The sequence below is a fragment of the Ziziphus jujuba genome, chromosome 12 (genome assembly GCF_031755915.1).
Source record: "Ziziphus jujuba cultivar Dongzao chromosome 12, ASM3175591v1".
NCBI lineage: Eukaryota > Viridiplantae > Streptophyta > Magnoliopsida > Rosales > Rhamnaceae > Ziziphus > Ziziphus jujuba.
Window position 1 is genome coordinate 22464905 of NC_083390.1, and position 137179 is coordinate 22602083.

At 32.2% G+C, this 137179-nt stretch overlaps 22 protein-coding genes and 1 long non-coding RNA gene across 38 annotated transcripts; 15 read left to right on the top strand and 8 right to left on the bottom strand.

Moving 5' to 3' along the window:
- The first annotated feature begins 13871 nt into the window (after positions 1 to 13871).
- Positions 13872 to 14782, top strand: LOC107429425 (uncharacterized). Its single transcript, XM_016040105.4, has one exon. The coding sequence runs from the start codon at positions 14004 to 14006 to the stop codon at positions 14580 to 14582; it is 579 nt and encodes a 192-aa protein (XP_015895591.1). The 5' UTR covers positions 13872 to 14003; the 3' UTR covers positions 14583 to 14782.
- A 3077-nt stretch (positions 14783 to 17859) lies between these two features.
- On the top strand, positions 17860 to 23652 carry LOC107429420 (ubiquitin receptor RAD23c). Of its 2 annotated transcripts, XM_025078580.3 has the most exons (13): positions 17860 to 18108; positions 19240 to 19401; positions 19970 to 20020; positions 20674 to 20735; positions 20840 to 20986; positions 21173 to 21350; positions 21517 to 21666; positions 21746 to 21814; positions 21896 to 21943; positions 22021 to 22130; positions 22236 to 22314; positions 23243 to 23376; positions 23511 to 23652. In XM_025078580.3, the coding sequence occupies exons 1-12, from the start codon at positions 18043 to 18045 to the stop codon at positions 23357 to 23359; spliced, it is 1239 nt and encodes a 412-aa protein (XP_024934348.2). In that variant the 5' UTR covers positions 17860 to 18042; the 3' UTR covers positions 23360 to 23376; positions 23511 to 23652. The 2 variants fall into 2 exon arrangements, with proteins under 2 accessions (XP_024934348.2, XP_048318650.1); XM_048462693.2 differs by having other exon boundaries at positions 23243 to 23652.
- An 8089-nt stretch (positions 23653 to 31741) lies between these two features.
- On the top strand, positions 31742 to 35329 carry LOC107429423 (protein NRT1/ PTR FAMILY 3.1). Its single transcript, XM_016040103.4, has 4 exons — positions 31742 to 31909; positions 32043 to 32260; positions 32597 to 33156; positions 34220 to 35329. Exons 1-4 carry the CDS (start codon positions 31831 to 31833, stop codon positions 35103 to 35105), a joined length of 1743 nt encoding a protein of 580 aa, XP_015895589.2. The 5' UTR covers positions 31742 to 31830; the 3' UTR covers positions 35106 to 35329.
- Positions 35330 to 36291: 962 nt separating this feature from the next.
- Positions 36292 to 39100, top strand: LOC107429428 (ACD11 homolog protein). Its single transcript, XM_016040107.4, has 4 exons — positions 36292 to 36836; positions 37617 to 37789; positions 38239 to 38384; positions 38607 to 39100. The coding sequence occupies exons 1-4, from the start codon at positions 36579 to 36581 to the stop codon at positions 38711 to 38713; spliced, it is 684 nt and encodes a 227-aa protein (XP_015895593.2). The 5' UTR covers positions 36292 to 36578; the 3' UTR covers positions 38714 to 39100.
- Positions 39101 to 39402: 302 nt separating this feature from the next.
- Positions 39403 to 42855, bottom strand: LOC107429424 (dihydrolipoyllysine-residue acetyltransferase component 4 of pyruvate dehydrogenase complex, chloroplastic). The gene is made up of 6 exons (XM_016040104.4): positions 41709 to 42855; positions 41404 to 41595; positions 41157 to 41244; positions 40974 to 41044; positions 40785 to 40868; positions 39403 to 39919 (listed from the first exon to the last, which is right to left on the bottom strand). Exons 1-6 carry the CDS (start codon positions 42609 to 42611, stop codon positions 39815 to 39817), a joined length of 1443 nt encoding a protein of 480 aa, XP_015895590.3. The 5' UTR covers positions 42612 to 42855; the 3' UTR covers positions 39403 to 39814.
- Positions 42856 to 54735: 11880 nt separating this feature from the next.
- Positions 54736 to 59829, top strand: LOC107429436 (uncharacterized). Of its 2 annotated transcripts, XM_016040120.4 has the most exons (7): positions 55217 to 55357; positions 56775 to 56841; positions 57068 to 57153; positions 57268 to 57390; positions 57549 to 58349; positions 58442 to 58658; positions 58772 to 59829. In XM_016040120.4, the coding sequence occupies exons 2-7, from the start codon at positions 56823 to 56825 to the stop codon at positions 59326 to 59328; spliced, it is 1803 nt and encodes a 600-aa protein (XP_015895606.3). In that variant the 5' UTR covers positions 55217 to 55357; positions 56775 to 56822; the 3' UTR covers positions 59329 to 59829. The 2 variants fall into 2 exon arrangements, with proteins under 2 accessions (XP_048318270.2, XP_015895606.3); XM_048462313.2 differs by lacking the exon at positions 56775 to 56841 and having other exon boundaries at positions 54736 to 55357.
- Positions 59497 to 61367, bottom strand: LOC132800208 (uncharacterized). Its single transcript, XR_009635082.1, has 2 exons — positions 61263 to 61367; positions 59497 to 61210 (listed from the first exon to the last, which is right to left on the bottom strand). It is a non-coding gene; the product is annotated as an uncharacterized LOC132800208 (long non-coding RNA).
- On the top strand, positions 59970 to 63276 carry LOC107429430 (uncharacterized). 5 transcript variants are annotated; one of them, XM_060813325.1, is made up of 4 exons: positions 59970 to 61203; positions 61337 to 61469; positions 61569 to 61650; positions 62960 to 63276. In XM_060813325.1, the coding sequence occupies exons 2-4, from the start codon at positions 61350 to 61352 to the stop codon at positions 63118 to 63120; spliced, it is 363 nt and encodes a 120-aa protein (XP_060669308.1). In that variant the 5' UTR covers positions 59970 to 61203; positions 61337 to 61349; the 3' UTR covers positions 63121 to 63276. The 5 variants fall into 5 exon arrangements, with proteins under 5 accessions (XP_060669308.1, XP_060669307.1, XP_060669309.1 ...); XM_060813324.1 differs by having other exon boundaries at positions 59970 to 61199; XM_060813326.1 differs by having other exon boundaries at positions 59970 to 61199; positions 61348 to 61469.
- Positions 63277 to 63556: 280 nt separating this feature from the next.
- On the top strand, positions 63557 to 64378 carry LOC107429432 (heavy metal-associated isoprenylated plant protein 26). The gene is made up of 3 exons (XM_016040114.4): positions 63557 to 63696; positions 63831 to 63912; positions 64049 to 64378. The coding sequence occupies exons 1-3, from the start codon at positions 63685 to 63687 to the stop codon at positions 64228 to 64230; spliced, it is 276 nt and encodes a 91-aa protein (XP_015895600.2). The 5' UTR covers positions 63557 to 63684; the 3' UTR covers positions 64231 to 64378.
- A 641-nt stretch (positions 64379 to 65019) lies between these two features.
- Positions 65020 to 74586, top strand: LOC107429435 (uncharacterized). Of its 3 annotated transcripts, XR_001582435.4 has the most exons (16): positions 65020 to 65577; positions 66130 to 67343; positions 67437 to 67624; positions 68090 to 68289; positions 68449 to 68517; positions 68972 to 69044; positions 69168 to 69324; positions 69472 to 69763; positions 69841 to 69955; positions 70098 to 70261; positions 70440 to 70514; positions 70612 to 71024; positions 71476 to 71541; positions 72026 to 72077; positions 72184 to 72212; positions 72447 to 74586. XR_001582435.4 is itself a non-coding variant. In XM_016040117.4 (12 exons), exons 1-12 carry the CDS (start codon positions 65200 to 65202, stop codon positions 70798 to 70800), a joined length of 3114 nt encoding a protein of 1037 aa, XP_015895603.3. In that variant the 5' UTR covers positions 65020 to 65199; the 3' UTR covers positions 70801 to 71175. The 3 variants fall into 3 exon arrangements, 1 of the variants encoding a protein (XP_015895603.3); XR_001582434.4 differs by having other exon boundaries at positions 72184 to 74586; XM_016040117.4 differs by lacking the exons at positions 71476 to 71541; positions 72026 to 72077; positions 72184 to 72212; positions 72447 to 74586 and having other exon boundaries at positions 70612 to 71175.
- A 4874-nt stretch (positions 74587 to 79460) lies between these two features.
- On the top strand, positions 79461 to 82073 carry LOC107429426 (uncharacterized). The gene is made up of 5 exons (XM_016040106.4): positions 79461 to 79952; positions 80064 to 80167; positions 80283 to 80454; positions 80896 to 81003; positions 81117 to 82073. Exons 1-5 carry the CDS (start codon positions 79767 to 79769, stop codon positions 81804 to 81806), a joined length of 1260 nt encoding a protein of 419 aa, XP_015895592.3. The 5' UTR covers positions 79461 to 79766; the 3' UTR covers positions 81807 to 82073.
- Positions 82074 to 82312: 239 nt separating this feature from the next.
- Positions 82313 to 86880, bottom strand: LOC107429418 (homologous-pairing protein 2 homolog). The gene is made up of 8 exons (XM_048462779.2): positions 86761 to 86880; positions 85740 to 85974; positions 84215 to 85400; positions 84009 to 84034; positions 83245 to 83512; positions 83072 to 83142; positions 82785 to 82973; positions 82313 to 82700 (listed from the first exon to the last, which is right to left on the bottom strand). Exons 3-8 carry the CDS (start codon positions 84240 to 84242, stop codon positions 82602 to 82604), a joined length of 681 nt encoding a protein of 226 aa, XP_048318736.1. The 5' UTR covers positions 84243 to 85400; positions 85740 to 85974; positions 86761 to 86880; the 3' UTR covers positions 82313 to 82601.
- Positions 85302 to 86788, bottom strand: LOC107429434 (homologous-pairing protein 2 homolog). The gene is made up of 5 exons (XM_060813181.1): positions 86761 to 86788; positions 86542 to 86567; positions 85740 to 85974; positions 85572 to 85642; positions 85302 to 85418 (listed from the first exon to the last, which is right to left on the bottom strand). Exons 1-5 carry the CDS (start codon positions 86786 to 86788, stop codon positions 85302 to 85304), a joined length of 477 nt encoding a protein of 158 aa, XP_060669164.1.
- Positions 86881 to 87007: 127 nt separating the features above from the next.
- On the top strand, positions 87008 to 89173 carry LOC107429431 (uncharacterized). 2 transcript variants are annotated; one of them, XM_016040112.4, is made up of 5 exons: positions 87008 to 87428; positions 87684 to 87777; positions 88280 to 88317; positions 88417 to 88552; positions 88695 to 89173. In XM_016040112.4, the coding sequence occupies exons 1-5, from the start codon at positions 87063 to 87065 to the stop codon at positions 89108 to 89110; spliced, it is 1050 nt and encodes a 349-aa protein (XP_015895598.3). In that variant the 5' UTR covers positions 87008 to 87062; the 3' UTR covers positions 89111 to 89173. The 2 variants fall into 2 exon arrangements, with proteins under 2 accessions (XP_015895598.3, XP_015895599.3); XM_016040113.4 differs by having other exon boundaries at positions 87180 to 87342.
- Positions 89174 to 91132: 1959 nt separating this feature from the next.
- LOC107429503 (aluminum-activated malate transporter 9) lies at positions 91133 to 94935 on the top strand. The gene is made up of 8 exons (XM_025078031.3): positions 91133 to 91502; positions 91741 to 92149; positions 92325 to 92465; positions 92580 to 92849; positions 92988 to 93124; positions 93232 to 93378; positions 93605 to 94242; positions 94477 to 94935. Exons 2-8 carry the CDS (start codon positions 91804 to 91806, stop codon positions 94505 to 94507), a joined length of 1710 nt encoding a protein of 569 aa, XP_024933799.3. The 5' UTR covers positions 91133 to 91502; positions 91741 to 91803; the 3' UTR covers positions 94508 to 94935.
- Positions 94936 to 99345: 4410 nt separating this feature from the next.
- Positions 99346 to 102727, top strand: LOC107429490 (aluminum-activated malate transporter 4). The gene is made up of 7 exons (XM_016040183.4): positions 99346 to 99557; positions 99683 to 100072; positions 100258 to 100395; positions 100545 to 100808; positions 100914 to 101050; positions 101158 to 101304; positions 101667 to 102727. The coding sequence occupies exons 1-7, from the start codon at positions 99536 to 99538 to the stop codon at positions 102354 to 102356; spliced, it is 1788 nt and encodes a 595-aa protein (XP_015895669.3). The 5' UTR covers positions 99346 to 99535; the 3' UTR covers positions 102357 to 102727.
- Positions 102728 to 103773: 1046 nt separating this feature from the next.
- LOC107429518 (serine/threonine-protein phosphatase 2A 65 kDa regulatory subunit A beta isoform) lies at positions 103774 to 111160 on the top strand. 2 transcript variants are annotated; one of them, XM_016040220.4, is made up of 13 exons: positions 103774 to 103960; positions 104905 to 105314; positions 105895 to 106141; positions 106248 to 106360; positions 107902 to 107981; positions 108175 to 108316; positions 108430 to 108510; positions 108725 to 108829; positions 109037 to 109219; positions 109488 to 109580; positions 110210 to 110349; positions 110434 to 110500; positions 110677 to 111160. In XM_016040220.4, exons 2-13 carry the CDS (start codon positions 104922 to 104924, stop codon positions 110797 to 110799), a joined length of 1767 nt encoding a protein of 588 aa, XP_015895706.3. In that variant the 5' UTR covers positions 103774 to 103960; positions 104905 to 104921; the 3' UTR covers positions 110800 to 111160. The 2 variants fall into 2 exon arrangements, with proteins under 2 accessions (XP_015895706.3, XP_015895707.3); XM_016040221.4 differs by lacking the exon at positions 103774 to 103960 and adding an exon at positions 103996 to 104117.
- A 3724-nt stretch (positions 111161 to 114884) lies between these two features.
- Positions 114885 to 116695, bottom strand: LOC107429493 (probable carboxylesterase 6). Its single transcript, XM_016040187.4, has one exon. It carries the CDS (start codon positions 116614 to 116616, stop codon positions 115507 to 115509), a length of 1110 nt encoding a protein of 369 aa, XP_015895673.2. The 5' UTR covers positions 116617 to 116695; the 3' UTR covers positions 114885 to 115506.
- Positions 116696 to 118308: 1613 nt separating this feature from the next.
- Positions 118309 to 120861, bottom strand: LOC107429499 (uncharacterized). 2 transcript variants are annotated; one of them, XM_048463297.2, is made up of 5 exons: positions 120589 to 120861; positions 120386 to 120487; positions 118980 to 119050; positions 118813 to 118893; positions 118309 to 118736 (listed from the first exon to the last, which is right to left on the bottom strand). In XM_048463297.2, exons 1-5 carry the CDS (start codon positions 120653 to 120655, stop codon positions 118434 to 118436), a joined length of 624 nt encoding a protein of 207 aa, XP_048319254.1. In that variant the 5' UTR covers positions 120656 to 120861; the 3' UTR covers positions 118309 to 118433. The 2 variants fall into 2 exon arrangements, with proteins under 2 accessions (XP_048319254.1, XP_015895681.2); XM_016040195.4 differs by having other exon boundaries at positions 118813 to 118875; positions 120589 to 120848.
- A 2758-nt stretch (positions 120862 to 123619) lies between these two features.
- Positions 123620 to 125664, bottom strand: LOC107429477 (protein PLANT CADMIUM RESISTANCE 11). The gene is made up of 4 exons (XM_016040169.4): positions 125384 to 125664; positions 124577 to 124648; positions 124238 to 124450; positions 123620 to 123878 (listed from the first exon to the last, which is right to left on the bottom strand). Exons 1-4 carry the CDS (start codon positions 125607 to 125609, stop codon positions 123802 to 123804), a joined length of 588 nt encoding a protein of 195 aa, XP_015895655.2. The 5' UTR covers positions 125610 to 125664; the 3' UTR covers positions 123620 to 123801.
- Positions 125665 to 126530: 866 nt separating this feature from the next.
- LOC107429512 (protein PLANT CADMIUM RESISTANCE 12) lies at positions 126531 to 128071 on the top strand. Its single transcript, XM_016040213.4, has 4 exons — positions 126531 to 126798; positions 126923 to 126991; positions 127112 to 127315; positions 127717 to 128071. The coding sequence occupies exons 1-4, from the start codon at positions 126699 to 126701 to the stop codon at positions 127791 to 127793; spliced, it is 450 nt and encodes a 149-aa protein (XP_015895699.3). The 5' UTR covers positions 126531 to 126698; the 3' UTR covers positions 127794 to 128071.
- Positions 128072 to 129217: 1146 nt separating this feature from the next.
- Positions 129218 to 130233, top strand: LOC107429511 (uncharacterized). The gene is made up of 2 exons (XM_016040212.4): positions 129218 to 129662; positions 129782 to 130233. The coding sequence occupies exons 1-2, from the start codon at positions 129233 to 129235 to the stop codon at positions 129835 to 129837; spliced, it is 486 nt and encodes a 161-aa protein (XP_015895698.2). The 5' UTR covers positions 129218 to 129232; the 3' UTR covers positions 129838 to 130233.
- A 1616-nt stretch (positions 130234 to 131849) lies between these two features.
- Positions 131850 to 136336, bottom strand: LOC107429500 (transcription factor TGA2.3). Of its 5 annotated transcripts, none has more exons than XM_060813239.1 (11): positions 136322 to 136336; positions 135023 to 135126; positions 134867 to 134946; positions 134537 to 134755; positions 134017 to 134094; positions 133869 to 133931; positions 133444 to 133521; positions 133299 to 133353; positions 132882 to 133153; positions 132533 to 132778; positions 131850 to 132425 (listed from the first exon to the last, which is right to left on the bottom strand). In XM_060813239.1, exons 4-11 carry the CDS (start codon positions 134678 to 134680, stop codon positions 132279 to 132281), a joined length of 1083 nt encoding a protein of 360 aa, XP_060669222.1. In that variant the 5' UTR covers positions 134681 to 134755; positions 134867 to 134946; positions 135023 to 135126; positions 136322 to 136336; the 3' UTR covers positions 131850 to 132278. The 5 variants fall into 5 exon arrangements, with proteins under 5 accessions (XP_060669222.1, XP_015895682.2, XP_015895683.2 ...); XM_016040196.4 differs by lacking the exon at positions 136322 to 136336 and adding an exon at positions 135395 to 136284; XM_016040197.4 differs by lacking the exon at positions 136322 to 136336 and adding an exon at positions 135395 to 136282 and having other exon boundaries at positions 133869 to 133928.
- Between the last annotated feature and the right edge of the window lie 843 nt (positions 136337 to 137179).

The following is a 137179-nucleotide window of genomic DNA, read 5'->3' on the forward strand; positions in this document are numbered from 1 at the left end:
CTCTCATATTACAACTGTATCCAAAAAGTTTTACTTGGAAATATCTTTTTTTTTCCCATTAAATTATAAGTTGTTGTGCTGATAATAAAGTCAGCTAAGTTATTTATTAAATATATATATATATTTATATATATCTGTTATTATTTAATTAGTTTATATTTAATTATATTTATTTTTTCAAGCATTGACTTATCTATATTTAGGGGATGTATTCAATTTAGAATTTGATAAATTTAAAATGAGTTATAAACTTTAAAAAATTTGATGGATTGTTATGAAATTTTACAGACTTCATAACGATTTTATAAAAATCCAACGAAATATTTGAGTTTATGGCTGTATTTCATATTGACAAATTTTTTCACAATTTCACTGTTAAAATCTTTTCAAATCCATTAAAATCCATCATTTTTTAAAGTATTTTAAAATCAATCACTTTTTGAATAACATCAGATTTTAAAAAAATTTTATAAAATCTTAATTGAATACATCTGGATTTTAATGGACTTTTATCCATCAAAATTTAAATTGAATATCATTAGACTTGTAATGACTCTTTTAAAATCTAAATCGAATGTCTCTAAACTTTAAAAGGCTTTTAAAATCCTTTAAATTCTAAATTGAATACACCCCTTTTAAATTATATTAATATATTAATTAATCAAATAATGAAATACGTATACTTAACAGATAACTTGATAGATTAAATTATATTTATAGTTTAATTTTAAATTTATAATTATTTAATATGTTTGTAAATTAATAGTAAAAATTAATCATGTTATCAAATGCAATCTTAATAAATATAAAGAAAAAAGAAAAACTGTATTGACCAAAAGAAATGAAAAAAAAAAAAAAAGCTGGTGGAAAATTGGAGAAAACTTCACAAAAGGGACAAAAGAGGAAAAAAGGAAAAAAAAAAATATATATATATATAGATCTAAATTAGGCAGCCGTGCACCATTTTCCTGAAGTGAGGTAAGTGAAAACATACGCAAGCCAAATTCCAAAAACCGTGTGGAATCACCCACTAAACGTTATGGAATAGGTTGTGATTCAAGTCATGAGATTTTACCTCCCACTTGGTACCTTGGCATTTTCCAAAAAGCAACTTATCAAATACAATTACTTTTCCTTTTGGCCCCAAGTCAAAATCCAAAAGCAACTTAATTTGATGCCCTTGAGTACATCCCAATTTATGTATCTCCAATTCTAAACACTATTTCATGAACAAGGAATCTCCGACCTCTTTTTTTTTTTTTTTTTTTTTTTTTTTTTTTTTTTTCAAACAAGAAAAGAAATAATTTCTAATTTTATCAAATAAGATATGCTACGTGAAAAAAGCTAAAGATTACACTTTTCTTATAGATTTTTAAATTTAAATTTGAATAACAATTGTTGATGCATTCCAACGATGCACATGCTCCTTATGTATGCATTCTAAATTTTAATAAATCAAAAATAAAATCAGACAAGAAACTGAGTCTATGTATGGATATAAGTATATCAATTGGTTTCATAAAAAGCTAGTTCAAACAAATTTTTTTTTTTTTTTTACTGCATTTAAATATCATGGATTCAAGAGTCAAGACCAGATGAAGATTTTCTATTGGCAATGATCAAGATTTCACTGGAATATGATGGGGGAAAATAAAATAAAATAAAATCTAAGGGGAACCAAACATGTGTAGCCATGGACCTGTAAAATCATCGCAGAGCATGTACTTTTAATTCGTGCACCTTATACCCTCCCCTATATGTATGCATTTCATGTCCAAATATTGAATGAGATTCATCAACCACCCAATTTGCTTTTTCTCGCAAGCTATGGACTATATAAAGTTATCTATATTTAATTAGAAATCAAATTCCAAGTGTATAGTTTCCATAATTTCATAGTTGGTTGCATGTTGGATTTTCCTTTTTAGACCATTATTCTATTAAGACCAAATAAATATGAACCAAAAGTAGGAACCAAAATGCTAGCTAAATACTCCCATAAATGGAGGAATAAAACAAAAGGACATGGCCTTGATAATACTTGTTTGTATTTAGACCATTGGAGTTCTGGACTTTTTCAATGAAGATTCTCTTCGGTTTGTGGTAAATCTTTTTCAAAACTAATTTTTCAAAAATCAATTTCCCTTCTAAAAATATAAAAAATAATTAGGATATATGATGGTAAGAGATAATAGCATATGAAATCATGCTTTGTTTGTGGCGGATTTGCTTAATGAAGACATAGTTTCAAATTATTAGTGTTTGATTCTTTATATCATACCATATAAATTCAATATCCTAATGATTATTTATAAAATTATATGATATTAAAATAATGTTTATAGATTTTATTTAATATTTTATTGAATAGTTGATTATGAATAGTTTGTGCCATCACATCACCTTTATAACACACACACATATATATATATATATAAGTCAGTTTATTGGCAAAATCATTAATATTTTTTTAACAATAATTTTGAGATTAAATCTCTAACTTTCAATATTAAAGGCAAAAAACAAAAAAAAAACGCCCATTAAAAAAGCTGGAGAAACTTAACATAAAATTAATGATACATATAAAAGGTACGGCTTTTGATGATAGAAATAATTTGGATATTTTCTTTAAAAAAAAAAAAGTTGTAATATGGATGTGTAGTTGGTAAAAAAAATCGTAGCGACAAAAGGGGTTTGAAGTAATAGTAGAGCTAATTTTGTTTGCTTAGTGTGTCAGACGACCTAACAAAGACAAGAAGGTGTGGCATGTGATTGGGCATGCCGGCATGGTGGATGATCATGATATGTTTATATTTAAAGGAGCTAAGTATTTTATCCTAATTTCTTTTCTGGCCAGTCGGTAATGTCTCTGTCTCTCTTATTGTTTTGGTTTGGCTATCTGCTTTTTTATTTTATTTTTTAAGTTTCACATGTATGTTTCTTTTCCCTTTTTGATATTGACATCTACCAAGTTTTACACGTTTCTATAAATATATAAAATACCAAATCCATATATTCCGCAGAGGGCTTGTTATTTTGTTTTATTTCTTAAAAAAAAAAAAATTCGAATACAAAATTTAATTTGGATGAGCTAATACCCAATCTTATAATTATATATTGCTTATAAATTGTGTTATTGACACCAATTTCAATAAAGTAATATTATATATTTATTTGTCATTATTGTTATTGATTGGTAATAACTTTTTGGTTTTTATAACTTGTACCTTAAAATATATAAGTGGGTGGGGTGAAAAAAACTTTTAGTCGAGTTACACAATTTAACAATTTCTTCCATTTCCCTAATGCCTTTCTTAACTCGACAACTAGTTTGTTAAACAAGAATAACTTAATTGGTAAATTACTTACCAAGTAGGAGAAAATTATTATAAACAAAATAAATAAATAAAAACTCAATAGTTAGTGTCAATGGCTAGTAGTTGTTTTTTATTTTATAAATTTTCCCGTAAAAATTTAAAACTATTGTATACTTTATACTTATAACTAACTGGATTTAGATATTCATGCATTACCATCTAATTATCAAGGATTACATATAATAGGATTAAAATGGGAAAAAACTTAGAAAAGGTTGTCATTTATTATACGGTATTAGAGTACATTATTCAAGCCATTTAATAAACAAATTGATGTCAAGTGAGATTAATTCAATTTATAACTTGATATGTCTTTTACATCAGCATCTATTAAATGGTGGATTTGAGAAATACCCACTTCCCTTTATATTGGGAATTCATAATGATAATAATATATATATATTAATTTATCAAACGTTTAAAAACTTATATGATTATTAAAGTAATGTAAAAAACTGTACATTCAAAAGTGTATAATTAATTAGTCTATTGAAGCTTTATTGTTTAAGCATTAATAATTTCTTATCATTTAATTTTTCTTTGAGTCATTATAATTACATCTTAACCTGATCACTACTTATGTCCGAATATCTTATCATCAAAACGTCCAAACAATAAAAAATAAAATAAAGAAAAAAATCACATCCCCTATGGTCTAGTCGTCACACACTAATCCTGATTCCTGGATAGCCAAGGTTTCCACAAATATATCCAAACCCAATAATTTAGAAATTGACCCTTTCAGGGTCAAGAAATCAAATATTCAATTCGAAATAAGGGTGCGAGAAAAGTAGTTGTACCAGAAGGTTTTGCTTGGTGATTAAAACAAGCAAGTTACTTAATTAGCCAGCTAGGGATTAGCCATCGTACTTAGAGAGAGACTATGAATATTAGTATATACCATCAAGGAAAATGTGTATTTTTATATTATATTGTAGATTTTTTAAAAAGATAAGAATTTGGACCAATGAATAAATAGAAAGAAAGAAAAAAATAAAATAAAATATGATAGACTCGAATACCTTTAAAGGGATTTTCTGGAGGATTATGACCCACCACAACATTTTGTTACTTGGATGGGACAACAGTGTTTCCAATTTTCCGATGGAGTTGCTGTTTCCTTGAAAGCCAAGTGAACCATGCAGAAAATGTGAAGATATGGATCCAGAAAGTCTTCCAGTTTGGAAATGTCAATGTCTCGTGTAGAAAAAGAATTTGCCTTTTTGAAATTTTAAAAAAATAAAAAAGAAAAGAGAAAAATCAAGAAAGTGTGTCTCCCTAAACAAAGGATTTGGAATAGATGAAAACCCATTGGGAATAACTTCATCCATTGGTTATTGATTTCTCTTCCCATCGCGAGTTTAACGTGGTTCTTTTATTTGGTTTTGCATTTGTTCATTTGGGAAAGTCCATTTGGAATAATCACTGATAATATCATATTTTGAACTCAAGATCTGGTAGTAAATCTCATTCTTTCTTGTTTTTCTCAATTTAAAAAAAAAAATATATATATATATATAACTAGTTTGTATTTTTTATAGATAAATTTTAGTGTTATTCAATGCAGTTGTTTCTAAAATATATAAACTTTTTACAGAACAACAAATTTTGATAAAAAATTAAATTTGAATCCCTCTATCTCTATTTCAGAGTATATAGATATATTTACATATAAGTTTTAGAAAAATAACAAAATTATTTTTCTAATGTACCTATCCAAACAAATCCATCAAATTAAGAATGTATATTTAATTTAGAGTTTAATGGATTTAAATGAGTTATAAATTTTACAGAATTTAATAGATTGTTATGAAATTCCACAAATTCTATAGAGAATTTATAAGAATTCAACAAAATTTTTGAGATTAAAGTTGAATTTCATATTGATAATTTTATTTTTAAAATTCTTTCAAATACATTAGAATCCATCATTTTTTAAAATTAATAACTTTGTGAATACCTCTGAATTTTAAAAAATTTCTATAAAATTTTAATTAAATATATCTGAATTTTAATGAACATTTATGAAATCTATTAAAATCATAATTAAATATCATTGAACTTATATAAACTTTTTTAAAATCTAAATCGAATACTTTTAAATTTTTAAACAATTTTGAAATTTTTCAAATTTTAAATTGAATACACTCTTAAAAATTAAAACATAAAACAAAATATTATTAAACAAAGAAAAGATGCTTGACTTTAAAATGTAGTGGAGGACGTTTAAATTATCCTAGTACCAATTCCAAATCTTAAAAAAATAAAAAAAAACAAAGATAAGTATTTGGGAAAGTATTACAATTTTAGATTTGGTTCAATAATAAGTTCATATTTTATTTTTTATTGTTTAAATTGTGTATATTTTATTTATTCCAATAATTTGTCACGGTTGATTAAAAATAATTAGATATTATTATTAATTATAAATGTAAGAAGAAAAATAAAATAAAATACAATTTAAAATTAATTTATAGTGTTTTTTTTTCTTCCTCAATGTTTACAGTTAATTGATATATCTAACAAACTCTAACTGCCATCAATTAAAATTAATAAATTTTTAAAATAAACAAATTTACACAATTAAAAAAATAATAAATAATAAATTTGTTATCAAATAGGGCGTTAGTTTTTTCTTTTATTGTTTTCATGTTCTTGTGATATATATATTTCATTTTGTAATCATAATTAATTTCTTATACAAATATTTTAATTTATGTGATCCTCATTTAAAATTTACCATAATTTTGAGTCTCGAAGTATCGTCTACCCATTTACTGGTCAGTGAATATAAACCAAGAACGAAAGCTTTATACATAAATATGTGATACAATGAAAAATAATTTAAATATATGGATGCAAATAATACTTCTAGAAAGTAGTCATTTTTTTTTTTTTGTCCTATTATTACATCTAATTTATCATCAATTTCAAATTCAAATTTTTCCTTATGTCCTGTCTCATTTATAACAAGAATTGTTGGTAATATATCTAGGAAACAAGGTAATCAGGTTGATAATGTGAATTTTTTGTTTTTGAAGGGAAACTTAACTTATCATAAGTTTAATTAATAACATTCCTGATGGAACCATGTGGCACAAATATGTCATACTTATCAATAAACTTTTAGGTTGCAACTTAAATAAAATTTGATTATATGATTTGATAGAATAACATTTTCATCATCTACATCAAATTGAAACTTTAAATTAAGTTAAATCAAGAAAAAAAATGTTACTCATTAATTGAAAATTATAAATAATACCTATATAATTAATTTTACCCTTGATCATAATTATTTTTTGAAAAAATATGAATAAATTTTCAATAACTCATAAGTACAAACTCCTAAATCCTAATTCTTATTTTCGTATTTGATCAAAGTTCGACGCGAAAATCTTTCATTTCCAACTTATATATATATAAGAAAAAAAAATTACAAACTCCCTAACATAAGAAATTTTCATATGTAAATATATAAGTATATCAAATTACAATTAAATAGCTTTTCATAAAAATAATAAAAAAATTGTTACGAACTGTTGACATGAATTGGCAAAACTTTATAATCGAACAGGTAAACCACATACATCGATCAAACCCTTTGTTTTTTTATTTATTTATTTTTATTTTTTTATTTGGTCAATATTTTCAGACATATTTTAGATTAAAAGAAGTTTTATCTCGTACGAGTCCTGCATTAGAAAATACTTTTATTTTTTAATTAAATATAGCAATAAAAATACAGAACACCATAGATAAGAGTCAAAGCAGGCAAAGCGGACCAAACATACAAAAACCAGTCCAATCCTTTAATGAGTCAGCAGAGAATCTGAATATTCCAAACCTCCATTGTGAGGCAAGATTCTAGATTTGCCGTCTTACCTATTTTTCTAATTTTCTCCATTTTCAACTTTTTATTCTTTTTTTTATTATTGTTTTGGTTGAAATTCCATTTTTGTATAATTATTAGGTGCTTTGCCCTTGCCGACATATTTGTGGACAACATACAGTGCTTTTTGTATGATTCTCAACCATTTTGCTTTATTAAATTTGATTACTCTGTTTTTTTTTTTTTAAGTTTTTCCCTTCTTATATGTATGACAGATAGCAGAATCAGCCTCTCTCCCCCTCACAGAAAGGAAGAGTCGCAGGCCATCCATTGATGATAAGAGCCGTAACGCCACCTCATCAACTAGTCCTTGAAGTAAAATAAAAGAAACTGATTTGAGGGTGCGTACAAAAAATTATTATTATTATTTTTTTTTTTGATAAATGCGTACAAAAAATATATTTATTTTTTTGATAAATGCGTACAAAAAATAATTTTTGCAAGAGGACAGCAGATTATCGTATAGAATAATTGCTAGACTTCGTATTATGCAAAAGAACAGTGGAATTTACCCACAAGTTAAAATCATAAAACTTTACCAAAAAGTTAAAAGCATAAAATTTGAGATTGATTGAATAATCCGATGAGGATGGTGGAAAAGACAATTTTCATAAATAGGAAAAATATCCACTTCAGACAATAACCATTAATCATAATTAATTAACTTTTAAGATTACATTAACAGTATATTATCTATAATTTATAAAAATTTTATTTATTTACATTTTACTTTTGGGGGATGAGGAATCAAATTCCGGATTATAATAGGATGGAATAGTGCCTTGTTATTCCTATTATTAGAGCATTCAAATGGATTTTTAAATTAAAGAGCATGTTACACAGAGAAAGAGAAACTTAATTAAAAAAATAAATAAAATAAAAAACTTTTGATCTCCATATTATTCTTTTTATTTTTATTTTTTTATTAAATATTCATTACTCTATTTATTTTCCGTCCTTTTTAACGTAACGCCCTCTTAATTATTAACAAGCAAAATAATGTTCATAGAGAGAAGCAATAAAAATTAATTACTTAAATATGACAGCGGTTTGAAACTTTTTTAATATTAAATCAAATTAATATAATATTCAATATATCAAGTGAATTGGGATATCTATATTTTAAAAGCCAAATTTACCTTTTATTTTAACAAGTCAAAATGAATAATGAGTTAGTGCATGTTTTTAAATAAGCTATTTAAATTTAAAATGTACGAGAAGATAAAGAGTCTTTTAGGCGGCTGTTTGTTTATTTAAAAAAAAAAAAAAAAAAAGATGATGGATTTTGTTGCTAGTCCATCTAAGAGGACAATAAAAACTTTATACTTCGAAAAACATTTTCCATCATAAATAACGATCATGCAAGGAACTTTACAGTAGATTTGGCAATTTAAAATCAATATATTATATCTTTCACACCCATATTTTTTAAGTTATTAGTTCAAGTCATTTTATTTAATTTAAAATATTATTATAATCCTAACAAAAAAAAGTGGGTGTCATATATTATGGGATGGTAAACTACTTCTAATCACATAAATATAATTTCTTTCAATTTGGACCTTTAAAATGTTCACTATGTTTCAAATACATGACCGTTTCATACTCCTTTATATATCAAATTTTAAGTTTGAGTAATCCAAATGATTAAAAAATATAAATATATATAACTGTTTATAAAGGTTTTGGTAAATTTGCATAGGCATGCACTAGGGGCAACTGCATAATTGTGAATTTATTAATTTATTTTATGTGATAGAACCTCAATTGTAATTTATAATAAAACTAATAAATATCCAAAACCAAATTAAATAAATACTATATCACATGTCTAAAATTGTCGGAGGCTTAATCTCAGTCACGTCTCTATAAAACTGTCATAATTACTTTTTTATAAGAAAAACTTTTAATGTTTATACACATTCAAAGTTACACCGTACAGGAAGATACGCGTCATTTTTATTTTTCTCTTGGGTGGCGGTTGCTGTTTATAAAAATTTTAAATGCGACTAATCTAACGGTACGCGAAATAAATAAAACTAGATATAAAAAAATACTTTTTCAATCTAATATTCAAATTTTTTTTTATATATATTTATATAAAATAAAGTCATCTGAATCTTTGATTGAAAACGGGTTCGTCACGCATGAAGAGACATGAGCGTTGTTACATTCACCCAATAAATTCTTACCCAGAAAAACATCCACCCAATAAATAATTAAATAATATTTTATATTAAAAAAGGAAAAAAAATCTGACAATTGGAAAACAAAAAATGAATAAGGAAAGCAAGAGACAAATGAAAAGAGCATTTGTTGCTGACAAATTCAGTGAGGGCCTGCTTCTGGCCATTGGCAAAGCCAACGCCGTGCTCTGACACCCTAAAGCAGCCACCAACTCCAAGCCCTGCTGTTTCCCCTTCATACCATCTTTGCCTCTTTTTTATTTTTTTATTTTTCTTTATTCATACTTTTCTCTCTTTCTTTCTTTTCTTTTTTTTAATTTATTATTAGAAAAATTTTATGATTTGATTTAGTTGACAGGAAAATATATGATAATTTGAAAAGTAAAATATCAACGAGAGAAAGTCATAGGCGTTATCGTAGAGATAAATGACTGAGGGAGTAATCCATCTAAGATTCTTTACAATAATGTCTTTAAGTATTAAAATACTTATTAAATAATATATGCATTAAAATATTATTTATTAATATATTAAAAATAATTTTTAAAAAATGAATAAGTATGTTAAAATAATAATTATTTGAAACATGAAAGGATGTTTTATTTAAATCAAACTAAAAAAAAAAAAGAACATGAAATTAACCCATTAATAAAATTATAAAAAAAATATAAAAGATCGATTAATCAGATATTATACATACTTTTTATAAGATTAATCTTTATCTTTATTAACTAAAAAAAATAAAATGTTAAAAGATGACCATATTCAACAATGCAAAGATGGTGAAAGTAGAAAAGGAGCGAGGCATAGTTTTCAATCCTGGTATCAGCGATTGGCTCAACGTCAACCGTACAATCAGTTTATTTTTTGGATTTTTAAAAGGATGGGTAAATTCGAGGAACGTTCCCCGTTTAAAGCTGCTGACGAGGAGAACAACCTCTTCTGATTAGTCCCTCTCTCTCTCTCTCTCTCTCTCTCTCTTTCTCTGTGAATACGATCCACACCCACCGAACGCCTCGTGAAGAGTGAAAACCACGACATAAATAACGTACCCAAAATCATGTGATTTTGCTTCGCTTTAATATACATCCCACCTCCACCACCACTCCTCCACGTGGGCCCACCATTTTTTGGCTCCCAAACCGAAATCAATCTAATCTTTCTAGATCCACCCCCAACCCATTACTATTATTATTTAAAAAGAAATATAATAATAAAATATATATATAAAAATAAAAAAGGAAATATCCATCCAGACTCCAGGTATGGAAATTTCGCTCGAATAGAATATATATTATTAATAATCAAAGATGCCACGTGGAAACGTGGATGGAAGGGCAGGTTGACAAATACTGCGGCTTTATCAGCTGACACGACAACTCAGCGTGAAACAGCCGGCTGAGGCTTACGTTTGGAAAAACATGTTAATTGCAATGCAATAATTCAGCATGTCGGATTGGATGTGGTCGCCGCTTCTGGAAATAACCCAAAATCGATTGACCGGCTCGCCGATTGGAGCCGGCTTGGATTATCGGCTAGAGGTCTGTACTGGAGGTCTAGGCGTGGACCGAGGCGTAAATGAAATAAAAATAAATAGAAAGGAAATTGGTGGGAAGAGATCCGAGGGAAGAGGAATTGATTTATTGATTGGTGATGATGTTTTTGGGGATTTGGAGGACTAGTGGGAAAGCGTACGACGGATGGGTTACGGATCAGGTTGTCGACCACTGGGAGGTGTGGCATGTTGGTGTGGGGGCCCATCGGGTGGATATTATTTTAATTATTTTTTATGATTGCCGTATGAAAAACCATTTGGTTGGTTGAAAATTATAAGATTTTATTTATTTATTTTTAATATAATGGGGCTAGTTGGCTGGGGCTCGTGTAATTGAAATGATATGAAAACTCACGTGCAAAGCATGTGGAAGTGGTCACTTTTTTATGTTTTTAACATTTTTCTATGTGGAAATGGAACTTCTTTTTACACTTGGGGGACGGAAGGGGAGATTTCTGTCTGGACGATTGTGGGAAAAAGAGAGGATTTGCGAGATCTTTTGGCGTTTTTAGTGTCTTGTACGGATGCGTTTTAAAATGGCAAAAAATAATTTTTTTTTTTTTTAAGAAAAGTTGTGTGCTTTTTTAGTATTAAAAATTTTAAAAGAATTAAGGGGTCCTTGTTATAGGGGTGTTGCAAGTTGTTAAGTCATTTATCTTTTTCATTACAACACTGCAAATTGCCACTTTAAATAAATAAAGAAAGAAAAATTGTAATCACCGCGCTTTTGTGTGAATAATATATATCCGACTTATTAGATTTTTGCGTGAATGAAACAAAAATTTTATAACTTTCTTCTTTTTGCTTTCACATTTGCTGATTAATTTGGTAGATTATACAGTGCGCATCTCTTTTTTTTTTTTTTTTGGTGAATCATAGTGCGTATCTGATGTGGTTGTAGATAGTAAACTTTAGGAGCTTTAAGTACAATTTGCACCGCATTGGTTTGATTTTTAAGTATATATATGTATATAAGGTATATGAATACACCATTCAAAAGAGTAAAAAGTGCTTATGAGTCTATTCATATTGTTTTTTTTTTTTTGCTTGAAAGTCTATTCATATTGTTTAAACTAATAGCATTGTGTACAAAGCATTGCTATTTTCATTAATATTAATCATCATTAATAGGATTCTAATATTAATTCTAACTAGTAATTTGATGCATTTAAATTAGATTTCACTTTAAAAAAAAAAAGAATCTTTAACATAAACTTATTAGTAGTATCACTGAAGGTATTAATCCCACTCGTAAGGCAAATAGTATTTTTTAAAAATTAATGGTGATGATTTATTTTAGTGGAAAAATGTTGGTTGGAAATAAAATTTTTCGATTTATACCAACCTTAAATAAGTTAAGCTTGTTGCAGAATTAAATCCCTTAATAAATCTCATCAAAAGATGAGCTGTATTTTAATTAAATATTATTGCTTAATCCTACTTTTTGCTGCATAAACAATATTTCCATATATAATTTGAATTATTGGAGTAGATTATGTGATGGGTTTTGTAAGTACTCAGTAATAGTTGTTAATATGTCAAAAGCTTCTTTCTATAGATGATAATATTGATGTTAATAAACCAGCTAGATACCAGCAAAGCAAAATTACCATTCACCACTAAAGATGTGATAACCTCTCTGGCAATTCATAGCCGTTAAATGGTGAACAAATGAAAACAATCCAATATTAGAAAAACGACAATTATACATAATATCCAATGTACGTTTCAGTTACTCAATTATTGTTGACCAAACAATTAATTTTTTTTTTCCCTCTCCTTTCTGGGGGGTCAACTACTTAATTTGTTGCTTTTGCCAACAACATTTTGGGTGTAAAATTTCCTTACCATTATTCTTTAAAAAAAGAAAAAAGAAAAGAAAAAGATCATGGAGTTTTACTTTCCTTCTTTATCAATTTAACTATATTTGAATATTGCAAATATTAGTTTAAACGTTTAAATCATCTAATATACTCTAATACAACACAGATACATACTTAACTATATTACATAATAACTGAATACTTAAACTTATATAACAAAAAAAATAAAAATTATTGTTCTTAAAAATTTATCCACCACTTAGTCACTTAAATAAAGACCCGATTAAAATGATTTAAAGAATGTTTATATTTTTGGTATGAAATAAAGATATATATATTTTTTGTACGAGACCAGTTATGTGAATATAATGTGCAGTGACCACTGGCCATCATCATCATCATTGCCATCTAACCCAATAACCATTCAAAGCAATGGGTAATCAATTACCTACCAATTCATATGAGGAAAAGTCCACCTCACCCCTCCTTCCAATCTAACCCCTAAATATGCAAAAATACCTTCTTTAATCTCAAACCTTGAATCAAATCGACCCAATCAACTTTACCAAAACACCCTTGACCCACGCACAATATTCATTTTCTCACCAAACAAATCGCACCCAGTCTGGTCACTCACAAAATAGAACACATCCACGCCCTATGTTTTTCCTCAGCCGAGCCAAGCCAAATGGATGAAGCCAAGAAAAGAAAAAAAGAAAAAAAGAAAAAGGAAAGCAGGCAAAGGCCGTGATTGACTAGGCCGATAGTGGGTCCCACGACTGACCGGACTTGAAAGACGGAATTCAAACAGATTTGATAAATAAATAAAAAAGGAAAAGAAAATTATTAGCAACGGAAAGCAGACACGAAAATTTAAGTAAGAAAACAAGGGGGGAAAAAAAAAAAAAAAAAAGGGCAAGGCGTCCGTGATGGGCTAAGAATTCGACCCCACGCGCCTGGCGTCACCATCAATCCCCACACATTCTCTCTTTATCTCTCTTCTTTCTCTCTCTAGATTGTCCCCCTATATAAGTCTCATCGTTTTGCTTTCCCCACATCATCCACTGCCCTCGCATTTATTCCCTTCTATTACACCGTTTCGAAACATATTTGGATTTTCTTGATATCTTCTCTCTCTCTCTCTCTCTCTCTCTCTCTCTTCTGGATTTTATGGAGAATCAGTTTGTAAAGAAGCGGGTCCGAGATGCCTCGGAGGACTCGGAGCATGACTCGCCCGAGGTTAAAAGACTTAGAGATGACCTCCTCGGCTTTCTTGATGACTCCGATGCTGATCAAACGACTCAGGACCTCGACTCGGTCATGAAAAGCTTGGAGGAAGAGATATCCGCCACGACTTCTTGTTCGGCTTCTCCGGCATCGGCTCCGGTTCCAGTTGTGGATCTGACGTCGGATACCGGTGAGTCTCAGCCGGAACTTGGGTATCTTCTGGAAGCTTCAGATGATGAACTCGGTTTGCCGCCTTCCATTAACTCGAGCGACGAGGAATGTAAAAAGGATGAGACTGAGTTGGTAGGGGTTTCGACTGACTCGTCGGTAATCGGCGAGTTGTGGGGTTTTGATGATCATATTCCGAGTTATGACTCGTTTGGGTTAGGAGTCGGAGATAACTATAACAGCAATAATGATTACGTGGCTTTTGATGGTCTATTCGGGTACTCCGATGTGTATTTTGATTCGTCCGATTTCGCCGAGATTTCGTGGCGGTCTGAAACTCTTCCGGCGCTGTAGCAGCGCGGGAAAAGGAAAAAAAAAAAAGGAACGAACTGATTTTTGATCGGAGGAAATTATTATACGACGCCGATTTGTAAATCCATTTGTTATTTTATTTTTATTTTTATTTTTTGGTTTTTATTAAAGAAATCAGGAAAGGAAGAAAATATATGTAGGAATTAGACTGATATGAAAGATGCGTTTAACTCGTGAGAAAATTGGTTCGCTTTTTTATTATCAAAGGAGATGAGCAAGTAAAAAATTATATAAAAAATCCTTGAAATGAGTCCACCTTGAGTTGTCAAAGAAATTTTCACTGCTCGCTGAAATAAATAAAAAAATATGTATATGAATATATACATATATATATATATATATATATATTATAAACTGTCATTCTTGTGTATTGTTAAAATTAATGTACTTAATATAGATAATATTTATTGAAAGTGACTTTTTGAATGAAAAATGTTTAAAATGAATATCATCAAAGAGATGTGTAAGTTTAATAAAAAGTTAATTTTTTTAAAATAAAAATTCATCAAATATGAAATTAATAGTCAAAAATAGTTTTTTCTACATTATCATCCAAAAATTGTAGAGTTAACTGTGCCTATATGCCGTCGTCGATTATTTATTTTTGCCATCTTAGATTTAACTAATATCACTTTTTATATCTATAAAGATTAATCTAAAGTCACCGACCTCATTGGTTTTTTTTTTTTTTTTTTTTTTTTTTTTAAAAGCACCGACCTCATTACTCAAAAATCCCATATGATATTTACAAACCGGTTTCCATTTTTATGAATTTTGCTGTTTGTTTGTTGATGGCGTTTAGCTTACACCCGGATCCTTTTGTTTTTATTATCCTACTGATGGAACAGGAACAAACTAAACCGAGTAACCTCTTTCTTTGAGCATTTTTAATAACTTTGGTAGATTATTTTTGTCACATCTAAAAAATATGCTGATATCTAAAAAACAAATATTCAATAGATCTGTTTAAGATTGTCGTGGAAAAGAAAAAAAAAAAATGATCAGATGAATCTGTTTATAGCCCATGTAATAAGAAAAAAATAAGTAGTGTTAGGTGATTATATATTTTTTAAGAATTTATTAAATATTTTTACAATTTTTTTTAAAATATACCTTTTTTTTTTAAAGTTAATTCTTTAATATATATATTTAATTATTTAATAGTCATGTATAAATTTTATGTACATTTTTATTAAAAAATAATTTTAAAATTAAATACATATATTTATGCCATATAGATTTAATTAATATCAATTTTTATGCTATATTGCATTTGTCATTGAATTCAATATAAGGTGAAAATTAAATATATATATTTATAAGATTTTGTCACAACAGTGCACATTTGTATGTGCTTAAAATATTATATGCGTAAAAATATATATATATATATATATATTTGAAAAATAAAAATATGCTTGTAAATAATTTTTTTTTACCATATGATGGTAAATAATTAAACGTACACGCTACAGGGCACGACAAACATTTACTCTACCATTATTCTATATATATTAATAATTAAGTTTAGTAACCTAGGAGTCTACTCTGGCATCCTTAACGATCCTGCTGCCGCAGCCGGAAAAAGTAATAAAAGAAATATAAGATTTAAAAGGAAAAGGAAAAAAGGAAATGAGAGTGCATTAACCTTTTTTATTTTTCCAAAAAGGGCCTTCTATTGTTCAAGCGGTAATAAGGTCTATTTTTCCGCGGGCCTTGCCAATTACTATTGGGCCAATACCGGCCCTTCATTAATTTCCCCCAGTGGCATAATTTTGGACCCCCACCATTAGTTTCTTTCATCTTTTGCTTAACCTCGTTATATTTTGCTTGTAAACCATTTCATTTTTTATTTATTTATTTTTTGCTGTAAGTTTGCAAACCATTTGTTGCACTGTTTCGTCTTGATAATGTATAATCAGATTGCTCATGGCCCTACATTAAATGTTTAAACTTTTCACTACACCCCCCTATTTTTAGTTTTCTCTATTATAGTATATATTAAAAGCAATATTTAAAATATCTAAATGTGAAATCTAAACTAAACAAGTATGAGGCATGTGTATCTACGTCATTCCCTTGATTTTTTATTTCTTATTTTTGAAAGAAAGCAGTCTACATTAAGAAAACGAAGTAAAAAAAAAAAAAAAAAAAATCACTTGAAATAAGACAAAATGGCACTTCCTCCATCCAAGACTCGAACTTTTTAAAGAAGTTGCATACATGGCTAGATTATGAGCCACTTTATTTGTGTTTCTTTGTGAGAAAACACATGTAAATTGACCATGACTTGCTAAACTATTCTTAATAACTTCTGCTAGGAAACATTCTTGTCCTAAAGTCTTCCCATGAAGCTTTCAAGCTTATTTTCTTCTTTCTATGTTTTCACGGCACATATGCAAAGTATTTAACTTTAAACAGGTTGATAAAAATGTTTGAAATTATTGTCGTATGTTTAATTGCTAGACATATCAAAAATTGCTTTTCTTTGCATATATGCATCTATATTTCGTAACCATGTATAAGATAACCAATTTTGCATACAATAAGCCGCTACGGAACCTAAAGTTACAGTTAGATTTTAGTGCCTCATGACACTTAAAGGTCACACTAATCTTAGTGTATAACATGCAGAATATAATCCAATTGGTGTTTCCATAAAAGATAGAAAATAAAAATAAATTTTTTTTACGTTTCTTTATCAATTTTGATTATTAAATAAAACTCATCTATTTATTTTTTACTTTTTAGATATGAGAATTGGAATGTAAATCATCATCCCAAAAAAACAGCTGGTGCTGTTAAGAAGCGATAAATAAAGCATAAATATTCATTGTATATATTTATATCCACAAAAATAATAGGATAAATTACAGAAAATTGTTATTCAGTTTTTAATTAATGTAATTAAACTTTATTATTATTATTATTTTTTCATGGGGTCCACATGGACTGTGTAACGCAATCAATCAAGTGGCGATAAAAAGTCCTATCTGGTGTGGCAATCCACATCCACGTCAGAAGCAAAAATCTAGGTTCCCCCTACTAACCAATATTTTTCATCTAATCCCACACGCGCTCCGAAACCTTAATTTACACAGAGCCCAAGTCCACCGACCACGTCAAACAAAAACGCTCTTCTAAAAAAGCGTTTCGGAAACCTTCCTTACGAGAGCGTGATATTCGGCACCTCCAGTTTCTAGTATATAAAGTAGAAAATTTGTGCCTTTTTTATTTTTTATTTTTTATTTTTATTTATTTATTTTTCAATAATCTTTTTTCTGACAGAGGAGCTTACTTGCTGGTTCGGTTTCTCTTTGCCTCTTTGGGTTGTAAATTTCTAGGGTATATACATACCTTGCGGATCGGGTGTGGCAAAGTACCCACAACCACACCACAATTCGAAGTCTGTTTCGGACGGCCATCGGGGTAGTTGAAGAATATGAAGATTTTTGTAAAGACTCTCAAGGGTACTCATTTCGAAATCCAAGTGAAGCCTGATGACACGGTTCGTCGCTCATTTTCCTTTTTTTTTTTTTTTATTGTTTTCCTTTTTTGAAATTTATTATTTTTTTTATTATTATTTTTTGTATGTACTTTTATATGTTCTGGTGCTTTTAATTATTGATATATGTTTTGGTTCACTTGAATTCATTTGGTGTTTGGGGTCAAGATCGGAAATGTGGAAATTTTTCTAGGATTTTACATTCTGGTATTGTTTTTGTTTCAGAATATTTGGTGATAATCAGGGTTTAAATTGTCAATCTGTCATAGTTTTGTATGTTTTTGGTTCTGCTTATACTATTTGGATTTTTTAGGATTTTTTTTTGGGTAAAGCGTGCGAGTGGTTTAGTAAGTTGTATTGGATTGAAGTGTTTGAAATTAAGCTGTTATTTTGTCTTATCTAATTCAAGTTTGCTTGGTTTCTTTGTTTTTAGTAATTTGATAGATTTTTAGAGTTGTGAAATGGAATGTAAGTGTTGTGTGTTTGTTAAGTGTTTGCCAACTCCAATGTGGTATTTTGTTTAATGTGGACATTGCCACATTCTACTTGACCTTTTATTGCAATTTTATCTTTTAGGGAGTTGACTTTATTGCTTTGCTTAACAGAGGAAGAAAGATACGGGCATCCACAAGTTCCCCCTAACATGTTTTTGAACTATGTGTTTTTGCCGCTATAATATTGTCTGCGTCTCGGTGTTTCATAACCATTTCAATTTGAGTTCGTATACCACATGGACTGTCAGGGGTGCAGATTGTCTTGATGGAGTTATAGATGAAAATCAAGAATCTTCATATGTTCAATCAATACTCCTTTAGAATTTATATGCTTGCTTTAGTCTTTCATGTTGTTCCACATCTTAAATGCTCCTTTCAACAATTATTAGAGGAAGTGGTTCTCTACCTGACCTGGTATAACATTTTATTGAAAGGCAGTTTAAAATTTACTCTCTCTCTGTTGATGTTAGGTTTTTCCTAATTTAACGAATAATATTGTCTCCTGGCATCATCTAACACATTACTATTCCCTTCTAACCTACACATGGCATTGTTTTTTGCCGTCCAGCTTCTTCTTCAATTTGGTTTTGTTGCATTCTGCTTTGTTACATCCTTTAAAACTAACATCTAAACTTAGCAGGTTGCTGATGTGAAGAAAAATATAGAAACAACTCAAGGTTCAGACTTATATCCTGCATCTCAGCAGATGCTTATCCACCAAGGGAAAGTCCTTAAGGATGGAACAACATTGGATGAGAACAAAGTTGCAGAAAATAGCTTTGTTGTGATAATGTTGACCAAGGTATTTTCTTCTTTTTTTATTTTTATTTTTGTTTCTAAAAAATAATTCTTCAATACTTTACGAAGCTATTTCATGTCATAAGAAATTCATTTGAAACATATTATTTGGATTTGACCATATGGAGCCTTACACGGATGGTATGGAATCTCAACTTTAAATAGAGGAAACAATTAATAGTACAATGGCCCAAAAATGAATTGTGGAGTTCAATTTAACTGAGGTTTGTATTTCAGTAGATTATAATATGCTTACTTATCCTCGTTATTCTTAAAGAGTTAAAGGCCATTGACCCATAAAAGAAACAACTATTTTCGGTCATGGGATACTTTTTCTTTCGAAGATCAATGCTGATAGTTGATATTTTCCCCCATTGTATTAAATTTTCTAATTATGCTATCTGGTAAAATTGCCGAGGTCTTCTCAAAGGGGGTCTAAATTTCCTTTCCCTACCCTTCCTAATTAAGCTGAAATAATGTACTTATGTTTTTGGTTATTTTATTTTTCTGTTTTTGTTACAAGGATGCTTGATTATTGTACTTCTACTAATTGTTTGATTTATGCATTATAGAGTAAAAGCTCGGCTGGTGAGGGTTCAACTACATCAAGTACACCAGCTAAGGTAGGAAAGAAAATTGGTTCATTATTTATTTATGGTCATCGTTTTCAAGGTCATAACTATTTTATTGGGTTTCTCAGTTTTCTTTTAGTATATTTATTAGTTTTGTGTTGTATTTAGGTTATTATGTGGTTTTGTTTATTTGTGATGTTGAAATGTAAATTAAGTGTTTGCTCCCTGTCTCTTGTTATACAAACTTGTTTATATATCATTTATTGTGTTCTTCATATATATTTTGTCTATATGTTTGTATTATTTCTGTTTCTGTTTCTGTTAGTTGCTTGTAGGATTTAACCCTGATGATTAAATGGTGTAGGTGTGGGCTTATAAGAAGGAAAAATCGTGTAACTTTTGTCAAGATACGAATCTTACAAATTGAACTTATGTTCAGTCAGTGATGTTTGTGAAGTTTGAGATAGTGTGGAAACTGTAATTGCTATCTCTTTGTATTGGTTTGTGGGTGCAGTAGTTTAGTTTATTAGGTTAATGGCTCTTGTTCCGGTTGCTTAAAACAATTAATTTTAAAATGCTGCAACTAAAACTTTTTCTGGTTTGTGATACTTGTTGATTCTTTATTTGTTACCTGTCCCATGTCTGGATGAATAGTTGTGCTTTCAATTCTTCCTTTGGTTGTTGAAAGTGTATTTTTAGCACAGATTCCACAACCAAATGCTCCTTCTCCTGCTCCGTCGAGAACTCCTGTAGCAACTGCGGCACCGTGAGTCATATTTCTCATTCCATTTTCTGTGCTTCACTTGCACAAGAATTTGCGATTTATAATTATGCAATGAGCTCCATTTTGAACTTGCCTTGATTTTTCAGCCCTGCTCCTGCTCCTGCTCCTGCTCCTGCTCCTGCTCTTGCACCTGCTCCTGCTCCTGCTCCTGCACCTGCTCCTGCTCTTGCACCTGCTCCTGCTCTTGCACCTGCTCCTGCTGCTCCTGATACTACTGCCTCAGTTAGTGTAGCGTGAGTGTGTCTTTTGCTTTCTGTTATTGCTAGCACTTGTCACCAAATGCTTTCACGATTTCACCTACTTACTAACTCTTTCTGTTTATAGAACTGTAATATTTTCTTTCCTCTCCTCCTTTCCTTTCATATTTGGCATGAAACATTGTTTTTCATCTAAAGGAGCCAATATATTTGTTGAAGCAGCTCAGATTCTGATACCTATGGTCAAGCAGCATCTAATCTTCTTGCTGGAAACAACTTAGAGGGAGCAATTCAGCAAATCCTGGATATTGGTGGAGGAACTTGGGATAGGGACACCGTTGTTCGAGCTCTTCGTGCTGCTTTCAACAATCCAGAGAGAGCTATTGAATATCTATATTCTGTAAGTGAAGACATGTAGAATGACTAATTTAGAAGATCCTTTGAATAAAAAGATGAGATGTAGTGGTTGCCCTATTACCTAATCCTCTTTGTTCAATATTACTCAGATAATACCGCTTTTTCAACTTTATGTTTGTTGGTGATAAATGAATAGTTTTAAAACCCAGGGTATTCCTGAACAAGCTGAAGTTCCACCTGTGGCCCGGGTCCCTACAAGTGCACAGGCAGCCCTTCCAGTTCAACCTCCGCAGTCAGCACAACCAACAGCTGTTCCATCAAGTGGTCCTAATGCCAATCCTTTAGATCTCTTTCCCCAGGTAGTTACTCGTTAGTATTTAGTCTGCTGATCACTATCTTTGAGATTGTTTCGGTTGTGTAATAACTGTTTTGAAGCAGGGACTTCCCAACATGGGCGCAGGTGCTGCTGGTGCAGGTACCCTTGATTTCCTTCGCAACAGTCAACAGGTACTTTCTCAGTCTCTGTCTGTTTGTCTGTCTCACATAAATGCTGGTTAACTAATTCTACTTTGCTTTATTTTATCTCAGTTCCAAGCATTGCGAGCTATGGTACAAGCTAATCCACAAATATTGCAGGTTCCTTTTCTCTTCTTACCTGAATATGTTTTCTTTCCTTTTTCCGAATGCTCCTATTGATTCTCATTCTGTTACAGCCAATGCTTCAAGAGCTAGGGAAACAAAATCCTAACCTTATGAGGCTAATTCAAGACCATCAGGCTGACTTCCTTCGCCTGATCAATGAACCTGTGGAAGGTGGAGAGGGGTGAGAATTATTCTTTGTTATGTTTACTTATTAAGGTTCTTGAACACTTATGAATGTTTGTGGTGCTCACTACTCACTAGTCATTTGCGAACAAAATTTCTTTAGGAATGTGCTTGGTCAGATGGCTGCAGCAATGCCACAGGCAGTAACTGTCACCCCTGAGGAGCGTGAAGCTATTGAGCGTGTGAGTACTTTTCTTTGTATAAATGTGATTGATGAATTTTTACTATGTCAGTAAAACCCCATTTGGATTTCACTTTTGTCCTTCAAATATGCATCTCATTTCAATAGCTTGCAAGTGTTTCAGCTTTATTTTATATCTATAAAAATTACCACTGGATCGGTTTGTTGTTGAATGAAAAACAGCATGCACAAATCCAGTAAGTCATTAAGATACTGATGCAGTTGTTCCACATTTCATATTGCATCAAGACTTGTTAGTGACATTTCATCTGAAGACCCTATCTGCTCGCTTGAGAGGATCAAGTGCCTTAAGTGTATATCATATCTTATTAATTCCCGTAGCATTGTATAAAATGTAGGTATAATGATGCCTCGTTTTCAGATTAAGGGGTTCCCCCTTGTCCCCTCCATAGTTTCTCTTAAAAGGAAATATGGAAATCTTTTACAAAACTTACTTATTTGTATCAATTCCATTAGATCTCGGGTGTCTACATCATGTGATTGATTGAATGATATGCTTAACCACCTGATTCAATTGCTGAGGTATGGCACTCATACTTTGGGTGTTTGCATTGCATATATTGGATGGAAGTCCTTGCCAATGCTCATGAAACTGGCAATGATATTCTAATTGAGCATAATACTACTGTTTAATAGGAACATGCAAAATTTAGCCTCTATAGCAGGAGTTTGTTTTAACCTAGGGCATCTAGTTGTTAGGTGTATCCTATGTATTATCAGTGTCGGCAGGGTCCCATCACATATACTCGGTTTTCTAGTGTACCTGGATCTCTGTGTTTCTGGTCACTTAAAGCTAACTCAAATTTTCTCTCATTCAGGATGTTGAGCGTTGATGGTTATTTAAGTCAAGTAGAAATTTCTAATGAAACTTTGTATTGACTTATTCATTTTTCTTTTTGTCTATCAAGCTTGAAGCAATGGGATTTGATCGAGCAATTGTTTTGGAGGTGTATTTTGCCTGCAACAAGAATGAGGAACTGGCTGCCAACTACCTTTTAGATCACATGCATGAGTTTGAGGACTGATCCAAGGAAAAGAAATGGTTCATTCTCTCTTTCCTCTCCTCCCTTTGAAGAAAAAGTTCGACAGTAATTTATTCTTATTTTTGTCTTTTTTCCTTCCCTTCGTTCTTACAACTTTTTAATGTGCATCTTTCTTCCTCCTTAACCTTGTTAGTTTGAAGTCCTACTGTTGTGGAGCGTCTGGAGTGTCAAGATGTGTCTTTTCTCTACCGCCTCTGGTTTTCTTTTAGTTTGTTCTGTTAGGATTCTTTCAAATATTGATAATATATATATATATATATAGTCATATTTATTCATTCCGTGGTGTATATTTTGTAACTTTGGTAAGTTCAGCTGTTTGAATTTGCATTTTTGATATCTACCAGTCAAATCGTTTTGGGTCTTGGATTGAATGTTTCCGGGAAACATTTGACGATGTTTTTATTTTATTTCCATTTTGAGTGGATATCAAGTAATACAATTAGGGGTGGGCATAGATTGGATTGGTTCGGTTTTTGATCGAAATAAAATCCAATACATACATATTGATTTTTTTAATATGCTATCCAAACCAAACCAAACCATTTATGATCGATTTGGTTTGAATTTGTTGATCGGTTATAAACTTACTAATTTATAAATATATAATATAAATAAAAATTTTTTAAATATAAAATATAAATAATAAATTATAAGTATCCAAATATAAAATACAATTAGAATAATATAATATAGTCTATAATGAAAAATAAAAAAAAATATAGTAAATGATATACATTATGCATTTATTAAGTAGTAAACATTAATATCATCATTTTACTCTACAAAATCAATTTAAAATTGTTAGAATAAATAATATAAAATAATATATTTATCAAAATTCATTTATTCAAGAATCGATTTAGGATTTGGAGATGAAAAAAAAAATATATATTAAAAATTAATTTATAAAAATAATAAAAATTAAAATTTATATATAAAAATAAAAAAATAAAAAAATATATAATTTTTTAATTTTATAATATATTATTTGGATTTGATTGGATTATATTTTCAATTTATAATCAATCTAATCCATATAATTTATAATATTTTGAATCCAATCCAATATAATTCATGTAAAAATCAAATCCAAACCATTAAAAATGAATTGGATTGAACGGGTTAGATTGGATTTTACTCACCTTTAAATACAATGATTTAGGCCATGGCATTTTAGTTAACCCCATATTTGTGATTCTGCCAATTAACACCCTAATGTGGTAAAAATGGTTAATTTTTGCAAATAGTTGGTGACAAATTAATTTGCCAAATCAAGGTATATAAATTAGAAAAATACTATGATATTAGTATATATTTGAATGTATCAAGGTTTCTTATTTTATTCATTTAGTTCCAATCAAATTCATGAAAATAATATGCCGAAGTATACTGGCGGTAAATGTAGTTGCCAAGTATTGATGTTTCAATTGGACTATATGTTAAAAAAAAATACAGCTCACGCTAACTAATATAAAACGAATATAAAGCTAACGAATAATTATATATGTGCAATTGCCATATTATTTCGTACCCTGAATCGTTGATCACTTCCAAGTTGATGAACAATTTGCATACGAACTATAATATCGTTAAAAAAAATAATTAATATAAAACACAAACCTGTATCTCGAGCGGACCTAACAAGAGTACATGGATGAAAATGTCGCCGATAATATAATAATAATAATAATACAAATTTAACAGAAAATAAAAAAAAGTAGAAAAACCTTGTGTATCTTAGAAATAAATACTAATATTCTTTCAAAATTGAATAGTTCGTATAATAAAGAATTTCTTACTTTAAGATAATGAATATTATTTAGAATTTCCAAGTAGCTAATTGACTTTAAACAATAATATTATTTTTATTAATGTATTATTTATGTTTTTTTACAATTTTAAATTTTTTTATATGCAAAATTATATGTTTTTCATATAAAATATGTAATTTTCATAATTTAATCAACATTTTTATCCATATTTCGATAAAATTATGCTATTTCCGTAGTGGTCACCGATATCATCGTTACTGAACCAGACCACGTAGATCTGCTGTATAAAACCAAAACAAACAACAACAAAAAGTTAAATTGGCAGGAGAAGATGGCGTTTTTCATTTATAGACGAAAGCTATGATGGAAAGCGTGTAAAAGTTTGACTGGGATCAAATCTTTGGGCGCGTGCAAATATAGTCACCAAATTTGTCAGTAAGAAAAAAAAACCGATTGCAAAGAGATGAACTGTACCAAAAGTAATGGTAGGCATTAAGGGATAGTTCTCAATTTTTCATGAATGATTATAATGGGTCATCATTATATATAGTTTGTTTGAATGCGCTCAAATCTGGTCCAGTCCTTAATGCTTCCTTTCATTTCGTACTTCAATTCCAAAACTTTAAATTCTATCCAGAAAATGCATGTGCTCTCTTCCATGTCTTTTTATATGATTTGTCTCCCTCAAATCTGTTCTAGAAAACACTCATATTGCTTTTAATTTTGTCTCCACCAAAGGAGTTTGGCTTATCTAGTTAAGGTCTGTTTGGATGCCATGAAATTTAAATCACTAAAACATGAGCCAAATTCATGAATTTTCAAGATTTAGACCGGTTAACTACTTTTATTTATTATTATTTATTATTTCTTTTCATCCTGCTAGAATTCAAAATAGCATTCTTCATTGGGATTTCCACTCTTTCTCCGCCAAAATACTTCGAAGGGCATTCTAAATTTAGTAATACTTTTGAGCTTAAAGTTCTGGCTTTATTACTTCTCGTTACTAAATGAAAATATATTATATATAAGTGACTATTTTCTATACTAGTCACAAAATCAAAAGCAAATTCTTGCAAGTGAAGCTGTTTAAGCTGTGTGTACTTTTTGAGAGTCGATTCCATTAATTGTTAAGATTCAGTAATTAAGCATCTAAAATTCTTTTCAATGTGATTTATTAGTGGTTTTGTATTAATTGTTTGATTCAACTACAATAAATGCTGTTGTTTACCATAGTTAACATCAGCACTCCCTACTTAATTACTATTTTTTTCCTCAAAAAAATTAATTTTTAATAATTAATTAATTAATTAATTTGAATTGTGATATACAAGGAAGAAAACAATTGATTGAATATTTTAAACCGTGGCCTCTCCTGCAATACCAAACTTCAAGGAATACCGATAGAAAGTTGTTAAAGTGATCGAGGATGTTTAATTTAAGATTAAATCTTCATAATTATAGTTGGAAAGTGACGTTAAGTTATTAATAATGGTTGCCAGAAAAAGTATACCGGAGCAAAATATAACTGGTTAATTTCGAGTTTCTTTAAGAAAATTGGTTCTAATATATATCACATATAATATTAAGATATTTTTTTCATGAGACCAGCCAGAGAATCGACATTGACCTTTCAGGTAACATTTTTTAAAGCTGTACGCATAATGATAAAAAAAAATAAAAATAAAAACACAATATATATTTATATAAATATATGCTTCATAGGCAATGTCATTTTGGAAGGAGGATGTGCCCAAAAAAATTCATAAAACGTGCTAGGATGTGAAAAAAATTAAAATAAAATAAAAAAAGCCAAAAACACAATTGACTAAATAAACATTGAAAATAAATGGATTAATTAATTACATAAAATAGCCCTGCAATTCCATAAATAATTGTGCCTCTTTTCATATAAGTTGACAATGAACATATGCATTGAAGGCGAAAGAAAGCTCCTCAACGTCTCCAATACCCTGAAACTTCGACATCACAAAACGTCCCCGTTTGGAAAAGCTTTCAATCTATCACTTAAGTTAGGTAGGCAATATTAATTGTTCTCTTTTGCATAAAAATGCCTCAAACAAAACAGAAACTCCCACTTGAAGGGAAAGCAAATTAAAACTGTTATAATGTTATATATATATAGATAGATATATAAATAGAAATTACCATGCCTGCTAAAAAGCACACAAAAACGCACTTGCCGACCAATATTTGTAAATATATTAGCGGGTCAAAAAGTTCAGACACCCTTTTTGGTTCCAAAACCTGTAAGTTGATCCCAATAAACACCTAAACAATCACAGAACGAACAAGCAAATTGATAAAAGCTTTGGGTTTTGTCTTGCTCACATGCAAAGGACCACATGGTCCACATTTGGCGACCCCCTTCCTGGGCCAACCGACGCACTTGAGCTTTAGCGTCACAATCAGCCCTCTAGGTGACTACATGTGTCTAAATCACCTTGACCTGATTGGAATCATGGAAAACTTTGAATTATATTGTGGGGTGCTTGGTTTGATTTTCGTTGCCATTTACTGGTCATGACCGAAAGCGGCTGGTCCAAGAAAGAGATATCATATCTCTCGGAAGGTTAATAAGCACAATTTTAATTGGTTAGGAATCTAATTTCCAATTTATATTAACATTTATTAACATAAGAATTATTAAGAATTATTAAGATTCTTATTTATCCAACTACAATTTTAATTTTAAATTACTAATTGAATTGATATGACCCTTCAATATTTGATATATTAATATATTTTTATTTTATATAATTTTTTTTGGTATTGTAAGATAAGTTTTCCAAAAGAGTTTAATTATAAGATAATTCTCAACAAAAGAACTTTTACATGTATACCATTTGAAAGTTTTTTACCCTCACATTGTTTTCGTCATGCCAACCAAGTTCTCAAAAGCGAAACCAAGCATATGGGTTTTGTTTCTTTGCAGTTATGGAAGAGTGGTTGATGAAAAGGGACAATCGCCTTTAGAAAGAAGGAATCAAATCTAATTGGTTTAATTTTGGAAAACTAAAATGCATCTATCTTGATAGCTTCAATAATTAATTATATATATGTTGCACAAAGAAGCTATATATCGCAAAACAATAATATTTTAGATTCGACCAATTATGCTTTGAATCGACAGGTGCTCCTTTGATATGGTTTTGATTTGTTATTGTACCATCTAGAAGAACTAATGCTTTTAAGTTTCTGTGAATATATCAAAGGAATTTGTACAAGTATCTATACAGATATTGCGTGCACATTGTGGTCCAAGACTCCAACTTATATAGTCAGAACAACAATTATACAATCAAGAAATATGGTCCCATGTAATGCCAAGTGTTAAGCAATTAATATAAATAGTACATACACAATTGACTAGTTTTCTTTTAGGAAAACATATAAATAAAAATAAATAAACAAAAATGACCTGGTTCTATCAATGCGTAATTATTGATTAACATATAATTCGTTTTCATATTTAAAAGATAAGTATGGAGGAACTTAGTTTCAATTGTTATTCTAAACCAGAAAAGAAGAACCAGTGGTACTCCATGTGCAAAGACAATTCAGTTTATTAAATGACTGGAACATGAAAGTGGAGGATTTTCATATGCAGTTCATGAAAGAGACAGAATTTATAGTGACATAGATATATACATAATCAGTATATATATATATATATATATATATTTGTATATTACCATGACCAATAATAGTTACGAATAAAACTACCATTGTAAAACAATCTTTTAAATTGATAATATTAGAGCCATCCTTTTTATCAAATTTTAGATTCTCAATTACTTTGCAATATTATATATGAAAAAAATTGATTTGTCATTGAAAATAAATGGATTTACTTTTCGCCTATCACCAGCAAGTGGGATGAAATAAAATAATATAAAATATTAACATTAAATCGAAATCCAAATTTTGCTAAGTAAATTTAGTTACTAGTCATTACTTATACCTAGTTGCTAAAATAATATCTATGTTGCATATTTCTAGCGAGGAGTGTTTCTTGTCCATGTGCCATAAACAGCTTGTTCCAAACAAATGATTGGTAGATCAATCAATTTAAGCAAAAAATAAATAATAAAAATTCTCATTTAATATCCTTTATTGAAAATAAAATCATCAGTAACAAAAATTGAACTTCGCATTTAATTTATTTGATTGAAAATAAAATAATGAGTAACAAAAATTGAATTATAGTTACAGAATATGATTGGTTTTTTTTTTTTTTTTTTTTTTGGTCTTTTACTTTTTTCTTATCTGCTAAAGAAAGTGGCCGAGCTAATTAGGTATATTCAACGCTTTTCTTTGTATGTCTAGCTCCATTCCACCCAATGTACCAACTTGAGATAAAATAATTAATTTATGATAATGAGATGCAGATGCTGAGATTTGAATTCTGTTAATTAAACATCCTAAATTCCTAAAGAACCACCGTTATTCCAAAAAAGCTTAAACTTTTAGATATTGCATCAAATATATTTTTAAAATATATATAGTTATTATAAGCTAATTATATATGTGAAGAACCAAATATATATATATATATATATATAAAGTCGTCACTGAGACTCCACAAGTCATTCTGCAAAACAGAATCAGTCTTTGCCAAGAACCGAAGTCCAATATTGCAATTTTATTAAGGTAAATTTCAAGCGGTTCATTTACCAAAAGAGAAGAAAAGTTTTAACTAAATAAAGCATGTTTTAATTTTTAATTTTATTTTTAAATATGATATTGACTTCATTTTATTGCAATTATTTTTTTATTTTATTTTTATTGAACGGAAAGCCAAAAAAGTTATTAGTTAATGGATTATTCTTTTTTAATTAAATGAAAAGACGAAAGTATTATGTTGTCTTTAGTTATACATCTTTTAACCTCATCTCTATTTAAGTATTTATAAAAAAAATAAAAAAATAAATAAAAAATTTAAAAAAACCTTCATTTCTAAATAAAAGCAATTAAAGAACCGTCATCAATTATATATTCATTAGATTTCTAACATAACATTAATTGGTTGTTAAAAATAACATAAGACAAGAAGAGTTAGAAGGAAAAAATCATAATTAAGAAGCTCAAAAGATGCATAGCATTATACCGATTTGTTACGAAAGAGCCTTTTCTTACCGTTATAGTTATTATATATAACCATGCCTGTATAAATTTTTTCTTTATTATTTTTATCATATAATTTCTAATAGACAGGTCATATAAAAAAAATAATAATTTCTAATACATATATTTATATATATATGCTTCCTAGTGTGGGTTACAATCGGTCTGTATTATCAAATTTATATATTTTGTATGATCTAATAATTATAAATGATTATTATTATTTTTTTATAAAATGAGTGATTTTTTCAACCATAATATTTTTGTATGTATATATATTGATTTTTTTTTTTTTAAATAATAGCGCGCAAAGAATCTGTGTCTGGCCGATCTTTCAATTTTCAATCCACATTTGTTGACTTAATTCGGAATTTATTCCTTGAATTTTTTTATTTTTAATTAATCTGTCTTATTATTATTATTATAATTATTTTTATATACAAAGAAATAGTTATTTTCTCCAAATAACTGTGTATTCTCATGATACAATAAAAACTTCTAATAAGTCCATTTCCATTATATTTGATGATATAATTAGTAATTATTATATTATTGTATTACACTTAATGTTATAGGACAATAAGGAAGACCAGAGAAAATTTTAAAATAATAATAATAATAAACAATAAACACAAGTGGCATGTTGGAATCTCTACTTAAATCTCATTTTTGTTGTAAAATGTTCTTTCGCGAAGGTATAATTTACCCAACAATGACCAATATATTTATATATATTGAAAAGTAACCTTCTAAAAAAATTTAAAAACAAGTGGCTTGTTGGAATCTCTACCTAAATCTCATATTTTTTGCAAAATGTTCTTTCACGAAGGTATAATTTACCCAACAATGACCAATATATTTATATATATTGAAAAGTAACCTTCTAAAAAAATTTAAAAACAAGTGGCTTAATATTTTTTTAAAAAAAGAATAATAAATAATGAATACTTTTATTCACGGGAAGACATATATCGTGAACATGCATGTACATATTTCTTTTACGCAAAAGATGACGCAATTTTAAATTGTCATACTATAATTTAGTTTTCAGTCTTACCTATATAGATAGTTATGTAGAAATGTCCATAGCAATCAATTATATTTATTAGCAATATATATACAACAACAATACAAGTCGAAGAAATTGCGAAAGTAACAAAAACCTTTGCTGTCCAATTTTGTAATCTATCTTTCTGTATTCACTGCTCAAAATGTTCAATAATTTATAAAATTAAAGAAAAAACAAAAATATTTGTAATTGTAATTTAAAAAAGATTTATCCACCCACTATAATATTATGTGGGCAAAGATTTTCTGCCACACATCTATCCTACCGAACAAACCCCTACCCTATAGTGTATTACTGGACAGGTTGCATCCTCTAATTTGCTGTGTGATCTGTGAAAACCCTTCCTTTATTGAAGTACTAGTGCCTATAAATAATGGACCTTGGCGGGTCATTTTAAGCGGTACTGGGATAGATAGCAAATACTGAAAAAAAAAACCCACCCAAGAAAAATAAAATAAAAAAAAGATATGGAGAAGAAAGATGAGAAAGGAGGAAACCATGTTAGAAGGAAAAAGGGCGGGTTGGTCACAATGCCTTTCATTTTTGGTAAGCTTAAGTATGAGTTTAATCTTCTTTGTTTCTGATTTTTCTTGGAAAGTTTTTGCACTATTAATGGTGTGGTTTTTGGTCTTATCATTTACTTATTTATTTATTTTTTTGGTTTGCTTTTATGGTGTAGCAAATGAGGTTTGTGAGAAGTTGGCTGTGGTGGGATTCAATGCTAATATGCTTAGCTACTTAACAACTCAGCTTCATATGCCTCTTACAAAAGCTGCTAACACTCTTACCAACTTTGGTGGCACCGGAAGCCTCACTCCCTTGCTTGGTGCTTTCCTCGCCGACGCATTCGCCGGCCGGTTTTTGACTATCACCGTCGCTTCCATTATTTACCAAATAGTAAATTAATCTCTCATTCTCTCTACTCCTATCTATGAAAGAAACAAAGATAACATAAAAGATGGCAAAAGTAGGACGAAAAAGAAAATTTTCTTTATATATATTGTTGCTTGTTATATAATAGAAAGAAAAAAAGGCGACATATATGAATAATTTTTTTTTTTTTTTTTTTAGAAAATTGTTAAATTAGATCGTTTTAGCTTTTAATAATCGAAAGAAAATTATAAGTTTGAAATTTTGACTGTGCGTATAGATTCACATTAAGAGAAAGTATTTAAATAGATATTTGGTTAATTTTCTTACATATGCAAATTCTTTATATGTTAATCTGATCAGGGAATGGTTAGCTTAACACTATCAGCAATACTTCCAAGTCTAAGACCACCCCCATGTAAAGCAGACCAAGTGTGCCAAGAAGCAAGCTCAGGACAAGAGGCAATTCTCTATGCATCTCTACTATTAGGAGCCATCGGATCGGGTGGGATCCGACCGTGCGTGGTAGCTTTCGGGGCGGATCAGTTCGACGAGTCGGATCCGAACCAGACCACGAAGACATGGAACTACTTCAATTGGTACTATTTTGTGATGGGGGTATCTATGCTAGTGGCTGTGACAGTTCTTGTTTATATACAAGACAACATTGGATGGGGTTGGGGTCTTGGAATCCCAGCCATGGCTATGTTCCTTTCAATCATTGCTTTCATATTCGGGTACCCGCTTTACCGGAATCTTGACCCGGTTGGGAGTCCGTTTACCCGGTTGGTTCAAGTATGCGTTGCCGCCTACAAGAAGAGAAAGCTGAACATGGTTTCGGATCCTTCTTTGCTGTACCAGAATGATGAGCTTGATGATCCCATCTCGTTGGGTGGGAAGCTTTTGCATACAAAGCATATCAAGTAACTCTCTCTCTCTCTCTCTCTCTCTCTCTCTCTCTCTCTCATGTCATTTGGACACTGTAGATGATGCATGGAAGCCGCAAAAAAAAAAAATTATAATTTTTGTTTGTATGCATGACTTGGCCAACACCATTTCACACTTTTTTTTTTCTTTTTTTTTTTTTTTTTTTTTTCCCAAAGAGAAACTGGTTAGTGGGTTATGGGTAAAAAACTTTATTATTATTATTATCATACAAAATTTAGCACAAAAATGTTAGCTAGGAAGAATACCCCAATAATAAGCTCTTAGTATGAATCTAGCCGAAGCACAATAGGGTCATCTGCACCTCCTCAACTTGCTAATATACCTACCAGGTTTTTCTATTTCACACAATCATCGTAGCACACAGATAGACATCACCGATTGTGATTGTCTAGTATTGTTGTCCTTTTGGGTAAAGGTTGGGGCGCGTGGTTGTCAATAATTGGAAGGATGCTTCAGAAGATGGGCAAATCGATTGTCCACGTTGATAATATGAAATCCGTACTTCGATATCAGGTCCAACCCACCACAGTCACATACTTAGATTTTTTTATTTTTTTATATTTTTCTTTTCAATCAGAGTCACATACAGCTTTCTTTGTTTCCATAGCAATTTGCCTTTTACGAAACCAACAAAACAATTCAGGTCCTGTTCTTTTATCTCCACCTCCCTAAGTTCACTGACCCAACCACGAGGAACACCGAACAGCATTCTCATTACCTCTTCCATGTTTAAATAAAATAAAAAATTAAAAAAAATTCATGGACCATTATTTTAGTAATCGGACATATTTTTAGTTGCACAAAAATAAATAAATATATAAAATAAGAATTCCTTTTTTTTTTTTTTTTTTTTTTGCTTGCATTGTTTTGTTCTATTAAGCACGTACACATGCCATTTTTTATGTAAAATGACCAATTGTTATTTAAAAAAAAAAAAAAGGAAAAAAAAGAAAATTCAAATATGCAGTTATGATTTGTTCCATTATATACTAATATATATGTACTCATTGTACACATTGGTCATGGAAAACAATGCAGATTTCTTGATAAGGCAGCGATTGTGAGTGAAGAAGACGACACGAAATCACCAAATCTATGGAGGCTCAACACCGTCCATCGAGTTGAAGAACTCAAATCAGTGATCAGGATGGGTCCCATATGGGCATCAGGAATACTCCTCATCACAGCCTATGCTCAACAAAGCACATTTTCACTCCAACAGGCCAAAACAATGGACAGGCACTTAACAAACACCTTTCAAATCCCAGCAGGCTCAATGACTGTCTTCACCTACATATCAATGCTCTCCACAATCGCCATCTACGACCGAATCTTCATCCCCATGGCTCGAAAACTCACCGGCATCGACCGGGGTATCACATTTCTTCACCGGATGGGAATCGGGTTTGTCATCTCCATTTTTGCCACACTGGTTGCCGGTTTTGTTGAAATAAAGCGGAAACACGCGGCTTCAGCACATGGTCTTACTGATCACCCTGGTTCAATTATCCCCATTTCGGTGTTTTGGCTTTTTCCTCAGTATAGCCTACATGGAATAGCTGAGGCATTTATGTCAATCGGTCACCTTGAGTTTTTATACGACCAAGCACCTGAAAGCATGCGGAGCTCAGCCAGTGCATTGTTTTGGCTTTCAATTTCTGCTGGGAATTATATAAGCACGCTCTTGGTTACGCTTGTGCATAAGTTTAGTGCCGGGCCTGGTGGATCAAATTGGCTTCCCAATAAGAATTTGAACAAGGGAAAGTTGGAGTACTTCTATTGGTTGCTCACTTTGGTTCAAGTTCTTAATTTGGTTTACTACATTTGTTGTGCAAGAATGTATACTTTTAAGCCAATTCAGGTCCAAAAGAAAGTGGATTCTAAGGGTGGAGAAGATGGGTTGGAGCTTGGGAATAGGGTTTAGAAATTTGGTTTTTAATTAGTTGTATTTTTGTATTGTCACTCTTGGTTAAAGAATTAAACGAGGACAATATATTTGTAGTTAAATTACATTTTTATTAAAAATGTAGTGTAGAGTAAGGGAGATGATTAAGGGATATTACTATAGTATATCATGCAATGTATATGTAAACTATCTCTGGTGAATGGCTGAAATAAATGAAAGATGGATTTTGTTTCTCTGAAAAATGAAGTTTTTTTTTTTTTTTTTTTTCAAAAGTTAATGATTATTATGATGATTAATTCTGGGAAATACTTTTCTGGTCGAGCATGCTGCATAAAATTCAAAAAAGTTAAAAATTTCATATAGGGGTGAAAATTTGATCTGTAAAGCGTGCTATATGACAAATTAATGAGACTAAATGGTCAGAAAAGTTAATGAAAAAGTCAAAGCAAGCAACTAAAACTATCAAACAAAACTTTGTTAATCATTAATATGCGATTCCCAATATCAATAACCAAAATTTATAATTCCAAATATGGCTTGCGCCATTTTCCATGACATTATTGTGGCAAAGGTATCTTGTCATTAAGGATAATGATTAAGAATTAGTATAACCTTTGTTCAACGAATCTAGTTCAAATTTATTACCAAGAAAAGGAATTATCTAGTTGAAATTAAAAATAGCTAAATCATAAAATGTTTTCTAAGACATTTATTCTAATTCAAATCCTCCATTCCATTTGAACACGTGTACAAATACATATTTAGGAAGTGTATATAATATAACTCAACAACAAACTCAGCATTTCCTTCGCACAATCTTATCTGAAATCCTCTAAACTCTCTCTCTCTCTCTCTCTCTCTCTCTCTCTCTCTCTCCCCCCTTCATTTTCTATTAGTAAATATGTTACCCCGTTTTGTACGTAATTTCTAGCTTTAACGTCCATTAGAAAAAGAAACTTCCAAAAATGGTAACACGTCACCGGTCCAAAAGGGCTTATTTGGGCCTGGCCCAAAAAGCCCAACAAAAATACCGGCCCAAAAAGCCCAACCAGAATGCCAAATAATAATATAATAACAATGGAAAGTGGTGGCGCGAAACTAGTCAAAGAAGTTTTACTTTTCTTTAACGTTTCTAATTCTGTGTTTCCCACAATTTTGGTTCCATAGGTCGGCCGCATCCGTAGGCTAAGTTTCAAAGCTCGTAACCTTACGTTAATTGTGGGGTTTACCATATTTTCTTTGTTTTTTGTTTGTTGTCAAAGACAAAGTGAGAAAGGTATTAATAAAGAGATTGCGTATTCAATTGGACCCTTTACTGGTCTTCCATATTTCTAAACTGTGAAATTTCCCCAAAAAAAAAATTTCCTTTTGGGAAAGAAATATTCTCCCTATCCATGTTGGTATTCTCAACGAGAATCGAAGCTTGAGTCGCAGAGATTCTCAGTTGTTTGAGAAGAGAGGCATTAAATCTTTTTGGCAAAAATTGCATATATGGTTGTATGTGCGGAAAATAACACAGCCATGGAAGGTGGTGTGGCAGAGAGTTTCAAAGACTCGGCTTCCACGCCTCTGTCCTCCATAGCCGAAGCCTTTGAGGAGCTTTCTAGGTTCCTCAACAACTGGAAGGTTGATGGCTCCAATGAAGATATGCCTCTCGGTAAGTTCTGTGAAGCTTGCTCTCGCATTTCCATCCTCTTCAGTTGCCTTGGTATCGCTTTCAAATTCGCTGAGTTGGAGTACGTTTCCAAGGTTCTGTTTTCTTCTTTGTCGTCCATTTTTTCTTTTTTTAATTTGTCTTTATTTTTCGATTTTAATTTTTTCCTTGTGTTATTATAATGCAATTTTTAAATGTGGGTTTTGGTTTAAATATTGAAATTGCTTCCAGATTAATGTATAATCCATATTCATTAACGGTGGCAAAGAAACAGGAGTGTTAGTTGTAGAATGTGGGATATTTAAAATTTTCAAGCTAAATTATAATTCTTGAATACATGTTATGAGAAGGAGAAGTTGAATCCTCTTTCAATATCTTCATTGCTAAGTATCTTCGTTACCATGCTGCGTTGACTTGAAATCAAATAAAAGCTTTTGAATAATTTCTCCATTTTGAATGAGGTAGTTAGGAATTTAACATGCTATCTTTCTTCGTCTAAGTGTTCGATTAAATCTTTTCAGTGGCCAAATTTGAAGATAATTTGTATTAAAAGTTAATTTATCTAAGATTGGCAAATTTTTAAAGGCAGTAAAGGTTGGTCTTTATTATATTTTCAATCAAGTCCCTCCAATTTTTTCATGCTACACTACAGAGACTCGATGGTTTTAAGGCTAATATATTGCAATGCTCAAGGTAATTTTTCTGAAGTGATTTGCAGTGCGGGGGTCCTCCGGTCCATATGATCATTTTTCATCAAGCTTGCTATCTCTTGCTTATGTCGAATGAAATCTGATTTGCAAACCCTTACATGGTTTGCTGTTTGGAGTCAAATTAGCCTTCCTAATTGTGTAATATTGGCCATTGATTTCTTTCAGGTAAATGATCTTATGGAAGCATCAAAGACATACAACACCCTAAAAAACGTAATTGATTATGATGCAGCAAATGACACTGTAAAAACTCCAGGAAGCCACTCACGTAACTTGCGACGAGTTAGGCAGGGTCTTGACCTCATCAGAGCTTTGTTTGAACAATTCTTGTCGGCTAAGTATGCTTCCCTTCTATAATTGCATTCGAATTTCATTATCTTCTTTTCCCGTGAAAACTATGCATGAATTGTAGTTTTTTAAAAATTTTGATTAGATTTAGCAGATCAACTACATCATTCAGTATAGAATGACTTATGGAAAAAGGAAGCCGTTATAGTGGCTATACAATAATATGCATGCTTTATTCACTACTATTTTCTTTCTGAATGTGCTTTTCTACAGCTTATAGGAATGGTAGTTCCTTAACATGGTTATATATTTGGAGGAATTGTTTCTGTTTCTCCAATTCTTGACATTCACTAACTCTCAGATGCACTTCTCTGGGATATCTTGATGTATGTGAAAAAATAGGAGCAAGATATTGTCGTTGCCATTATCATTTTGTTAATACGAACTTGGTTTCTGTTTGAAGACAATGACGTGTTTTAATTCACTTGTTAAAATGTAGTGATTACTCTTTAAGGGATGCAGCTTCAGCAGCTTATCATCAAGTTTGTGCACCATACCACACATGGACAGTGAGGACAGCAGTTGCTGCTGGAATGTATACTCTTCCAACAAAGGACCAACTCTTGCTGAGGCTCAGGGAAAGCAGTAAGTTCGTATTATCATTCCTTACTAAGGATTGAGTTTTAACCTTTGATTCAAGTATTGGGTTTCAAAATCTAGTTTGTGAACTGGGTATATAGACTTTTTTACCCTTCAATGGTTTAGTTATTTTATCATCTGAAGTTTTTTACCATTTCATTCAGCTTCCTCATGAGAAAATGTTGGCAAATCTCAACTTGTTCTATATGAATTTAAACTTGTTTGCAGATCAGTCAGCTGAGAAGAAAATGAAAAGGTACATCGAAGCCTCCCATACAGTAATTGAATACATCGATGAGCTTTACCTTTCTAGGAATATCCGTTTGGACTGGTGACTTGCACCTGTTAAGGTGGATGTCAGAAGGTTTTGTAAAGCGATTTCTGCACATTAGAGGGAGAAAAAAAAAAAAGTCCTCCATTCTACAGATGGTTATGAAAAAAAAATCACTTTCTTTTACAGAAGCTAGTTATTAGCTTTGCGCTGGCTGTTGCATGTTTTTTGTTTTCAATTCAATATTTACTTTGAAGGAAGAAAAAAAAAAGGGAAAATAGGTCTGTACATAAGTTATCATGGCCCTAGAGAAAAGAAAAATATATTTACAGAATGCTTCTATTTTGATCTGTTTTGAAATTGTACTATGATGATTCTTACACAAAGCATTCTATTTTTGGAAGCAGTCTAAGATTACGTAATTATAATTTCATTCATTGTTTTTCTTTTTCTTTCTTTTTTTTAAGACAGTTCTCATCTTTGATTTCTTTTTTTAATTTTTAGAAGTTACAAGTTTATTACTTTATCAACTGGTTTCTAAGAATAGGCATGGTTACAATCTAAAAACTTTCCCTTTTGAGAATGGCAAATACGAGGCTATGAATTCAGGATTTTGCCCTAACGGCTGTCAAATCTGTGATACAAAATTTGTGAATATCACGGGCTATCGGTTCCTTTCTATTTTTAGTACCAAAACTTGTTCTCTTTCATTGATGGTCCCGACCTCAAATTGAATAACAGAAAAAGCTCACATCAATAAACAGATTCGTGACAAATGTCATTAACTGCCAGCATAAAATCTATGAAAATTGTACATAATTGGATAATATACCAAAAAAGCTGCGACAATAAAATTATAAAATGAAACTACGACACTGACTTGGAATTTTTCAGTTCCTACAAAAACAATTCTGACCGACTTCTATATAAAAATTTGAATGGTTGTTATTTCCCTCTTTCAAAATCTGCTCAATAGTATCTGGCAAAGCACCTAAATTTCTTAAAAAGCTTAAAACAGAATGGAGTACAACATAGGTATAAATTGGCTAAAAACCAAAGCAAAACCAGGTTCCTAGTTGGGGTGCAGAGACATTTCGTTCTCAAATCATGGAAACTAGAGGCTTAGAGTCAAAAGGTGTGTATCTTTGAAAACCTGAAACATCATCTACAATGTGAGGCTTTCAGGGTTCTCAACGATCTTTGCAAATGTCTGGAGGAAGGCAGCCAAGTCAGCACCATATATAATCCGGTGATCAGCTGTCACATTCACCTGCAGAAAGATTCACATGCCAAAGCTTTAACTTATCTTCTTCCAGCTGATAACATTGTAACATTCAGAATGAGTAACAATTCACCGAGGGCAGTGGGGCTTAGTTTATAACATCCAATCAGTCTCCGAATATTGGAGCCAATGGACAAAAACCTATGTTTAACAAATAAGCCAGGATCGCTTCCTTCCCCTCCTATCAAATAGACATGCACATGAATGTGATCTACATACATGGTTTCACTTCCCCCTTTCATATTCCCTCTCATAGATATGATTGACAAAGCTTGGAAAGAAAAGATGTAAAAAACATTGGCAAACCAATACATGATAGCTACTTTCTTAATGTAGTCTCAGATTCCTAGTTATACAAAGTTAAACCATGCAGCCAATGCTTTTGAGTTCCAAGCAACTTATGAATCTAGACTTTTATCCAATTTTGCCACCCATTAGAAGATTGCTACAACAATAATCTATATTCAATTACTCATGCTGTACCATATAAACCAATACATTATCAATAGTATGGCACAAAATTTATTCATGCTGATGAAAAGTATAAAATGACAGCTCCTTATGTGTTATATCAAATAGTTTGAAACAGCAAAACATTTTCAAGAGAATGACGTATTCTTTCACCTTTGAAAAATAACCAACCATTAAAATCATCGTATCTAACTTTTATTACTGATATTAAAATGAGCAAAAAATTAGCACTTAAATTTAATTTTGTAAGTTGATGAAAGAGAATGATTCCAACAACCGCCTTTGAGATCTGACATAGATAAATGCATAGGTTTTCAACTTGGCAAAGTTTCATGAGAGCATAACTTAAAACATTACAAAGAAACAAAATTATCATACTCACCAACATTTTACTTTTTACACTGAAGAATCCATCTGCATCAGCTATGACAGTTGGCTTTGACGCTCCAACAGCCATGATAGCCCCCTAAACATCATTCCACAAACTTTCAGCAAATAATGACTATTTTCCACGAGGATCAGACAGAAGAGTCAAATCAAATCAAGAAAGACATAAAACTCAATTACGCACCTGGCCTGGTGGGAGAATAGCATCAAACCTGTCCACACCAAACATGCCCAAATTGGACAATGTGAAAGTTCCTGCAGTCAAGACGGTAGAATTCAGCACTACTGCTTACAGAAACGAAAAAAATACTGTAAAGAGCAAAAAGGCAAGAAAAAAATTGTCAAAAGAATTTTTAATCATTAACACCTGAATTGTACTCATGAGGCTGAAGTTGCTTGGAACGGGCTTTCTCCACTAGCTCTTTCCATTTTTGGGAAAACAGATATAAATCCAACTGTGTCATCAAATACAGCCCACTTAGTAATACTTAATACATAGCTCCTAAAGCGCAATTAACCAACTACAGAAAGCCAACCATCATGATCAAAGAAGGATACAAAACTCAAAGAAGGATACAAAACAAACTTAAATTACACAATAATGTATCGCAGACCTTATCTGCATCCTGAAGAACAGGGGTTATCAACCCGCCATTGATAGCCACCGCAACTGCAATGTTTATGTTACTATTATATGTAAAGCTTTTCCCATCTTTGCAGGTAGCATTAACAACTGGGTGCTGAGCAAGTGCCATAGCAGCAGCCTTTGCCAATATTGCGGTCATGGTCACACCCTTTGGTTTAACCTGAACATATCAAAATTCCAATGCTAATCCAACTCAAAAATCCCAGAACCGAAAAACACAAACCAAAGCAAAACAACGAGTTAACTGAAAATCAAACAGTGTCCAAAATGTACCTTCTCATAGAGTGAGTCGAGTGCATCAGTGGTCACCGGATAACCCACGCGGAATGTTGGCACGGAGAGACTTTCCACCATGTTCTTAGACACTGCCGCTTGCATTGTGGTGAATGGCACAATGGTCGAGCCCGGAAGGAGATTAGCCGCAGCTGCTGGAGTGGCAGCTTTTGGAGCCGCAGCCGCCGGAGTTGCAGGTTCAACGGTTACACTCTTCTTCGTCGACGTGATTCCGGCTGCGGACTCCACATCCGCCGGAGTAATCCGCCCAGAAGGTCCAGTGCCCACCACCGATCCAATATCCACCTTGTGCTGCTTGGCCAGCTTCTTCGCATACGGCGTGGCCACAATCTTCCTCGGTCCATCGGGAACCGCCTTAGCAGCGGCCGGAGGCGGAGGCTGAGCAATTGCCGGAGCGGGATTGGAAGCGGGAGGTGGAGGAGACGGCGCAACAGCAGCAGGCGGCGGCGAAGAAGAGCCGGATTTGGCGGCTTTAGCTTTGGCTTCGGCGATTTCCTCTTCGGTATCAGCCAACAAACCAATGGCAGCTCCGACAGGAGCGGTTTCGCCCTCGCCGACGACAATCGCGGCGAGAATTCCGTCGTAGAAGGTCTCGACGTCCATGTCGGCCTTATCGGACTCGACGACGACGACGCTCTCACCTTTGGAGAGTACGTCTCCTTCGGATTTGACCCAGGAGACAATTTTCCCCTCGGTCATGGTTGAACTGAGGGCCGGCATGAAGATCTCCCTGATCTTGGCCTGGACTATCGAGATCCTCCGGCGAGGTTTGGCGGGAAATGAGGCGGAGGAAGTGTGAGAGAACCGCCATGGGAGTGGATTGGAAAGAGAGGAAGAGAAGGAAATGTTTGTGGCGGTCTTGGAGAGAAACGGAGAGGCCATTGGGTAAAAGAGAAAGAGAGAGAGAGATAATTGGGAGAGAAATTAGAAATGTGAGAATTGGGAGAGAAGAAAAGGGAGAGGAAGAGAAATAGGAGTGAGGCGGAGAAGACGAGGTGAAGTTGGTTGAAAGGGGCTTTGAGCTACCCGCTACACTTCACTGTGTTTGCATCGCCTGGTGCCTTTGTGAGTCGCTTTCTTTGTTCGTTAATAGTGGTTGTATAAGAGCGTTGGGGGCGTTGTTTTTTTTTTTTTTTTCTTTTTGCCACAAGCTACCCCTACTTCTTCCAATTACCATTTTGGTTGCCAGACCAAATGCATACTTATTTCCACTTGTACACTCTATGCAATATCAAATTAGCATCAACATTTTCATAATTGTATAAATGTTATAGTATTATGTAACTTTTTATAAGCTCTTAAATTTTATTAACGAAAACATAATTTTCATTTTGATTGAACCCTAATTTGGAAAGGGTAAACTTCCTAGCTTATTGTACACATCCACTTCAATAGTGAAAAAGTGGAAATGTGATTTTGGATTAACAAACATTACATCGTTTATAAATTTTAAGAAATGTTGATACTAATTTGATAATATAAAAGGAAAGTGCAAAAATGTTGAAACTACAAAAAGAGGAAATAGAAATTTAGAGTTCAAGTCAATTTTGATTTTTTATTCTCCCAATCAAAATTTAGGGTTTTAGTTTAAATTGATAGTTAATATCAAACCCTCAGCACTTGTACACCAATATTTATCTTATACGGTAAACATGTTTTCAACAAATCTTAACTTATTCACTTTATATATTTCATGCACTTTCATTTATAATATCTTTTATTTTTTAATAACATTTATGTATATTTTATTTGATTATGAAGTCATAAAGAATGGTTTCCTTTCGGGGAAAAAAAAAAAAAAAGAATATAAGGAAGGGCGCTTTTATTTATTTGTAAAAAATGATAGACTTTAAGAATCTCCTCACATAGCAGTCCTTTTTCTTTTTTTTTTTTTGGGTTAAAGAACTTACATGGCCGCTACAATACTCGGTGTATTTTTTATTTTATTTTGTTAAAGTACTTACATGGCAGCTATAATGCTCAACATGATCTAAATCCATTAACTTAGGCTACTTCATAGCTCTTGGCCCGAATAAATAAGCTAGTCCAATTTCGATATAAGGACTGCATAAAGGCCTAGCCCAAATTTCCACCTTGCCGTAATTCACCCACTTGGGTAATGGGCTTTGCGACCAAGCCCGGCACAGTAATGGTTTTCATCGATCTAAACTATTCTATACGCAACATACATTTTTTTGGGTGAATAACATAATCACATACATTGGATTTGCTGTTTTCATGTAGCAAATCTATGTGTTTCTTTTTTCAAATACACCACCCTTTTTTATTTTTCACTTGTAACTTTTATTGAAATGAGAAGTTAGATAAAATATATAAAATTATTTTTATTTTTACCTTCTAAAATTATTCAGTTGCCCTTCTAATGAAAGACTATGGGTTTTAACGGTAAGTAGAGGCCAAATGTGCATAAAAATAATTTTTTATCTCTCGGTCTATAAATATATAGAAAATATATATATATATATATAACATGTTTTCCGTATTTAACTAACCGACTATCTTTAATCCATTCCAAAAATAATTTTACAAATTTGATTTGATTTATATATTAATATTAGATATATATATATATATATATATATATATCTTAGAAATGGAAATTTTGAATTCAGATTATTATCTAATAAAAAATACCTTTTTACATTTAGATTGTCCCGCAAAACTATATAATGGGTTTTATTATTAAAAATTACAATAAAAATTATAAATTTCTTAAATAAAAATGCTAAAAGTATTATTAACCATGAATTAGTACCGAGTCAGGGATTTTTAGTGTCGTCATCTCTCAGCCCCATAAATATAATATATTTATGATTCACCAATCAAAATTAATATCTAAAACAATATATGCTATATGCTACGGGTATGAAAGATTCTTGGCTTCTTGGATATTCTTGTATGATCGTCACTAAGAAACAATTTGTCCCAAACCGACACAACATTTAAATATATTTGACCAATAAGTTAACAGCATTATATAAAACCAAATTCAATCATATTTGGAAGAAAATTACTTAATAAAAAACTAATTCGAAACACCAAACCATATCTAATTTTTGCGTGGCACGTTATATCAATCCCATATGGTGGGGCAACTCGTAGGCATTCACTTGATGCAGTACTTTGTACGTGTATTTATTAATTTTTTAAAATTTGATAAAATTTTGTGCGTAGTTACAACGTCTTCTATTGGACCCCCACAAGTTGCATTTTCGCTTAAACGATTGACCAGCATTTGTATGAATATATTTAAAATTATTTGCAATATTTGTTGAACAGGAATACTGTTGCGATATTATAAAAATCTATCTAATACTTTGAACCGCAACAATTTAGTGTTTTTTGATAAATTAGTTCTATTTATTGCTTAATTGTAATTTTTATTTTTTTATTTTTTAAAAAGCATTTTAACATACGCATGTTACCCTAAAACTCAAATTGATTTCTGTCATTTTTTTTTTTTTTAAATACCAAGTTTTCTTTTAAAATTTCTCAAAATTAACCATTTAGCTTGTATGAACATGCTTTTTGAAAAGTAATATATATATATATATATATATATATTAGCATGCTTGAATAATTGAAATGTAAAATTTTAATGAAATCTATTAAGAATTTAGAAAACAATTTATAATTAAGATATTCTTTCATCTTGAATTGCATATTTTATTTTTAATTTTGTTCACAAAGTTATTTTAAATTCTAACATACTTTATTTATCAGCTATCCAAATGCTAGATGAACAGTTCAAATTAACATAGTAGGCACGTGAGCGCCTTGTGTAAGGATGAACATGTCCTTGTATGTCGAAGTTGTTAGTTCCATCCTTAGTAACCCTCACAGGCACCCTATAAGCACATCATTAATGCTAAATAATATGGTAAAGGAAATTACAAAGGCTATATATTATTGGATCTAGACTCTTCAAAGATTGTAAGATGAATTAATAATAAACTAATCCAAATAGCTTCTAAACTGAAGATTTCGACCAGGAGACCCTTTTTATTTAACAAAAAGAATGTCCTTCAACAATAATCAAAATGGATTCAAAGTTTTCAAATTAATATTTTATTTCATAATTAGATGAGTTCAAAAATATGTAAGGTAGATTCATACAATACTCATAAAAAATATAAATATATTTTATTTACAAAATTAATATTACAAAACTATTAAAAAAAAAGGAATTAACGTACAAAGAAAAAGACAATCAAAGAATTTAAATATTTTGTGACAGAAATGTATACAAACCAAGAACATAGAAAAGATTCATCAATAAATAAATAAATAAATAGTGGGAGGCAAGTCCACGGTAAGACGAGAAGGGCGTCCTCATTTGAACATTTTATTAAAAATAATGAAGAGCTGACAGGCGAGAGTCAAGATGGGTGGAGGTCACGTGAATACCGGGTAAACGAAGCCAATAGAAGGTAGGTTGTACCTGTTACCGGTAAAAGCCGGTGAGAAAACATTTATCGTTTGAACGAGGCAACCGGAGGATTTGCAACTATATCAAAATAAGATCCCGTAGAAATCTCCCGCCTTTTGAGAGAGAGAGAGAGTGACCAATTTTTCTTTTTTTTGTTGGGTGGGCCGGCTTAGCTGTCTTTCTGAAGCCATTTCCTAAGGCTTACGTCACCTCTTTTGCCTTTATTCGTGACCTTATCTTTTTCCTCATTTATTTATTTATTATATAATAAATAATTGAAATAAATATTTTTATATAAATTAGTATTTATTTTAAAAGGAGGAAAAAGACATGGTGTTTTGACGCGTATCATTTTGGCTGGTGCGGCACGTCTATGGGCTGTTTGACGTCTTACCTAAGGAGAAAAATGGTTCCTGGACCATTTTGCTTTACAAAGTACCTTTATTTAAATTTTGATAAGAGTTAAAAAATGTAATTGACTAGAATTTTAAATAGCCAAATCTGCCAAATCAAAATAGAAAAATAATTGTGTTGAGAAAAAAATATTAAATTGGAGAAAAAGATATTTTTAAGAGTTAAATATTGAAAAAATTAAATAGAAAAACTTTACCCGACAAACTAGAAAAACAAATTTTCAAACTTTTAATGAAAGACAATTTTAAGTGAAAAATGGGAAAAAAAAAATAATAAATAAATCCTAATCAACTAATACTTATTAAAATTTAAATGGAAAAATTTTATAAAGAAAAGTGATCCGGAGATCACCTCACTTTTCTCCCTTATCTAATGGAAGTGAAGTGTGGCGTGGCAGAACCCTGATCTCTACTTGTGCCAAAAAATAAAGTAAATAAATAAATCCCGCCGTTTCGTTTTATTTATTTATTTGTAACGGCTATAAGCATTTAAGACGTTTATCTGACTTTATCTCTTTTCTTTTTTCTTCTCCAAAATTTATTAAATAAATAATGTACTAGAACACTCTCGCTCTGGTCTTATTATTGGTTAAATTACTCTAATGTCCTCTAGGTTTTACGAGTTTCGTAGAAATATTTTTACAGTTTTTTATTAAATGATATAATTTTCCTTTTAAGTTCATTTTCATTTCAGTATTACTCCTTTGTATATATCAAAATTTTAAAATACTTATATGCATTTTTTTTTTTATGGACTTGTATGTACAAAATGCAAATATTGTACTTTGGTGTATATTTTATTTAGACCCCCTTTCAAATTTATCATAACTAACTATACTTAAATTCCATTTCAAAGAAAAGAAATCCCATATTTAAATTTTATGATTTTGGAATATCATCATTAAATTCTATTCATTATATTCTATTTATCAAAATAGATTAACCTTTCAATTTTTTCTAATTAGTTTTAACGTTGAAAACTACATAAAAATCAAAAATTGACTTTTTTATTAAATAATATTATGAAAATATAATTATAATTTTAAACTGAAAGAATTAATTGATAAAAACTGTCAAATAAATTAAAGTGATGATTTTTTTAAAGGAAAAATGCATAAATATAATCAAAATAAATTGAAAATGTCTAAATGAATTTTTTTCTATGTAAGTGTATGTATAAGAAACTGTGAAAATTTTATATGTAAGTATTACAAATAGCCTGACATTACAAATTTGCAATAAAAATAAAATTTAATAGAATATTATCCTCATAAATGAATGAGCTCTCTTTCATGCAATATATATAATTGCTACAGAGAGAGCTAGTATGTATGTTTTATAATGCGTCCTCACAAGATTACAATTTAATGTCAATTTTTTAACAAATAATCTACACTTTTGGTTAAAAAAAAAAAAAAAAACTCTTTCCTTTCTTTCTTCTACGATCCTAAAATTTCCTAAAATTTCAATAATAATATTCAGAATATATATATATATGTATATATATATTTTTTTCTATAAGCATCAAGGTCGTGTGTTTGTATTATATATATATATATATATATGAGAGTGACTATGCCCCGGACGTTCGGATAGGGTGGAAAAACGAGCGAAAAACATGCTGTAATTGGTGACCGTTGGATGTTAATAAATTACAATGGATGGTCAAGATTAATTCCCTCTCGTTTATTCTCCTTCCTCTCTCAGCCCTCTTCCACCTGACGCCACCACTGTTTCTTTAGTCAAAAATAGAAGAAAAAAATTAATTTTCCCTCCCATTTCCTTCATCTCCCACCTCTCTTCCACCCCATTCAACACCACCTGCCACCATCTTCTCTTCCATTTTCGGCAGCCATCACCCATTGTGATTAAAACAGCCATCAGCCACCGGCCACTGTAATACAGATTCAACTTAAAATAATAATAATAATAATATTCTCCCCCATTTCCTTCATCTCCCACTCCACTTCCATCCCATTCAACATCACCTGCCACCATCTTCTTTACCATTTCCGGCATCCATCACCCACTGTGAGCCCAACAACCACCAGCCATTGTGATACAGATTCAACTAAAAAGAAAAAGGAAAAAAGAAAAGAAAAGGGGAGATAGTGGAGAGGAGGAAATATCTAACATAGAAGATGAATCCACGATAGGAAGCTCCAATGGCTGGACACGAAGGTATTTCTTGCCAAAAAAAATTTGCTTTTTGATGGGTGGGAGAGGAGGGAAGGCAAATTTTTTTGAGTGAAGAAACAGAGGTGGTGTCGGGTGGAAGAGGGGTGGGAGAGGAAGGAGAATGAATGAAAGGGAATTAATCTTGACCATCCATTTTAATTTATCAACATCCAACGGTCACCAATTACAGTATGTTTTTCATCCGTTTTTTCTCCCCATCCGGATGTCCGGAACATAGTCACTCTCAAATATATATATATATATATATTTGTATTTTATGTGAAAGGGACACCTTTTATTTTCATATTTAAAACTTGTCCAAAATCGAAATGGTCTTTTAAAATTTCATGTACCGTATGAATTTTGAATCTAGTTATTTTCATTTTATTGGTTTTCTTCTTTTGCCGTGCCCCTATAATATAAATAAAGCAAACTTTTAATATTTTTTATGGCATTGTAAATTTTGTTTATGTTAATGTTCCAATCCTAATTAGGGATGGACATGAATTGGGTTGGTTTGGTTTTGAATCGAAATACAATTCAATCCATACATATTGATTTTTCTAATTTACAATTCAAATCAAACCATTAAAGTATTAAATCCAAACCAAACCAAACCATTTATGATCGGTTTGGTTTGAATTGGTTAATCGGTTTGAAACTTACTAATTTATAAATATATAATACAAATAAAAAAGTTTTCAAATATAAAATATAAATAATAAATTATAATTATCCAAACATAAAATACAATTAGAATAATATAACATAGTCTACAATGGAAAATAAAGAAGAAAATATAGCAAATGATACACATTATGCACTTATTAAATAGCAAACATTAATGTCATCATCTCACTCCTATAAAATCAAATTAAAATTGTTAGAACAAATAATGTAAAATAATATATTCGTCAAAATTCATTCACTCAATAATCAATGCATAATTTCTTTTTTTTTTAAACCTTAAAACTTTGGTAAATCATAAGTCAATCAACGTTAACAGGTTCACTAATTTTAGTTGATTCTGTAAGCTCTACAAAGATCAAAACAATAAAATTAGCAATAAATTATATTTAAACATTTATTTATAAATATATATATAAGTAACAATTTGATACAATATATGTAGATATATATATTTATATATATATATGATGGGGATGTAAAAAAATATATATATATATATATTATGGTGATGGTGATGGACTGGTGGTGGGCGGCAACAAAGGTAAATGTTTAGTTTAAGATTATAACTTATAATTTGATTTGAGATTTGGGATATAAGGATGTAAAAGAAAAAAAAAATTATATATATATATATATATTAAAAATCAATATATAAAAATGGAAAAAAAATTTAAAAATTAATATATAAAAATGAAAAATTATTCTAAAATTAATATATAAAAATAAAAAAATAAAAAATTATATAATTTTTTAGTTATATAATATTTTATTTGGATTGGATTGGGTTGGATTGGATTTATATTTCCAATCCATAACCAATCCAATCCATACAATTTATAATATTTTGAACCCAATCCAATCCAATTGATATAAAAATCCAATCTAAATCGTTAAAAATTGATTGGATTGGGCGGGTTGAACGGATTTGATTGGATTTTGCCCACGCCTAACCCTAATAAAAAAAAATGTTAATGTTCCTATTATTAATAAGTCACTCTTATATATGGATTATCAACTTTTTTGTTATCGAATAATGGAGTAATTTGTAATATCTATAGAGCCTCGTCCAAATTTTTTTAAGTTTGGTCTCATATATCTTGTACATTATTTTTTGGAATTTTGGACATTCAGTTTTCATAAAAAAGGATATAAATTTCTTAAATCATCAAAAAATAATTAAAAAATTTATTATATAATTTATGAAAAGTACATATATATAATTTATGATATATTTCAGTGATATATAAATTAGATAGAATTTTTATAAAAACCTGTTCTAAACTTTTTGCATGTCTAATAGAGACGTAATTACATTTGGCTAAGTCATAAGTTACTCTTACTCTTCTTCTTCTTCTTCTTCTTATTATTATTGTATTTTCAGTCATATAATGTAAAAAGTGTAATGCATGACATTTTAAGAGCTGTTATCTTATTTATCAAAAAAAAAAAAAAAAAGAAAGAAAGAAAGAAAGAAAAAAGAAGAAAATATAGCAAATGATACACATTATGCACTTATTAAATAGCAAACATTAATGTCATCATCTCACTCCTATAAAATCAAATTAAAATTGTTAGAACAAATAATGTAAAATAATATATTCGTCAAAATTCATTCACTCAATAATCAATGCATAATTTCTTTTTTTTTTAAACCTTAAAACTTTGGTAAATCATAAGTCAATCAACGTTAACAGGTTCACTAATTTTAGTTGATTCTGTAAGCTCTACAAAGATCAAAACAATAAAATTAGCAATAAATTATATTTAAACATTTATTTATAAATATATATAAGTAACAATTTGATACAATATATGTAGATATATATATTTATATATATATATATGATGGGGATGTAAAAAAATATATATATATATTATGGTGATGGTGATGGACTGGTGGTGGGCGGCAACAAAGGTAAATGTTTAGTTTAAGATTATAACTTATAATTTGATTTGAGATTTGGGATATAAGGATGTAAAAGAAAAAAAAAATTATATATATATATATATATATATTAAAAATCAATATATAAAAATGGAAAAAAAATTAAAAATTAATATATAAAAATGAAAAATTATTCTAAAATTAATATATAAAAATAAAAAAATAAAAAATTATATAATTTTCTAGTTATATAATATTTTATTTGGATTGGATTGGGTTGGATTGGATTTATATTTCCAATCCATAACCAATCCAATCCATACAATTTATAATATTTTGAACCCAATCCAATCCAATTGATATAAAAATCCAATCTAAATCGTTAAAAATGGATTGGATTGGGCGGGTTGAACGGATTTGATTGGATTTTGCCCACGCCTAACCCTAATAAAAAAAAATGTTAATGTTCCTATTATTAATAAGTCACTCTTATATATGGATTATCAACTTTTTTGTTATCGAATAATGGAGTAATTTGTAATATCTATAGAGCCTCGTCCAAATTTTTTTAAGTTTGGTCTCATATATCTTGTACATTATTTTTTGGAATTTTGGACATTTAGTTTTCATAAAAAAGGATATAAATTTCTTAAATCATCAAAAAATAATTAAAAAATTTATTATATAATTTATGAAAAGAACATATATATAATTTATGATATATTTCAGTGATATATAAATTAGATAGAATTTTTATAAAAACCTGTTCTAAACTTTTTGCATGTCTAATAGAGACGTAATTACATTTGGCTAAGTCATAAGTTACTCTTACTCTTCTTCTTCTTCTTCTTCTTATTATTATTGTATTTTCAGTCATATAATGTAAAAAGTGTAATGCATGACATTTTAAGAGCTGTTATCTTATTTATCAAAAAAAAAAAAAAAAAGAAAGAAAGAAAGAAAGAAAGATAGCTGAGCTATTATCTTTTAATTAGTTTCAGAGCAATGTTACAAATATTAAAATATTTATCAAACGATACGTGTTAATATATTATTAGTTAAATTCATATAATCTAAATATGAATAAATGGATATTTTAAATGACCAAGCAAATGAAAAAATAAATTAATGAAATATTACCCTATCATCCATTACATGATGAGTATTTTTTGTAACTTTAATGTTATCATTAATTCTATGTTATTATTGTGATGCATACTATCTTGGTGTTAAAATTGAATTTGGACCAATAAATTAAAGATAGAGCACAAACATAAACTCCATTTAAGCAACAAAAAGAAAGGGAAAAAAAAAAAAAACCTTGTTTTTAATAAGATTTGAATTCTAAATTTGGAATGGATTTTTAATAGTTTGTTTTATCACTGAGCAAAACTTACAAATACAAACTTTTAGTAGTGCGAATTTTCATTATCTATGCTTTTATAAAAACTGAACTATGATATGCCTCGAGGCTAAGCAAGAGGGAAAAAAATGTTAAAGACTTTAGTTATCTTTTTTATTTATTTATTTTTCTCTTTTGCAGGGCTAGCATTTGGTTTACTAGAATAAAATGCAACATAAGAACGTTAAACAAGCATATATAAATTGAAATATAAAGTGAAAATGATTTTAGGAATTTAGTATAAAGTGAAATATGATTTTCCTTCTCTATTAGCCATATTTTAATGTGAATATCATTTCACTAATGCTTATCTAACATGTATAATATATATATATTTTGGTAAATAACCTGTATGTATGTATATCTTATTTAATAGTAAGCAAGACTTATAAGGGAGAAAATCTGTGTATTTTACAACTCTACCTACCTCTTTTATTCTTAAACAATTTTTTGTCTTTGTTTTTTATTTTTTACATTATCCTATAAAGCCACTTGTTATTAAACTTTTTAGAAATATTAGTTTGATTTAACATCTTAGCACGCATTCATTGCACATGCAATTTTGTTTCATAAAGCATAATTTAAATTATTACTCTATGCCAATAAGTTGAAACTTCTATGCAATAAGTGTGTTAAAATTCATTAATACTGAAGAGCAATGTTAAAGGTACTAACCACTTAGAAAAATGCTAAAAATACTAACTAATTTGGTAAAATGTAAAAAAAGAAGAAGTTATAATGACATTATTTTATTTGTTGAAATTTTAATATACTCTAAATATAGATAAATAAATATTTTGAATAATATAATTAAATATAAAAATAAATCAATAATATAATAACATTTATTACTTAATATGCTTGTTAATAAATTAATTAGTACCTTTGATATTATTTATTAAGACAATGCTAGGAAAATGGGGACTAATGCTACATATTCAAAACATTGCCACAACTTAACTATCAAACAATATGTGAAAACTTTTTGTAATTATCTCATTGGTTGGAAAATAAATATAATATAAATGTAGCAGATAAATTTTCCAGGATAAATGAGTTTATCAAATAAAAAAAAAAAGGATTAAATAAGTTTCAATATACGTATGACAATATATTTTGCCACGTCATACAGTAAAGTAAAATACCTTCTGCCCCTAGTATTATTTATTCGATTGTAAGTTTGATATCTCAGCGTGATAATCATGGTAAAAAGAAAATTCCAAAACCATACAGCAAACCTCAAGTTTAAGAACTTTTTTCTTTGAAAAATCAAGGTTAAGAACTTAAAAAGGATAACAAAAAAAATTTAATATAAAGACGAATAATATCCAATAAAAGTTTTTTTTGGGTAATAATATCCAATACAAATTACTTATATATATAAGGTGTCATTTTGCCTAATTATCTTTCCTTCAACTTATGGGGTCAAAAAAAAAAAAATGTTAAATGATGATTTATGATCTTGGTGTATAATTATCCTGCCTTTTTTGTTGTTCATAAAAAAAAAATCCTTACTGTCAAAAAAAAAAATAAAAATCCTTCCTTTTTTGTTTAATAATAATTATGTTTTTTACTAAAAAATAATAATAATTATAATTACATTTCGAGACACAATTATTACTCAAAAAATAAAAAAATAAAAAAATAAAAAACAAAAACTGATAAAAAAAAAAGTAGTTTTCTTTTGGCGTTAAAAAACAGCTGGCAATCAGAAAGAGCGAGTCTTCCCTTTCTAACCCGGCAATTGCGGGCACCACCTCTATTCTCAACTTGTATGTTGTCCCCTCCCCCCACAGAATAAAAACCCGATAATATAAACATGTGATGGATATAAAAGAAGAAAAAAGAAAAAAAAGAAAAAAAGAAAAAGAAAAAAAAGCTGGCAATCCGACAAATTGACCAGGGGCAGTTTCGGAAACCAAAACCCCCCCAACTTTTCCATAGTAATCCCCGCAATTTCCTACGAGTTTCCTTCGTGTCATCCTGGTGGACTCAATCACAGCCGTCCATCTCATCAAATTCCCAATCTCGAAACCCTAGCTCACCCCTCCCAATCTTCCTTTGAATAATAAAGTTTTAAATTTTGCCGTTCAATCCCACCAGGGTTCCTTGATATTTTCTTTTACAGCGGGATAGAGATAAGAGAGAGAGAAAGAGAGAGAGAGAGAGAGGCTTGGGTTTGTGAATTATTTGGTATTTCGCTATTTCGATTAGGGTTTTAAATCCCCTCATTTTTCGAATTTAGGAACTGAATCAGGGCCTTCTGGGAACTTTCTTGTATTTTATTGTTTTTTTTTTTTTTTTTTGGTTGGTTTTTGGGATTGCCGGAGATGGAGAGTGTGTCGACGGCAGCGACTGCGACGTCGTCGTTTGGGTTCGTGAATTGGGAGGAGGTGTTTGTTTCCAGCGATAAAGGGAGGAGAGAGGTTCATTATTATTTGAAGCGAAGGGATGGGAGCTCAGATCTGGCTGTGATAGGGAAAGAGAAGAGCTTGAGGCATATGTCTTATCACTACGCTTTACGAAACCGGTCCCTTTTTCTCTCTCCGAGCCTTGCAAAGCTCAAGTCTCGGAGAGAGGTGGTTGATTGGCTTAACTCGGTCGTTTCAGGTATATACTCACTTGTTTCTGTGACCTTCATCAAATTTTTTTTTTCCCGAATTCCTTCTGTTATTCTAAAATACGGGCGGTTCGCCGATTCATTTTGTTTCGAAAATTTGGCGCTCTTCTAGTCTCTTTCTTTTTTTATTTTTTATTTCGTTGTCCAATCTTCGGTTTGGGCGGAGCTTCGTTTGTAATGTTTGCGTTTCGACAATAATATAAAGTTTTATCTTTCCCTTAAACCGTTTTTTAAAGCTTTTTGGGGTTTTTATTTTAGGTTCCTCAGATTCGTTCTATTGGAAAATTTTTAAAAGAAGGTGGTATTGGGGTGGGATTTGGGTTCTCAGAAGTGTTTAGTAAAATAAAGTTCCCTCCCCCTCTTTCCACCTTATATGTCTTCAGATATATGGGATTTAGGGACTCGTTTCGTTGAAATTTTTTTAAAAATTTTCTTTTTTTGGTATAGTCTCAGATTTTTTAATTGTTTTTCAAGAAGAAATTTCTTGAGTATTCTTCTTAAGATTTTTCCTGTATTTATGCGGGGGATATATTTTTAATTTTTTTAATTTTTTTGGTTTTTAAATGGTTCGCTGGATGTTGGTTGTTATAAAGGAGTTGCTTGTATTATTATGGTTTTTATTGGGTTTGCATGTGTTCGGTGTTTATAAGATTTTCCTATTGAATCTAAATGGAGGGACGGCAAATCTGGGGAAAATTTGAAAGTTATCTTCTTTTTCATGGTTTTTCTCATTATTGTTATTATTTTTTTGGGCTTTTTGTGGCTGGGACCTTTTTCTTTTCTGTTGATTGCAATTATATTTTCGGTAAAATTGTTCTATAATTGACGGGTAGGTGGTATTGTGTTTCAAAATTATGTGCTCCGTCCGGTTCTTCAACTTGGTTCTGGTCTAACGGTGTCCGGTGTTCTTGTCCAGCGTGATTTGTTTTTATTTTTTATATTTTCCATTCCTTTATTCTCTGGTGCAAAAATTATCTTCATCTATGGGAAGACGGATTCTCTTTCTTTGTTGGTATCTGTCCCATCTCTCTCTTTCTACCTCTTTGTCAGATCTATACTGGGCTTTATTTTCCTTGAAGAAGGTGCAGCTTCCTGTTGTTGTTCTTGTTATCTTTCCGCTTCTCCCCTATTACTTGAAACCAAGGTCCTTCAATAATTTTGGAAAGTGGGTCTCCTTGGGAGTTGATTGTTTGTAATGTTCACCGCAGCCTGTAGGCCCTGTACGATTTGCATTTATTTATTTCGGGTCTCCTTTTCTTTCTTGGCCATCATGTCTTTTTAATGTGGTTTCTTCCCTTGACGTCGTGTCAGTCTCTGCGATTTCTATTCAACCTTGACCATGAGCTCTGTTCTTCATAGTATTACTGGTGTTCCTGTTTCTGTAACTGACTATGATCTGGGCTGCAGGAATGTTAATTAAATTGTAAAGAGCTGGTTGAGAGCATCGGAATCCTTATGCCCTCAAAATATCTAGGTCAAGATCCTTCACGGCCAAATTTATTGTGTTTTCTCATTATAATCTATGGTGTCTATGGTACTTTGACTCACAGTTATTACATGAAATCCCTGCTTTCAGGACACATATTCATTTCCATGTGATTTGTTATTTTACATGTTGCTATGCTTTTTCTTGTTATAAGTTTTTCTTTTATCTTTAGATCTAAATTAATTATATTAATTTAATTTATTATTTTCTTTAGATGCTTCAGCAAACAAGCCGACTTATCTAGATGGTGGATTAGTTGGTGGTAAAGATGCATCCAAGTTAGATATTGAATCTTTTAAGGTATGATTTGTGATACTACATTCCTTCTAAGTTTTAAGACTTCTATATGTTTTTTCTTATATATTTTGTTTTTAAGTCTCTTTTTTCACTCACCTTTTTTCCTTTTTACACCAGGATATTCAATTACGGAAGTTGGGCCGTTATACTAAAGAGTTCCTATGGTTAGGTTCACCATGGTCATGCCGGAGAAAGCGGTGGCATTACAAGTCGTTCCAGCGTAACGGTGTTAAAATATCTGTGAGTGCAGGATCTTGGTTTTTGAAAATTCTCTTACTTGCTATGTATATGTTGGTTACTTTCTATTATGTAGGTTTTTCGTATTTGGTTTTCATTTTTGTTCTGTTTTCTTGGTTATCTGACATATGCATTGCTGACTTTTGTGAAAACTTTTTCAGGTTCATGACTTTGTATATGTTTTAGCAGAGGAAGATAAACGCCTGGTTGCTTACTTGGAAGATATGTATGAGGACTCTAGAGGCAATAAGATGGTTGTGGTACGGTGGTTTCACAAAATTGATGAGGTTGGTATTGTTTTGCCTCACAATTATAATGACAGAGAGATTTTCTTTTCTCTTTGTCTTCAAGATCTCAGTATTGAATGCATAGATGGATTGGCCACAGTCCTCAGTCCCCAGCATTTTGAGAAATTTCTTAACGAGGCTAGACAGACCCGGCTGGAACCATTTTTATGTCACAAGCAATTTGAGAATGAAGAAGTCAAGCCTTTTGATATAACTCAAGTTAAAGGTTATTGGAAACAGGACATACTCAGATATATGTACACACTTTCTCCTTCAAAGGATTGTGGGAATTCTCAGCAATCAGATGAAGACCTGAAAGAGAACATGAACCCCATTTCTGTCAGGCCAAAGAAGAGGCAATGCACTGAGAGGCGAGATTCAATGAATGTGGCATCTGGACATGTGCAGAATTCACTTAACAGAGTAACTGATCGCAAAAATGGAAATGAACTCTGCAGCCTAAGAGAAGGAGCTTCTGCTGCTACTTTACCTAATAAAGTAGCTAAGGAGACTTCACAATACTTAGCAGTAGGTTCTCAGGTTGAAGTTCTTTCACAAGACAGTGGCATTAGAGGATGTTGGTTTAGAGCTTCAATTATCAAGAAGCACAAGGATAAGGTAAAGGTGCGATATCACGACATCCAAGATGCTGCTGATGAGGCTAATAAGCTTGAGGTATTTTTGTCCTCTTTTTGGGGTTAATGTTGTAGTTATGCCTGTTTTTAATTCATAAAATTTACTTAAATCGTGGTGTTTTGTTGGTGTAGGAATGGATTTTAGCTTCAAGAGTAGCTTCTCCTGATCGATTGGGTCTCTGGACAAGTGGAAGGACTGGTATTCGCCCGTCTCCACAGTCCAATAAAGGCCGCGTTTCATGGGCTATTAATGTAGGGACTGTTGTGGATGTTTGGTGGCATGATGGGTGGTGGGAAGGCATTGTAGTGCAAAAGGAATCTGATGACAGATTTCACGTATATTTCCCAGGTTTGGAAAGATTTCCTTTCAAATCTTTTTATTTTTCATATAGGAAGTTTACAAAATATTAAGTTTAATATGGTTCTAATTATATTGATTTATTGTTTTTAATATTTTTGTAGGTGAAAAGCAAGAGATGACCTTTAATCATGGCGAATTAAGACTAAGACACTCTCAAGAGTGGTTGGGAGATGCGTGGGTCCAGATGAAGGAGAGGCCAGATGTTGTGACGTCAATAGTATCTCTTCTAGAAAAGAAGCAAGTTTTGGGAGAAACATGTCATGACATTCCGGAACAAGTTACTGTCTTTGAAAGGGAACAAGTGAGGAAAGTTGAAAGTGGACAGGGTGATTCATGTCAGGATTCTGAATGTGGCAAGGATGTAAGGGCTAATAAACTTGAGGCAGTTCCAGATCTTTCAAAGGATGATCTGCTTGCACAGTTGAAGTGGAAGTCATCAAGAAAAAGAAGACGCAGTAGTGGCAGCTCTGTCCAGAAGATGCACTACATTGTAGCTAATAACAATGGCTCCCCTGATGCTGTTCTCTCTCGCACATGTGAAAGATTTTTGCTCCCTCCTTCGCTGAAAGTTGATCATGAAAACTGCAAATTCGCAGGGGATTCTCTTTTTAGCTCTTCTGTGGTGCCGCATTTAACTAGCCTGGTTATGTCTAGGTGATTGGTTCCCTTGGTGCAATAGATTTTTGATTCCCACATTAGCATAACTGCAAGTATGTGGGTTGCGATGCCTCTAACAATCGTTGTTATGTTTTAGGTGATAGGTAGTAGTTTAACCCTAGTTTCCCTACCATTATTTTTTTTTCCTTCTGGTTGCTTTCTTTTCCAAAGTATATATACAAACTCTTTATAGTGCATCCGTTCGATGGCTATCTCTTTTCGCAGTCCATGTAATGCAGTTAGCAATCTCATCTCGGGAAATGTTTATTTTAAGAAGTCATGGCAATCTAGTTGCTCGTGGTGTTTGTATCTATGTAACATTAGCCTTTTAGGGTCGATATGCCCTTAGAATTTTAGGCAGATTTCAGTAGAATTACCTTATAGAGCTCCTCTAACTTTGCACTAGTAGTTTAGAGCAATGAGTGAAGGTGGATTTCCTTTTTCCTTGTAATTTGTATATCCTTTCTGGGGGTAATAAGAAATTTATCTCATCGCTTGCATCTTTTTGAGCTTGGTTATTTTTCTGCTGTTTTGTAGGATCCTTTTCCTATTTTCTGTTTAACGAGTTTCCGTTAATGAGTCTTAGCTGCAAATTGAAATTCCTTCTTTTGCTTGTAAAGGGAGTTTGATTTATGGTTTCCAATCTTTAAAAAAGAGGCTGGGTTTAGTCCGTTATACAGTAGAAAAGTTGGATCCTTTTTCCACTTTCTGTTTAACGAGTTTGGTTGATGAATTTTAGCTGCAAATTGAAATTCCGCTTTTGCTTGTAAAGGGAGTTTGATATTTTGAAAAAGGAGGGTGGTTCTAGTCCGTTATACAGTAGAAAAGTTGGGTACACCAATGAAATTTGACCAGTGTGCGTCGTTTGCCGTATTCTATTTGATGATCTGGTGGCAATTAGTATGATTTCTGTCTTGTGGCCATTCAGACTAGAATAGTGTTGGCATCAGCTTAGTGGACGGCTGGTCATCTACGATTAGTCAACAGCAATAGCAATATCTAAATTTAATATATTTAATGCTAGCACAAGCCACCACTTGTTTGACTTTGGGTGGGTTTCTGGAATCATTACGTGTAAATCCATAATATACATACTTTTATAATTTTAGATTTAAACATTATTATATTAATTTAAATCATTTATTAGGGGGTCAAAAAACACAAAAAAATAAAAAAAATAAAAAAGGGAGAAAATTCTATTCTACTCTTTATTGGGAATTTTCAAAACATAAAAAAAGGTGAATTTTGACGGTATATATGTATTTAGTCCACTAGTCTCCATATTATTTCAATAAACCAATCTTTAAAAGTTGGAAATTGTCTTAAGTTTGAATAACGAGGATAGAGGGTTTGGTAAACATGTCACCAATCTCATTGCTAGTGAAGCTCAGTCAGAGCCAAGAAAGCCCCATCAAAAATTAGGAAACAATTATCTGTGTGCTAATATGGGTTAAGTTGAGATCATCAAATATTATTAAGAAAATTATTTGATAATTATGACTAATTTTTTGTTAGGAGACAGTGACTAGATAGATTAATTTAACTTAAAGTTGGATAATAAAGAGAGATGGAATTGGTCTTATAAGCAACCTCGAAGGAATAATTTCAGTGAAGAAAACGAAAAAGAGAGAGAGAGAGAAACAAGGGAAAACAAGCACTTTGTGGGACAGACTTTTTGTGAAATAAAGGATCTTTGTCAACTAGGCAAAAGACCGTTTTCACTTTACTGAACTATTTTTATCCTTCTTGGTTGCCTTGCCTTCCAACAAACTGAAAAGCTGAAGCTACTTAGAAAGATGAGATTGCTCTTTCACCGCAGAAGAGGCTGTTCTTAGATCTTTTTCTCTCTTTTTCTTTCTGCGAGATGCGATTGTACGTGTTACCTTACTCTTATTGATTCTTTTTCTTTCTGCGAGATGCGATTGTACGTGTTACCTTACTCTTATTGATGATTATTCTATATATTTCAAGGTTTTTTATTCCCTCCCAATGTTTACATGATTGGATAGCAATTACCTAGGCATGGCTTGTGGTGATCGGAATAAGATAAAGAAGCTCTCTGGAATTGGAATTAGAAAGTCTAAGAGCTTGTTGCCTCCTGGAACTAGTCTTGCTTCTGTTGAATCCTTATCCGTGCCTCTTGTTAGTTTTTTTTTTTCTTTTTCTTTTTCTTTTTTTTTCTTTCTCTCTCTTTCTCTTTGTTGCTTGTTTGGCTTCAGGGTTGATTTTGGCTCAAAACAGGTTCAGGAAATTGTTCTTTCTGCGGATATTCGGTGTAGCCAATGTCAAAAGAGAGTAGCTGATATAATGTCCAGAATGAGTGGTAAGATTTTCTCTATAGTTTGCCTTTTCTTTTTAATAGCTAAAAGGTCATTTTGGGTGTCTTTGGGTTCTACTTTTGACGAATTTCGTTAGCTTTTCAGTGGGTTAACATTGAAACTGAAACCATAGCCTTTACATAGAGATTTTGGCCATGAAACTTGGAAGCAAATTTTCATTTTACCCCTTGTTTTCTTTCTCAAGGGCAAAAGCAGGCAAAGCTAATCGCTTACTAATTCTTAATTATATACCCAGTAACTAAAAATTTGGTTACTTTTTTCCTTTCTTCTTCTGAGTTTGGTTCCCTAAACATTCTCAGATTCTATAGTTTGGTTGCCATCCTCAAAAATATCTCCAAACGGGATTGGGGATACCTAAATCTCCATCTGATTTTTCCATTTTCATGATTTTTGTACCAATTAATGCTTATACTTACATATTTTATAATTTTATTATCTTTGCCGCACTGTGAATAAAGACGGGCATGGGTGTATAACTTACCTGGCTGAGGGTGACATGGCGTTTCTAGGCTAGTGTAGTACAAGTTAAATACCATGACATTTTACAGTTGTGATTGGTTAAAGTTTAAAGCTCAGGGAATCCTGTTTTGTTTATGGGACCATTTTACATGTGTTTGCATGGACATTTTGTGATGAATTGGGGGTCCTTTTTCATTGTACTGTCTTGTCATGAACTCTTTCAATTTGGAGTTACATGCCTTATGATGAAAAAATTATTATAGTTTTGCATCCCTTTTGGGATCAATTTGGAGAAGTCTCAATTATTAGGAAAATGAGTTTTTCCAACATTCATAATAGGTCGAATCCTTGTGAGTATATGGGTGTTTCAAGTGGCCTTGCATTTCAAGCTTATAAAATATATATATATATGTACATGTATATGTATATATATATATATATATATATATATATATATATATATATATATATATATATATATATATATCTATCTTAAAAATCAAGCACTTTTGCATTATTAGTCAAATGCTCTATGCAAAGTAACAAAAAAAAAATGTTACATTTCTAGTCAGTAACAAAAAATAAAAAATGTTACGTTTCTAGTCAAACTCTAACAAAAAAGTTATTTTCGTTCTCTTCAAAACATTTTAAATTTCTCTAAGAAGCAATTTTAGATAGAAAAATGTCGAATTTTTGGTGTGGTCATTTACATTTAGCTTGACAAGTGTCAAACGAAGCTTATAAACTAAAACTAAAAAATTGTGCTGTACAACGTGTTCTTTGTCTAGTTTGATATTAAATTTCGTTAACATTCACATCCTTTGATGGGGGCAGAGACAGATTCAATTGAAGTAAATGTGTTGGAGAAGAAGGTGACACTCACTTGTAGATATCCCATCGTTGCCAAAGTTTCCACGACTCGCCAATTCACTGACATAGACAGGAATTCTCTTAACAAAGTTGCCTTTTTCAGACGGATATTTACATCTTCCTGAAGTTGACTATATATCACAAAATTTAAGTTCAGTTCCAACATGTCAAGGGGTTTTTCTTTTCTTTTTGTATCTTTTTTTTGTTTTTTTTTTTTTTAAATCCTGATTGTCCATGTATATTACCTTCACTTCAATGAATATAATAGTTGAATATATATATATATATATATATATATGTAGAGAGGAAAAGAGAGAGATGGCTTAAATTTTCTGTAATGTAAATCTTTGTGGGCAAGAAAGAGATGCTTAAAAATGTTGCATGTGGGTAATGCAAAACCATATGATATTATACCTGAAGGGATTCTTCCCCTTTCCCAATAAACAAACAAACTTCCCAGTGAAGTTAAGGAATATATGCATATAAGCTATTCATTACAAATAAAATCTCCAACCTCTAATTCTCTTGCTGTATTCAAAGCAGAATCAGATTCCAAAATGAAGGGGAACAATTTCCATGAGACCATCCAAAAGTAGTTGGTCCTAAAATCGATCTTTCATTATTCTCAAATTCCATAAATTCCTTTTTTTCTCAAATTCTCTTTCAGATCAACCAAACCTTCGATCTTCATGTCAGGGAAGGCAAGTTCCTGTAGCATCTTAAATATTTCTTATTATTTTTAGTTTCTATATATTCAAAGATTGAAAATTATTTTTCCGAGAAAACAAACAAACAAAGTTTTCAAAATGGGTATTTTCTTTTTGACCAATTACAGTATTGCTGCATGGTGATGAGGCTCAATATTGATTGCAATGGATGCTGCAGGAAAGTGAGAAGAATCCTTCTAAATATGAAAGGTAGGCCTTTGTTTGGTCATGCAATTAAAAGTTGTTCCTGGTTTTAGAACAGGTTAAAAACAAGTTTTTAATAACAAACACTAATTAAGCTTTTTTCCATTAATATCGGACCTTATACTTTGGTTTGATGTTGAAGAAATAGAAACACATGGGATTGATAAGCAGCACTACAGGGTAAGCGTATGTGGGAGATTTAGACCGTCGGATGTGGCGATCAAGATGAGAAAAAAGATGAATCGTAGGGTTGAAATTCTGGAAATCCTTGAGTTCGATTCCACTAATGAACAAATAGAGGATAGGCTAGTGTTAGGGGCTTGATGATGTAGAAATTTCCCAAATTATGTATGTTTGAATAATATTGTGGGAGGAGAAATTATCAATTCAATTGCCATTTCTAGGACAATACAACTATTTGTAAATTAAGTTTTATTTTTTAAACTATTTGTAAATTAAGTTTTATTTTTTATTTTATTTTCCATAGCATTTATAAATTAAGTTAGATGTATTAAAGAATGCCAAAATATATGATATGTTATAGAAATTCATTAGAGAGGGAAACTTTTTTTTTTTTTTTCCCTCTGAATTAACGATCCAGATTTTATATCTGATTTTTTGGTTCATAAGTTTATATTTTTGCACATCATAAAAAATAAAAAATAAAAAGTTTTTACATTTGTGGACAGTGTTAACCATTTTTTTTTTCGGTTGGAAAAAAAAAACTTTATTAAATAAGATGTGTTATTGGTCAAAAAAAAAAAACACAAAGAAAAGTAAAACTTGTTATTTTCAAAACGTTATTGTGTATATGGTATATGAAGCTATCGTATGATTTATCGATGAAATTTTATAAATTTTTTTTTAAAAAAAAATTAATAATCCTTTTCAACCCTCTCCAAATCATTAGAATTAATTAAGAATAGAATAACCAATAAAATGTATTTATGAGTTTCCTTTTCTTATATTTTTTATTTTTATAAAGAAGCAAAATACCCTTAACACAAGTAGATATTTGATGCTGACGTGGAGACCCTTGGTTGGCACGTGCGAACACAAATATATAAAAGCCAAACAGTGAAAATCCACGAAGACCAAAATAACTAGTTAATCCTCTACAGCCAATTACCAACACGGGATCCTCCAGCGGTTTCGCCCACATAATATTTGTTTCACTCATACTTCGCTCTCTCATTTTCTCTCTTTCTGAAACCCTTTTAAGCCAGCGAAAAGAAAACAACGAAGAAAAAACCTAACCCTAGATTTCCTCTCTCTCTCTCCCACCCCCCCCCAATGGCCGGCGACGAAGCCCTAGACTCCAATCTCAAGCATCGCCGTTCTTCCTCCGACGATGAGACGGCTGAGAAGTCTTCGAAACGCCACAAGCACCGACATAATCATCGCCACCACCACCGCCATCATCGCCACTCGAGCAGGAAGCGTGAAGGGGAAAGTAAACTCGCCGCTGAGGATAGCGCAGCTCCTAAGCTTCCCGTGCCTGCGGCTGGTAATTCCCGGCCCGATGACGATGTTGAGGAAGGGGAAATTCTCGACGAGGACGGTGGTGGGGGCGATGACATGGTTGCGAAGAAGAAAACAAGCAGCTCTGGTGTCGAGTCTGGTGAAATTGACGCAATTGGAGTTGGTGATCAATTTGATAAGCGGAATCTGGTGTGTTCTAATTGCCTTTGGATGCTTAATTTTTATTTCGATTGCTTATTTGCTTTCTGTTTGGTCGCTGAGAAAATTTTGAAGAGGGAGGGAAAATTTGAAATTATTATTATTTTTCCCTTAAAATATATTTAGTTTAAATTTTGTTCCGAGTTTGGTAACACTATTAAGTTTATATAATGTAATTCTTTGAAAGAAACTTATTGACTATTTTCTCAGTGACCAAATGGAGCTTTGTCTTACGGTGTGTTTTTGGACTTTATAATGAATTCGTTTTGGTGAGACCTTGTTAGAATATCCTGAGTCATTGTCTCATTCATATGTAAGAACCTGCTTGCAATAGAAGAACATGAATGAATTGCAAAAGAGGTTTCCTAGGCGTTTCAATCAGTGAAGACTCATGGCTTGCATTTGATTTGTAAGAGCTGGTTACATGTTTTAATTCTTGAATATTGCATGTGAACTAACATTATTTATTTATTTATTTTGGTTGGATGGTCCTGTATACTTCAAGTCTGTGCACTTAATTTTCTTCTTTTCATATTTTGACAGGGACTTGGTGTTGACAATGGCTCAGCTCACAGGGAAGCTAATATATCAGGAAAAGGAAATTTGAAAAAGTTGGGCGATTACCGGAGTGATGATGATTTGCTTCCTAAGTCGTCGGATGAAGACCACTATCGTGAGACCACAGGTAGCTCTGGGGTTCGTGCCAATGGGGTCTTGAGCTACCAATCTGAGGAAAAGAGGCATCAGGGGGAATCGGGGTCCCCTTCTAAAGGAAGTGGCAAGCAAAACCGTTACTATGATGAAGAAAAAGTGGAGGTTGAGAAAAGCAGATTAGGCAATCGATGGAAGTCATCCTCTGAGAGTACTGGGGACAAGAGCAAGCCTTTGGTGCATTCACCATCTCATGGAAGATACCATGATGAACCGGACGATGGGAGTATGTCAAGGTCTTATGATCACATGAGAGAGAGATCTAGTTCACGCAGTGTAATGGAAGAGGAGGCTCTTTCTAAAAGGAGACGCTATCATGAAGAGGGTGCCACATTTTATGATAGTAAAAGAAAGATTGAATGTGACATGGATGATGGTAGAACAGTTCGCCATCATGACATTCTTGATGTGGCTAGGGATGAGGGTAGGGAACATGGTACTAGTTATAGCACCAGATATAATGTAGAAGGCAGACATCATAGCAGGGATAGAAGGGATAGAGAAAGAAGCAGGGAGAGGGAGGTGGACAGAAATCAAAGAAGGGAGAAAGAAACAAGGAGCAGGGGCAGAGAGATGGATAGAGATTGGAGAAAGGATAAAGATAGTGAAAGGAGTAGGGACAGGGGTTTGGACAGGGACAGGAGAAGGGAGAAGACAATAGATTGGAGCAGGGACGTGGAGATGGATAGAGCCAGAAAAAGGGAGAAGGAAAGAGATAGGAGCAGGGACAGGGTAAACACCGTTGATAGAGACAGAGATATTGAGAGGGAAAGGGAGAAGGAGAGAGACAGATATAGTGATAGAGTTATGGACCGGAAACGGGAGAGACGAGATGATGGATATAGAGACAAGGGAAGGGACAGGGAGAAGGACAGATATGAAAATTCTGAGGACATCCAAGGTGGACGAGATAGGTATAAACATTCCAGGAACTGGAGACATGAGGAAAGGGATAATGACCAGCACAGAACACGTAATAGTGAAAGAGCTACAGCTCAGAAGTCAAAAGGTGATGCTTTGGAATTGGGTGAAGACAAATTAAAAAGGTATTTGTTCATCTTAAGCATGATCTAAGGGCAGTAGAAATCCATACCCTCTTTCTTATTTCTTTATCCTTACATTTTATCTCTTGATTGCAGAGATGATGAAGAACAAGAAGACTATGAAGAGAGGTCCATATTGCAACTTCATGACCAGGAAGAGGACGATCTCAACAGAATCAAGGAGGAGAGTCGAAGGAGAAGACAGGCAATCTTAGAGAAGTATAAGAATCAGCATTTACAGCAACAAGTCGAGGTGAAGGGCCTGTCAGAGGATGCAGAGAAAGGTACATATTTCTTTTTTTAAATTTTTTTTATTATTTATTTATTTTAATTTTTTGATGTCTTTACCTCTCTTAGTTTATTATTTATTTGTAACTGACGTGCTTACTCAGGATCTTATTAGCCTCGATGGTAAACTGTGCTCAGCTCGTAACAAGATAAAACAATCATCATATTTATTATGTTTTTTATCTTGATGGATGCTTCCCTAGCTATGACAACTGTTTTTTAAGTTCATGATTTAAAATATGTTTCGTTTAGTGTTGTGATGTATTGACCACCATGTTGTGAAGTTTAAAATTTATGAAGTAAGCTTTTGTTAGTCCCTGACTTTAGCATGTTTGCATGTGAACTGGAGAGCAAGCAAAGGGCGGTTTCTTAACATTCTAGTATTGCTATTCCCCGAATTTTTATTAATTGCTTTGATTAATTTCTGACAGTAATTTTTTTGCTTTTAAAATGTTAATCAGAAAAAAGGCCAGCTGATAATCCAGGCCAATCGACAGCTGCTCTCCATTATAGTCCTGACAATATTGATGGTAGGGGTGATGAAATTGACAAGCCTGTTGCTGAACCATCATTTTCCGTAGGGAAGTCACCTCCTTCCAATGGAGTTTCTGCATCTGGTCAAACTGTTGGTGCTCGTGGGCTTGGAGATGGTACTCCAAAGGTGTGTTATCTTCAATATTTGAACACTCGCATTCATTTGTTTCTTTTTGACCTCATGTGGTTTTAGTAACTAAATACATCTTTATTGGCATAAGCAAAGGTTGGACTTTTAATATTTGGTTGACTGGGCCTTATTGTTTTGTGTCTTGGATTTATTCAGAGCGAGAGATCAGGCGACATGTTCTGTGATGATATTTTTGGTGAGACCCCGACTGGAGTTCGTAAAGCTGTAAGTTTCATCATTATGCTTCCTTCAGTTTCTTAGTTTATTTGATCACTTTCATTGTGGTTCTAAATTATATTTTGTTTTAGGTATTTTTCCCTTTCATTTAGGCTCTCTGGTACTTGTGATATGGCTGTAAATGATTTTGGTATTTTTGTTGTGAATTTTGCATTTGCGAAATTGCAACTTGTTTTTTATGTATTCCCTCTCTTTGAGTGACTATTAGCCTAATTGAGATTTGGTCTAGCCAGTAAACATAGTTGCAGTTGCTCTTTTTAAACAATTTGCATACTTGCTTCTTATATTAGGAGTTATTTGTTGTTACTACTTTTTCGTAATTTCTTTGTTGTGCCTTCTCATACTGGTTGATTAAATACATAATCGATCTTAGTAACTTTGGATGATAATCTGTTGTTTAATAAACAGCTTAACAAGTTCTTGCATTCTTATTTCTTTTTAGGGCAAAGGAGATGGTTTACGGATTGAAAGGAGTGGTCTTCATGACAACTGGGATGATGCTGAAGGGTACTACAGTAAGTATTAATCTATGTTCTTTCACTTATGCGTTTTCCCCCCCATAAAGTTACAACCTGTTAGGTAGATAGTCTGATATTTGCTTATTCCCTTTCGCATATGGTTTTGGTGTTCCTGTTCAGGCTACAGGTTTGGTGAATTACTTGATGGTCGGTATGAAATTATTTCTTCTCATGGGAAAGGTGTTTTTTCAACAGTAGTTCGTGCAAAGAATGTTAAATCTGGAAGTGGTGAACCAGAAGAAGTGGCAATTAAAATTATACGTAATAATGACACTATGTGAGTGGTCACTTCCTCTTGATTTTTTTCCATAGACATTTTGCTTCTGTCGCCATCTTGTCTCAAGAATTTTAGTCTGCTAAACATATCTGTTTTAATGTCCTTGCTGTCCAAAGACTTATTGCTGCCTCCTTTTATGTGATTTAGGTACAAAGCTGGTTTAACTGAGCTGGTTATATTAAAGAAATTAGTAGGTCAAGATCCTGAGAACAAACGCCATTGTGTTCGTTTTCTATCAAGTTTCAAGTATCGGAATCATCTTTGTTTAGTTTTTGAGTCTCTTCATATGAATCTGCGTGAGGTTTTAAAGAAGTTTGGACGCAATATTGGTCTTAAGTTGACTGCTGTTAGAGCATATGCAAAGCAACTCTTTATTGCACTGAAGCATCTAAAGAATTGTGGTGTTCTTCATTGCGATATCAAGCCTGATAACATGCTGGTAAAATTTAATTTAATTTAATTTTTGGTTTTGATTCTTGAATCTTTTATATTTCTCACATTATGTTAATTTTCCAGGTAAATGAGGCAAAAAATGTTCTGAAGCTTTGTGATTTTGGTAATGCCATGTTTGCTGGTAAAAATGAAATCACACCCTACCTTGTTAGCAGATTTTATCGTGCTCCTGAAATAAGTAAGTGAAACTTGAGCTGTCATTATTATGTTCATTTTTTGGATAGATGTTGTCTTAATTATTTTTGTCATTTTTATTTTTTTATTATCTTCTAAATTGTGTCTGAAATTTTCAGTTTGTTGTTTATATGTTTCTATTGCAGTTCTTGGCCTGCCTTATGATCATCCCCTTGATATTTGGTCTGTGGGTTGTTGTTTGTATGAGCTCTATACTGGAAAAGTACTTTTTCCAGGTGCTACAAATAATGATATGCTACGCCTTCACATGGAGCTGAAAGGCCCTTTTCCAAAAAAGATGCTTCGTAAAGTAAGTACTTAAATCTGTTTATTTTGGATGCCTACTGATTTGCTCTTGTATCAAAGGGATGCATTTGTTTTGTGAATTATACAACTTACACTCTCATTTTCTTTGGGGTTTTTTATTTGTCCATGGTTATTTATTCAAGATCTTACTTTTAAACGACTTTTGGCTTTTAATTGTACAGGGGGCTTTTACAGATCAAAATTTTGACCAGGATCTGAATTTTCATGCTACAGAAGAGGATCCAGTTACAAAAAAGGTATTGCCTTGAATTGCCAAATTTATTGGAGTTTCAGGAATGTGGGTCTATAATAAATTTTCTTAATTTTGATTGACTTTGAAATCTTCCTTTGCAGACTATTAAGCGATTGATTCTCAATATGAAGCCTAAAGATATTGGATCAATTATTACAGGTTCTTCTGGTGAGGATCCTAAGATGATAGCTGATTTTAAAGATCTTTTAGATAAAATGTTTGTTTTGGATCCAGATAAACGGCTGACAGTATCACAAGCATTGAGTCATCCATTCATCACTGGCAAGTGAACCCTGTTGCTGATTTTCTGACTCCAGAATTCCTGTTCTGCTAGATATTTGTGCATTATGACTTAATTTCATATTCAGTTTCTAATTGTTGGGCATTGTCTCTCCTCTGTGATGGCCTGAGAGCTTTTGACACAGTTTTGGCATGGTTGGAGACAAAAGGGGTGATGTTTCGTGGGAATACTCATTTCTGACAAGTTCTTTCAGGGGAATGTACTGTTTCGATTGTAAGACAACTAGCCAAAGGCGTTTCTTTTTCCTTGTAACCATTCATGATTAATCAATGTTAAAATTTATTTCTATAATGAATTTCCTTCATACTTATAAATGTAGTTTGAACATGGTTTCTGCTATTGAATCTAAATTCAGTTGGTAAAATATATTTGTTGTTTGAGAACCTTTGGTTAAGTTACAGCGAGGTCAGCCTTATTATTTTATTCCCCTTCTTTTGGTGCTTGGATTGTCATTTTTTTATTGCTTTTTCGTAATTGTTGCCTGGTATTTGGGCATTATTTCCTTATTAGATGAAGGTTTGGTATACAGTCCTTTCATTCCACATCAATCTGTATTTTCAACAAATTTGTTTATTATTTATTTGTGTTTTTTTTTTTTTTTCTTTTTCTTTTTTTTTTTTTGGATTATTTGGGTTCTGTGAAGTCTAATTTAATTTTTCTTCAGGATTTCTGCCACTGCTTTGAGGCATTCCTTCAGTGCTTAGATGCATAAAATGGCACCCAGGAGAAGGTATCTTGGTTTGTTTATTGGGAGATTATTGTGACAATTGATTGTTGATATCTTGGTCTTTCATATTATATCTCTATACTAAACTAAGTTTCTGGGTTTTAAATGAAGATTATAAGAAATAGAAATATTATCACTGTGCTATTTGTACGTGTGATTTGTCTGTGTCTGGGAGTTTTTGACACAGTGTAATGATTATATTTAAACTTATGTTGTCTGTTAGGAGCAGAGCCTGCCTCTGCACTGAAATATGCTTGTGAAGTAGCTTTTCTGCTCAGATGTATTTTTCCTTATGTCTATGCTTGTTACATTTTGTGTTCCAAAGTGTGTATATTAACTTGTTAATTTTAGTTTGATGCTTTGTTAGTGAATACCTGTTTGAGTGCACTATATGATTTATTTTCCCTGTTTCTTTTTCTCGTTTTTCCTAATTCCATGACCTAATGATATTGCGTTACATCTGATCCATGGTATGGTCGTCCTCAAGAGGCATGTGCACTTGGAGGCTTGTGGTTGCTGCTATGAGAAAGTTTCTTCAAGTGAGTAATTTAGTCCCAAATTTCCCTTGTATGATAGGTTATTGTCACATTTTATATCTTATTGAAAGAGGATTCCTTTTTTATTTCAACTTTTTTGTCTTTTTAGGGTACTGCCTCCATACTAATGAAAATTTGGTAAGTATACTTCTTTCATATTATTCTTATCATCCTTGGCCATGTTGGTACTATCAATTGTTCCTGATATCAAGTCTAATGTTATTTCTAATATTCTTGCATATAACCATAGGGTCCTTGTAATGCTAAAGAAATAAGGTTTTGTTTTGTGCTATCCTCTACAAGGTCAAATATAAGCCTAAAGTGGTTGTACCCATAGCCCTCTCGTTTCTTGATGAGTATTTAATGTTATAGGGAAAATTGAAGGATGTGGAAGGAGGTGAATAGAAAATCCACGAAGAAACAAAGTTTCTAAGCCCAAGACATTCTTTGATGAATTTTTGGGTAAAAAACAAGAGCATAGTTTATTTCTGATATCTTTTAGGGTATGTTTGGCACACTGGATTAGGTCATGGAATGGAATAAACATATTCCTTATTGCTATGTTTGGTTAAGTATTTTGATGAGGACTATCTATTCCTACAGATTAGCTATCCTAAATCTGAAGAATTATCCTTCCTTTTTGAAAATATAGGAATATCTATTCCATACATTTATGGGAAAAAAATTATGCCCAGTCTGTAACAACTGTCTGAAACCGCTGCTTAATCTTCTCTCTCTCTCTCTCTTTTGGCTCAATGTATAATGTCTTGCTTCTCTCTTTTTGTATTTTTTATTTTTTATTTTTTTCCCTTCCTCTTCTTCTTTATATCTATTTGTATTTTCCTTTTCCTTCTATTGCATCATTGCCTTCAACCTTTTTTTCCCCCCCCCCCCCCCCCCCCCCCTCGTTATTCTATATCAATGCCAAAACCAGTTTCTTCTTCCTCTTTTATGCTAGTTTCAAAACTAATAAATGAGAATGTTGGTTAAAAGAAGTTTGACAATGGTAGGACTTTGATTGATTATATTGTCTGGTATAATACCTGTATAATGATGGGTTCATGATTTTGATTTTAATTTTGGATTTGAAAGAAAAAAAGCTCATGTGGAGATATGGAGATTGTGAAGAAGAAAATAACATATTTCCTTTTATTTTTACTTTTTCATATATATATATATATATATATATATTTTTCCTATTCAAGGCTATAAACTTTTGTTGCAGCCAAATTCATGATTATGAATAGTTATTCTATTCCTGTACTTTTTATCACTGGGAATAACCATTCTTAATTCACCTGGAATAGTGAATCTGTCTACCAAACGTGTCCTTAGTTTCTTGAAAGGCTATTGGACTCGAAATGTGGCTTATCTTATTTTTATCTGACATTGTCGAACTGTTGGAGGGCTATGATCATACATGCTCGATTATGTTTTTCAATGCACAGTGCATTTTTGTGTTTCAATGCTTCTTACTTTCTTGGTAGAAATAATGGAAAATTGTAACATTCATAGGTTGCAAAGAACCTAAATTTCTCTTTGAAGAATTTAAAGGGTTTTTCATAGAATCATAGGGCATGTGAATCTTTCAACTTTTTTTCTACTTTTGCTTTTTTCTGGAGGTAAATTTACTATCTGTACTTATCTTTACAGGTAGTATGTCTCATGTAAAATCTACTCGACAAAAACCATGGTTTTTTTTTTTTTTTTGGGGGGGGGGGGGGGGGGGGGGGGAGATAAAGGTGATTAAAATGATGGGGGGGGGGAAGTCATTCTCGGAAACTAAAGTTCCATCTTTCTATTTTTTTGCTGGAAAATTTCGGACTTAGAAGAATTGATGAATGTGACCTGGTTTGTTTGCTGACATGAACCCTATAGAATGGTCTGAAAAGTCATTTTACTTGTGTGTGTTCAAGTGTTTTCCTAGTTTTGTGTTGTCAACATTTTACAGTTCAGTAATATCTATGGCATGTCTCCTGTTATATTGTTGAGTTTATTCAGATGGACGCATACAATTCTGTATAATTTTTCAATTTACTTATTTTTCTTGTAGTATTGCCTGTTCAAATGCTGCTGGTGTTTTTTGTTTTTGTGTTACTTGAATGTTTATATTTCTTCCGAAAATTGGTTTGTTTTTGTGTGTATTTGTATGTTCAGTCGAGTTTTGAGTGGATACTGATTCTCATCACAATTTGAGACACCTTGGTGGCATTTCCGAAGCCTCGTTTATTTATGTCTTTTATTGTTCTTCGTCTTGTTATGGTCTCGCTGGCACAAGATTTGGTGGTGTTCAGATTTCTAAGTGTGAGAGGGGATCATAGCTGTGTTCTAAATGCAGGCGACGTTAGTTTAAGGTCTACTAGTTTAACATTTGTGGGAACTTCATAAATAGTTTGCATGGATGATGCACCTCGTGAAGTTCTGCAGTGTTATAAGAATTTCCTGTCTCAACGAAATGATATGCCAAAGATTTTTGTTGAAATAAAATTTGTGCAAGATTTTTACTTGGTTCTCTTTAGGTTTATTTGTGTTGGTTGAAGGATGAAGGTAATTGGGTGGTTTATTTTATACAGTTGTAACTTTGCCATCTCAATCATTTTGGTTTTCTTATTGTGTCAGGCCAGAATTTTTCGTCTATGATTTTGTAAATATTCTTTTGGCTGGCTTTTGTCTATTAATAGATATAATAAGATCATTTAGTTTGAGTCGCTGAATGCTGTTAACAATAAAATGTGACACATTGTTTTGCTTAAAATAGAAATGGTGTACTGTGAATTGTAAAATGCATGTACGTAAATAAATATGTTCAAATAAATATTTAAATTCAACATTTTTCATTTTTAAAATAAAATTTAGAATATAACGATATAATACTACCCTAAATTCTTGGCATTATTTGGAGAGAAGGATTCCATTTTAAAACGACGAATAAACAAAAGTTATTTATTCTTCATAACGTGCAAATTTGTTGCTATTTTTATAGGCCGTATATTTAAATTTATGATGTCAAAAATGGTATGACGGACATTTGTTGGAATCAAAAAAGAAGGGATGTCTGGGATGATGGTAAAGTTTTTCAAACGGTACACTTTTGTAAGTGTGTCGGATGTTAGAAAACTTTTATGACTCATTTTGCGTGCCTTATTGGACTGTGTTGTCAGCTGTTTGGTGAGAAAAGAAGGCGTGGGTAACTTATTGCTTGGGATACATTTTAATACTGTTTGGGCTGGATAACCTATGCAAAGGCAACGGTTGCTTTAATTTTTATATTTTAATACAATATATATTACGCTGATTAAAACTTAAAAAAAAAAATTATTTTGAATAAATATTATAAATTTAGTTAGAATTCGGTAAATATTTATTCTTGAAACAATCTATAAAATTATGTATGTACTAAATAATAAAATCTTCAAATTTAAATGTCTTAATAATATAAATTATTTTAAAAAAATTTGTACAGTTTATTTTGCTTAATACAACATGAAACATGTAATTGCTCGCAATTTTTTAAATTTATTTTTTTATTAATATATTGGTTAAATCTTATAAATTTATTTACTACTTTTAGATATCTGCTAGGATAACTCTTAAAATAATAATAATTATAATGATGATTTCCTTCATCTATTTTTTGGAAAAAAGAAAAGGAAAAAAAAAGACAGTATGGTACATTCTTGCACTAAAATTGTACAATGATTGAGTAGAGCTCAATAAAATTAAGCCTAATAGTCCAACCTTATACAATAGAAATAATTCAGCACAGTTTTGTGTACCATTTGATCCATTAGTTCTTATTCGTTATCATTTATTTATTTATATATTTTTGTCCATCAGGACAAGTTTTGTTAAGTGGCATTTAGGCTTGAGTTTCTTCCTCACAACCTTCGACTGAAACATGCCACGCATCTCAAAACTGAACAGCAATCCTTAAATTTTTTGAATATTGTTCATCCGTTTTGCGAGTCATATGGGTTTGGGCAAATCGATTCAGATCGTTTTTACATAAGATTGCACGTAACCACTCATTTGGTCTTAACATATATATATATATATATATATATATATTTAGATATATATACAAAAAGGCTTCTATTCAGAATTTCTAAAGAATTTTTAACTTTAAAGTCTTAAGAATTTAATCCTGACCATCGAATTTTTTAAATGGTTTAAGTTAACTTTTAATTTTAAAACACTCATGTGTCCTCTGACTTCACTCTCACCCTCTTCAACCTCCCAATATGCTTTTCTCTTCTTCTTTTTTGTTTCACAAATTAAATATAGTCTTGTATTCACAAATATGGTCCTTATCAACTAAAATAAATATTCTAAATCTTCTTTTTCAGGCTTATAATTTACAAAAATTTGCTTCTCTTATATACGCAAAACTCAAGACTCAATTGACACATGAAACTTTTGATATGGGAAGAGATTTAGACTTTTCTAGTAAAAAGAAATTGAGCGATGGGATAGCCATCTCTAAAGGGGTTTCCATAGTCAACAAGAGGAAACGGCATTCCCTCCCATAAAAGAAAAATTAAAAAAACCAAACACTTATTGTAGACAAATACCAGTTAAAAATTTTTTTTTGGTTAAGATCAACTCCAGCAGTGGTGTGCTTTTCCAATTAAGGGACGATGAAACGAGTTGTTTGCCTGGTGCAGCGAACTCATGGTTGGGAAGAATAAAGTGGTTTCTCAAATTAGTTTGGATTGTGTTTCTAGCGATGACCTGAGAGTTTCAAATCAAGTAAAGCCAAGGGAAACCTATGCAAAGCAAGGAAGATGAAGAAATTTATATTATGCTTTTTTTTTTTTTTGACTTATTATTATTGTTTATATAGTGTGTGTTCAAATGGTGTTAGTGCCTATGTTATATGGAAAGAGAGCTTTGCAGTAAGTATCCGAAATTCCACTTTTGAATGGGAAGGGATGGAACAAGAAAATTTAACATAGCTTCTTGTGGTCGGTGCTCCATTATAACTTTTAGTTGGATTTGTTGATGACCAAAATGCCTTGTCCACATTTTATTTATCCCCACTCTTCCAATTCTAGATTGTTCGTCAAGTTTCGCTATCTTTTTAACGAAAATGGCATGCTTCTTGGTATTTTCATGGAAATAATCTAAGTAATAATTGTGGGCTGTCTTTGAGGAAATAATCTAATTGTCTTGATAGGTATTAAACTTTTGGAATACCAACTGGTTGATGTTGATTTGTGTATAAAGCTGAGGTAGAAAGTAGTGGGAAATTTCTTTCATAAGACTTGGTTCCCCCCCGCTAAAACTTGTTTGTAATGTAGACAATATTTAAACTATGGAAAAAGATTGCTGGTATCATGGTGTGTGTTTGGTATAACCATTTTGATTATAAAGCTTAATTTAGTTTTCTCATACTGAGTAATTAACGTACTGTGGATGACTATTTGTCTGTCATTTTTGATTAATCGTAAGCAATCATGCTATCATGATTAGCCATCAAACCATCATTATCAGGTATAAAGCTCAGAAAATGAGAAAATGGGGGTATATAATTGGATAGTTGTTGTTAAAATTTCAAGTTGGTGGGACAATGCTTTCTATAATATAAAACTCTTCTTGTTAAGTAATTGAAAAAGGGTCCCAAAAAGAAAGATGTTAATTGAGTGGCGAAATCAAAAGGAACCTACTTGTTAGTTTCTTAGGAAAAATAAAATTTGGATTAATGTTATTTGGTCTACTTTTATATTTTTGAATCTGTGGTCACACTTGGACCGGCAGGTGGGATTGTGTTTTGGTCCTGTGTTTAAAAGAAGAGGTCCAATTATTTTAGGTTTCGTCAAAGATTTATATCTTTAGAAACTTCCATACCTTATCTTTAATGGAAGGTAAACCTGGTCTGCTATGAAAATTTTAACCCAAAAAAGAAAAAGAAAAAAAGAAAAAAGAAAAGAAAAAAAGTCTGCTAAGAAAATAGTCCCTCACGAGTGACACGCGCTGCGAAATGTAGGTTGGTTTTCTTTTTCAATGTTGATTTTCAGCCGTTGAAATTATCTGTCTTTTTACATTGGGAAAGTAACCAACGGATTCAAGGTAGGAAACATAAAAGAAACGTTTGAAAATGAAAAATGGTACGCTGGGTCTGGATTCAAAACATTTATGGAAATTATAATGTTAAAATATAGCAAGTTTAGAAATTATAGATTGGGAAATTTTGTCATACCCTACCGTTTTGCTTTTTTGTTTTTAGTTTTTCCAATTAGTCATCCCTACCCTAATTAATTTTTACCTAGAAGATCATTATTAGCATAGTGAAAGTAAAATGGAAGAACCAGCTCAGTCAAAATTGGCCACCACACTATAACTTTGACAGTCACAATCAAATAGGAAATAACAATCTTTTCCTCTCTAAATTTCGATTTAATTCCGTTTGTGAAATGCCGAAATATAAAAAATAAAAAATAAATTTTTGAAAATTGATTTTTTGAGAATTAATTTTTTGAAAATTTATTTTTCCTGAATTAATTTTTTGGAGTGTTTTGGTTTATAGCAGGATAATTTTGACTTATAAATAAATAATTAATTTATATTTTAAAAATTGAAAATAAAATTATTTTAAATAAAATATATAAAATTAATTTTTTAAATAATTTTAAAATGATACTTTTAAAGAATTTATTTTTTATTCTATTTTTTTACATATTGAAATTTATTTTCTTTTAAAAGCTACAGTTTAAAACATTCTAAGGAATATTTTAAAAATAAAAAGCATAAAGAATATATTTAAATATGGAAAGTAAAACTTTTAAAACTTTCCAATAATATTTTTTATATCATATTTTTTATTTTATTTTATTAATAAATATTTATTATTATGTATATTTTTTTTGATAATAAATAATAATTAAAATATATTAATATAATTTAATAATTTTAAAATTTAATAAGTATTAAATAAAAATAAATATAACTATATTTTTAAAAATTAAAATACAGAATGAATTGAAATGTATGTTTAAAAATTAATTTTTTAAAATAAAAAATTTATAATAGATAAAGAATATTTTCGGTGCTCTTACTCTTTGTAAAAAAAATCCTTTAAAAATTTTATTTTTTTAAAAAAAATTGAAATTTTTTTAGTTTTGACGCTTGAGACTGCATAGCAAATGAATTGACAAAATATATATATATATATATATATATATATATATATAATGTAGAAAAAGAAAAAAGAGAAGAAATTACTCGTGGGACCCACCTGATTGTGGAAAGAATCCCTCACGCTCCGAGAAACCGTGGGGAATCACTTCCCTCTCCTGTCGCTCTCTTTTCCAGGAAAGAGCAGGTCCAACCGCGTTCAATTATAAAACCTCATTCATGTCCGTACTCGTATTCAAGACTTGGTTCCTAAGGAATAAAAAAAATAAAACAATGAAAAACACTTATAAAATTATATTATTATAATATACAACCGCTCTTCAAACAGTGTTATTCACATCACATATACACACACACACACACACACACACACACACAAATAAAAACTGCTTCTTCTCGTCGTCATCATCATCTCCATAAAAGGTTTTCAAACGAGCAACAAAGGTTCGTTTGTTGTCTTGTGCTTGTCCTGCCCAAAAAGGGAGAGGAAAAAAATTAAAAAAAAAACTCCTCATCCTCCATTTTTGTAGCTCTTAGCTGAGGAAGAGCAGGGCAAGCATGAGAAACAAACTTAATTCTCTGTTGGGAAGAACTTTCAAGACCAATAAATTCAAACCCGTTGTGAATCTTGCTATCTCTCGCCTTGCTGTTTTTAAAAACCAGCGTCAAGTCAGGTGTAATCAGGCTCGCTCTGATGTTGTCCAGCTGTTGCAACAAGGACACCATGACCGTGCTCTTATTCGTGTAAGATGAATTGTTTTTGACTTTTCAATCAAAGGGTGGTTTTTTTTTTTTTTATATCTTTTTCATTTTTGTAGAAATTGCCTAAAATTTGATTTGTTGTATTTGGCACAGGTTGAGCAAGTGATTAAGGAACAGAACATGTTAGATGTGTATGTTATGATAGAGGGTTATTGTAATCTCTTGCTTGAAAGGTTTCAACTTATTGAACATGAAAGGTTTGTTGGTTCTTTTTCAGTCATTTCTATTACCATATAAAACCAAGTTCTACTCCCTGATTCTGTCTTTGTTAGTTTGTTGATATTCATACATGCTGTGTTTCTTTTTGTACAGAGAATGCCCTCTTGAGTTAGAGGAAGCAATATCAGGAATCATTTATGCATCTTCAAGATGCGGGGATTTCCCGGAGCTGCACGAGATTCGTGGGGTTTTCGCATCTCGTTACGGCAAAGAATTCGCTGCTCGTGCCGTTGAATTACGCAGTAATTGTAGAGTCAATCATAAGGTATGAAATATTCTTTGTTGTTGAAGTTTGTTAATCTTTGAATTTTTGTCCAAAATCTGCATCTTTGTCAATATTGGCACGCCGTACGGTTCTTTCTCTTAATTTACTTGGAAAATTTGACCTTCATGAGGAGGACCGTAGTCATTGGCTAAAAATGGATATCAGGGGTTAATGTCGTAATATGATGCCGCTGTGAAACTTAGAAACGCACAGAATAGTGAAATACAAATTTTGGTTGGGTTCAAGTACAAAATACTCTGTTTCATGAGGTTCCAACTTGATGTTGTTTGCCATTATGAAGTACACATTTTGTCCAAGTGAAAATTTAGCGATTAACATGTTTGGAACTTTTCAATGATTGTTTTTTATGGTTCTTTTATTATTGGCTTTATGTAATAATAGCTATCACTAACAAATATTTAATTTCTTGAATTTGAGTAGATGATACAAAAACTCTCAACTAGGCAACCAAGCTTAGAGAGCAGAATGAAGTTGCTCAAAGAAATTGCTTCCGAGAATAGCATTGTTCTTCAACTTGATTCAGAAGAGGTAAGCAAATTAAAAAAGAAACAAGGATTATCAAGCAGCAGTACTACAAATTGTTCAAAGATTTAAACACTTGTGTATGACATGAAGCTGTCTTTGTTTGTGATCAAATGCAGGAAATATTGGATGTACACAAGAATGAAAACCAACCGCCGCCAAATCCATCTACCAGTTTAGCTGGCTCCAAGTCACGGGATAATTTGCATAACTTGTCGGAAGAGATTAGAAAAGAAGATGAGTTCTCGGATTCCTTAAAGTCAAGGAAGAAATACAAGGATGTTGCAGATGCAGCTCAAGCAGCTTTTGAGTCTGCAGCTTATGCAGCAGCAGCTGCAAGAGCAGCAGTAGAACTCTCAAGATCTGATCCTCATGATCCTGATAATCAAGATAGTCCCGCCATACAACCAGGAGAGTTACCTAACAAACATGAGCCTGTGGAAACATCATCTGATTCAGAAAATGAGGAAATCCACATTGAAAATCAAGCTGAAGAGCTGAAGAAATCAATGCCTTCTTCAAGTGCAGATGCCGCAAGATATTCATTGGAAGCTGAAAGGTACGATGATCCATTTGGGAAAGATTTAGTTTTCGATGAGAGTGACAATGAGACTGAAAATGAGCAAAACAGCATGCCCCCACCTCATAAGCAAATTCCTTCAAGATTTCAAGCTGGTCTAAAGATAGGATCAGGTCCTCAGCACTCTACAGGACATGATACTGCAGGATCTGGGATTCAAAATGCACCACGTTTAAATCTTGAGAAGAAGCCATTTTCTGTGAGGACTCGACATCTGCGTGGGTACTGAGAATTTTGAATATATTTATTTAATCCGCTTATATGAGTATTATTTGATGTGCAAAAAACATAAGTTGGTTTTTTTTTTTTTTTTTTTTTTTTTTTTTTTTTTTTTTTAATGATTTTGGACATCAAATAACATTTGTTGATTGATACAATGAACATGATTTTGGACATCTTATAACATATGTTGATTGATACAATGAATATGCTTTGCTATATTTGGGAATGTAACCTACCTTGGGGTTTTATAATTGAGTTGAAATTTTTGCAAAAAGAGTATCTTGAACAAGTTTTCTTTTCTCACAAGCATTATAGCACAGTAGGATAGATAGAACAGCCAGGTGGTATTTCCAAAGCTTTGGCTTGGGAGTAAAGGACGTTAACATCTTCTAAAGCTTGTGAACAGAGGACTAAATCTGATAAATTACAAAAGTCTCCAGGGACAATGGATACTTTCTTGAGCTCTTTAAGCTTAACCAAGCATCAATCAGTTTACGCACGTGAAGATTCACATTTATATGGACAACCTCGTGCATGCATTTGTGAGGGCAAATTGCCTTATGCTACAAAAATGTTTAACTTGTGATAAAATAACATCGTACTCGATGAACTATTTGTATCATTCTGTAAAGGTTTAACATATCAATCTGTAAATCATCTACTAATGGACTGAGATATAGAAGCCCAATCTACACCATAAGAGCATTCGAAAATCTACATAAATTTGCATCAGATTTGCCCCTGGTTAAAGAGCAAGAAAACCTGTAATCTCAAATCTTTAATTAGGACTTCATCTGAGAATTCATTGGCCTCTTTTCCGCTTCGTACCTTGTTGCAGCAGATCACCAAATGACTGCAAACTCACACCGATATCTTCATCATATTCAATTCCAAGTTCCTCCTGTAAAAACATCAATGACTGTTAAAAGACAACACAAATGCCGCATGTACATTCTAACCAGAAATGTAAATCATATAGAGGAACCTTAAATTCCTTGAGATCCTTTGGTGAGTTTTCGGTAATAGCATCCCATAGATCTTTAAACATCCTTTTGCGCTTTCTCCAGTGATTTATTTGCTCCGAGTACATTTTCTTTACCACCTCTCGATCTTCAGGGCTCACCAAGGTAACTCCCCCACGCAATTTTTCCAATTTGTCTTCCAGTTCCATGACCTAAGTTAACATCAAAAATTCCTCAGCCACATTTATAGTTTTTCAACCGGCTTTTCTTGAAAACTAATTCAAAGTTCCAGAATGTCCACTTAACTAACCTCCATTCTTAATCTGGCTTCTTTTTCATGTATCTGTTCCAGTGTTAAATTTGACTGCAAAGTTTTGATTTCTGCAACACAATGCATTTTAATTGGAAAATCATTGGGAAGATTTTTAAATACCATTTCCCATGAAAACAATCAAAACAATGATTCAATGAAAAAGGAATTACCCCCCTCAACTCCACTGATTGCTTTCCTTAGTTCATCCAGCTGTTGTTGCAGCTTGGTATTTTTTTCCTTCATCTGATTGAGCTCGTCGCTGTCTGGAATGTCGAATTGGTCCTGACGAGCAATGTATATCTTCTGCTTACCATACTCCTTGAACGAAATCTTCCCGCTATCAGCAAGAGTATCCAGCGCTTTCTGCACAGCTGACTTCTTGAGGTTGAACTTTTGCAACGCATCCGCCACATTTTGAGAGTTCAGTGGCCTATTTTGCTGGATAAAGATTCACAGAAAATGCAAATTGGAAACAGAAAAGAAAAGAAAAAAAAGTTATAGCAAGAGCTTCAGAGATATATAATAGTTATATAGCAGCAAATTTGTGTTTGTTTCCCCAGAATATATCATCAGAGCGATTTTCTTTTCTCTGACAGAGAAAGGTTGAAGAAATTTAAACTGACAAAGTGTAGCCGATCAAACATTGGCTTGCGAGAGAAGCTCAATTGAGCACCCAAAAAAAAAAAAAAAAAACTCAAGATGCAAAAGGTTAGAGCCAAACCCCGTTTGTTTACCGAGAAACTGAAAGACAAAAAGAATCCCAATTTTTTTTCCGCCTAATTTTATTTCAGTTCTTATTTACAATTAACAAAGCCAATTCAAAAATTATAAGTGGAAATTGATAGATTTCATCAAAAAAGAAAAACATATATATATATATATATATATATATATATATATATATATATATATATATATATATATATATCCTTACCTCGTTCACGAAGTTCAGCACGATTGCTGTAAAATCAAAGCCAAACCCCAAAAAAAAAAAAAAAAAAAAGAACGAAATTTAGTAAACGACACAGAAAATCACACTCTGAAAAAAGGAAATATTTAGCAAAAAAATACGTGAAAGAAGAAATTAAACAAAAAGAAATAATGGACAGTAGAATTTCAGATCAATGTGGTTCTTGTTACCTTCGGTGCTATCGGATTTCGGAGCCATCGATTGGAAAGTTCAGCAGAAAGGGCGGGAACCAATTTTTCTTCTTCGCCAAGAGTGCGCGTGCCAAATAAAAGCCACATCACATGCGCTTCGAACGACGTCGCCTCATGAATCAACTAGTTACGCTGTCGTTTCTTAAAACCCCGTGATTACTTGGAAACGACGCCGTCTTACCCACTTGCACCAAAGCGTATAAATTACTGATGCAGAACGACATTGGATATATATATATTATGCTCTAATTAATTAAAACAGTACTACAACATGATGATGTTAATATTTTAGGCCAAACGATATTGCAGGATCTGGGATTCAAAAATGCACTGCTTTTAAATCTGTGAGGACTAGACAAGTGGGTGGGCACTTAGAATTTTGGATATATATTTAATCTGCCTGTGAGCTTTATTAATGTCCAAATAGCATAAGTTAAATCTTTTTTGAATATCTAATAACATATGTGCTATCACCATGAATATGATGAAGTTGAAACTTGTGCAAAAAGGACATCTAGACCAAGTTGTTTCTAACCAGCATTGCAGCACATTAGGATATATATAGAACAGCCCAGGTGGTACTTTCAAAGCTTCGCCTTTGGAGTAACGGATATTAACAGCTTATAAAGTTTTTTTTTTTTTTTTTTTTTTTTGATAATATTCTAAAGCTCGTGTACAGAGGACCAAATCCAATAACTTTACAGAAGTCTCCAGGGATAATGGATAATATCTTCACGAGCTCATTTGGTTTCACCAAGCAACTACCAGTTTACACACTTGAACATTCACATTTATATGGACAACCTTGTACATGCATTGGTTAAGGACAGATTGCCTTATGCTAGAAAATGTCTAACTTGTTACAAAACAACATTGAACTCGATAAACTACTGTATCATTCTGTAAAGGTTTTGCATATTAACATCTATAAATCGTCTACTAATGTACCGAGTTATATCACAGCATGCGAAATTCTACATATATTTGCCTCAGCTTCGCCTCTGGTTAAAGAGCAAGAAAAACCTATAATCTCAAAAATCTCTAGTTAAGATTTCATCAGAGAAATTCACTGGCCTCTTTTCCGCTTCTTATCTTGTTGCAGCAAGCCACCAAATGACTGCAAGCTTACACCCATACCTCCATCATATTCAATTCCAAGTTCCTTCTGTAAATACATCAACCACTGTTAGAAAGACAACTCAAACGCAGAATGCACATTCTTAAAAGATACGAAAACCTAACTTATCATAAAAAATTGCTCAGCCACATTTACACTTATAAACTGGCTCTTCTTTAAAACCAATTCAAGTTCCAGTATATCCATTTAGTTACCAACCTCCATTGTTAGTCTGGGTTCTTTTTCATGTATCTGTTCCAGTGTTAACTTTGACTCTAAAGCTTTGATTGCTGCAACACAATGTATTTAACTGAAAACAAATCACTGGGAAGGTTTTAAATACCATTTCACATAAAACAATAATGATTCTATGAAAAAAGAAATTACCCCTCTCAACTTCACTGAGTGCCTTCTCTACTTCACCCAGCTGTTGTTGCAGTTCGGTATTTGGAATTTTGAATTGGTTCTTACGAGCAATGTATATCTTCTGATTACCATACTCCTTGAACGAAATCTTCCCGCTATCAGCAAGAGTATCCAGAGCTTTCTGTACAGCTGCCTTCTCGAGGTTGATATTTTGCAATGCGTCAGCCACATTTTGAGCACTCAGTGGCCTATTTTGCTGGATAAAGAGACACAGAAAAATGCATATATATATATATATATATAGATGGTACAACTTAAATGCAATTTGGAAACGGAAAAAAGAAAAGAAAATGTTCTTTCTTGCAAGAGCTTCAGGGATCCATTAATTATATAGCAGTAACTTTTGTTTGTTTTCCCAGAAAATATCATCAGAGTAGTTATATAGCAGTTTGTTTGTTTTGCCAGAAAATATCATCAGAGTTATTTTCTTCCTTTATGTCTTTTGGTTTTCAAGAAAATTTAAGCTCACAATGTGTAGCCAACCAACCATTGGCCTGTGGGAGAAGCTCAACTGAGCACAAAAAAGAACCCAATTTACAAGAATGTAAAATTAAACTCTGTTTGTTTAACGAGAAACTGAAGGAAAGAGAAGGTTAATGAGGAAAATTTACATTCAGACAAACGAATCCCAATTATTTTTCGCCTAATTTTTTTTTTTTTTTTATTTCCGTTCTTATTTACTATTAGCAAAGCCAATTCAAAAACCTAAAGTAAAAAAAGTCAATACATCTCATAAAAAGAAACACATATTTATTTCCTATACCTTGTTCACCAAGTTTAGCACGATTGCTGTAAAATCGAAGCGGAACCAAGAAAAAGAAAGAAAAGAAAAAAAGAAAAAAAGAAAAAAAAGAGCGAGGTTTAGTAAACGACATAGAAAATGACACTCTGAAATAGGAAATTCTTACTAAAAATAAGAAAGAAGAATAAATAAAAGAAAAAAAATGGTTTGAAGGATTACAGTTTGAGGTGGTTCTCTTACCTTCGGTGCTATCGGAATTCGGAGCCATTGATCGGAAAGTTCAGGAGAAAGGGCGGGAAGAATTTTTCTTCGCCGAGGCTTTCTTTTAAGAGCGCGTGAGCCGAATATAATACTCGCTGCAATTTGCTTCGAAACGACGCCGTGTAAACCTAATTATATGTCTTTTTCTAAAGGACTGATTAACCCCTGCATCAAAGCGTAAATTACAAAACGACCACCGTTCCTCATCTCCCTCATCAATTTCTATTGGACTCGGTGTCCACAGCCAAGCCACGAAAAATGCTTATTTCCTCCTCTCGGAAATGACGAGCACCATCACCACCATGACTAGCTCTCAAGCTTTGCTCTGCAGTAGCAGCAGTTTCTACTTCCATGGAACCAAACCCGTTCTTTGTTCAAACCCATCACTCTGTCATTCCCCAAAACAAGTTCACCAACGGAGATTTGTTCTGGCAGCCATGGATGCCAAAACATCATCGTCTACGAATTCGATCATAACCTCGAAGAGGGATTTGAAACTGAAGAAACTTGCATGTTGCGCAGTTCCCGAGAAATCCACCTCCTCCAATGAAGAGCTGGATGGTAATTTTCGGAGAGTGCTTCAGTTTTTGCTGTGGGTTGCTGAGGGAGTCTACATTTTGTGGCTTTTTCTTCTCCCTTATGCCCCTGTCGGTACCTCTGCATCTCTGTTTTCACTCTTTCGCACTTGTTCTTGATCTTAATTCAATTTCAATTTGTTTGCCATCTATAATGCTTATTTTTTATCTATATGTTTTTATTAGTTGTAATGCTCACTGTCTTATTTTGAAGCAACATTTTCAGTTTTTTTTTTTCCCCCCTCTATTTTTTTGAAAATAAATATTGCCAAATGTAGAAATTCTTTTGTTAATTGATTCAAGATTTTGGGTTATTTCCTGTAACAGGGAGATCCGGTGTGGGCCATCAGTTCAGAAACAGTAAATTCTCTAGTGGGGCTTTCTCTGAATTTCTTCTTTATATTACCTTTGATGAATTCTGGTATGTTACAATTTCTTACTTTTATTGTCTTGTTTTGATTAATGGTTTTAGTCAGTAATATAACGATGGCATGTTTTTATGTGCTTCGTTCTACTTGATAGCTATGCTTGCATGGTTCCACCACAAGAAAATAGTTAATTGTTGAGTGTAATAGAAAGGTGTGATGTGATAGATGATTATGGTATTTTCTTTTTCTTCCCAATAAATCATTGACTTTGGAAGTAAAATTCATGTCTCATAGACACTGCCCTATTTAATCAGTATTTATATAATGTCAATCCTCTACGGGAACCGGGACGCCAACATATTGGAACTCAGATCAACATACTAGAAGTCATTGTAAACTTAATTTAGTAAATCGCTTCCTGGCATGTATTAAATAGCTTCCTGGCATGTATTTCTTCTACTCTTTGAATTCTTGGTCATTCTGGTTTTCAATTGAATTCTAATTGTATTTGTTGTATCCTTGATGATATCTGCATTTAACGTTTTGGCAGAGTAGTTGGCATTCGTCTCATTGATGCTCCTGTTCTTCATCCGGTATGGATTATTTAAAAATACATTTTCTTGGCACCTGTTTTACTGCTACTATGATTTTTATTTTAAACATCTGTTCTATTTTGGGTCATTTCTCATTAGATGTCTGAAGGACTCTTCAATTTTGTCATTGGATGGACATTAATGTTCGCGCCTTTGCTGTTCACTGATCGTAGAAGAGACAGATACAAAGGGTCCCTGGAGGTTTTGTGGGGCTTTCAGATGTTCCTAACGAACAGTATGCTTTCTTATGACTCAACCTTAATGAGCACTTAGATTAGCTTGATCGTGCAGTCATGATCACAAATGAGATTTAGAATCCCCAATTTGAACTGGTGTAGTAACTTAGACTGATAGTTTTCTTTATGTTGTTTCACCAGCATTTTTAATACCTTACATGGCTATCCGACTGAATGAAGCCGAACCAAATGAGACTCCGAGCAAGCGCTCGCGGCTGGGGGATGTGATGACTAATGGTGCTGCCATTGTCGGACTTACTGGTGGGCTTGTATGTCTCATATCTGCACTGTGGGCACTCTTTGGTCGAATGGATGGTAATTTTGGGAGCATTTCAGATAGATGGGAGTTTTTGGTCGGTTATCTTGGATCAGAGAGATTGGCTTATGCATTCATTTGGGATATATGTCTTTATCTTGTCTTCCAGCCTTGGTTAATTGGTGACAACCTTCAAAATGTTCAGAAAGACAAGGTTAGTATAGTAAATTATCTAAGATTTGTTCCAGTGGCTGGTTTAGTTGCTTACCTTCTTTACTTGAATATTGATGATGAACTCTAAGCTGTATATTCAGTGTATACGAGTCTGACAGTGTTAATAATATTTATTTTTTACAACACTGAACTTATATCGTTCATCAGTCGATTCTTTGAGTGATAATTTACATTTCGTGGCTCAGATTAAGGTTTTTGTTGTGGTTGGCAAAGCCTTTCGCTCGCTTAGCTTCTTTTATAATCCTGAAGTGTAATATAAATTATTAAATTATTGTTCATCTTTTGATTCCTTAAAGCTATTTTTTGCATTATTTCTTTGAGCACTCGTTTTTTGTTGGCTGTAGAAAGAAAAATCAGCAATTTAGCGTCGCTGGGAGCTAGCTATAGCCAACAGCCCGTAGATAACCAATCAATAATTCTTATGCATTGAAGTTGAAGATGTGAAATCATAAATGCAGAAAAATTAATAATGAAAGCTATAAAAGCTTGTTTGATTTGATCACTCTTTTGTTTTTATTTAATTTATATTGTTTTGCATAAAACTTCCTTGATTGTGCATGGGAATATTGTCTAGCTGATAAGAGTTCTGAAAGGTTCACAAATGGAGAAGAGCCTGTAAGAATTTATTGTAACAATAATATGTTTAATTTTTGCAATTGCAATATCAAATTAAGAGCCATGTTTTCCATGATTGCTTAAAGCATATAGAGCTCCATCGTCATTTTGTCCAAGAATTGGCAATCGAATCAGTGAAATTCATTTCGAATTCATAGACAACTCTGCAATTTGAAAAATCATTTATAATCTTGTCAACGTTTATCAAATATGGCTCTAAAAGGAATTTGTAAAGTGAATTTCATTGTTTGGTGAGAGGGTTAGAATAGGGGAATGATAGTCTACAGACTTGTTAATTTGACTTTAATTTGATCTTTGATTGAATAAAATGATAACCCATTAATCTTGAAGTAAGGGTAAACTAATTAAATAATAAATATATCTTTTCAATTCTACTCCAAAAATTACATTTTCTTATTTCTCGTCATGTTAAACAACGTGACAGATTTTTTACTTTTTTATTTTTTCAACTTTCTCTATCTCTCCCTTTTTCTCCTTTTAATTATCTCCTAATTGCCAAAAAAAAAGGGGCTAAAATCCAAGAGAATTGATAATTTCTTTAATATAGCATATAAGGCAAAATATTATCTCTGCAGTGACAAACAATATATACAACAAAGGGGTGAAGTTTCCTCTGCACACATCAAGAGGAAAAAGACCCCAAATAGGAAGTTTCCTCTTCCTCTTCATCGGAGCCAAGTGCATGCCGTATGGTAGTTTGGTGAGGCTTTTTCCCTTGTGACACTACTTGACAAATTGGAAACACCCACTTACCCACCTAGAAATTCTCTCCCATTCTCATGTATCATATACTTTGTTGTTGGCATTTCTTTTCGGGTCATTAATTTAATTAGTGGGCTACGTTTTAGAACTTTCACGTGTAAATTAGTTCACAAATAATAATATTTTTAATATATATATATATATATATATATATCCCATCTACCAATACTTTTCATATGATGCATGACTCATTTTAGTTTCAGAAGTACTTTAATGGCTAAGAGTATCAATATTAATTGAATAATTTTTCCTTTTTTGGTAACAATATTTATTGAATAATTACTCGTTCGAAAAAGTACAGATAAATAAGACGAAGAAAATGCCAAGATGATGGAGCAAAAGCTAGAAATATCGTTGATGCGAAACAAATAAATAAAAATAAAAATAAAAAAATAAAAAAATAAAAAAAGGCTTATACCTATCTCAATTCAGCATTTGTGGTTCATAAACAGTCCCATTTTTGGGGTTGAGTTTGGATAATAAATTGTCTTTTCCTGCCAACTTTAGAGCCTCACGCACACAAGTATATTGCTTTATGTGTAGCAACCAAAAGTACACATTGTTTTTTTTGGTAAATAAAAGTGCACATTGTTCTTGCAGCAACAATATACCAATATCATATAATTTTGATATGGTTGGGGATGATGCTTAAATTATAATGCGCGATACACATCCTATCAGATATAATGGAGCGTAGGCGCTCTGCTAATTTTATTTATTTATTTTTCAAAGCCACATTATAGTGGAGACTAAACTGACGCGAACTACAACAAATGCAATGCAATATTATATACAACTATATGTAAAGGTTATTCTATATATAATATAATATAAGAACAAAAAAAATATCATGCTCTGATGAAGCAAAAGTCAGAAATTATTTATTGTTGATGTATGAAACAAAACCCAAATTGGTTTAAGCATTTGTGGTTAAAAATAGTCCCACTTTTCCGGTTTGAGTTTGGATAATAAATTTTTCTGGTCCTTCATCTTTGTGACCGTACGTGCAGAGTATTACTGCTTTAGACTTTTGATCGACATGTCCATTCTCTGTCTACAAGGTGAAGATTTCATTCTCATCAATTCTCTTTATTATTGTTATCTGCAAAATTTTCACACTTCTCTTTATCTGATTGAGATGGTCACTAGCTACTTTTATAAACATGTCTTTCGAAAACGAAAAAACATAAAGTTGAATTGATAACATGAACATGAACTATTCTGGCTATTGCTCTTTAGGCTAAAAAACTTTGTTACATTTATGTTACTGTTTCTTTATGGACTTTTGGTGATGTGCAGGTTTGGTAATTGAGCAGACAAGAGAAATCAAGAAATAGAGCTAGTTAAGGTGAAAATTATATTATGGAGCCATTTGGACATCATAATTTTGTGGAAAAGAGCAAGGAAAAGTTTCTAAACAGGAGCATCAGGTTTGAGGAAGAAGATGACTATGAGGACATAGAGGAAGGAAGTAAATGCTTGTGTTTCAGTTGGTTGATAAAACTTTGGAAAGATTTGGTTGATTTTGTCGGTAAAGCATGGGAAATGGGACGTTCTGATCCTCGAAAATTCATTTTCGGTGTTAAAATGGGAGTGGCATTGTCAGTAGTTTCGTTGCTCTTGTTCTGGAAAGATTCATATCATGATCTTGGTCAATACTCAATTTGGGCAATCCTCACTGTCATTGTCATGTTCGAGTTCAGCATAGGTATATATACATATATATACTAAGCATGCATATATTATATCATACATACACATAAGTTTTCATCTACTGAGTTGTCGTTGTCCAGCTTATGCTGAGCGCCCAGTGCTCGCTTATTTGTAGTTACACATACATATAGCATTTTATTATATTATTGAACATCCTTTTTTACATGCAGGAGCAACTTTCATTAAAGGGTTCAATCGTGGGTTGGGAACAGTTTTTGCCGGAATACTCGCTTTCTGCTTTGCTCAGCTAGCTTTCTTGGCTGGCCATCGGTGGGAGGGACCAGTAATTATATCAAGCATTTTCCTTATAGGTTGGTTATATGCATGAATTTTAAAACTAATTAATCAATTAAGATTTATTTTATATATATATATATATTATCTGGTTCAATTTCTCTGACAGTGATTTTCTTTCTGATGGGTAGGATTTCTTGCATCGTACTTGAAACTTTACCCGACAATGAAACCTTACGAATATGGATTTCGAGTGTTCATATTGACATATTGTATCCTCATGGCTGCTGGGAATAGGACTGGAAAATACACGGAGGCTGTGGTGACTAGACTGGTGCTTATCGGATTGGGAGCTGCAGTTTGTCTGGTTATAAATATTTGTATATACCCTATTTGGTCAGGGGAGGATCTCCATAACTTGGTGGTCAAGAATTTCAAGGGTGTTGCTGCTTCATTAGAGGGTATATCTAGAATATAACTTCTTTGCATTTCCAAATTTGCAACTCCTTAGTTTTGTCCCAAAGAGTTTCACTTATTAGTACTTTTCTCCTATCTCTATATTTATTATGGACAACTTCTAGTTTTTCCTTGATTTTTAGGTTGTATTAATGGCTATCTGAATTTCATGGAATATGAGATAATCCCATCCAAAATCCTAACATATAAAGCTGCAGAAGATCCTCTATACAAAGGCTACCAGTCAGTGGTGGAATCTAAAATACAAGAGCAGAATCTGGTATACATATCGATATTCTTATTCATAATTTAATGTTCTTGTTTAACATGGTTTTGAGATTGATATTAACTTAACGGCCTGGTATCGATTTTATTTACGTGTTACAGCTAGATTTTGCAATCTGGGAACCGCCTCATGGACCTTATAGAATGTTCAGTTATCCTTGGAAGAGCTATGTTAAAGTAAGCAGTTCATTGAGGCATTGCGCATTCCTTGTCATGGCGCTGCACGGATGCATTCTTTCAGAGATACAGGTGAAAATATATAGTTTTCATGCCTTAATTAAGGGAATTATATGACCTTGGAAATCAAAGCAATTAATAGTGGAAGTATTCTTGTTTGCTGAGAATGTACTTGTTATTATACATTGTAGAGCTGTATGCTGCTGAAAAAGTACTTCAGGGTCTTGGACATTTCCAGGAAGTTTCATAAAAATAATATATTAGTATGCATTTCATTCAAATAATTTGGCATATCCAGGCCTCAGCAGAAAGGAGAAAGGTCTTCAGTGATGAGCTCCAGAGGGTTGGAACAGAAGGTGCTAAAGTTTTGCGGCAGCTTGGGAACAAAGTAGAGAAGATGGAAAAATTAGGCCCTGGAGACTTACTTAAAGATGTGCATGAAGCAGCAGAGCAATTACAAAAGAAGATAGACCAAAGATCATACCTACTAGTCAACGCAGAGAGTTGGCAAATTGGTAGAGGGCCTAAGCAACTCGAAGACCCTGAAAATATTTTGGACATGAAAGAGAATGAAAAATTACAACTGGGTAATAAGTCCCTGAGTGAAACAGTGCTTGACATGAGGTCGATACCTTACGCAACAAGTTATCGGTCTGCAGAAAGTCTATTTACAAAGCATTCATCTTGGCCCTTTCGACTAATGTTTGATGGTGATGGAGTCGTTAAGGAAGATAGATTCAAAACATATGAAAGTGCAAGTGCTTTGTCTTTGGCCACATTTGCTTCGCTTCTGATTGAATTTGTTGCCAGGCTTCACAATGTTGTGGATTCATTTGAAGAACTCTGTGAGAAAGCAGAGTTTAGGGACCCTATCATAACTACACCGCCAACAAAAGCAAAACCTGGTCTTTGGCATGGACTGATTTGCTGTTTCAGGTTGAAAAGATTGTGTTACTGAAATATGATCTTTTTGGCCTCAATTTGTTTTCATATGAAAAAAACCTAGATTCATAAAAGGCGACGGACAAGTTTAATTGGAGGAATTAAATAATATAGACGTTTATGATACTGATAATCTGCATTTCCTCTTTTTTTTTTTTTTTTTTTTTTTCAATCCTGTTTCTTTCTTGTTCTTCTATTCCTTTACCACCGTGGATTGACTTCTAGCAGTGGCTGGTCTGCTTCCATGGTGACCAATTAACTTTAACTAGTGGATCTCAGAATGGCTTGAGATTGGCCAAAAGCGATGCTCTGCAGATGGGGTATAACGGGGAGATTAGAAGAAACAAAAGAGTTGGTCCACTCCTTATTCCAAGAGCTGCAGTTGGAGATAGCATTCAATTTCCATTGCAAGGTCCATTCTAATAAAACCAAACGCTACCTTATTTTTGGATTTTACTTTCATTAGCTTTTAGTACTTGTCCAAGAATCTTTTATCTTAATAAGAAAGCTATTGCAGATTGTAACATTTGCTTGTAAGCTAAGGTAGAAATTATATGTAGAAAGCTAGTTTTGATCTTTGCTTTCCTCGAGGATCTTCTAAATAACTCAAATTTGAAAAAAAATAAAATAAAATAAAAAAATACCCCACTTGAACAGCTAGCGGGTAGAAGAATTTGTACAAGTAAACCCTGAACAGAATTTTGTTACTGGTCTTTGGCAAAAATAGATAAAAAATCAGTTAGCTAAGGAACTAACTTTTATAAGCAACATTACATTGAGTCAGATTGGATTTGGGGCTGTGGGTTGTCATGTCCTCTATTCAAGGAACAGAGAAGACAATTATGGAGACTTCATGCATATGGTTATGCCTGAAACAAAAAAATAATCTTTTTCCAATCCCAACATGCTCAGATTGCTATGGATGGATCAGCCACAGCATAGATGAATCCACATGAATAGCTAGGATCATTGATACAAGTTTGTTTGATATTCAGGATAGGGAATTTGAATTCAAAATTGTTATCGGAGGAAATAATGACAAAATAACTAGATCATACACTAGAAAGTTGAGATAGGACAGAATCATTATACAAGTTGACAGTAGAGTTTAAATTTAACACACTGCCACAAATTTAATTAACTACTATCCTTTTATTTATGTTTATAGTTTAAAAATTGTTGGTTTTTATAATTTTTTTTTTTTGGCTGAATTAGACTTATTCATTAAAAATTCGAACGAACTCGCTAAAAACTATAAAACTTTTAATTTTATAATTCATTAGATTTCGTGAAATAAACAATAATAAATATACGTAATAACTTTATCATGATATATCAAATGATATGTATTAATATTCGATTAGTTTAAATTTAATCACACATATTTATAAATAGGTTATATTAATATGTTAATTAAAAAAATATTGACAAATAATATTTAATATATATCTTGATAGATATAATTTCTTTTATTTGTAATTTTCTTTTAACCTAAATTATAATCTAAAGTAATATGAGAAATGATGTTATATTTCCTAAGACTATAAACAAATTTGTACGAGGCCATCATAAATTTATATGCTTAACATTATCTGAATAATCATCATGTGGGAAAACTGGAAAAAGTTGAAACATAATTAAATATATAGTAGTAGCATCATATCCCCCTTAAAAGAAAAAAGAAAAAAAATAAAAAATAAAAAAAAGGTCCCTATTTTGATTTTGAAGCTTCGATCTACGGCATCATATGAATACGCACATCTTGTCTGCAGAAAACAAGCTTCGAAAACAAGACAAAGAAAGGTAGGGGCAATAGTTGAAGGCTTTAATTATTATTATTATTATTTTTTCTTTATGCAATCCGTGACTTTGATTGAAATAATATCTGTTTTTTTTTTTTTTTTTTAAATTAATTATTTCTTTTTTTTTTGGATGAAAATTAATTAATTTTTTCTTCTAGCCTTTAAAAGTTGTCAGTTCACATAAAATTCATGAATCATAATGGCTCTTGGTTCCCATGCGACTCATGTTGTTTGTTTGGGCGCCCAACTCATCAAATATTTAATTATTTAATATTATTAACAATTGTACTATAGATCCTGCCTTATTTTCTATATAATTTACCAACGGATCAGTAACGTGACTGAATTATTTTTAATTTTAATTCAACTAAATTTGGAGTATTTAAATTTAATATTTGATTGGATTGGATTTAAAATTACCTAATCTAATATAATCCAATCGAGTTTTATCTTTTGAACGGAGAATATGGACCAAACGCATCAATTGTGTGCCAATAATATGTTTTATTTTATTTTTTAAATGAAAAATATTTTTAGTTAACAGGATTAATCTTAAACGTGTTGATCCAATTACAATTCAAATTCATTTATACTCGATTTTTAACTTATTTATCCGAAATATGAAAACATATCTTTAGAAAATCTTATAAATTTCATATATTTTTATGAAAACATTATATAAATTTCATGTTATTGTATAACTAAACATGAGACCTCTTTTATCAATCTTATTATGTTTGTATATATTTAATTTAACTAGGATTATTTACATTTATGCCCCGAGCTTTGTATCAATTTGCAGTTTACCTCCTAACTTTTTTTGTTTTTTTTTTTCTTTCACCTATACCCCATGAATTTTACATAAATATACACCTGCAGAAATTTGCATTTATACCCAGCGTAATACACTATAGTTGAAAAATTTGCAATAGTTTGAGAACATGGGTGATAAAAAAAGCTCTTTAATTTGTATCTACATCATGTTTAATTTTTTCAAAAAAAAGAAAGAAAGTTAGACTAGTGTGGACAGAAAAAGTAGCCAAACGTTTTGCATTTCTTTTTTAAAAGATAATTTAAATAGTCAATATTATTTAAAAAAAAATTGATATTTAAAATAATAAAATTAAATATTTCAATTACAATTTACTATATAAAATAATAATTGTCATTAACAATAATAAATAATTAAGATTTTCTTTGCTTTTACATTAAAAATCTTTGTAGCAGATACACACTCCCATATGAAATTTTAAATTGGAATAGATTTTGACCACCTATATATAAATTGATATTTCTGTATACATAAAAATATTAATTTTATGGGGTGTTTGGTTAAAAAGAAAGTATTAAAGAAAACTGATTTTTAAAAATCAGTTTTTTGGGATTCAGTTTCCTAAGAATGAGTTTTTTTAATATTCTTTTTATAATGTTTGGTTAATTATAGAGAAAAATAGAGTTTACAAGTAATTAAATAAATTTATACATTAAAATTAAAAGATAAAATTACATTTAAAAAAATACGTAATATCTATTCTCATGAAATTTTAGAATGACATATTTTTAGAAGGATTTTTTTTTTCTGTTAGTTTCACACATTACGAGATTTATTTTTTACTGGAACCTATAAATTCTTTCTTTTAAAATTTATCCAAACAGAAAAACAATTTTACTTTTTAAAAAAATTTTAAATTACCATTTATTTTATCATTATTCAAATATCCTATTAAAATAGCAAAGACAAGGAAGAGCATGCTTTATCATGATGTCAATTATGAAAAGTACTTTTTTTTTCTTTTTCACCAATAGCTGGCTAACCCAAAACTACTTTGTTATCTTGCAACTTGAAAGAAATTAAAAATCAATATATGTCCCCACTAAAAACACAATGATATTTGAAACATCACTCAAACAATTAAATTGTCTCCAAATTATACCAGATTTGATCTTTCAGCCCCAGTAAAAAATCATGACTGATTTGATCTCTAATCATATAATAACAAACACTAGTTTTTCAAGTATCTGCTTGTGGACCATATCGAATGCAGACTATCAGAAGTCCTAATTGGAATTTTAATTTATAAGTACAAAGGATTAAAAAAATAACATGATTGTAGTTGGATAAATTTTATAAATAATCCCACATTATAATAGCAAATATGCATAATTAGATTAAGCGTTTAACAATTATATAATGTATAGGTTTTAAAATTTATTATTTTTATTCAATAATACTACAGCTATTAAAATATTCACTAAATAATATAATAATATTTAATTAATTTATTAATTTATATATTTAAAGTTCACTGATCTATATTTATATTTAAGTTATATGTATATATTAATCAATAATATATTATCAGTTGCTATTTAATATATATTTTTGATAAACATTTTGATGTCTATAATATTATTGTTTTTAACTATCCTCCAATATATTTGAATGGGAATGCAATTCTATGCTTTAATAATCTTAAACATAAACAACTAATTATAAATAAAATCTTTAAATAATATAAATATCCTTACTTGTTATATACAAAGTCGAATTATAGTGGACAAACAAATCTACTGTAGGATAGACATGTGCAATATTTTGATGTCAAAAGCCCGTGGAATAAATATAATTTATATGGAAAAAAAAATAGTCTTTCAACATTGAAAGATTATTCGACGGAATGGGTTAACATTTTTATTTATATTCATAAAAATATAAGTATGAAAGTTTGAATCGTATGGAAAACAAAAAAAATAAATAATTTACATTTAGATAATTTATTTCAAAAAAAAAACATTGAAAGATTATCCGCAAGCCATTATAGCAATTTGTTTTTCTAAAATATAATAAATTTATTTTATATATATATATATATAGAAAGTAGGAACGGCCGCACTATAAAAATCTATGTGTGTATATATATATATATATATCCTAAATTATGAATAATTATAGAGAGTTTACAGAAATCCAGTATTGGATTAATTATAACATATATATATATATATATAGAACTAAGATGGTAGTTTCAATTATTGAACATTGTTCTAGATAACAGGATCCAAGTAACTTGTAATTTTCAAAAAAAATGAAAAAAATATTACAACATATATAGTATGCATTATTTTTGTCAATTTACTATATCGTATTTTGGAGTTGGGGACCGGTTCTGTGTGCTCTCCATTTAAGCCATTTGTGACACGTGGATAGAAAATGTGGGTCCCATTCTGCAATCCAGGCACTGATCTCCTACCGGTCCTCAAAGTCTGCATCCACGGATTTTCTCACTTTCTCAACCGTCTCTCCCATCAGTTATGACAACCAACATTCAAATAAAAAAAATAAAAAGAAAAACCAATTCAAACGTTCTAACCTCCAGTTTCCATGAAACGACACTGTTTCTCCTTCTTTAGCAATTGCTTTCTCGTTTACTTTTAAAGTCTTTTCGTAATCAACTTTTTTTTTTTTTTTTAATTTTTCAAATGATATGATCTCTGTCACTTTACCAGGCAAGAATTATTTGATTTTTGTTTTATTATTATTTTTGTTTACTATATATCACCTTCGTTTCTGGCTTCTTGGAAAACCCAATTGCTTTCTTTTTTTTTTTTTTAAAATAATTTTTTTGTTTCAGATTCGCTTTCTGGTGAAGATATGGCGGGCAAAGTTGGTTCGTTAAGGCACAGTTTTGCAGAAAGGAGCAAAGAAAGGTTGCTACCCAGAAAAGGGTACTCGGACTTTGGTCTAAATAGCTCAGATGGCGGTGATGAAGAGGCCAAATATCGGTGCTTTCAATCAATGTCCGATGGATTTTCCAACTTCTGGAATGGTTTACACGAATTGTTTCTTAAATTGTATGAAATGGGTCGGTCGGATCCTCGGAAAGTTTTCTTTGCTATCAAGATGGGATTGTCTTTAGCAGTTGTTTCGCTGATCATATTCTTCAAAGAGCCTCTTCAGGATGTCAGTCAGTATTCCATCTGGGCAATTCTCACGGTCGTCGTGGTTTTCGAATTCAGCGTTGGTATATATTAGCTTTCGATCATTAACATGTAACTCGGTTTTCAATTGCTTGGAATGATAGAAAAGTACCCAGATCAAGATTTCAAGCATCTTGGTCATTTTCATGTTTGTGCTTTAAATGTTTGTGAAAATTTGCCATAATGGTTATGTGCTTTTATTTATATATTTTTTCCAATTCAATTGTAGGTGCAACTCTTAATAAGGGATTTAATCGTGCTTTGGGGACATTTTCTGCTGGAGGGCTTGCTTTGGGTATTGCAGAAATCTCTGTGTTAGCAGGGGAATTGGAGGAAGTTATCATTGTGATAAGTGTTTTTATAGCAGGTCAGAGTTGTAAGCAATTGAACAGCAAAAACTAGCGGTTTTCCTTTTCCTATCTAACATGTCTCATTGCCAGTACCACTTCAACTATTTCTTTATACATGACAAACCACTTGTAGGTTGACTTTTATCTATTTTTGCTATCATGTTAGGATTTTGTGCTAGCTATGTCAAACTGTACCCACCCATGAAATCTTATGAATATGGGTTTCGGGTTTTCTTGTTGACATACTGTATCGTCTTGGTCTCCGGGAATAAATCCTTTTTCCAGACTGCATTTTATCGGTTACTGCTGATCGGAGTTGGTGCTGGCATATGTCTAGTCGTAAATATATTCATATACCCAATATGGGCAGGGGAGGATCTGCACAAGCTGGTGGTGAAAAATTTCAAGGCTGTTGCTACTTCTTTGGAAGGTAGGTGCTTTTGCTTAATACAATCAGTACCGCACTGTTGTACACTTTGTTTTTCACCCTACTGCAAGAACTTGTATAATAAAGTCATTTTGATTCTGTTTTTAGGTTGTGTTGTTGGATATCTGCAATGCGTTGAGTATGAGAGAGTTCCGTCAAAAATTCTTACATATCAAGCTTCTGATGATCCATTATACAGTGGCTATAGATCAGCTGTACAATCTTCAAGCCAAGAGGAATCTCTGGTGCGATTATATTTCCATTGTTTACTGTTTACGGTACTCTTAATAGAGGCACAAAGGAACCATCAAATGTGTTTACTTTACGAATATCTTGAACTCTGTTTCCACAGTTAGAATTTGCATTATGGGAGCCACCTCATGGCCCTTACAAGTCATTCAAATATCCTTGGAGAAACTATGCCAAAGTTAGTGGGGCACTGAGGCATTGTGCATTCATGGTCATGGCAATGCATGGTTGTATACTTTCAGAAATCCAGGTAAGAAGATCTTTTTCCTTCACTGTGATTTTAGAGAGATGTAAGGGCAGCATTTTTTCTTTCTTTTGTCGCATTGCTGTTTATGATCATTTTCTTGTTTTCTTTCGATTGATGATGGACTTCAGTTAAACATTACATAGTGTCTAAGGGGTTAATAGATTTTTGCATTAACTTCAATTATGATCAGTAATAGATGATGTATTGTCTTTGATATTTTTAACTGCTTAATAAATATCAGCATTACTTGTTTTCTAAATAAAGAACCCAAATTTCTTTCTTTTCCTCTGTTCTTGCGCAAATGTATGAGACCTTTGCTATGAGTTGACCATTTTAATCATCAATTCCTATAATGTATGTTGTAGGCTTCACCAGAAAAGCGAAATGTTTTTGCAAGTGAGCTTCAGAGGGTTGGTGTTGAGGGAGCTAAAGTGTTACGTGAGATTGGAGGCAAATTAGAAATGATGGAAAAACTAAGTCCCAAAGACATATTAATTGAAGTGCATGGAGCAGCAGAAGAGTTGCAAATGAAGATTGATCAAAACTCCTACATTCTTGTCAATTATGAAAACTGGCAAGCTGAAAGACGACCAAAGGAATTCGAAGATCTTCAAAATTTTGTTGATGTTAAAGAGAATGAAAATAAAAATGTAGTGATTACATCCCTAAGTGAAAGTTTTGAGGCTCAGAATCCAAATTTGGGTGTTGAACCTAACACACCAGAACGGACATCCTCAGAAAATGTGTTGAGGAAACCAATATCGTGGCCCCGCCTTTCGTTTAATGCGAACACCATACTTCATGATCAAGAATCAAAGGTATATGAAAGTGCCAGCTCCTTAACATTAGCAACATTTACATCACTTCTGATTGAGTTTGTCGCAAGGCTTCAAAATATTGTGGATGAGTTTGAAGAGCTTAGTAAGGTAGCTAATTTTAAGGAACCCAAGGATCCATCAGAAGCAGAAGAAGACGAAGTTGGGGTTTGGACTAGACTGCTTAGAAGCATTGGATTGAAGAAGTCAAAACCAGTTTCTGTTGGCTCAGCTTTATAATTTTGATTCAATGATAGTTGATCAATTGATTTCAAATTAAACATTCTTGCTTTATACATTGATTTATAAATGCCAAATGGATGTATAAATGTGTAAGTTCTCACATCAAGTATGATGAGCCAGGCCATTGAAGAGGGTCATGAGGATCATAGGAATCTGTAAAATCTGCAGATGACTCGCTATGTGTAAATGGGATAGAAGTGAAACTACAAGGAGAAATAACACATCCAAATGAATCTCAAATTACATAGTTGTAGTTCCCTTTTGGAATCGATCATAAAAATGTTTCAGTAAACAAGCAGTAGCAGTCTATACTTTCATGTTATTTACCGAATAAAAAAGCCTATCATGTTTGATAGTTTTTGTGATTATTTGTCCTTTTGCTTTTCGAAAGTTAACAAATCCATTTTTCATTCCCCATTAGGCAATAAACTTGTTGAGCAGGTTTACACCTAACATGGGCCATACATATATATATATATATATATATATATATATATATATATATATATCTGGTATTACATATTATAAATTTACTAGTGGTAAATGACCAAAGAAGTTGAATGGAGACGTGCTCATATGACAAAAACATGATCTCAACAAATGTGACCCCTAATGTACATGCACATCTCAGTCATGGTAGTTGATGAAAACGATGGGAAATCAATTCATACGTTTCCAAGAGTCTTATAAAAATCCTGTGCCTAAAGATCTAGATTTCATGTTAGTTAGTTTTTTTTTTTTTTTTTTTTTTTTTTTTTTTTTTTTTTTTTTTTTTTGTGCGCATGAGGGCTTGGTTACCAAAATTATATATATATAACCTCAAACAAGAGACAATTATATTACATGCATTGAATTTATTTACTAGAACACCTAAGAAATAAAAGTGGAATAGTCGAATTAAAATGATTAAACAAAGTGTGATAAAATTATTAATTATAGTATTATTAGCTATTGATATATTTAATTTAATTCATCTGAAAAAAGAAAAAAAGGAAAAAAAACCCACCAAACCCATATATAGCCCACAAATGGCACTTCGCCAAAATGAAGGTAATCTTTTTTCTTTTTTGTTTTGTGAAGACCTATATATAGAGAGAGGCAGTATAAAACCTAAGAGTGATATGGAATTAGGCACACCAAATGAAAATCCTAAAATAGAAATTGCATATACTAACTCAATATTTTGAAGAGTCTCATCCCCGAATTATTTCATGAGATCAGATGTGGTCTCTGAGTTTATTATTTATTATTACTATTAATAAATAATAATAGTTTAAAATATCAATACTGTACTTATATATTTATATATGTATATATATTTATTCGTATATATATATGTTCTCATTTTTTTTGGCAAGTTCGTTTTATTTCTGTATTAAAATTCATTTTCCTCCGGAAAAGGAGAATGGAATTTCTCTCTAGCCCAGAAAAAAAGCCCACGAACAGGCAACGAGTGTCATTACTCTGCTATAATCTGGGCCTACAAAGGCGATTGACAATATAATAACAACAATTAAGACTTGCTAGCTCTTTCTCTCTCTCCCCCCCCTTTCTCTCTCTAAAACCGTTTTGAGACAGCCGGCGGGAAGGCATTGAGATCGGTAAGTTCGCTCCCACCTCACACTTTTTTGTCGATTTCCTCCAAGAAATTAGTAATTTTTTTTCGATATATATATATATATTTTTCCCTTTGATTTAATTAATTCGTCTTGTACTGAATCCTGGCCCTCTGTTTGGGAGCCGAGAAAACTGAAGAAAGTAAGAAAAACCACACTTTTGAGTTTCTTTTTTTTAAATATATATTTCCTTAGTAGAATTGAAGAAGAATTCATTTCCACTTAGCTAATTGACGAGGTAGTATTAGACGCGAACAAGTCGAGTGGGCTATTTCTGATTCCTCTCGTGCCCTACAGGAATACGCAGTTGTGTTCCTTTTTTTATTTTTTTCTTTTAAGCAACGATAAAGAATTTTAGGGTCATTGGCTTCGAAATCCATGATTTTGATGACTTTTTATTATAATTTTTTTTATTTGAACAACTTCTGCTGTTGGTAGATTCGGATTCTAGGGCTCGTGTTAGATCTGATAGTTTCGATCTGTTTCTCTCCCAATCACTTTGCGTTTGATGTTGGAAAATTTTAGGAATAGTAGTCATGTAAGAAAATTCTTGGAATTATCGGAGATGGTGGTTGAGTTTGTGACTATAAAATTCTGTGTTTGTTGCTCGCTTGCATTTCTTCCTCTTTTTACCAGCCAATTGAAGCATGGATTATCTTTTGACACTTGACTTGATGTTTAAGAATGTTTTTCCTGAAATTTCTTTTTATTTGGATGTATATTAGTTTTAATGTTTGCCCCTTATTTTTTATATTACTCTTTTACTTTTGACTTGTTTTGTATTTTCGTAACGTTTATTTGTTAGCTGGGTTATCGGTTCTTTCGTCTATTATTTTTAGATATGAGTTTCTTTCAGGCACTGATGAATTCCAAATTATGATGTAGTAGATACTTACTGTAGTACTGATTTTTATTTTTTGAATTTCCAGAAAAAATTTGAGTTACGATGTCTATGGTTGATGAACCACTATACCCCATAGCTGTTCTCATAGATGAGCTAAAAAATGATGACATCCAGCTGCGGTTAAACTCAATTCGTAGGCTATCAACAATAGCACGTGCTCTTGGAGAGGAGCGAACTCGTAAGGAGTTGATCCCTTTTCTAAGTGAAAACAATGATGATGATGATGAGGTACTTCTTGCAATGGCAGAAGAGTTGGGGGTGTTTATTCCATATGTTGGTGGTGTGGAGCATGCCCATGTTCTGCTTCCACCTTTGGAGACCCTTTGTACTGTTGAAGAAACCTGTGTTAGGGACAAAGCTGTGGAGTCATTATGTAGAATTGGGTCTCAAATGAGGGAGAATGATTTGGTTGATTGGTTTATTCCTCTTGTAAAGGTTAGATAACACTCTTTTTCTGTTTCTTTTTGTGGTACATTAGTTTCTTTAGTCTGTATTATTTTATTTAAATTTATTAATGTTTTCCCAACTATTAAGTGATTGTTTTAGTGGTGTAGAATTCTTTTAATTGATAAGATGTATAGAAAGAGACTTTATTGTTGGATATCTGTAAAATGTGCCACCTGGATATGTTGTTAATCTTTCATAGGGCAGTACGGCACCAGAACCTATTTCAATCTTTTATCAATTGCACTTTTTTTTATTTTTTATAAAGTAATGTAGAAGAATTTAACTGTTCTTGTCGCAGATAACAGTAGAGGATATTATATAAAAGAGGATATCATATAAAAACATGAAACTTGTAGGCCTTAGGTAGTTTTACTTGTGCATGTGACTTCTATGGAACTTCACATTTTTAGTTATTTCTTTTGTTGGAAAAGTTACATATATGTGAAAACAGTAATCCTTTGCTATATGTGTTAAATTTTTATGTAGGGATATTCAAAGCACTGTATATTTCCATCTGTTCATCTTACCGAAAGTAGTTGTTGATTTGTGTTCAAATTTGTATCTTCAGAGATTGGCAGCTGGTGAATGGTTTACTGCCCGAGTCTCTGCTTGTGGGCTGTTTCACATTGCGTACCCAAGTGCCTCAGAGAACTTGAAGACAGAGCTGCGGTCGATTTATAGCCAGTTGTGTCAAGATGACATGCCTATGGTTAGGAGGTCTGCTGCTACAAACCTGGGGAAATTTGCAGCAACTGTAGAACCTGCTCATTTGAAGACTGATATTATGTCAATATTCGAGGACCTTACTCAGGATGGTAATTGACAATTAATCATTTTTTGACTTACTGCTAAAAGATCTATTATTTTATGAATTTTTTTTATCTGTATGAAATTGATGTTTTAACAATTAATTTCTCTCAGATCAAGATTCTGTCCGATTATTGGCTGTTGAAGGGTGTGCAGCTCTTGGCAAGTTGTTAGAGCCCCAAGATTGTGTTGCTCATATTCTCCCTGTTATTGTTAACTTCTCTCAGGTACTTCTCTCCTCTGTAGATTCTTTATCTTTTGTAATTTTTTGTGGGTTTCTTTTTGTAAATAAACAATGTATTCCTGTTTAGCATGTGTAACTTTTATGTATCTTGTAAGGCATCATCTGTGAACAGCAGTGGTGCTCTTTTATTGTTTCATTTATTGACATGATTATGTTGGCCTGTTTCAGTTTGATTTCACTTGTACATGTTCAACCTCACGATTAATATTTAATGGGTACTGGAAATTTGGGTCATGCTATATGCTTAAATACGAAGTTGAGCATAAGATGAAAGAAGATCTAAGATGATTTAACTCTGTACAATAAAATGTTACTAAATTAATTACCTATATGAAGCAGGAGTCTTGTTTTAAGTTTGTGGAAGTGGTATTAGAAGAATGTTACAAAGGCCAAAAAATCATGCGGTAGTGGTGGAAGGCATTTATGCATAATGTTTTGTGCGACAGGTATGGCTTTTGGAAAGGGAGGATTAGGGGGTTTAAGCTTGAGAATGAGGCAGTCTGATAAAGATGCTGTAGTTGGCTAGCCTATAAAAGCGCTTCCTAGATGAGATCTGAGATATTGTATTTATAACTAAGCACACGGGGGTTCCACTTAGGATGACGATGTCAAAAAAAATGCAAAGAAGCACCTATATGCTCATGAGCAGCCCTCATCCTTAACCACCAAAACATGAATCTATGTCATCCTCTTCAATCAAGGCTTATAGATGAAAATCCTAGGTTTGTCATCCTCTTCAATCAAGGCTTTTGGATAAAAATCCTACGTTTCTATAGCATATAGCTGCTGCAGTGCCATGTGCATGTGCAATCTTTTGCTACCCTGTATAAATGGGTTGGAAATGGAATGCCAGTTAGTAGCATAAAGAGCCACTCATCTCATGCTGCTTCCTTACAAGATAATCCTTGGACAGTCAAGCATGCACAAAATAAGCTGGGTGCAATCAATCTTTCATCTTTGCACATTTACCTTAATAATCTTCTAGAACATCATCTCTACTTTTGTTTTGCTTTGGTCTATATAGCATTTTCCTATATGACATGCATGGAACTATGATTTGATTGCTTAAAAGTTAAAACTTCATACATTTGAGTGTACTGTTTACTTTTAATGCATCTACTTCAAGCTGGACAATATCAGGTGAGCAAAGGGTGGTGGGTTTTGTGTTTGTTTTCCTGCTCCAGTCTGATGACTTTTTGTCACAAACAGATTCTGCTCTAATGGGCCTGAAACTCTTATGAATTAGGTATATATTTAGGATTACATTAATTTATTAGATGCATAGTTCTAATTGAAGTTTTGGAAGTCACTTATTGCTGACTTTAAGTTATAGGATGGAACATAGTTGGTATCGATATTGAGATGTGTGTATGAAAGCTCTTGTTTTTGACACCACAAACTATTGCTTCTTTACAAAAAATATCCAATTTTGGTTCATCATTGGAGAATCTGGTAATATATGATGCCTGTACAGTTGTACTTGAGCTCATAATCTGATACCTGTTTGCTGATTCCTTTAAATAGGATAAATCTTGGCGGGTACGATACATGGTTGCAAATCAATTATATGAGGTTTGTGAAGCCGTGGGGCCTGAGCCTACAAGGTATTAATTTAATACCTCTGTTTGAAATCATTTGTAATTACAGTCACACTCTTTTAAGAGCAAAAGTTGTTTATGTTTTTTTATCCCATTTTTTATTTTTATATTTGTTAAGATATCTTTTTAGTGATAATTTGATGGTGATATTTATTTATTGGATGGACTTGACATTTTTAATTATTAATTGTATCCTAAGGACGGATTTGGTCCCTGCATATGTGCGATTGCTTCGTGACAATGAGGCTGAAGTACGTATTGCTGCTGCTGGAAAAGTGACCAAGTTTTGCCGGATATTAAGCCCAGAACTTGCAATTCAGCATATTCTTCCTTGTGTGAAGGTGCACATGCTTTTGAATGGTTTTTAGTTTATTACCTGCTAGTTTATTGGTGTATAGTCCCACACCTTATTCTTAGTATCAGCTCTCTCATTACTTTGCAATGCCCTTTAAAGGAATTGTCATCAGATTCTTCTCAACATGTTCGATCTGCTTTGGCTTCAGTTATAATGGGAACAGCTCCTGTCTTAGGAAAGGTAAGAATGTGATGTAATAGTTATGGAATCCTGGTCCATGGAAGATTACATCATTACTGATTTTAGGAATTTTTGTTATTCTGTTAAATGTCCAAAGATTATTTTATAGATCAACTCATTTACATCAGGTATAGTTGAGTCTTTCTCTACTTGTGTGTCTTTAGCAGTTAAGTTGTCTGAAATTCTTAAAATCTTGCTGTGGTGGTTGATGCAGGATGCAACAATTGAGCAGCTCCTTCCGATTTTCCTTTCTCTTTTGAAGGATGAGTTTCCTGATGTACGCCTTAATATAATCAGCAAGCTTGATCAAGTAAATCAGGTCTGTTACATCAAGCAGTTTAACTTTTCAGTGTTGAATCTCACTCTTTAGTATTCAATATTTCCTTTTGTTATGAAAACAGAAAATGCAAGTATCATTTTCCCTAATGCTCTACATGCTTTTGAGCTTCAATCCCATGTGTGTTCTCAATACGTATGCTTTTCTTAACATTCACTTTTCAAAAGCTGAAAAATACCGTTCCTACAGGTTATTGGAATTGATCTGCTGTCCCAATCCTTATTACCAGCTATCGTTGAGCTTGCAGAGGATAGACATTGGAGAGTTCGGCTTGCCATTATTGAGTATATACCCTTACTGGCAAGTCAGTTGGGTGTAGGGTTTTTTGATGACAAACTTGGTGCACTTTGCATGCAGTGGCTACAGGATAAGGTTTGTAAATCCTGTTTCACTACTTTCTGCATTTATGTGCATTACATAATATATTGTATTGGTGATTTTATTTACTCGAGATATTATTTTAGTATTCAGCAGTTGATGATTGTTTTGGGCAGATTGAGATGCAAAAGGACTATAGAGTTGGACAAAGCTTAAGTTTTCTATGGAAAGATTTTAGAAAAAATAATCATCATGATATGTTTCTTATATGACTTCCTTACCCTATTATACTATTTTCTCTTTTCATGCATGCTTATTGCAGGTTTACTCGATTCGTGATGCAGCTGCTAACAACTTGAAGAGACTTGCAGAAGAATTTGGTCCAGAGTGGGCAATGCAGCATATTATTCCTCAGGTTGACTTTGACAAACTACTTGCCATCCTTTGTAAAATATTACAGATTCATTTTGCTATGACTTTGAAAGTTTAATCTCTCTAACTATTTCTTGGTTTGTCCTGGCTTTTTAACCATTACTGGCAATGAGATTTTGTAAGAGTTGAATGTTTTTCTGTACGGTTATCTTTGCACAGACCAGTACTATTGTTGTTGAAACTTGTTTTATTGTAGTGTTTGGGTACTTTTTTCTTCAATTTTCTGAGAAACCAAACTGTGCTTTGGGGGTTACTTGAAGCCTAGACCTTTCATTTGAAAAGAAGTGGATTTACCACAAGGTGTCCCCTAAGGTACACCTTTTTTGTCCCACTGAAATGTCCCCTAAGGTACACCTTGTGGTTTATTTATTGGATTAGCAAAGACTAAAACTTTGTACTTTTCACCTCAGTTGCTTTGATTAGTCTTTTTTCTTTGGTCGGCTGTTATTGATTATATCTTTTACGCTGGTTTAGTCACAGAGTAAATTGGCATAAAATTTTGTCCATTTTACTTTGTGGCTTGGATTAGTCCTTTTTGTATTGGTCAACTGTGATTGATTATATCTTTTACATTGATTTAATAACAGTGCAATTGGCATGTCATATGGACAGGTTTTGGAGATGATTAACAATCCACATTATTTGTACCGGATGACCATATTGCGTGCAATCTCTCTCCTTGCCCCAGTTATGAGTTCGGAAATCACATGTTCAAAACTTCTGCCAGTTGTCATCAATGCATCAAAAGACAGGTATTTGGGATCTCGAGCTATGCATACTGTAGTAAGAAAAATGTGATCCAGTGCAGGAGTTCTAATTACTGCTTTGTTTCTCAGAGTACCCAACATTAAGTTCAATGTGGCTAAGGTGCTACAGTCCCTTATCCCTATTGTTGACCAGTCTGTAAGTATCTGATAAAGTATCATTTTATCTTTAGTTTATTGTATATTTACTTAAACCTCGGTTGTTCTTATTTCTGGATATGATAGTTTCTTTAGTATTAGCTGCTTTTCACTGTTACATTTTTTTTTTCTTTTTTCTTTTTTCATTTTTCGGAACTGAGAACTCTTGCAATTCAGGTGGTGGAGAAGACAATTCGGCCGTGTTTGGTGGAGCTCAGTGAAGACCCAGATGTTGATGTCCGCTTTTTTGCTAACCAAGCACTTCAATCGATCGATCATGTCATGATGCATGATGTCTAGTTAGATGAGGAAGTCTTTACACATTTTGATTTCGTTGCTGAGCATGCATTTGAAATGAAGATCTTAATAGATACAGTTGCTATGACTTGGGCACATAAGAATGGTTGTTATATCTGCTTTCTTGTGCTTTCGAGTCCCTACTGCTTATTTGTTGACTAACATGCAGGACCTTCTTTGGCTGGCTCAGTTAGGTGATCTCGAATTTGAGAAAGAAGACTTATATGTTCGAGATTCTTCATATTCTTTCTGTTTTTTTGGTTATGTTATCATATTTTTGTTTTGTTATTTCTTGTTCTATGTGTATTTTGTAAGATGATGTTTCATAATTATAATACGGTTTTAGTTGCTGGTGACGGATAAATTTTGGGAGAATGTGTCCGTTGTTTTACCTTGAATACATTTTAGACTTGTATATTTAGATCTATTTATCGGTAAAATTATCTTATAACTATTTAGATTGCTAGTTTTCCTAATTTAAACATAATTTCTGTTTCCCCAAAAAAAAAAAAAAAAAAAAAACCTTAAATTCTTACCGTCATTACTTAAACAGTGCCTTCTGTAGATCATGCATTCCAGCGTCATAATTTTATATATAAACATGTATCAAAACCAGTTTTTTTTCATGTTTTTTGTTTTTGGTTTTTGGCTGAAAAATATAATTACCATTTATGTAATTTTAGCTGCATTTTTTATTTTTATTTTTTTAGAGTAAAGTATGAACCCTTCAACCATAAAAAAACTAATCCTTAAAACCATATATATATATATATATATATTATTTTGTTTTAGAAAGTTTTAGTAGTGTTTTGAAAATTGTACTATACAGTATTTTGTTTTTTTTCTTGGTTATTTTGGGTAGGAGGGAAGCCGTATGTGATGTTTTATTTATTTATTTATTTTTTACCTATTCTAAGTGGTTTTACCACTAATCCAAGTTACAAAGACTATGACACCTTATTTGGTGGGTCAGTTTTTCTTTTTTTTCTTTTTTTCTTTTTTTTTTTTTGGGGGGGGGGGGGGGGGGGGAAGAAAGTTTGAATCAGGTTCCTGAAGTTTAATTGGGTTGGTGATTCTTTAATGATGTCGAATTAAAACCAAGACATGTCACTTTCTTTTCATATATATATATATATATATATATATGCATAAGCATCGACAAGTATTGTCTACCCATGTGAAACTTTTTACTGGTTGGAAGATCTGAATTTTTTGGTAAAATAAGGAAGAATTTTGAATGGCAGGAGAGTTGAAGAGAAATCTTCAAATCACTTTTTCCCATTATCAAGAAAAAATTACAATAAATAAAAAATAAAACGTAAGTTTGAAGTATTACCTTTAATTAATTATATTCAAATGTTTTCTTTAGGCAGAAGATAATATTCAAATGCTGTACAATTTAGAATTTACTTAACTTGGAAGTCAAGAGTATTATGGTTAATTGCAAATTCCAGTGTATTATTGCTAACATTTTGATATTGTAAAATAGACCATGACGTACCCAACTTTTCTTTGTTTCTTAAGAGAATTATTGCTTCTTTTATTTTCCATATCATATAATTCACAGGACAAAGGAACTTAATAAAAGTTTAGAGAAAGCGCCATCAACTCTATATTGTGCACATTGTTATAATGGTATACTTCTATTGTCTACATCCGTAATATTTAGATAGATATAAATATAGATACAGGTATATAAGGAGTAGATATCAAGACTCAAGAGTGAGGTCGGGGGTTGACGCATTGTCATTCGAGACTGGCGGCTCGCCAACTGTGAGCCACCCCAACCACAGAATTTGATTTAGTCTATGTCTACTGCGCATATGACACTAACAATCTAACACACTAGCCCACAAATTATTGTTTGGTTACTGAACATTCTCTATATGGCTTATAAATACATGCACCTCTGAGCTTCATTATTCCATGCTATATTGAAATACATACATATATATATATATATATATATATATATATATATATATATATATATATATGTGTGTGTACGCCAGTAAATTAGAGTATGGTATATATGATATATGATGAAGAAAAGCAAGTACAAACACAGTTTTCTCCCTAAAATCTCAGGTAACTATCAAAGAATTCATAAGAAACTAAACCAGCATTACTTCTATCAAATCAATGTGATAATTGTATTTTCGAAGCATGCGTGTGTGTGTATATACATATATTTTCATATATTATTTTCTTGGTCATATTTAATGATTTCTTATGATTTCAGGCATTTTATTAAGTACTTTTTAAATAGAATTAATGATTAGGACCATATAATTTACTACTATTTTAAAAAATTCTGTTGAAGGATTTTTAAATGTCATATGTTTAATTACGTATAAATTCGATTTGAATTTTTACAGGAAAAAATGGTGTAAATAGAAATGGAACACTCATTTGAGCAAAAATATATGGATAAATAATGTATATTAACGATGGGGAGAGTAAATATTTTAAGAGCCTCGACCTTGGCCATTCAACCAGCGAGGCTACTTCAAACGGCATGTAAATTTATAATTGTTCTTTTATATATTTATTTAAGTTTGAAGATCCTAGAAATTAACACTATTCTTTGTATATTAATGTAATGTTAGTTCAAGATAGTGTTTCATGTGCCTTAATTAGAAGCAATAAATTTGCAATTTTCTGATCAAATGACAAATTTATTATTATTTTTTAAATACAATATTGAAGTTTATATCCACGGCAAGATTTTTATTGATTTTCTTACCATGTATGCTGCCAAAGAGCAGATTTAACTTTGCTTTTCCATTTTTATTTTTGTAATACATCCTATCTATTTTGGGTGGAATTGGATAGTAATTATCATTTTTACTACTTATTAATTTATCCAAAATGTTTTCTATTTTTATTAATTTAAAGTATAAAAACAAAAAAAAAGTTGAAGAAAAATTACAAAAATACTATAATTTGGCAATGCTTATTTCAAAAACCCCAAACAAAGCAACTGAACACAAATATCCCCAAAATGAAAATGGCTTGGGAAGTAACTAATAAAGAAAAATAAACTTATTAACCTCCCATTGCTCTTATTAACCTCTAATTGCTCACAGTTAAAACACCTGCCCACTTGGAGACCAAAAAAATCAAGACCAACTTTGTAAATTTGCTATAAAACCTGCACATAAGTTGCCATTTTCATCTCCTAATTGATAGAGAAACTGCTACGAATATAACAAAGTTTTTCATCAAGGAAACCATATTGCTCCACTCAAACTCTATAGACTATGACAGGCCTTCAGATTTTTTATACCCTTATATGCCAAAATAAACCTGCAGAATCTCCTGTGTAAAATTTAAAGTTTTTATTTTTTTTATTTTTGGTAACTCTAAAACGTAATGTTATACCGATTTCTGAATACACCACACAATACAATCTTTTTTTCCGGGTGTGTAGTGATTTTTATAAGAACTATGAAGTCCACCCCAACGTTTTTGTCTAGGAGTGCATACAGCTAGCTTTTTAGTATTACTAAATACCCCCCAAATTTTTATAGGGGGTGTATACGGTGATTTTCATTTGAATCCTGATCACTCTAGAAAAATTTCGAGGGGCTGGAAGTTATTATCTGAGGATTTCTAAATACAACACAACAACTTTCGGATCATACAGTCATTGTCTTAGAATTTCTAAAGCACCATGAGGTGTATAATTTTTTTCTATGCCAATTAAATTAAATACATCAGATGAAAAATTGTGGCGTATATACAGTGATTTTCTTACGATTATTATATGCTCTTTGAAAATTGGGGGTGTATATAGTTCTTTCAAATCAATCATACATACAATCGAGTTTTTAGATGGGGTGTATGTAGTGTTTTCATATTCGAATTCTAAATACTCCCCCACAATTTTTGGTGTGGTGAATAAAGTGCTTTAAAAATGAATACTAAATGCACCCCACAATTTTTACCGTGAATTGCTTTGGATTCCAAATACATCCATTTTTACGGTGAATTGCTTTGGATTCCAAATACATCCCTAACTTTTTTGGTGTATTGCTTGCAGTGTTTCATGCTAATATCTAAATACATTAACACAATTAGAGGGGTGCATAAAATATTTTTCATATGAACAAACAAATAATTACACCGTGGAATCTTGATTGGGATGTATGCAGTTGCCTATGATTACGTATTTATACACATATATATGTTTGAATTGCTTAAAGCAGTACGATATTAGTAATCTATATAGTGTATGGTGTAGTAATATATTAGAATTCTAGAATGACATAATAAAATTTAGAATTTTTTAAGTCTTTGAAATAATCCCGAAAAAAATTGATAAATAACTAATCATAGGTAAATAAAAATAGTGAACAAAAAAAGTAAAACAGAAAAAAAAGAAAAAAGAAAAAAAGAAAAAAAAAAAAAAGGGAAAAATTGCAACCGTATTGTTTTAGGTTACAGTTACATTTATCTATGTTGCCTAACCATAATTCCAGAAAAAAGATGTATAGAGTACTAGCTAATTATTTTAAAGCTTATAGCTTCTACAATAATATACAAGGTCCAAGATTTAATGACAAATACAGTCTTCTTTTGATAACTATTTACGAACTTCTTTTTAACAAAAAGGGATTTAATTCCATTACCAAAAAGAAAAGAAAAAAGATTTAATTTTTTATACACACACATAAGACAAATTCATTATCAATATCATCATCATCATCAACATCGACTAACAAAGTTCTTAATACGACCCACCATTTCATAACACCGAGTTTGGGAGATCTGAGACTTGGAAAGAACCTGAAATGCATGTCCAACACCTCTATACACCTCAAACTCCACATGCCTACCAGCTTTTCCCATTTCACTGCAAAACTCCAAGTTCCTATCTCTCAATATATCCATCTCCGATACACAAACCAACATTGGCACACCTACACCAATACCAACACCACCCTTCTCCTTCTCCACCACCATTACTTTCCCTAAAGGTTTGCACCATGGATGGTCCCGGTTTGCTCCGGCTGGCAGCGCCAATCGCCAATAAGTATCCGAAGCCGCCAGGCTCAGCGCCGACGACCGCGGCGGCTGCGGCTGAACCATCGAGTACTTCTCCGAACCCGTCCTCGTCTCTCCACCGAAAAATGGCTGCAGCAAAACCAAACCTTTCACCAATAGAGGCCTCAAGCTCTTCATCTCCAAACAAAGCCTAGCGGCCACATTGTACGCTATGTTGGCTCCGGCACTGTCGCCGGCGAGGACGATCCTCTCGAAATCGCAGTGTTGTGTCCACCATTGATGATGGGAATAATTGTTATTATTATTAACTGAAAGAGCTGTTTGTTTCAACCACGAGAGGGCTTTGAACCCGTCTTCGTAAGCTGCTGGAAGTGGATTCTCAGGAGCTAAACGGTAATTCACCGACATGATTAAGCAGCTGGATTTGGCAGCGAGCTTTGCTAGGAATTCATGGTAGCAACTCCAAGCTGCTGAACCAACACAGAATCCACCTCCATGGAAATATACCAGCAAAGGAAGCTTATAATTCCCAAGTACTTTTTGCTGGCTTGTGGTTGGAACATAGAAACGAGCCCAAATGTTAATGGACTTGTCGATGACAATGTCTCTGGATATAACACCGAGCTCTGGAGGCAAAGCAGAGGAGACGCACGGAACAATCTCTGGTCTTTCCACATACCCATCTTTGTAAACTTTGATAAGACCTTCGATTTCTTCCTTGACGACTCCAAAGTTTTGAGATTCGAGTTTGGTGGGTTTAAGGCCTGGATTTGGAGCTACAAAAATGGTTGCCATTCTTTTGGTTCTCATGTGAAAGAGAAAAATGAAAAGGCTAGCAGTACAGAGATTAAAAAAAAAAAACACTTCGGAACTATTTGTGTTTATAGGGAAATTTGTGCCTAGATGGTTATATAGAGTAAAAGGCTATGAGGGTGGGTTGAATTATGGTATGAAAAAGGAGTGGGGTGGCAGGTGGGGCCTTGTTTTCTTGCCAAGTGGACAACTGAGAAACTGCCATCTGTCATTGACGGATTGGAATACGCGGGGTTTTGGTTTTTTTGGGGGGGCGGTGGGCCCGCCAGTATAGGTATTGAATTTTTCTTTCTTTTTTTTTTCTTTGAATTCAACGCTCTTACTGCCAACTTTTTTGTTGGTATGTCTTCGCATCATAGTGGAGAGAAACAAAAAATGTAATGGTCACATTAATCACGAATACCTTTGTCTTAAAGCTTTTTCATTGGTGGGTGGTTTTGTGGCCCTACCCAATTAAACAAGTATTAAAGTTTTAATTCACAAAGAAAGCATGTTTTGTTGAGTTTACACGAGAGGTCTCGTTTTGTCTTTAATAGACAAGGTTAGGTTAAGTACTCGGCTTCATCTTTCTTTTCTTTTTCTTTTTTTATTGGGTGAATTACTTCACCATGTGTCTTATTTCACTTTAAAAAGTCAAATAAGTATGGATCATTATTCGTCGTTTATCATCACTAATAGCATCTTTTCCTACTTTTTGTGGCCATTTTTTCCACCACTAACCTTGATAATACTACCCCACTCATGTCATGTAGGCTGATAAATTATGTAATGTTGTCGACGTTCTTCCGAAAGGAAAATCTAGTTGTTTTTCTATAGAAACAATGAGCAAACAATAGTTTTGCTAATAGACTGATATAGATTATTAATGACAAGAGGTCAACTTAATTACCATAAATTTGTATACATATAATATATATACATATATATACGCTACCATTTATTAACCACCCATGTCGAAGTGGCTCAGGAATTTCAACCCCACTTAAAGAGTTCCGACGAGTAGTGGGATTAAACCCAACTTGGAAGGTCAAAGAGATAATGTGTACAACCACTACAATTTTTGTCTATGCACAATATGGAAATATCCTTTCAGGATTTAGAATTTGTGGCATGAGTTTGCTGACGTTTTGGGAGACAGTGTACACTTAGTGGAGTCAAAACATTGTGGACCAACCCCTTCGGCTGCCCCCCAATAACATCTTTTCAAATGTCACTATTTTGGACATCATCCATCCAAAACTACCAATTCATTTCTAGACCTCTCTTCTACTTCAAGCACCTAGCTTCGTGGGCTTGGACAGGGCAAGTTGTCCAGTCGCTTTTTGAGAAAACACAGAAAAAAAAAAAGAGAACTGGCTTTCTTTGTAGGGACACTGCCACTATATTTCAGGACGTCCACGGAACTTGCCCCTCTCTATACAAAGTGGGAGAAACTTTCAAAGCCGAAAAGTGATGATGAGGATAAGAGTTTTTTTGGTCAAAGGCTTTGGCTTGTCAATGTTCCCATTTTGATTCAGATTCATGCATGACTCTTATCTTCCAACTCAAAGGGCATGGAGGTTTTTGGTACCGACCAAGCACCAGTTCAGTACTTTATCCACAATGTGATAGACGTTAAAGAAAAGTAATTCATCTCTATGTAAATTGGATGGCCTTGACAAGCCCACAAATTCTCACCACACTCAAAGCAAACCAAGAAAAATAATTTTAAATAAAATATATAGTCAATTATACAATTTACATAATTAAACATAATTAACAGGCCCCATTTTTTCCTTTCTCGCTTAAGGCCACTTCCATTAGGAATTGATGCCCTATGAAAGTTCAATAATCTTTGGCCGCTCTTTTGACTTACTGTCTCCAACATCTTCAGACACAAAATTATCTTTGCCAGACTTGGGTCTTTTGAGTTTCGTGGGAGGGCATGTTTTCTTGTCCTGCTTCTCACTGACATTGTGTTCATTATCATCACTGTCATCATCATCATCATCGCTGCTATCCTCTGATTCTGTTCCACTAACAGCCAGTGGAATCACTGGTTGGCAACCAGTAATTGCAGATTCAGCAGCAGCCACAGCCTCAGGGGTGTGAAGATCGGCAACGCCCAGCATCAGATCCTGTTAATTGAGATGGTACAAAATGATCAGGTCCTAAAATTCATTGGCTGCAACAATCAGAGAGAGAGAGAAGTACCATTTCAATGATTTGCGATTCATTTCCAGTGAGTGCTTCAATGTCATAGTTTTCAGAATTGTCCTGCATAAAGTATATAGACTGAAACCTGAGCCTTATATATCATAAAAAAATGTTAAGAGAGTTTTATAGGAAATTTAGCTTCAATTGTAAGATCAATATGACACCTTTGCATGAAGATGCAACCTTTCATTAGCTTCTGATATAACACCTAAGAAGTCTCTTACTTTTCCCAAAACTGCAGAAAAGGCAAAGAATTTTAACAATGCTTGCTAGAGAAAAATCATAAGTTTGAAAATTGAGTAAAATAGGAACATATGTAAGTAATTCAAAAGGCCAAAGTTCTTAGCACGTAAATTTGCAAACATTTACGACGCATTAACCCCTCCAGGACAATTTCAAATTATTTGTGTACATAATTGGAATAATGTTAATCAAAACAGTTTTCGACTTCAGTCCCTCGTTAATCCCTTCCATTCATGGCATTGAATTCATCATATTGAAAAAATGAATAAGTTTTTGACAATGTCACTGGTTTCCTAAGTCAAAGAGATTCTATAAATGCCATTTGTACCTTATGCCCTGTGCTGGTTCTTCATTGTATCAATTTACAGAAATATATAACATTCGAATTTCCCATAAGAACCATTTGACTGATGAATTTGCATGCAAAAGGGTTCATCTACCATATTACCGACTTTGTCCCACATGAACAGCATTAGAATCCTGCCCATGCAATGCAAGACTCAGGAGACTGAGCCAGCTATAATTCCGAACAAATGACCAATTACTTTTTTCTTGCATTTACAACATAGTGGAACATAACATCTATGTCCCCCCACCACAACCAAACATAAATAGAGAGCAGAAAACCTATTACCTTTGGCTAGCATTTACAACGTAGTGGAACATAATTTCTATATCCCCTCCGCCGCAACCAAACATTGATAGAGAGCAGAAACCATGTACAGTTAATATGGCATTATACCATTTTCTCTTAATTACATAAATATTGAAGCATTTCCTTCAATCAAAACCAAGATTATGAAGCGTCTATTTTTATTTTTATTTTTTTGCAAGTTTAAACCATAGTTCATATTTTTTACAACAGGGGTCTAGAATCACATTTTTCATAACCAGAAGCACTAGAACACCAAAGTTTGCCAACATAAAAGGAAATAGCATACAAGAAATTTTAAGAGCTCTTCCAAAATTATAGTCGCATGTTTCTGAAGACTAGTTAGAAATTACCTTACTAAACAAAATTAAATCCGAGAAATTAGAATTAACAGAAGAAGAAAACCCCTATACATCGTTCTCTACCTAGACCATCAAGCAAATAGTGTTTTTCTAAATTTTCCTCATACCCTAATCCGCATAAGTAATTCTGGTAAAAACTACAGCATGAGAAACAGAGTTCCCCCCATTTAGACAAAACGCAAATAACAAAATAACCCCAAAACCAACTCTTCTCGCCCCCAAGAAACAGAGTTCCCCCATTATATATATTTATAGAATAATAAGACCTTCACCAAACAGAGAGATATATTTCAAGGGAAACCAAGTTGAGCACCTTGGCTTTTAGGAACAAGACCAGTGATTGGCTTTTCATGAGGATGGGAATTCTTCTTCTGAGAAACCAGTGAGTCATTCTCACAAACAAGTAAAGCGCGTTCTGCAAATACATGGAAACGAGTTAAGGAATATACAGAGAGATACTCCAATAATAAAAATAAAAAAGAAAAAAAGAAAAAAGAAAGAGAGAAAGAGAGAAACCCAAGGATGAAGATGAAGAAGGGTTTTTGTGCTCTAGTTGCAGAAGCTCTTTGCTTGCACTTTCCATCTCTCTCTCTCTCTCTAACTGCAATCAAACCAAAGTGAAAGGGTTTTGGTAAAGCAAAGCCGCGCATAGGGTTTTGGCAGCGAGGACGGCCAATGTTTTCCTCGGTCGGTCGCCCAAATTTGTGCATTTAAAAAATAAATAAATAAAAACAAAAAGAAAAAAAAGAACGCTTATAAATTTATTATTTCTTTGTGTCTTTTTATTTTTATTTTTGGGTAAATTATTATTTCTTTGTGTCCATGATAAATCTATATAGAAAAAAGAGTCCTCTCTCTCTCTCTCTCTCACTCGTCACTTTTTTTTTTTTTGTTTTTGGATAATTACTTCACATCATCTTGTATGTTCCATTTTTTTTCTCCTTTCACTTTGAATTTTAAATTAATGTAATGGATGGATCGTGTATGTATTAATGAAAATTTTCTAGTTTTGTTTGCACAAAATATAAAGAAATACCATATCAAACGTCCACGCACAGAATCAGTGAGACCAATTTAAGTGGAATTCATACTTGTGGATGCTGAATATATTACGTTATTGCTTCACCTTTATTTTTTTTCAATGTACATGTAGAAATATGTACTTTCTATATGCCCAAAAAAGAAAAGAAAAAAAGAAAAAGTATATTTTCTCTTGCAATTAATATTTCTTTTTATGGTTAAATACATTTTGTCTCTCTCATTTATTAGATATTACACTTTTTGCATTTACAACCAAAGAATTATTTTTTATTTTTTTATCATTTTTATCTAATTATCCCATTTTAATAAATAACTTTTATAATTTATTGAAAAACAATTTATTTAGTTTAATTTCATTTTTAACATGTTTATGGCGTAATTTGCCAAATTATTGGGAAAAAAAAAAAACTGAAGAATTCCACTAAAATGACAAAAAAATAATAGTCTTCGGTGGTTTTAAGGAATGGACTTGGGGTACGAAAATGGTTGCCATTCTTTTTGGTTCTTATATGAAATAAAAATGAAAAGCTATAAAAAAGAAATTAAGAACTTGGGAATGGAACTATTTGTGTTTTTACAATGAAATTTGTGCCTAGATGGTTTTATACAGAGGAAAGGTGAATGAGGGTGAGCAGAGTTATGGGTATAAAGAGGAGGGGGTGGTAGGTGGGGCCCTGTTGTCTTGCAAGTGTGCAACTGTGAAACTGCCATCTGTCATTGACGTGGATTGGAATGTGGAAGTAAAAAGAACCTCTGCTAAATATACATGGCTGCTCGTCTTTTTGATTTGTTAAAAGCAGTGGCACAATGTTTTCGTCTCATTATTCAGGAAGCAACCAATTCCTAATTTTTCTTGCTTTGGCTAAATCTAGTGTTAGCTTTAAGTTTTCAACAATGTGGATACTTTTGTGATAGATAACTTGTATCAATTTAAAAATCTTCCAACACAGTTGAGAAATATTATTATAAAAAATTACTAAAGTACATCCTTCCAACTCATAAATAAAACCACTATGGCTCGATGGACCACAAGTATGGCCACCTCTTTCTTTTCAATTACACCAACATACTGCTTCTCTATCTCATCAATGATAATGGTTAACTGATAATGTTGATATAGAATATGTTTTGAACAGATGAAGCATATTATGGGTCAGAAGTTGAACAGAAACTCGAGGGTTAGTGCTGTTTGATTTCAGATGATTGTTTCCTTGCACTTTAACTTTTTTTTATTTTATTTGTGATCTAAATCACTTGATTTCTGCAACCATGAGGTGGTGTCAAAATTCGAATGCTGCGTTAGTTTCTTGGTCAGCTTAACTCTAATCTGAGGAAACTTTCAGTGAACTTCATCTCCTTCCCACGTCTGCGTCTGCGGTTCTTTGTGCTTGGGTTTGCTCCTCTTACTTCACTGGGCTCTTAAGGGTACAGTGCCCTCACTGTCCCAGAACTCACTCAGCAAATGATAGGATGCCAACACTATCATGTGTGCTGCAGACCCATATCATGGTCGCTACCTCACTGCTGCCTTTGCCATGTTCAGGGGGCAAAATGATAACCAAAACAAATGAATAAGCAGAGATGATGAATTCTTCTTACTTCGTTTAGTGGATTTTAAAGAATGTGAAATCAAAGTGTTTGTGATATTCCTCAATTGAACTTTCTATGGCGTCTACTTTCACTGGGAACACAGGCTTTCTATAATGCTATCGATTAAAACCAAGTAATACTATCCATAATTCATCCTCCAAAACTTAACTAATAAAATTAGAATTAAATAATATATATATATATATATACACAAAATAATAATAACAATAATAGGCCACTTCTAGTAGCTGGTCCATGATTTTTCAAAATGCATACTTTCTGAATAAATAAATGAACAAGTAACCTGTCCAAGTTTGCCTTCTGGGCGTACCATTGAAGCTAGTCTGCCCATATCAGCTCGCTACTTGATTTTTACTTCTTCATCATCATCCATGCATTAACGAAACAGGGTCGGCTTCCAAATCCTCCTTCATAAAACCGTACATATATAACAAGCATGTTTCCCACTTGTCTCATATATATATATAAGAACTCCACTCCCCCCCATCATCATCGCAATCGATTGGCAGATTTGCTTTCCGAAAATTTTCATCACAAAAATCAAACCTCATGATAAACCTTTTATTCGTTGGTATCCAGTAAAAAGCTCCATCAAAAATAGGCTCGGCATCCATGGTAGTCAGAAGGAAAAGTAGACAAGTCATACACATTACCCCCTTGTACCACTTTCCATGAATCAGCCTTGAGAGAATAAAGACGATTGATTACAACATACCACTTACCCTCGCATGTATTAAACATTAGTCAACGTAATTTAATTTACAATAAATTGAAATTTAAGATTCAATATGCATTTTAAAATTAAAGGCTAAAGTAGATAACTAATAGTGACAATTAACAAAAAGCACTTTTCAGAATTTATAAACCAAAATTATTGGCCTATGTAAATCAAACTTTGTAATAAGTAAAAATAAATAGTGGAAGAATAATCATAAACAAATTTAGTCCCCTTACACCAACGGGATATATAGAGCTTCTCTTAGTTTATTACATAAATGAGCGAAGAGGCTTACATTTTATTTCATTAAATATAATATTTTCTTATGGAGTAAATACACTAATTTCCATCTGTGCCTTCTACCTCTTCATGCTTCCTTGTGCCGTTGGAGGCATTGCAGCAATTCTTTTCTTCCTTTCCTCATTTCCATGCCAACCTACATATATTCCAAAAACCCACATAATTAAAAAAAATTTATAAAAAAGACGGTAATAAATCTATTTATACCATCTAAAAATATCAAAGTATTGTTCAATGAAAATAATTTAACATTTATCATAAAAGCTTTTGCGTTATCATAAATAACGTCAGATATTGATGCAATAATTTTTTTTTGTAAAGTTAATGCAAACGACAAAAAAAGCTTAATTAACTTCTGTAAACTACCCAAATCTCAAAGGCATGGTCATGTTTGATGACTCTCTCTCATCAGTTAGATTATCTCATTATCATAACCGGCAGTAATTAAAAACAATGCTCAATAAAAAGAAAAAAGAAAACGATTACAAAAAATACCTATAGACATGTCGAAGCCATGGTTCTTGAGCTCTCTATACTCTTGGCAGAGAGCACATTCCTCGCAGCAACAGTGGATGCAGCAATCGGTACAAGGGGACTCTTCCAAGAAATATTGACCCCTCAATTTGGACCGATAAAAGCACGAGTACATACACGAGCAACCAGTCACGCACAATATCAATGTGTAGAGCGCTCCACTTACTCCACATGCTGGTTAATCACAAATAATATCTCAAACTTAATTCATAATATTAATTATAACCTATAGTTTTCTATTTTTGATGTTTGATTAATTAATTCATACCAAAAAAAAAAAAAAAGTGCAGTACTACTTACAAGTTGATCCCCTATCGACCATTTCTGCAATGCGTCCAAATGTGACACATGGACACCAGCATGTCAAGCAACCTGGAATTTATATATGCAAATTACAACTAAAAATTAATATTCTTTTTGTTCTTAAAGTTTCCCTCTCTCATTGATTCCATTTCTATAGGACGCCAAATATAAAACAAGACGAATTATAAGCAAAGCAAAAAGATATATTTAAATTGTAATAATAAATGCAATAAAAAGTATATTTTTTTATATACAGAATCAATCTATTTATGGTCAGGACAGTTTGCATATAGATTAAGAAAAAATACAATTGTTTTTTTTTTTGAGAATAAAAAAATATTTTTTTTCAAAAATATTATCTTTTTATGAACTATCATGATTATAAAATTATTCTATATATATATATATATATATATATATATAGATAAAATAACAACAGTATGTTTCTAAAGAGATATATAGGTATTTTAAAATACCCATAAATACCTTTAAAAGAATATATTAAAACCCATATTTTAACTCCATCAAAATATTATGATAAAAATTAGACTGATAAAATAAAATAAAACAGTTAAAAATAACATACTTTTTGTTTTTTTTTTTTTTTTGTTTTTTGTCCATCTAAATATTATATGCGAGGACATGCAATATGGGTATTTCTTTTATACTTTGTGCAAAACGCAACTATAAAATTTTTATTAGCAAAAAAAAAAAAAAAGAAAAAAAATGAAATGCTCATTCATTTTATATATGAATTAGAAATTCAAAGTTGAAATAAATAAATAAATAAATAAATAAACATACAACTGGTAACATCGTCGCAACAATCGCAGAGACCGGTGGACCATGGGAGGGGGGAATGAGAAGCAGTAGAAGTAGTAAGCGGTGGAGGATCGGTTTGGAGTTGGCGGATACCGGTGAAAGTGGCGGTGTTGGGAGGCTGCGGTGGTGCGGAAGGAGAGGAGTAGTACTCTTTACGATATGGTATGTCGCTATCAATAATGTCGCTCACGTTTACTGAAGGATACATCTTCAATTTTCTTTTTCACACACACAATACATTTCCAGGTACACTTTGTTTTCAATGCGTTAGGATTAGCAAAGAAGAAATACATCTTTTTCAAATGAAATCAAGTGCCTCCTCGTCAATAAACGGTTGAACAACCGTCAATCCTATTACATTCCTCTTTTTTATTTTAAAAAAAAAAATATATATATATATATATATATATATATATATATCTTGATTCCCATCAAACCGAAACAGACTAACAATGTAAAAGAAAGCGCAGCAAGCCCAAACACTTCCTAAAACATAAAGCCCATCAAGATATGTTTCGTCCAAAAATAAAATAAAATTTATTTATTTATTCATATTGGTGCTAAAATGTTGTTGCATATAAGAAAATGACATTATTATTATTATTATTATTATTATTATTAATGTTGTAAACGTCAAAATATGTGGCAAGTGGTATGTATAGGAATTTAATGAGCCATCTAAGTCTTTTTATATATATATTTTTTTTGGGTGGACTAAGTTTGGTATAACCTGCTATATGATCTTCATCTCCCATGAATGTCAGACTCTCATTAGTTGCTCCGAGTTCTTATTAAAATAAAAAAAAATAAAAAATAAAAAACTGATATGGTCAAAAGAAATTGCTTGCACCATAATTATACATATAACTATATAATCGATGTTCACAGAGTCAAAACATTCTTTCATGAAAATTTTTGTTTTTTTTTGTTTTTCACTTGAAGTTTGAACATTTGGATCAACATTATCCGAATTCCATTGCTTTCAGCGTATGGCAGAACTGTCGTAGAAATTTCACTCTCTTTTCACTCTCTTTTTTTTTTTTTTTTAATATATAAACTACAGTTGACTTCTCCATAATTGCTTTATTTATCTTCTGATGAACAATTCCTTGCTCTTCTAATCATCTAAGAATTAGCATGGAAACTACACTTCATTTTCCTAGTGGTAGGTTTCTGAAACGGAAAAAGTTGACCCTCAAGAATTGAAGCTTATATATAGGAAGCAAATAATAAACCAAGAGCAAATAAAAAATCGTTCCCCTCCAAACAATCCCAAATTCCAAGCCAAGCACAAATAATGGCTCTTAACAGCCCCTATTACAAACCAAGCACAAAGCAGCCTCCTGAGGGACAATGGACCACTGGCCTTTATGATTGTTTCCTTGATTCCTCTACTTGTAACTAATTTCCTACCATGGGAGTTTTTAATTTTTAATTTTTGTTTTTTGGTTCAAACCCTTTTCTATATTCTTTTCAAATTTGGAAATTTAACATCATTTATTTGTTCATTATTTTCTGAAGGTCTTCTTTGTTTCTGTCCTTGTATCATGGTGGGGCGGATTGCGGAGATAGTAGATAAAGGGACAACATGTAATTATCCAAATTCGCTCTTCTAGAATATATCTAACCCATAAATATTTTCTCAAACAATAATACCATATTTGAATTTCCAATGGTTTACATGGATTTTGCTGGTTTAATTATTTGTAGCGTGCACTCGGGCCGGGCTCATATACTATGCTATGGGCTGTTGTGGATGGATATTTGCTAGCCAATACAGAGCCAAGCTGCGACAATGGTTCTCGCTGCCAGAAGAGCCTTGCTCAGATTTGTTGGTCCATGCCTGCTGCTGTATGTGTTCTATTTGTCAGGAATATAGAGAACTCAAAAACCGTGGCATTGATCCTTCTATAGGTAATATAATCATCAAAACCCCATTTAACGTTTAATGTTTAATCGTTTTGGTTGATTTATTTGAGCTCTCCTTTGTTGGGCTTTTGAAAAATTTTAAACTATGATTTTTCTAGGCCCCAATTGTATATGATAAGGTTAAGCAAAGAAAATCCAAATAAAGTAGAAATGGAATTCAAAGGAACTATTAGATAATCTCCTTAATTTCGTATTTTGGATTCAATCACAATATATATATATATATATATATATGTGTGTGTGTGTGTGTGTGTGTGTGTGTGTTTTTGAATCTCCAAAATTTTAAATTGATAAATGTTACAAAAAGAAAAAAGTAATAACTTTTTATTAAATGTTACTGTTATAAATTTTGCTGGTATTGATTTTGCAAAGCTGGTTGAATAAAGGGTGGCAAGGAAATGTAGAAAAGTGGAAGCAGGAAGGGATAAAGCCTCCAATTGCTGAACAAGGCATGACTCGTTAGTCATGTCTATTTGGGTCGAAAAATCAATCACCATGGTTATCTGCCTTGCTTAATAGCTAGTATTTATATGTATTGGCTCTGCAATTTTATGCAATTTATTTAGGCACCGGAGTCTCATGAAAAATGTTTCACGTGTACATCGGCTTTTACGTACCTTTTATATTATGAATTATCAATTGTGTAATATTCACCAATTTGGCGTGATATTAATATAAATAAGGTGAAATGATCAGATGTAAAATAAATAAAGTAATTACACATTATTTATTACAAGTTAATTAACCTGTTATTATTATTTTCTTTTTTAGAAAAAAAAAAAGAATTGTTGTTAATGAATTATCTTGTTTACCTACCAACAGAAAATAAATAAAGAAATAAAGAAATTCAATGACTCTTATAGTATTGTGTTAAAAACTAAGAAAAAGGTGGATATTTTCTTTCCAATATATATACATATATGGTAGATATTCTTAATATTAGTATTTTTTCAAAAGAAGATAAAAGTTAATATTAATGTTATATTCCATACATTCACTCTCACCTAATATATTATGTGGAAAAGAATGGCTAAACTTTGCCACGTGTTGTTCAATTAATTAAATTAATTTATCTTCATAATTATTAAAGGATACAAAATTTGACTCTTCACCTAAAATATACCAGACTATATATTGTATATAACCAACCTAAATAATAATAGCAACATAACCCATTTTTGTGGTGCTAGGTGTTATGTAAGGGACAAATATAAGCCTTTTCAACATTTAATAGGATTTTTCTTTTCTTCCAAAAAATAACATTTATTCAATGGTAGGTGGAAAATTGTTTACCGAAGAAGAAAGTATATATTCTAAATAAACAAAAAAAAGGTAGATGCAAAATCATGGTCCATTTTCTTGTATAGGTCAACCAGCCATATAACTTTGACCATCCAAAATATTGACAAAAATATCATCCATTAGCCATCTGCAATAAATAATATTTGATACCCTTAATTGATTTTTACCTCTTGTTTACGTACAAGCAAGCCGGTTCTCAATAATTATATAAACTGATTATAAAATGAAGTGGCAGACTTCTATTATAACTATACCCCTACGACATCTAATTAGCAACATTCACACCCATTAGAACTAAAAGGATCTCTCATCCCACTTGCTTACAGCGACGGCAAGAAGTATTTATTAAGCAATTAAGAAACGGACATGAACTAACGTACAAAGTAGACATATATTCTTTGTACATATTCATCCATTTGTAGACATTTAATCAAAATCAACTTTAAAAAATTGACCCCAAACAGAGTATTTCTTTCCTCTTATTCCTCTATTTATACAATCCAAATTCCATTACACATTTCCAAAACAAACCCAAGTCTCAGTTTTGATTTTTATCCTATTGAGGAGTGAAACAAGTTTCCCAGTTCGAGTTTTTGAGTCATGGAGTTTGATTATTGTCTTCAAAGCAGCGGTGATCATGATCAGGAAATGGAGATTATGAGGCAAAATCTTGATATTAATCAGCTTGATGGTGATGGTGAAGAGGATGATATCTTCTATGCAGAGATTCGAAGACAGATTTTGCTATTGACAGCAGATGATGATGAAGAAGTGGAAGAAGAAGAAAATTTTAATGAAAGCAGAAATAGTATTCATCCAAACTCTTGGAGTGCCTCAAAAGAACGTCTAAAAGGTTCAAAAGGTAGATGTTATCCATGTGAGTATAATTGTAATTTCAATAGGTGGGAGAATAAGAAAGTTGCTGCTGATTCAATACCCAATTGGCTTGCAAACTTGTGGAAGAATAATGGTAATGGAACTGGGGTCTTCATCCCTCAGACTAATACATCCAAAAGAAATCAGAGGCTGAGTATGTTCTTTTTTATTTATTTATTTATTTATTTTTAATGAAGTTAAAGGTTTTTCATATTTTGGGTTTTAATTTTTTAGTGGCTGATGTTAATTTTGTCTGTGGTGATTAATTTGCAGGAAAGATGAACCGTGAGAGGACAAAGATATACAGGCCTGTGGGGAACAAGTCCTAATGATTTACGGGAAAGCGCACGCTTCTCAAGGGACTAGATACCAATAATTGGACCACATATTATGCATAAAGATACAAATTTGCAAATAATATTAGAATGGGATTGGATAAGCATATATAGCTACATTAGTTATTTAGCCAAAAAAAAAAAAAAAAAAAAAAAAGCTACATTAGTTACAGTTAAAAGCTTGTACTAATGTGTACTTTTCATTAATTATTGAAATGACAATAACAAATCAATTTTTGATGTACCAGTCAGGTAATCTAGAAAATAAAAAAGTTATTGAACAACAATCAAGAATTCAAGATTGCCTAAAAACTAAAGAATGGGAAAAAGGCCAAATGGACGGTCAAAGACTCAAGAGTTACGGGTTCTATTGTCATTATTCTCTAAAATTAACGCTTTAAAGCACAGGTGCATTTTGTAGATGAGTATAAATATATATTTATATAAATTATATTAAATGTTTGAGTCAATCTGAAGTTTCACATTTTGTTACTCCTAAAGTTATCTCCTTAAAAATATTAATAAATTGACTCTCTTGAGGAAGGACAAATAGAATAGAATATGAGGTTTCACATTGACTCTCTTGAGGTTTTTTGGTAAATTAAATTCACCAAAAAAAAGGATAAGGCAGGCCATGCCTTTTGAAAGATTATAAATTAAGTAATTGCTGCTCAGAAACTGAGATTAATTAATTAATTGCCGCTCTTGACAACAAACAGTATAACATAAGGAATTCTCATATTAATCCATTGATAAACATGGGGTTAATTGTTTTTTGATACCATTAGTTTATAGAATTAGTTAAATTTTCAATTTAATCAAACAAATCAATAAGGTTTTGTCCAAAAAAAAAAAAAAACATGTAGCAAAAGAAACTATTATCAATTTATTCAAACAAATTACGAAATTAACTATTTTATAACAAATTGAAAAACTAAAATCTAAATATTTACCTCCTGAAAATTTATAGTATAAATTATAAAATCCTAAAACTAACAAATGGAAAAGTGCAATTAATCTTAAATATGGATTTATTTTATTTATTTAGTTATTTTTTCTTAATGGAAACTATTAAACTAAGTGGTATAAAATGTAAAGCTACAGAAAAATATTCCTCAAAGCAATGGTTAGAAATTGGACAGAGATTATGACAAAAATAGTGTCAAACAAATAGAGCGGGGCAGAACCCTATTTGGTAGACCATCGAGCCCTACCATATGTCCAAATAATTAATGGCTATAGCCAATACATAGCCAACTGAAGTACCCTATCCCCGCCCCAGCCTCCTGTCCCCCCTCTCTCTCTCTCTCTCTCTCTGTCACATAATAAAAAAAAAAAAAAGGAAATAAAAAAAATAGCTAATAAGATGATGATGATGTTTTTGCACAATTTCTCGATTAGAGAGAAGCAGATTTTGCTTTTTGACAGCACAAAATTTGCCAGATATGATGAAGAATTTCCTCAGATGATAAAATCCAAAATCTTCTGATGCCCCTTTAACCAAATGCTAAAATATGCTATGTTTTTTCATTTATTTGTTTTAGAAGAAATAGATTTTCTCCCAATTTGCCTTCATCACCCTCATGGAAATTAGAAATCCTTTAAATTACCCACTGTCAACTTTACTTGCACTTTTTAATCTTTATTATCCCATTCGGCCATTCTTTCAAGCAAGTGACCATGAGTATTTATTCTTATTCTTATTATTATTATTATTATTGTACTTTATCAATTATTAAAAATGAAAAAATCTCAGAGAGAATGAATTATTCTATCATCTGTTATATTTGTTGATTATTTGAATTTTTAAGTTTCAAGGACTAAAGCAACCCATGATCACAAAACCTCTCCTACATGTCCACAGCTGCTAAAGAGTTAAGATCTAAAGGCTACGTTAGTTACCAAAACGTACTTAACAGTATAATTCTTCCAGTAAACATTCAAATGTTTGGCACTAATATATTTCTGTAATAATAGTTAACAACTTTCCAAGACTGCCAAAGAAATGGGGAAAAGCAGAATTAGTACATATATATATATATATATAGCACCAGCTCATAAGTATTCTACAATCCTTCTCAAACACCAGAACCAGATGATAACATTAGTGTAAGTAACACAAGCTGAAAATGGGTATATAAATTCCATGCCAAGAAGTTAAACCTCATCCTTGAGAGAATAGCTTTTCAAGTGCACAGGTTCTGTATAACTGACCTATCTGAAGGCCAAGAAGCCGCAACTTAATCTATGATCTATATGGCAAAACTAGTTCAGCAGAGAATGGGGGTTTCTCGACCATGTTACAAGATTGCTGATCATCATTGTAGTCCCAGCATCATGTTGGTCTGTAATAGGAAGGGATATATATATATATATATATATATAGCTGGCTTAATTTTGTTAGTGAATTATAGCAGGGTGGGTTGAAAGCATTGTCAGTCTCGAGGGCGTGCCAACCATAAGGAACTGAGTGCCCGTAAGCGTGAGAAGTAATCACTAATAACAAGAAGGGCTCTAGCAGCTTGGCGAGTGGTAAGAATCCGATGCATTTGTTGTAGAGTTTGCTGCCTCAAAAGATCAGCCTGATAAGTAAAAGATTGAAACATGTCAATTAAATGTGATACAAGATATTACTAGGACAATGGAGGATTCAATATGCAAAATGATGCTTATGATTTGAGTTTTGTACCTGGTGAAGGAAGTTCTCTAGAGTGGCAAGCTTGCCCATAGCAATTGCCATTTGACCCATGTAGTCAGCGACATTTCCACAACCAGCAGGCCCAAGAGTAGTCGAGGAAAGTGTTTCAACAAGAGATTGCTGCAAAGCTTCCATCCCTTGTGATAAGGCATCTTCAGCCTGTTGGGAGGATTGCTGCAAATTGCATATGCCCATCAGCTGCTGCTCTGTTAAAGGTTCGAGGTGGTTCCCAAGTATCTACATTTCCAACACAAAATCGAATTAAAAAGATAGCCGACAAAAAATTTAAAGAGGAATGAAAAATCGAACGCAACTTGAGAAATTCCCAAACGAAAATCACCTTGAGCACTTCAGATGAACGAAATCCACCCAACCACATAAAGCACCTCTCGGCAGGCGTCTTCCACATGCCAGAAAGCATGTGGAACACATCAGCCTTTGCACCGATGCTCTTTAGCCTGAATATTTCATCATAGTGTACCATCACACCTTCAACAAGAATGCGTAGTTCATTATCACACATATGAGAGTTTATAGCTGATCTAAGATCGTTGATCAATCGTTGATGCTCATCAAGCCAGCGTGCATAGTCCAAGTCAAATGCAAGGGCCCCTGAAAGTAAATCATTACAAAAAGTACGATATTTTCCAACAAATGAGTAAATTTTTTTAATTAAATGTATGTATGCGGCTCCTTCCAGACTAGGACCATAACTTGCTAATAACAAAATACACAAAGTGCCCAAAATTACACTCACCATTTCCTGCCATTAGATTATGATCACCGGAAAATCCATTTGCAATAAAAATTCCCTGCGTTGAGAGATTAAACCAAGAATGAAAAAATGATCAGCAATGACCAGTAGATTAATATGCGAAAGGAAAAGCAAAAAATTCTTGCACCTGCTGGTGCGCTCGTTGAAGCTCTTGCTCTAGTTGTGTTAGCCTAAGTCGACTATTTTCCAGCTGCTGGACATATGCCTATCCAAAACCAAATCCTATAAATGATCCAAATATATTCCATTCATTAATTTAAGAAATAAAAGTTTTCATATGGGTTTTTCATTAATTTAGGAAATCTTCAACTAATGGAAACCCATCCATGAGCAAGACTGAGAAGCATGGACAAGGTAGAAATATCCTATAAATTGCACCATTAGAATAGTTTAATTTTGAGTTAGTTTTATATCAAAATTGCTAAACTAATCAATATCCTCTACAAATAGATTGAAGCACATATAGAGTTAAAAGATCAAGTACCAAGCAGTGGGTACATGAACTCAACCAATATAAATTGGATCCAAATATATCAAATAAAGATGCATTACTTTCTTCCTCAGTCGACTCTTCCTTGCTGCTTCTCGATTTTGAGCCAACCTTCGTAAGGTCTGCTAAATTGACATTTCCAGACAAATTTAAACAATCAGACAATCATAATCATCACCAAAAACAGATGCTAAAGTGTACGGCGAAAACCTTTTGGTCTCCAGTTTTTGACTTGGCCTGTTCCATAGAATCCACAGCTAAATGTACATCATGCCCAACTCCATGAAACTACAGCAAAATCAAAACCAGCTATAAGAGTAATCACACAAAACATACAATTAAAAACGGGATTACAAAGTAATAATAGCGGTTGCTCATAAATCCATCATAAGGTAGCAGATAGATCAATTTTAATTCTGATAAACATCTTGTTAGTTTTGGCACAGTAACAAATGCAAGATTTCGGTCCCCCCATCCTGGTCTTTACCCACTAGTTGATCGACAACCAAGGAATTAAAAAAAAAAAAAAAAACACACAAAAGTAGAATACTTTCACTATTTTCAGGAGATTTAAAACCCAAAAACACAAATGGTAAGTCTAATGCAATTTAACAAAAAATAAAATAAAAGTTCTTTTAACTCCTTGCTGGCCCAACATTAAACTACACATTCATTTCCCATCTAATAAACAACACAAACCTAAGCAAACTAATAAAAAAGAGAGCTTTACTTGGTTTTTATCGTCTGTATCAACATCTGTGGAAGTGTCAGTCTGTTGGCTGGTATCAGCTATGGCCGACTCACCCCAATTCTCAAAGTGTCCATTTCCCAACGACGATGCAGAAACCGTCGTAGTCCCCTTTTGCTGATACATGAATTGTTGCCCTGTATCCACACACCCTGACCCTGTTCCAGCTGTTGAAGCCACTATATCCAAACACCCCGTATTCTATACAACAAATGTATAAACAACATTCACCAGCTTCAATAACTCGATCAAAAATAATCACAACCATAAAAAGAAAAAAGAGGAGGTAGGTAAAGCTTTTTTTTTTAATACCGTATTCAAGGTTCCATATTGTAAATTATTAGGTACAACAGCGACACTGTTTGATTTCAAGCTGAAGATGGAGCCTACATCTGATTGAAAACCCACATAGTAGTTAGAGAACCGCATATAATACATAAATAGAGAGAAAGATAAGAGAGAGAATACTTGGACTTAAAACAACAGCATCATCGTGAGGAAAAGCAGCAGCGGACTGTTCAAGCTCTCCAAGATCCGAGAATCGCGTTTGGTTTCGAGTATTTTCTTCTCCCCTGTTTTTACAATACACAAAAACAGAGGCACTGAGTTCCATACCAAAACACACATATTATGTTGCCAAAATAAAAAATAAGAAACTTTTTTTTTTGGGTATGAAAATCAGCTCCCAAACTCCATTAATGCATCAAAGAAAGACACACCAAAAAGAAAAAAAACAGTAATGAAAACTGAAATACCCAGAGAGCAAAGAAAATTAATAATAATAATAATAATAATAATAAACAGTAATGAAAGTGAGCGTTAAACAGAGTAAAGCAACACCTGAAATAGATGAAAGAGTGGGAATACAATACAGGGTTAGAAGAAGGCGTTTGTTTAAAGCTCTGCATATTTTTTCTTTTTATTTTTTTGGCCTTTATAATTTTTTTTTTTTTTCCCTACCAATTCCCACTTTTTTTTCTTTAGTCACTAAAAACAGAAGAGAACAAAAGGAAAAGTGAAAAAGCTCATAGAATTTTTATGTTCGAGAAGTAGAAGTAGGAGAAGAAAAAGAACATAGAAAGAAAGGAAGAGAAAAAAAATAAAAAAATAAATGAGCAGAGAAAGGAAGAAAATCTTGATGTATCTTTAAGAACAGGATAGCGTATCAGTACGGCTCAATTTTTATAATAAATTTATTTATATTGAAGCATTTAACAGGCTTTTTATTATTGCTTTCTGACTTGGGATTTTAGTTTCCCAATACCCCTACACACATTTCTATATCAACCCCCCTCTCACTCTCTCACTCCCTCCCCTGTTCGCGTCACTCTCGACTCTTCAATATAATAATAATATTATTATTATTATGAAAAAGAAAAAACCATTTTTGATTATTCTTTAGGGAAAACTAATCACAACCCAAAATTTGTATTCTTAGATCAATTTTCTTTCTTTCTTTCTTTCGTTATAGGAAACAAAGAGGGGCTGAAAATTTTCCAGCGAAATTGAAGGAGAGCGTGTGGGAGAACAAATTTTCAGACACCAAGACCACAAAGAAAAAAAAAAAAAAAAAACCCCCTACAAAATTTGATTCTTGGTTTTTGTCTGTTTTAAATTTTTGGGTTGTATTTGTGTTGTTTTGTGTGTTTGTGTGTGTTTGTGTAAAGTTTAAGCTTTTAGGCATTTGATGCTGCTTTCTCTCTCATATTCTGTCTCACTCTCTCATTGGAATTACGTACAGAGAAGCACAGAGCCAGTGAGCATTACTTTCTTTTGCAAACAAACTTGCAGAAGCCAGGAGAGCTAGAGCACTAGCCTGCAATGCTCATGGGGAAGGGTGTTACACTGGGAGCGAAAAATGATGGGATGGTGATGAGATGTAAATCAAGAAAAATGAGTCCGATAAACCCACAGAAAAAAAGTGAAAACACTTAAAAAAAAACAGTAAAGAAAAGACGAAAAAGTTTTTCTGTTTTTGGGTTGTTTTTGTTTTGCTTTTTCCGTTTATTAAGGGTTTTAAATATAAAGGGTTTGCTTGAAAGGAACCTCTTGTTAAAATTGCAACTTTGGCCATGGGAGGTTTCTTTAGCCGATTAGACCTGTAGCAGAGAGAGAGAGAGTCTGATGCTCTATTTATGTAATATTTTGTATTTTAATTTATTTTTTCCTGACAGTGAGAAAAAACATTTATTGTGGGAAATCCAAAAAGAATATGACGCATCCCATACGGCAATCGTACGCTTTTTTGACGTGTCACTTGCCTTCTGGTGGTTTTTGTTTTTGTTTTGGAAGTGCTTTTATTTTTTAATGTTTTTGTTTTTTGTTTTTTGTTTTTTGTTTTAGCCTGCTACTAGTACTCTCCTCCCTGTTGCTAGTACTCCCCATTTACAGTCCTACTACTACTTCTATTTGGATGATGATAATGATGATGGCATGCAATAGAGGCAAAGTTTGTAGGTGATTGGAGATTAATGATTTGAAATTTTTTAATATGATATTTTGAAAAGAATATTTTTGTTTTTAAATATTATAAAAAGATGGTTGAAAATATGAAAATATTTTGAATACCAAATGATTGACATTTTTGAATTCCAATATAGGGAAAGCGGATAAAATAGTAGAATC

Bases quoted from the DNA above. Each gene is read 5' to 3' on its own strand.
- LOC107429490 (XM_016040183.4), top strand. From the start codon at position 99,536: ATGATCTCTGTCACTTTACCAG. The intron at 100,396-100,544 runs GTCAGAGTTGTA...CTATCATGTTAG, and splicing joins GATAAGTGTTTTTATAGCAG to GATTTTGTGCTAGCTATGTC. The intron at 100,809-100,913 runs GTAGGTGCTTTT...TTCTGTTTTTAG, and splicing joins TGTTGCTACTTCTTTGGAAG to GTTGTGTTGTTGGATATCTG.
- LOC107429423 (XM_016040103.4), top strand. From the start codon at position 31,831: ATGGAGAAGAAAGATGAGAAAGGAGGAAACCATGTTAGAAGGAAAAAG. The intron at 31,910-32,042 runs GTAAGCTTAAGT...TTTATGGTGTAG, and splicing joins CACAATGCCTTTCATTTTTG to CAAATGAGGTTTGTGAGAAG. The intron at 33,157-34,219 runs GTAACTCTCTCT...AAAACAATGCAG, and splicing joins TTGCATACAAAGCATATCAA to ATTTCTTGATAAGGCAGCGA.
- LOC107429499 (XM_048463297.2), bottom strand. From the start codon at position 120,655: ATGGAAAGTGCAAGCAAAGAGCTTCTGCAACTAGAGCACAAAAACCCT. The intron at 120,488-120,588 runs GTTTCTCTCTTT...ATGTATTTGCAG, and splicing joins TTCTTCATCTTCATCCTTGG to AACGCGCTTTACTTGTTTGT. The intron at 118,894-118,979 runs GTGTCATATTGA...CTCAGGTTTCAG, and splicing joins GGTTGCATCTTCATGCAAAG to TCTATATACTTTATGCAGGA.
- LOC107429426 (XM_016040106.4), top strand. From the start codon at position 79,767: ATGAGAAACAAACTTAATTCTCTGTTGGGAAGAACTTTCAAGACCAAT. The intron at 80,168-80,282 runs GTTTGTTGGTTC...CTTTTTGTACAG, and splicing joins CAACTTATTGAACATGAAAG to AGAATGCCCTCTTGAGTTAG. The intron at 81,004-81,116 runs GTAAGCAAATTA...GATCAAATGCAG, and splicing joins TTCAACTTGATTCAGAAGAG to GAAATATTGGATGTACACAA.
- LOC107429511 (XM_016040212.4), top strand. From the start codon at position 129,233: ATGGAGTTTGATTATTGTCTTCAAAGCAGCGGTGATCATGATCAGGAA. The intron at 129,663-129,781 runs GTATGTTCTTTT...ATTAATTTGCAG, and splicing joins CAAAAGAAATCAGAGGCTGA to GAAAGATGAACCGTGAGAGG.
- LOC107429418 (XM_048462779.2), bottom strand. From the start codon at position 84,242: ATGGCTCCGAAATCCGATAGCACCGAAG. The intron at 84,035-84,214 runs GTAACAAGAACC...TTGATTTTACAG, and splicing joins GAAATCCGATAGCACCGAAG to CAATCGTGCTGAACTTCGTG. The intron at 83,513-84,008 runs GTAAGGATATAT...ATCTTTATCCAG, and splicing joins TGCTGAACTTCGTGAACGAG to CAAAATAGGCCACTGAACTC.
- LOC107429432 (XM_016040114.4), top strand. The intron at 63,913-64,048 runs GTAGGCCTTTGT...TTGATGTTGAAG, and splicing joins AATCCTTCTAAATATGAAAG to AAATAGAAACACATGGGATT.
- LOC107429477 (XM_016040169.4), bottom strand. From the start codon at position 125,609: ATGTATCCTTCAGTAAACGTGAGCGACATTATTGATAGCGACATACCA. The intron at 124,649-125,383 runs GTATGTTTATTT...TATAAATTCCAG, and splicing joins TTGCGACGATGTTACCAGTT to GTTGCTTGACATGCTGGTGT. The intron at 124,451-124,576 runs GTAAGTAGTACT...GTGATTAACCAG, and splicing joins GGTCGATAGGGGATCAACTT to CATGTGGAGTAAGTGGAGCG.
- LOC107429500 (XM_016040196.4), bottom strand. From the start codon at position 135,462: ATGCAGAGCTTTAAACAAACGCCTTCTTCTAACCCTGTATTGTATTCC. The intron at 134,947-135,022 runs GTATTCTCTCTC...GTTTTCAATCAG, and splicing joins TGCTGTTGTTTTAAGTCCAA to ATGTAGGCTCCATCTTCAGC. The intron at 133,154-133,298 runs GTGAGTGTAATT...ATTTACTTTCAG, and splicing joins TAATCTAATGGCAGGAAATG to GGGCCCTTGCATTTGACTTG.
- LOC107429493 (XM_016040187.4), bottom strand. From the start codon at position 116,616: ATGAGAACCAAAAGAATGGCAACCATTTTTGTAGCTCCAAATCCAGGC.
- LOC107429424 (XM_016040104.4), bottom strand. From the start codon at position 42,611: ATGGCCTCTCCGTTTCTCTCCAAGACCGCCACAAACATTTCCTTCTCT. The intron at 41,045-41,156 runs GTGTTAATGATT...TCTTGACTGCAG, and splicing joins GCCTCATGAGTACAATTCAG to GAACTTTCACATTGTCCAAT. The intron at 39,920-40,784 runs GTGAGTATGATA...ATCTTTCTGCAG, and splicing joins GTGTAAAAAGTAAAATGTTG to GTGAATGTGACAGCTGATCA.
- LOC107429428 (XM_016040107.4), top strand. From the start codon at position 36,579: ATGGTTGTATGTGCGGAAAATAACACAGCCATGGAAGGTGGTGTGGCA. The intron at 37,790-38,238 runs GTATGCTTCCCT...GTTAAAATGTAG, and splicing joins GAACAATTCTTGTCGGCTAA to TGATTACTCTTTAAGGGATG. The intron at 38,385-38,606 runs GTAAGTTCGTAT...ACTTGTTTGCAG, and splicing joins GCTGAGGCTCAGGGAAAGCA to ATCAGTCAGCTGAGAAGAAA.
- LOC107429503 (XM_025078031.3), top strand. From the start codon at position 91,804: ATGGAGCCATTTGGACATCATAATTTTGTGGAAAAGAGCAAGGAAAAG. The intron at 92,150-92,324 runs GTATATATACAT...TTTTACATGCAG, and splicing joins CATGTTCGAGTTCAGCATAG to GAGCAACTTTCATTAAAGGG. The intron at 92,466-92,579 runs GTTGGTTATATG...TCTGATGGGTAG, and splicing joins ATCAAGCATTTTCCTTATAG to GATTTCTTGCATCGTACTTG.
- LOC107429425 (XM_016040105.4), top strand. From the start codon at position 14,004: ATGGAGAATCAGTTTGTAAAGAAGCGGGTCCGAGATGCCTCGGAGGAC.
- LOC107429430 (XM_060813324.1), top strand. The intron at 61,470-61,568 runs GTTAGTTTTTTT...GGCTCAAAACAG, and splicing joins AATCCTTATCCGTGCCTCTT to GTTCAGGAAATTGTTCTTTC. The intron at 61,651-62,959 runs GTAAGATTTTCT...TGATGGGGGCAG, and splicing joins TATAATGTCCAGAATGAGTG to AGACAGATTCAATTGAAGTA.
- LOC107429431 (XM_016040112.4), top strand. From the start codon at position 87,063: ATGACGAGCACCATCACCACCATGACTAGCTCTCAAGCTTTGCTCTGC. The intron at 87,778-88,279 runs GTATGTTACAAT...TTGGCAGAGTAG, and splicing joins ATTACCTTTGATGAATTCTG to TTGGCATTCGTCTCATTGAT. The intron at 88,318-88,416 runs GTATGGATTATT...ATTTCTCATTAG, and splicing joins ATGCTCCTGTTCTTCATCCG to ATGTCTGAAGGACTCTTCAA.
- LOC107429512 (XM_016040213.4), top strand. From the start codon at position 126,699: ATGGCTCTTAACAGCCCCTATTACAAACCAAGCACAAAGCAGCCTCCT. The intron at 126,799-126,922 runs GTAACTAATTTC...TATTTTCTGAAG, and splicing joins TTTCCTTGATTCCTCTACTT to GTCTTCTTTGTTTCTGTCCT. The intron at 126,992-127,111 runs GTAATTATCCAA...AATTATTTGTAG, and splicing joins AGTAGATAAAGGGACAACAT to CGTGCACTCGGGCCGGGCTC.
- LOC107429436 (XM_048462313.2), top strand. From the start codon at position 55,078: ATGGAGAGTGTGTCGACGGCAGCGACTGCGACGTCGTCGTTTGGGTTC. The intron at 57,391-57,548 runs GTGAGTGCAGGA...AAACTTTTTCAG, and splicing joins GTAACGGTGTTAAAATATCT to GTTCATGACTTTGTATATGT. The intron at 58,659-58,771 runs GTTTGGAAAGAT...ATATTTTTGTAG, and splicing joins ATTTCACGTATATTTCCCAG to GTGAAAAGCAAGAGATGACC.
- LOC107429420 (XM_048462693.2), top strand. From the start codon at position 18,043: ATGAAGATTTTTGTAAAGACTCTCAAGGGTACTCATTTCGAAATCCAA. The intron at 20,021-20,673 runs GTAGGAAAGAAA...TTTTTAGCACAG, and splicing joins CATCAAGTACACCAGCTAAG to ATTCCACAACCAAATGCTCC. The intron at 21,815-21,895 runs GTACTTTCTCAG...ATTTTATCTCAG, and splicing joins TCCTTCGCAACAGTCAACAG to TTCCAAGCATTGCGAGCTAT.
- LOC107429518 (XM_016040220.4), top strand. From the start codon at position 104,922: ATGTCTATGGTTGATGAACCACTATACCCCATAGCTGTTCTCATAGAT. The intron at 107,982-108,174 runs GTATTAATTTAA...TTGTATCCTAAG, and splicing joins GTGGGGCCTGAGCCTACAAG to GACGGATTTGGTCCCTGCAT. The intron at 109,581-110,209 runs GTTGACTTTGAC...TCATATGGACAG, and splicing joins TGCAGCATATTATTCCTCAG to GTTTTGGAGATGATTAACAA.
- LOC107429434 (XM_060813181.1), bottom strand. From the start codon at position 86,788: ATGGCTCCGAATTCCGATAGCACCGAAG. The intron at 86,568-86,760 runs GTAAGAGAACCA...TCGATTTTACAG, and splicing joins GAATTCCGATAGCACCGAAG to CAATCGTGCTAAACTTGGTG. The intron at 85,643-85,739 runs GTAATTTCTTTT...ATTGTGTTGCAG, and splicing joins ACTCAGTGAAGTTGAGAGGG to CAATCAAAGCTTTAGAGTCA.
- LOC107429435 (XM_016040117.4), top strand. From the start codon at position 65,200: ATGGCCGGCGACGAAGCCCTAGACTCCAATCTCAAGCATCGCCGTTCT. The intron at 68,518-68,971 runs GTAAGTTTCATC...ATTTCTTTTTAG, and splicing joins CGACTGGAGTTCGTAAAGCT to GGCAAAGGAGATGGTTTACG. The intron at 70,515-70,611 runs GTATTGCCTTGA...CTTCCTTTGCAG, and splicing joins AGGATCCAGTTACAAAAAAG to ACTATTAAGCGATTGATTCT.